This window comes from Triturus cristatus, chromosome 2_1 (assembly GCF_964204655.1).
Source record: "Triturus cristatus chromosome 2_1, aTriCri1.1, whole genome shotgun sequence".
Taxonomy (NCBI): domain Eukaryota; kingdom Metazoa; phylum Chordata; class Amphibia; order Caudata; family Salamandridae; genus Triturus; species Triturus cristatus.
In genome coordinates, this window is record NC_140581.1 from 1,034,179,763 (window position 1) to 1,034,323,941 (window position 144,179).

The window sequence follows — 144,179 nt, forward strand, 5'->3', positions numbered from 1 at the left end:
GCTGCATTTGTCCTGCCTTCACGTTTACCCCCTAGTTCTTCATCTGTTAAGGTTTTGGAGACCATCATTGCACATGTACAAGGATTTAATGCCAGTTTCAACCCAGATTTCTCATAGTCTGCATTGGTGTTTCAACCGGAGATCTTGACAAAGGGTCCCCTTTTCATCTTTCCTTCACCAAGATAGTGACTACGGATGTGAGAGGCCTGTGGTGAGGAGTGACATTGGACGTAGAGGAGGTTCAGGGGAGATGTGATCCCCATAATCAGGGCAGATCTTTCAAATGAAATGACCTATGGGCAGGATTTGGAGCTCTTCAACATTTATTTCAGGCTCTAAAGGCCATGCTGTCCTCATCCAGGTCTGGAATCTTGTACCTAGATCTTACCTGAACATACAGGACTAGACAATATTTCTAGAGTTGTCATTGGTAGCCCAGGAAATCTGTTTGTGGGCAGAAAACAATATGATTAATATCAGCGCTATACATCTGCCGGGAAGAGAGAATCTTCAGACAGATCATTTGGGCCAATCTTTTCTGTCCTCATCAGCATGATGCATTTGGTAACCAGTGATCGAACACAGGGATTCGGAACACCATGGATGGTCATATTTGCAACTGAGCAGAATTCCCTACAGCCTTACTTTTGTAGTCTAGTCCATTTCCCAAGAGCATGGTCAGTGGACAACTATCCATTGTGTGGCCTCTGAATTTGCTTTGTGAGTTTCTCCTAGTTACCTTAATCCCAAATATAATTAAATAAATTCAGGAGTGCCATGCCTGGGTGCTATTTTTAGTCCCTTGTTGGCCCCAACACAATAGGCATCTCCTGCTTCTATGAATTTCAATAAGCCCTCATTGGATTTTTTTCTACCAATCCTTCCTTGATTAACCCATCCCTGGACAAAGCGGCATTACTCTGATTGCATCTATGGGTCTGGTACTTGTGCTGCTAAATTTGAGATTCCAAGAATGTTTGGTGGATGGAGCTGCAGATATTTAGCAGGCCAGATACTCAGCAACATTGAAGGGTTACACTAGACATTGAGCCTCTTTTTAAAATAGTGTGATTCTAACAGGTTCCAGCCTGAGTCTTGCGACCCAGCTAAAATACTTGATTTCTTAATAGATGGGCTTCTCCTAGGCTTGGCAGTCTAACGTGAGGAAGCAGTGACCTGCAGTGAAGGCTTTCTGGGGTCCTGAATGTTTGACAATTGATTAATTAGTCTCATGACTGGTGAAGAATTTTATTTGAAAGTCCAGTGTCACTTTTCATCTATTCCAGCTGAGGATTTGCCTTCAGTAATACATGTTCTACAGTTTCCACCACTTGAGCCACTGGGTTCTGTAGATCTAAAATTAATTTGTTAGAAGGTGCTTTTTCTAGTGCCAATTTGTTCAGGGAGAAGAAATGCAGAAGTGGGTGCTTTGTTATGCACTCACCCTTTTTATGTTTGTTTTCAGATAAAATTGTTCTTAAATCTGACCCTTCATTTTCTGCCTAAAATGCTAACTACGTTTACAGTGTTCCTGGATCTGGTCTTGCCCATCTTCCATCCATCTCTGAGTGTTCCAGAGGATTAGGCATTGCATATGCTGGATGTTTATTGTACATGTTCTATTTATATTTATATTGTCATAACAGAATCATTAAGGAAAGTTAATTCCTGGTTTGTAACTTTCAGCATGGCGGGGCAATGTCTGAAGCTCTCGATATCCACGCTAGTCTGGTGGCTGAAAAGCAATGAGACATATTTACTAGAGCTAGCGCCGCCGCAGCAACCTTTTTTTTTAATGCAGCGGCTGCACAATTAGTGCTCACACTGCTCCATATTTACAAAATGACGCATTGGACCCAATGCATCAGTATGTTTATGCCTGCGTCACATAATACCTGCGCTAGGTATAATGTATGCAGGGTAGGTGTTCCCATGTTAAAAGCCACGTAGAACTGACACAGTGAAATGCACAACTATTCACTGCGTCAATATACGACTTGACTGCGTCAAAATCCCTACACCTTCCCAAACCAGGCTTAAGGATTGATTAAGGGCTTTTAACATGGGACTCGTATCTGTGTCCTGACACATTACTGGAATTGTGTCAGTCTTATGACCAACTCCAGCAATGCATCACTTTAGCACCAAAAGATGCGTTAGAATTACTGACGCATCCATGAATCCTTGCGCCATGGAGCACTATATTGTACAAACATCACATCTATGGCGTCATTAAGGTATTTGTGTCAGGCGCAAGAAATCTGGCGAATCAATGCCGATTCATCTGTTCTTGTAAACATGCCCCATTATTACCCTTGCCTATGAGAAGGATGGGACAGATCTTCCAGGGTTCATGCTGGGTAGATCGACTTGTGGATAGTCAACATCATCAGCTTTTTTAAAAAGGGGCTTCCATGAAGGACATTTGGGTGGCAGCTATTTGGGCTGTGCACCATATATTTCTGACTCAATAGTGTCTTTGTGTTGGTAGAGATGTTTCTTCAGACTATGGACTCAAGATGTTGGAATCTGTAGTGTCTGTTTAAGACTATTTGACATTAATTAAAGACACTTGGTGTTGGTGCAAGGTGAGATGTGAGATATTTGCAAAGTGTGGTATATACCTCTTATTCCGAGTTCTGAACTTTGAAATGAGGCAAAACATGCAGGATCGCTGTAGGAAAATTCATCTTTTAGACTAATAACACCAATTCTTTTGGGACTAATGCTGCTGGTTTTTTGACTCTGTGCATTAGGACTCTATTAACTTGGCAGCAGTGCATGTGCTCCAACCCCTAAAACATATTGAAATTGGCTGTGCTACTAATTGCCCTATTTAATTTACCTATAAGTACCTAGCATATGGTACCAAGTGAACCAAGGGCCTATAAATAAATTTCACTAGAGGACTGCAGCAGCCATTGTGCCAACCACTACAGTGGCAGTGTAAACATGACTGTGGGCCTGCCACTGTTGCCTGTCTGTGTAGTTTTAAAATCGCCAATTTGACCTATCAAAATAACCTATTTTGACAGGCTTAAACCTCCTTTTTAAAAATTAATATGTCACTCCTAAGTAAGCCTTTAACATCCATAAGGCAGGGCACATGATATTTAAGAGTAGGACATGTAAATGTTAATTGTTAAACATGCCCCTACAGTCACTAAGTCCCAAAAGCAAATTTTACTGTAGCTGGGTTATCTATTCTATAGGAAAACATTGGGATACAATAGTAAATCCAATAATGCTATCTCGGCCTAGGAAACAATTGTTGAAGAAACCTCCCGCTGACACTTCATCAATGCCAACTACAGACCGATCTCCCATCGACAATTCCCAGCCAAGGTTTTAGAGAAAATCATCAACAGACACCTCATCAAATACCTCAGTGACCACCAACTCTTCGACACCAATCAGTCTGGTTTCAGACCCAACCACAGCATGGACACTGCCCTCATTACTGCCATCTTTACCATCTGCATTACTGTGGATGAAGGAGACACATCCTTCATCCCCCGGACTTCTCCACAGCATTTGATACAGTCTCCCACCCCATTGCCATCCAATGCCTACACAATATCGGAATCCAAGGACAAGCACTCTGATGGATCTGATTCTTCCAGACTGAATGGACCCAGTCAGTTTGCCACCCTACACTTTGGTTGTCCAGGTCCCCATAGGTGAAGGTTCACAAGGATCCTCCCTGAGCTGAACATTCTTCAGTACATTCATGATCCCTCTAGCCAGCATAGCTGCTCTCACAATATCATTGTCCTCTCCTACGGCAATGACACACAGCTCATTCTCTCTGTCATGGGCAAGACGGCCAGTATCCAGATCCAGATCAAGTTCAATGGCTGCATGACTGAAATCACCCACTGTATGAAGACCAAGTGTCTGAAGCTGAACATTGACAAGACCATATTCTTGTCTTCAGGAAGATCACGTCACCATGGGACGCAACTTGATGGGCCTACAGAGTTAGGACCAACAACGCCAAGAACCTCAGAATCATCATCGGCAGCAAACTCGAGGTAACCACCCATGCTAATGCCATCACCGTCTCATGATTTTTCCCCAAAAGGTTTTGTCTGTTTATTGAGGTTGTTAGACCTGGCATCCTTGGCATGATTTTCTTTGACTTTTTGCCTCTGCCGCTTGTATTTTTGACTGTGTGCTGGATTTTGTTTTGGTTGGTTTAGATACTCTGGGCACTTTGCCACTACTGATCAGTGCCAAGGTGCAAGTGCTCCCAATGTAAATTGTGATTATGATTGGTTGTCCATGATTGCCGTATCTGCTTTACTGGCTAGTCCTTAGTAAAGTGCACTAGGTGTGCCCAGGGCCTGTAAATAAAATGTTACTAGTGGACCTGCAGCACCGGTTGGGCCACTTACACAAGTATTCTTTCAAATGTGTCTCAGACCTGCCACTGCAGTGCCTCTGAGTGCAATTTTGAACTGCCATGTCAACCTGGCAATTGCACCCACTTGCCAGGCCCAAACCTTCACTTTTCTTACATGCAAGTGTCTTCTAAGGTAGGCCCAAGGTACCCCCATGGACAGGGAGCAGTGTATGTGAAAGGTAGGATATGTACTGGTGTGTTTTACATGTCCTGATAGTGAAAGACTGCCAATTTCGTTTTTCACTATTGCAAGGACTAGATCTCCCATAGGCTATCATTGGAGCTGCCTTGAAACATTTTACAGGTGTAGCTTTTAATTTGGAACAGCTGGAGATTTGAAGTTTGGTTCTCTCTGAACTCAGAATGTAATAACATACCTTTTAGTAAAGGTGGTTTTTAAATTGTGTGTTTGAAAATGCCACTTTTAGAAAGTGGGCATTTTCTTGCGTAACCATCCTGTGGGCCTTTGCCTGCTTGTGAATTTAGCATCTGGTTTTAGACTGACAGGGGATGTTTGTGAATTCACTCCAGACACTCACACAAGGAGGAGTTGTCACTGACACACAATTAGGCTGTAGCTGCTCTTCACAATGCTGTCTCCACCTCCTGTAGTGAAACTGGCCCAAAGAGGACAGAACTGGTTTTTGTGAGCAAGAGAGACTTTCTGAACAAAGTCTTCAAAACAAAAAACGGATATAAGCATTAGACCTAAAACCCCAGAATTTTAGATTACTTTTGGACTAAGAGGACCCTGCAAGGAAGAAGAGCTGAAGAGCTGATAGGAGGTGTGCTGCCCCCTCTGCGGTGTGTTGCTTTGTTGGGTGGACCTGCAGTTGCTGCTTCTGTCCGTGGGCAGTGGAAAGGACTGAACGTTTGCCCTGCCGTCGTATCCTGCTTAAGAAGATCTCCAAGGGCTTGATGTAGAGCTTTCTTCCTGTCAAGAAGTCTCAGGAACACAAAGAATTCATCTGCAGCATCCTGGAAAACCACTGCTGGGAGTTCTGACCTGCCTTGTGGTGCCAAATCCAGTTCTGGGCCCTTGGAGGTTGTTCCTGCTGCAAAAGACTACAAGAAACGTCAACATTTACACTTTGCCTTTCTTGTAGCTGACTTTTCCAACACAACACTGCTGTGTGGGAGAAATTCCCAATGCACAGCCCCGTCCAGCCAAAGAAATCCATGCAGCGCCTACCAACCATCTGAAGAATCACTTCACTCTGAGTCCCTCGCACTGGTCTCCGATGTCTGAGACCACCACCCAGACCCCGACACAGGCCCTGCTGTGCATCTAAAAGAAATGATGCCTCGTGGGACCTCAACTAAAGAAAACAACACATCGCCTGTTTGCCACCACCACATCGACTTACAGCACATCTGGATTTCCAAGTATTGCCCCTGTGTGGCAAGTTTTTCAGACGCAGCACCCACAGACTAGAACCATCTTGGAATCAATGCATAACTTCCCCCTACAGTCTAGATTCGATGCATCATTTCTCCTGTGTGCAGCAGAACTGTCGCATCGCCTCCCCAAGGACTCAGGAACTGACGCATCGCTGTGTTTTCCGATGCTTCTCTCTTCTGCGGCTGTTTTCCCATGTGGATTTTGACGCATTTGAGGTACTTTGTGTAGAAATCACGCTTCCATAGTTTTCTATGGTCAGGAATGCTTGAAACATTTTAAAAGTTATATTTTGAGGTGTGTATGTTGGATGTTTGTCGTTTTGGTCTTGTTTGGTTTAGATAAAGATACTTTATTTTTCTAAACTGGTGTCCTGTCCATTTGTAGAGTTTTCACTGTATTACTGTGCATGTTTTGTACAAATGCTTTACACATTGCTTCTAAGATAAGCCTGTCTGCTCGTGCCAAGCTACAAAGGGGGGAGCAGGGGTTATCTGGGTGTGTATTCCTTTATCCTGACTAGAAAGAAGGGTCCCTACTTCGACTGGGAACTTACCACTGCCAACTAGAGACTCCTAATTCAAACAGAAGTTTTCAGACAAAAAACAAAAGAGATCATAGTACATTGTCATGTAATTTCCATTAGTTCAACACATAGTTCAAAGCAACAACAGCTCAGTTAGTTGCACTGATCACTTCCATAACTAGGGACAGGGAGGGAGAAAGCCACTCAGCCAAGGGAAAACAGTTGCAGATTGCCACGAGGGATCTCCAGCATACGCGTCAGGATGCAAGCCAGCTGTCTCATTTCATATCAAATACTTCTATGTCTGGAAGAAGTCGGACTTACAGAGGTAGGAATCCCCTATGGAGCATCCTCCCCTAGATTAGCAGTAGCCACAGTATCCCCTCACCCGTTTGTGTGCCTAGGTATAACACCAAGGGGGACCAAATATCTTTGGGGCGGGATCTCGCAGGTGACAACTCCCAGTAGGCAGTCAAATGTTCAATTGTTCCTGGCAGAAGGCCACGTCCCGAAGCCACCCAACTTTTTGCAACATCAGACACCAATGCATGACCACCTGGCACTTCACTAGTAAAATAAGCTTTTCGGTCAATTTACACATGTTCTGGGGGACATCCTTCACATAGCTTAAGAGTGCAACTCACGACGAGTGCTCAAGAGTGTACCCAGTGATATAATCAAAAGTGTCAAGGACAGCAAGCCAGAAGTGCTGCACTCCAGGGCAGTCCCACTCAAGGAGGAGGAAGTCGACATGAGGGACAGTGCATGCAACGTGCATCCTCAATCAGACCCATTCTATAAAACTTCCCTGGGTTGTGGTATAACCTATGCAGATATTTGAAGTGCACTAAATGTAGTAAATAGTTAGGAGAAAGGGCCAGAGATTGAGTGCAGCAATACTTCCACTAATTGTCAGTGAGAGGGGCTGCCAGTTCTGCCTCCCACTCCCATCGAACGTGGGGACACGCACCGGTGCAGTCTCCTGCATCTCAGCATAAAGCTGTGTAACTAGCCTGCTCCAAAATGGGATGTGAGATTCTTTTCAAGTATCTGAAACTTGGGAAAGTCCACAGGGAAAGAGTCATGAATAGCCAGTATGTCAACCGCAGTTGGTAGCATGTAAACATGTCCAACAGTATCATGTTGGGTCCCTACAAGGCCTGCTGTGGCATGACAAAGGTGCCCTCTGGGTATATAGCTCCCATGAATGTCAGCTGTAAGGTCAGCAGCTGAGTGCGAGTGCCAGCTTTGAGTGTGAGTGGGAAAGAAGGGTGGCCAATTAGCAGCACCGAGGGAGCAAAAATGGAGTGCAGCCGAGCTTTCCATTGAAGTTCATTCCATTCCAGTGTTGTGCAGCTTAAGGTGTCTATCCACACCCTTGGGCACTTGGGGGTCAATTACAGTGCCATCTGGAGGGGGCATGGTGCAACACGGTCATGCTCTGGTGCTGTGTGTGCCAGGACCGCATGTGTTAGAGCCAGTATTGTACAAACTGTACCTGAGCACTGTCGTAATATAAATCCATATCTGGAGTCCCCAGCGCTCCCTGCTAAAATGGGAGCGTCAGATATCCCAAGCTATTTAAGGTTGCCTATCCATCCATGGGAGAGCCACCATGCATGATCAGAACTGTCGGTGGAAAGACAGTGGCAGCAGGAATGGCCGATTAATAAACAAATAGAGTAACTTGGTAAGTTCCACCATCTTTACGATGGCCGGCCCATCAGTTAAGTACAATTGGAGCTTCAGCCAACCCTCCACATGATCCTCCAGCCATGTCAATAAGCACCCATAATAGTCTCTCAACAAGTCATCTAGTTTTCTACTTAACCAAATGCCTAGGTATCTCGCAGATTCTCGCGCCCTGTGGAGAGGGAATGCTGCGATAAATTCCTCGGTCGCGTTTGTCAGTGGGAACAGGTTTGACTTGGCCTAATTGATTGTGATACCTGATATGCCACCAAATCTCTTGAATCAATTGTTGCAAATTATCCTGAGGATTTCTCATATACAGGGTAACGTTATCTGCATACAGGGACACAGGAATCCTATGAGGCGTGAACGCCAGGACCCAGTATGAGTGATGATGTCGCAACCGGACCGCCAGTGGCTCCATTGCTATGTCGAACAATATAGGCAAGAGTGGGCACCCCTAGCGGGTACCCCTCAATGCTGGGAAGGGGAGAGTAAATGTTCCAATAATTCGTAAGCGGGCAATGGGTTGGCCATACAGTTGGCCACTTAATCTGATGAACTTGGGACTCATAGCAAGGCACGATAGCAGCGCAAACAGGTTGGGCCATTCAAGCTAATTGAACACCTTAGTGGCATCCAAAAACACCACATCTGTGTGGAGGCCAGGATCAATGGTATGTACAAGGGCAAAGAACGTATGCAAATTGTGAGTTGTCGACCTCCCGGGACCAAAGCCCAACTGGTCCGGTTACGTGATGTGTGGTAGGAGTGGGAGTAGTAGCAAGGCCATCAACTTTGCAAGAGTTTTGTTATCCATGTTAATCATGATTGAGGGTCATTATGAGTCACATCATTGAGGATTCTTGTCAGGCTTGAGTACTGTTACAATCAGTACCTCTCACAAGAAGTGGGGATAACACTAGCAACAAAGGACTCCTTATATAATGTCAGATGTGGGGCAAGGAGCTGTGCATACTCTTTATGGAAAGCCACAGTGAGGCTATACAAGTCAGGGGCCCTATCACCTGGTAATGCACTGATGACCTGGACAACCTCCTCCACTGTAAAAGGCTGTTCTAAAAATCAGCTATGACCCTCTTCAAACCACAACAGCTGCACCAAAGCAAAATAAGGGGTGAGGTCTGGAAGAGGTGCAGACTAAGTATTTGTGTAAAGGATGGAAAAAAGCCATCATCTCCCCCTGTATAGCCGCAGTCCTAACATGCTCATGTAGCTGGTCATCCTACAATTCGATTATATATATAATCACTGGCCCATGGCTTGCGCAGGAAATTGGCTAGGGTATTACCAGCTCAATTCATCCTTACCGTTATTCAGAGCGCAGATAGTGAGTTTCCCTCTGTGCCGCCTCTTCGTATTCCACCAGCTAGCCCCTGACAGCCGCTAATGTGGATGGAGTGCAGTTCTCAAAATATTGGAGCTCCAGGGCGCCTATCTCCCCTTCAAGGTGTGCAAATGCACTGCGCAACACTTGTAGCACACCTGCCAGCTTCGCTATCTAGACCCCCTTATCACATCCTTGAAGGTCCTCCTCAGGGTAGACTGCAATGATACTGAGTGCTCATTGTGCTCAAAACAGTCCATAATAGCGGTTCTAACTTCCACCCGAAACACCCGGTCCTGCAGGGCCCCAGCTGGGAGGTGCCATGTAAAAGGCGCACATAGTACAATCCAGTGGGCTCATTTCCAACAGGACTGGGGCATGATGGGACTACGTCCGCGGCAGATCTTTGACCGTAGAGGTCCGTGCAGCTATATCGCACATTGCCAGCCAATGATCTATCCAAAACCATGTGGTGTGTGTAGCAGCTATACATGTGCCCTCCGCACAGTATGTCTAGTGCACCAAAGGTCAGTGAGGTGATTGTCAGTCATTATTAGGCGCAACTATGCAGCTGCATTCAGGTGCGGGTGCCGGGATTCGCTGGAGAGGTCCGGCCTGGGATCCAGGACCAGGTTGAAGTCTCCTTCCCACAGAAGAGCCTCTAGCCCCATTGTGCTCACCGGCCTCCAAAACTCAGTAAATAAGCAGAGGGTGTCTACGTTTAGACCATGCACCAACAGCAGTCGGAATGGATGGCTATGCAATGTACCAGAAAGTAGAACATACTGACCCTGCTGGTCACAAAGGACTAGGGATGTGTGTTCCATGGTAATACCTTGCAAATTAATATAGCTGCCCCTTGTGTAATTTGTAAAACAGACTACATGGTGTTCGCCTATCCATCTTTCTCAAGATGCAACTTATGTCGATCTTGTATCGCTGCAGGTAAGCAAGCACATGTTGCACTTTGCGTCTATCACTGAGGCCTCATATATACCAGGTCACACATTTAATCAACTGCATTGGGAACAAATGGTAGTTGAGAGATTACCAGCCATGTATGTAAGAAATGCCAGATGTGGGAAAATACAGTAAAATGCTGAGTGGCTAAAAAAAGAAGGGCTACGAATAGCGACAAAACAATCAGCCCACCCACCTTCCACTTTGATCCCCCCAATCGGCACAAATATCACCATCCTAGCCATTTTGTTACCCACAGTTAGGAACCAGTGAAATCAGCCAGGAAATCATCCTGTGGAGGTGAACCAGCGAGCCAACTGTCTCCCTGCCAGGGAACAGCTGGGTGGCCAGAGAAACAGCAGTCAAATGGCCAGTGCCTGTCCGGACAGGCCACCCCTGATAACCATCCTAGATGCCATTGTCCCTAATACAGCAGCTGAAGTAAAACGTTGTGGTGTGCGGCACTCAGATAAAGTCTCGGGGGAGCATCTCTTCACACCCAAACTGTACTCCTTAAGCAATCATTCAGAGATCACAGGGCTTCTCAATTGTTTTCTCTGTGATGTCCCAAATCGGAGTCTCGGGCCGCAGAGGGCAATTGCATCACAGCTCTCTGAATGTTTTTGCCAACTTTGGCAGCTGCATTTTCGATCTGTGAAATAATGAGTTTTTCCCAAGTGGTGTATACATAGCTTGGCGAGATAAATGAGTGAGAATTCCGGCATCCGTCTTCTGCAAAGTGGGTTTGAGCGCTAGAAAGTCTCTCCTAACGGCCTGTACAGAAACAGTGAATAACAGGAAGATGGATAACTGAACTCGAACAAGACGAAGGTCCTCATCCTCGGCTCCACCCCCTCCGCCTGGGACAATTCCTGGTGGCCGACCGCGCTGGGAGCGGCACCGACGCCCACCGACCACACACGCAACCTGGGGCTCATCCTGCACTCATCGCTGTCAATGACCTAGCAAGTCAACGCCGTCTCCTGCTGCTTCAACACCCTCCGCATGCTCTGCAAGATCTACAGATGGATCCCCACCGGAACCAGGAGGACGGTCACCCAGGCCCTCGTCAGCAGCAGACTGGACTACGGCAACACCCTCTACACGGGAATCTCGGCCAAACTCCAGAAACGACTACAACGCATGCAGAACGCCTCGGCACGCCTCATCCTCGACATCCCCAGCCATATCACACCCCACCTGAGAGACCTGCACTGGCTCCCTGTCAACAAGAGGATCACCTTCAAACTCCTCACCCACGCTCACAAAGCACTCCTCAAGACCAGACCAGCATACCTCAACGAGTGACTCACCTTCTACAACCCGAACCGCCAGCTTCGCTCCGCTGACCTCGCCACCGTTCTCCTGCATCCGACGAGCGATCGCCGGCAGCAGATCATTCTTCCACCTCGCCGCCAAGACATGGAACGCCCTCCCAATCCACCTGCGGCAGACCCAGGACCTGTTGACCTTCAGGAGACTCTGCAAGACCTGGCTGTTCGAGCAGTAGCAGCACCCCCCTCAGTGCCTTGAGACCCTCACGGGCGAGTAGTGCACTCTACAAATGCATTGATTGATTGATTGATATCTAATTTCCTTGGTAATGGAGGTGTCTCTGATCTTTTGCCATTTGCAAGGCCGTATCCTGATCTCTATAGTCTAAAATCTGGGCTATTATCGGCCAGGTAGGCACACCTGGAGGAGGTCTCAGTCCAAGCAAATTGTGCACCCGCTGGTCAATAAGCATGGTAGAAAGTGCATTCCCAAACAATGGGCGAAGCATTGTCTCCATATAATCTTCCATATGGCCCATCACTGTTGATACAGAGACACAGAGGATGCACAAATTGTTCCTCCTTGAGCACAACTCCAGGTCTTCATTCTTGTTGCGTATGACCTCCAAGACTTTTTCCATCTGAAGCAGTTTCTCCTCAGCCGAGTGTTGCCCATCTTCCACCTCTGGAGTGCAACTCTCGGGGGTGATCAATTTGCTCGACGTGTTTGTCAGCGTTTTCTTTTAGGCCACAAAAGTGACGCAACGGCGGCACAAATCAGGCGTAAGGGGCTTGTAAATTTGCCCCAAAGTGCGAATGTTTGGCTCTTGAGAGAAGCCTCTCCATCTGCCTGACTCATCTGCAGGTCGTCAGGAGGTGAATCCACTGCTCACGTCTCTCTGCTGTGTTCAAATGAGAGTTTGTTCTGCCTAGCATCAGTTTTCCCCATTCTGTACCAGGTATAGATCAACAAAGCTCATGAAGCAAATAAGGGTGCACACAGTGTCATTCTCCACACCTTCGGGGTCCGCCTCAACCCCAGATTCGGGCAGATGGAGGGGCAGGAGCAGACCCCACTCATTCAATCACAGCAAATGTGTAGAATGGTGCTTGTCCGGCTGACAGGCTGGAAATCCCCTCAGGCATGGTTGTGTGCCAGAAACAAGGGACAAGAAAGAGAAGGTCCAAAAGTTCCAAAATTGTGGGAGCCAATTGCAAGCCAAAGCGCATTAGGTGTGCAATATACGGCAGTAGCCGGGCCACAATGTGTTTATCACCCCTCGGTTGTCTCATGGTAGGCTCAGGGAACAGGAGAGGAACCCTTCAATTGCTCTGCAGGCACTTGGAGCAGAACCCCGGTATCACCTTGCACTGACTGGCCCTTATCTGCCCTGAGAATGTGGTCAAGCGGAGAACATTATGTGGCATCGGGGCACCATCCAGTGCACTCAGCACTCCGGTTAGGCATACAGGGGGAGCGGGGCTGGGGTGACTCTCTTAATTCTCAGCATGCCAAATCCAGCCTAATATTACCAAGCACTTGGCCCACCGGCCCATTGGCTCCTGAAGTCTGAATATGGGCCTCACAAGGGGCAGCCGCCTGCTCAACTCCAGATCACAATCGGGAGAACTTCTGTCTCTCCTAGGGTGTCCCACATGCAGCCGGGTGATCTGAACGTGCGTGTCCCCCAAAGAGTTGTACAGGGCAGACTCCTGCATGTTTGGCTGCACGGGCCTGGGCTGCCGCAACTATCCTCTCGCAGCCACAGCCGGGTCTTGCCATGCTCCAACTCATTGCTGAACAAGTAGGCGGCCACAGATCACTCACCTGAGGCACAGTCCTCTCCATCAGCCACTCCCAGCAGCCAGGAGAGCGCTACATGTCCCAGGTGTTCACCACTACAGGCAATCAAACGGGGCAAGCCTACACTCACTCATCGCTTCATCTCCGGACTGCCACAGACAGACCTCCGCCGCATTCAGCTGTAAGCTAGTCAGGCTCAGTCACACCTCTGCCAATCCACCTACAGGCAAGCAACTCGCCGGCACAGAGTCTTTCACCTGGATTGGTCATGAGTGCTACTGCCTGTCCATTTGCACACTTCTCGAGAGCGATTTACTCCCGAAGCGTTCACTTCCCACCGATCGTGGTGTGGCTCACCAGCGCCAGGAGTCCGAACATTGGCCCCATGCATGAGTCAGGTTAGATGGAGGCTGCAGCTTACTCCACTGCACAGATTTACCATATATAACCTCCATAATCATAAATTCTGTTTTTTTGTACTGATGCAAGGCAAGAGGCATACAGGCACCCCTGGACAACCCGCAATGCCCCTGTCTAGGGCGGATAAATGATGGATAAAACACTCCGGCCGGTAAAGCCTCGCTAAGTTGCGTCTATCTTGTGTCTGGGCTCTCTAGTGCCCCCCACCGCATCATGAAGATACCAAGGAAGATTTACAAATGACTCAATTTGAGTCAATTACCACCCGGAAACCATCACACATGTCATTGTCAAAAGCAAGCTGGACTACGGAAACACCCTTGATGCCGCTATCAACAAAAAACTCACCCAAGCCTGCAAACCATTCATACCTCGGCAGCCAGAATCACTCTCAACCTTCCATTCTGCACTCACATCATGCCACACCTGAAGGAGTTCCACCAGCTCCCCATGCACAAAAGAGAATCAATTCAAACTCCTCACCCACACTTGAAAGGCCCTACATAACACTGGCCCTGCATACCTCAACAATCACATTTGCTTTGACAAAACCTCCAGACACCTCTACTCGTTTAGACTGCTACTTGCACACATACCAGGAATAAGGAAAACAAGATACCGTGGTCGAGCCTTCTCCTACATAGCTTCTAAGCGTGGAACAACATGCCACTATTTATAAAAACCTCCCGCTCACTTCTTGATTTATGCAAGAACCTGAAGCGCTGGCTTCTCGAGTCATCCAACTAGGCCCTTGGTTTGGCTAGACATACATCAGCTCGGTGGCAGTATACCCTCCTGGGTGATAGTGCACACTACAAATCTGCATAATATGATGTAACATAACATAGTTTGTACTTGGGCTTTATAAAACATTTATTACAAGCCGAAACCACTTATCAAAGTCGGATTTGTAGTGTATATTTTAGAAAAGGGACTTTTAGAAAGTCACCATTACCTTACCTAACATGAGCTTCCAACTGTCTCACAGGAGCTCAATTTCTCACTTGATGAGGTGTGAACCTGTGTCTAGAGCTGAGACAAAGGCCTTGGGTGTTATGTTCCTCTAGCAGGAGGATCAACTGGACAGTGCTCAGGAATTTAGCTATTCTACCATAGGAAAATGTTAGCTGCCATCTGGACTGAGCCCTCTTTTGTCCACCTAGTCAGATAAGCACTTATCTCAATGGGAAAAGAGCTGCCCCCAAAGCTGGTTTAAAGTGACCACAGAGGGGGGGTTTCAAATATATCTGGCCGCACTTCTGGGTTGAGCACAGGAGCTCTGCACAGAGAAAGAAATATTCTTCCATCTTGGTTTTAGGTAGAGAGAGGGCACTGTAGGATTGTTTGCAGTAAGACACACTCAAAAGTGGGTTGGGGTACACCTGGGAACCGTTTCCTGATTGGTTAGGGAGGTGTGAAGACTCACCCCCACCTACAGGCTAGACATGTAAGTGGTACCTCTGAGCATCCTCTTCAGAACACTACTGGACTTGTGGAAGACAGAAAAATAACTTCACCTGCTGCTGTGACCTGTGTGAGACCTGAAAGGCTGGACCTTCTCTGCAGAAGAAAGAAGAGGTGCACTCTAAAAGTCACTCTGCTGACTTCTTTCTAAGCTACAGGAACACAACAAGTTGCTAGAAGCCCTTTTCCTGAAGAGCCCAGTGTACTAGTTCCAAATGTATCTGGCAAGAACCCTGCTGGTGGTTTCTGCTGGAGTGAGTCTTGGCCCCTAAGTGCTGTTGCAGGGCTCCTGGGACTTTGGCTGTGTCAACGTATACTGCTCTTAACATTTTGAAAAACCTGGGACTTACATTATTTTGGACCATCAAATCCGTTTCAGCGGGATGTCATGGAGAGGGCCTCTGGTCTTATGGAGCCCTGGTTGTCTATAGCTTGCAGCCTTGCCCCGCTGGAGGAACCCGAGTTCCAAAAAATTGATTACGTCCAAATGTAGAAATTTTCACCAGGAGAAGGCGCCAAACGAATCCACCCAGTGAGAGACTTCCTTGTGTGCTATTTTTTTAACTTCTCTGAGAGTTTTCCCACCAAATGTCAACAGCTTCATCAAGACCTTGCCTGATAGCTGAGGATTTTTGACTTTCATCTCAGAAACTAAGTGAGAATGTAAAACTTCTGACCAGTTTGAACCTGGTGTCTGTATCTGAGCTGCGTTCCATTGCAGTCAGCGATAAATCGTGCTTATGTAACAGATGACCATGGTTGGTGGTTACCATTTTTTGTTCTGTTTTAAATAAATTAAATTAATAATTACAAATTCATATCTCCGTTTCTGATTATTGTTTTTGCCATTTTGGTGTCATTTTGTTCATTATATTATTCTCTGTTTTAAAAATTGGAGTGGGATTTTTATTGCGTAGTGTTTTTGCCTTTTTAACTGTTTTGGTAGTGAAAAACTCTCAAATTAATTTTATATTACTTTAAGGCTTATTTTTCCCATAGGATAACATTGGAGTTACCTCATTAAATTTATTAAGCTATAATTTCCAAATGGAAACAGTGAATCAGTTCATGTTTGATATATTTGGAATTTTACTGAAAAATCCCTTCTTATGGTAAAATCAGATTTTAAATTACAATTTTGAAAATGCCACTTTTAGAAAGTTGGCTTGTTCCTGTCTTAGCCACTTAATGCCTGCAGTCTGTGACTGGGTCACATGACTCGGTGTAGCTGACAGTTGGGCTTTGTGTATTCATCCTGGACAGCCGCACACGATAGAGAGCTTAGGTGTGCCTGGATGGGCCATCACAGGCAGGATGGGAGGGGGGAGCTGGGCACAGCTCAACATACACTTGAATAGGCTGTATCCTGTCTCCACACAAAGGGCTGCATACCCCCTGTTGTTAGTCTGGAGCCAGGGCAGGGAAGGCAGAAACTATGTGAACTTCAAAGGGAAACCTCTAGACGCTTCTCCCACTGCAAACATACAACTGGGATCAATATTGGGTCTCAGACACCAACTCTTCAGTACACTTCTGGACCTATGAAGACTCTGGCAGGACAAAGGACTTCTGTGCTGCTGAAAGGACTGCCATCCTGCTGGACTGAATCTGTGCTAGACAACTACCTTGCTGGACTGCTTCCTTGCTGGATTGCTGCCCTGATGCTCTCCTGCCTGAGTCAGAGGGATTGGAACTGCACCTGAACCCAGGACTCCCAGAGTGACTCCAGAGGCAAGCCTGCCGGCCTCCTGTTAAGAGCCGCAGGGACATAACAGGCTCCCAATCCCCTGAACCAGCTGGAGCCAGCCCCTGACACCCAGGTGGTGCCCTTCATCTCCTGAACCCTTAGTATTGCCTCAGTGGAGCTGAATTGAAGTTTTTGGGCTATTCACAACTGCGAACGAACCCGTTGACACCAAATCCTTGTTGCCCGCACTGCCCGCCAATGCAAAGTTACGTCAACCCGACTCTGTTCTACAGCATCAACGGCTCGTGGGAGCATCACGCATGAAGTTCCATCCCAACTGTTTGTGACGACAACAGGATCTTCGCGCTACAGCTGTGACCATCCATGACGTCAGGCCTGCTCTTCACTCTACATCAATGACCTGCTCCTCGCAGCCCCCTCCACTGTGAATGGGACTCTATGTGCCAGACTGAAAAGGTAACATTTCAGAGGGACTAATCTGGCACCTATATCCGACCCGCAGTCCATTGCAGTCAGCCTGAATCTGTGACTTTCTCCTGATCTCGGGCGACCAGATAGCTGTGATTGGCGCTTTTGGCTTTTTGATGCTATTTTCACTTAAATCTTCAAGATTGCACATCTATGTTTATACTGACAGGATTTTTCTCATTTTGAACTTGATTTGTTTATTAAAGTTTGCTCTATTTTTCTAAATTGGTATGGGAATTTTCTTTAGCTGTGTTTTCACTTTGTTGTTGCTTGAAGAGCGACATAAATAATTTACACATTGCCTCTAAGTTAAGCCTGACTCCTGTGTGTCACGCTATCAGAGGTTAATTTGGGGTTTGCTTGTGCCTCACTCTGACTAGGATTTTACTTGCTGCTTGAGTAGGGTTTCACCCACTCAACCAGTAACCCAATTTCTTACAGAAGTCCTATGGAATTGTATTGTGTCCCTGTAGCTCACACATGAGGTCAGCCAACTGAACCTTGGAGTCACTCCGGGAAGCCTGAGGTCAAAGCAAGCAGGTCCAATCTTTCTTCAGCAGTAGGGCAGTACTCCTGGCAGCATGGCAGTCCTTCTTCTGATTCTTCCACAGGTCCAGGTGTGTTCTGATTAGTGGTTCTAAAGATGCCACATTTTTATTACTGGTGCCAGCCTTTGTGTGTGGGAATTCCATAAGCTACCCCCAAAACTGGTTTGTTTTTCCACTTCCTCTGGTCATGGCTTCCAACAATCTAGGGTGACAAAAAAACAAAGCAGGCGTGGTGTCTGGTTCCTTTGTGTGTGCTGCACGCAGAGCCCTTTGAAGTGTAATCAGGGCAGGGGACAGCTCCTCATCAGCCACCCTGTCACAAAGACCCAGTCCCCTCACAACTAAGCCTTCTTTGTTCCCATGTCTAGAAGCAAGATACAAACCACCACAGCAGAGTCATTCACAGTCATGGCTGAAAGGTACAGTTGGTTTGGTAAAGAAAATAATATCTTTCTAAAAGTGGACTTTTCAAATAGAACTTCACAATTAAAATGGATTTTACAATTCATTTGAGTGTAAAAAACATATCTCTATCTGCTCCCAGTCTGAGATTAACCTGCACCCTACTGTATGAACTTTTAGGGCCTACCTTAAGGGTGCTTATAAGAACCAACAAAAAGAAAGGGTTGGGCATGGCAAAATGCTTATTTTGCCATGTCGAAATGGCAGTTTTGAAACTGCATGATAGGCTGCAGTGGCAGACCTAAGACATGTTTTGCAGTGCTACTTTAAAGGGTGGCACAATGAGTGCTGCAGGACATCTAGTAGCATTTAATTTATGAGCCCCGGGTACATGTGATACCAATTACCAAGGACTTACAAGCAAATTAAATGCGCCAAATAGGCATAGGCCAATTTACATTTTTTTTTAAAGAGAGAGCACACACACTTTAGTCCTGATTAACAGGGGTAAAATGCACAGAGTCCTAATGCAAACAAAAATGAACTCAGCAACGTAAGGGGTGAATGCACACATTTTGGGCAAATACCACACCAAGATATCAGGTTTAACAGAGGATGCATGCAGAAATGTTTGGGTCTGTCTAAGTGGGTGTGTGTGGCTACTATAGCCCAGAACACCCGTCAGATAAGTCAAGGGAGCCTGGATTTTGGAGCAATGGATCAGGTTTCCATAATCAAGAGGAAAGGCAAGAGATGTGAAAAACCAGACTCAAAACATCAGTCAGGCCAGAAGGAAGCTGATCTCTTGGGGAAAATCTGGAACCTAAAGGAGAAGAAGAACCTACCCTGAAAAACCTGACCGAACTCTTTTAGTTTCATGGGACAGGGGGGCATGAGAATTCAGCCAAGTGCAGAGATAGTACCCAACCTTTGAAGTCCTTTGGCACCCGGCTAGCAGCATGGGGTTACCGGTGGAACCCATATAATCTACTGAGAAGAGGGTGTCTTTTACAGCGAGGCTAGGGACCCAAAACATGGAGCAACCAGGAGATTGGTGGTCCCCCAGTAGTACAGGGCATTCCTCGTAAGCGTAGTCCATGATTTCCCATTGGCTGGGCATTTTGGGGCAGACCACAACCTGGGACATGTTGGTCAATCACTTTTCCTGATTTCAGATGTCTGAGAAGGTGTAGAAGATTTGTCGCTCTTGCACCACCTATCAAGCCAGTGGAAAATATTGAGGTTCCACCAACTTGTATGTTTCAAAATGAATAAAGATATAAAGGTTCCCTGCCTTCATACTACAGGTCATCTCATTAATTAGTATTTGGTGTGGGTTAGAGAAAGAGTCACTGGCTGTACCAGTCTATGTTCAAATTGTAGCACAGTGGTGTACGTACCATGCACGTATGTTCCCTGAGTCCTGTGGTATGCCTCTGAAGCAACAGACACCTGAGAATATAACCCAAGGGTTTCAGTCAGGAGTGATGGGGAGCAGAAATGGTGATTGAATGTAGGGTCACAGTAATGGGGCAAACCAAGGAAAATTGTACATTTCTCAGAAGAGGTGGCTAACCAAGCAAGTTCTATGATTCTCTGTAGCTGTTCTTTAATGTCAACCCCGAAGCAGTGATGAGTTAACCAATATATTTCTGAGAACTCAGAAGAGGACCTTTGGAGGCCACCCAGAGATGGTGTAGTTGGGATGTAGGAGTATTCAGGCCCCTCAGAGAGTATACTGCCTTCTGTAGAGGACCTGTGGGATTCACCCAGAAGTGGTAAGTGATGCAACTAGGATATTGAACATATACCTCAGAAGAAGAAGTGTAGGGTCCACCCAAACGTGGTTAGGGGCAAGCATTTAAAATTGTAAATCTCTCAGTAGCTGCTCTATGGGGTCAACGCAGAGGGATAAGGCATAAACCAATTTCAGGACCTCATTCGGGTTCTAAGGTGTCCCAGAGGTGGTGCGCTTACGAACTTGCAGTTGGTAGACCCGTCAGTGGTTTTCAAGACACTTCAGTAGAGGGACTATAGAGTCCACCCAGAGGTTATGTGGTTATGATCTGGAAATTTTCAGGTATCTCAATGAGCGCCCAGGCATTTCTTAATGAGGTCTAATGATGAGGTGTATACCCAGAAATTTCACAGGCACCTCAGTAGGGAATCAATGGGTTCTTCTCAGAACCAGCGAGGTAAATGAAGAAATTCCATAGGAAACTCAGTAGAGAGTCATTTGGGTCCATCAAGATTCGGCGAAGGGTAAACCCAGAAACTTCACAAGAGCTTCAGTAGAGGTCTGTAGGATATACCCAGAACAGTGTGGGTGAAAGTGTTGCCTGATAAGGGACTGAAGCTGCAAACTGGTTATGGAGCTTCAACATTGATTAAACTATGGGGTTAGGTTAGGAAAAGGAGGGGAGTTAGGAGGGAAACATAAGACAATGTGAAGGAGCTCACGTGGCAACATCCGTGGCCCAATTTCCTTTCCAGGCCCTAGCAGACCCAAACAGGGAAGATATGCTATAGCCCTTGACATTCTGCCATTTACCCTGGCACCCAAGCTTGACTTTCTCGCTGAAGTGGTAAATTACTATTTCCAGTGGTCAGATTATCAGTATTGTGTCAAATCACAAGCACTTTCGCCATCTACTCCAGTGTCCCTTCCATCCTGCATCAATGAGGTGGAGAGCTCTGTCCTGGCATTGCCTTGCTACCTGAGTGCCGTCCCGACTAGCCATATGTATTTGTTAAAGATAATTTATTTACATAATTTGACCGCTACTTGAATCTTTCTCTTCATGTGTTACAATGCAGAATTGTTTTGGGATTGGCCTTGCCTTGATCAGAATTGGGACTTTAGTCCCAGTCTTCCATTGATTATTAGGCTTACGTAATTGGAATTAATTGCTTGTTCTGATGAGGACCTTCTTATCCATATGGGTTGAAACGTCATCTATGTTACCCATTATGTACCATAAGCGATCAACCCTTGATCTGCTTGTAATTACAAATTCTCATGGTACAAGATTATTACGTAACACCCTGTTTATCTTTGTGATATAAATATAACTAGTGTACAAATACCATGTACTTATGCAACATATTGATAATGAGAAGGATGAGAAGTGGTTGGATGCAAGTGTATGTATGGGTATAAGTATGTCTGATGACTGTAATGTATGTTATGTACATAGAGTATATTTTTTCTGTTAATAATTATGCTTAAATATAACAGTGACAGGCTATTCATAATATTAAAAGGAATTTCCAATTTTTGTATCTATAAGACTTTTTGCGCTGTTTTTTTTTTTTAATTGGGCCCTCTACCCTATTGTATAATCATTTGCCTGAGATCTCTTTTTGAAACTCTTTAACATGGGATGAGTCACCAGGCTAAAAGTCTGTATACAGGTGACTTAGTTTAATCCTTGGTGATGAAAAAAGGCTGTGGTTTTAAATGTCACAAAGCAGGGTTGCCATAAGTTTTATGGGCTCTACAGGCCCAGGGTCGCCTATGGGAATGAAACTGTAAGGTATATATAGAGAGGTAGCAGGGAGTACAGTAGAAGTGTGATGAAATTCGTCTTTTAATAATTCATATATGTTTTCATTTCGACTTCTAGCTCATTCACGCATGAGTTACTGATTGCTAAGTCATTCAAATGTTTTCGGCAAATGCTGGTACAGAAAGTGAAAGTGTTGCACAACTTTTTAGGTCTTACTTGACGGCGCAGCTGCTCCCCAACTTAATGTGATGAAAAAAACAGAGCTTTCAGGAGTACTATAGAGAGAGCGTTGCTCTGCCAGGATGGTGGTTCACCTGAGTACAGCTTTTGATTTCACAAAAGCTGTGTGCTTCCACAGAAAAAAGTGCTTATCTTCGAAGCAGGTGTGATAATTTATTTATCAAGCTGAGTGAGGCAGCAGCACTGTGGCCGGCTTTTTATCACATCAAACTATTGTGATAAGGGATAAAGCTTGCCCTTTAGGTCACACACATGTTACTGTTATGTTATTAAAAAACAACTCCTAGATTATCACAGCAATTACCTTACTCTGGTAGCAGCTCTGGTGGGAGCATATATATAAAGAGATTTTTAGAATTGAAATATATTTATGTGTGTGTGTGTGTGTGTGTGTGCGTCAATATAGCTACACACCCGCACAAATATATAATTTGCATAAAGTTAATTTAATTATTGATTTTAATTTATTATTTCCCTTTTAAACAATAATAATATATTTAACTTACTTCAAATGTAATATTTTTATATATTAAAACAAATTAAATTAGTGAATTTATGAGATATACTGTAATTTTAGATTACTCTTCCCTGAACATTAAAATCCCTTATCTACCCCATAACACTCCCATCCCAGAGCCCTATAAATCTTTTATGACCCCTAATGTTACCCTCCTCTGAACCCTACAAACTCCTTGCTATCCCTTAATGCTACTTATTCCTGAACACTTAAAACGCTTACTACCCCCTAGCGCTAGCACTGAACCCTACAAGCTCCTTACTGCACCTTAACACTACCCTTCCATGAACCATGGAACCACTTACTACCCCTTAACACTACCATTCCCTGAACCCTTCAAACTCCTTACTACCCCTTAACACTACCCATCTTTGTGAAACCCCACTACCCTTGAATACCACCCACCACTGAATCCTAAAAAACCCTTTCTACTGCTTAACGCTACCCATCCCGGAACCCTACAGACACAGTTACTAGCCCTTAATGCGGACCTTAAAATTATTACAATCACCTAACGCTACCTTTAACTGAACTCTAAAACCACTTACTGCCCCTTAATGTTACCCATCCCTGAACCCTAAAAACCCTTCACTCTTTAACTTTTACCAATCCCAGAATCCTAAAAACCCATTGCTACCCTACCTCTTAATACTGAATCCTACAAATCCAGGGCCAACCAAACCAGTCATGCACACTCTCCGTTTTCTCCATGTAGGCTGCATGCAGCCTGCATGGAGAAAAGGGCCTCCCCATAGACGCCTGTGCAGTCGGTGTCCCTGCAAATCACAACGCTGCCATTGCAGCGCTGTTATTGGCTTAGTGGAGGGGAGGGAGGCAGCCTTCTTGGCTGCTTCCTGTGTGGATGAGAGGACACAGGACCAGACCAGACCGGGCCGCGAAGGTAAGCTACATTTTAAAAAAATGTATTTAAAATGAACCACCCCTGCGTGACTCCCTCTCCGCACAACCGACCGCCCCACCTCCTCCCCGAGTCATGCCACCCGCGACTGCGCAACATCACGTTGTTTACTAAAGCCCATGTATTTCGGGTCCATATTCTGATAGATACAATATTTTTACAAATAAAGAGGCATGTGGTCTTTTCAACAAAATGTATCGCTTATCCTCTCCCAGATTTCTTGACACTTAATTTCTCTTTATTTTATTTATTTCACCAACTGACATGGTGCCGCGGTGTCTCAAATGTTATTAGCACTCTTCAGACAGTCATGCTGAGAATTGTCTGCAGCACATGTAGGGGGGTGCAAACATTGTGCAATTTGCTATCGTGTAATTATGGCGAAAGTTTGCAAAATTATACATAATTATACCAAAATGCAAATCCGTCATTTTGCACTATATTTTAGTGTGAACTACGTCCTTGCCTCCATCTTTGACGCAAAGATGCATGTAAACAAAAGCACAGCAATTAATGGTCGCTCGCATTCTGTTGTTCCTGTGGCTTCTTGGCACCCACACTTATTCTTTTACAAATTTTCCTCCTACTACAACGCTACACAGAAACTTTGGCCGCTGCGCTGCTTTGTGCTACGAATTGGCAGGTCTCCCCCAAAGTGTGTGTGGCAGCAGAATGCAAAGTTAGTGCTGAATAGGAAAGAGATGATCTGTGAGATCTGCAGATGGGGGATTTCAGAAGGATGTTGGGGGATGGGGGGAGAGGGTGTAGTGCCTAACAGAGTGAAAGACTGCAGAGAAATGTGGAGAACAAGTGATTAAGATACTCCAAAAACCACTATCCATTCCAAAGTTCCTAGTAATGCTTATTTCACAGTCTCATATTTTTGGAACTGAAACATTTTCATTTCTACTTATTCTCAAACAAAGTCCTTGTTGTTATTCATTTATCTAACACTGCTAATAATCATTGGCAGTGCCAATGGGTCAGGTTTGTTTTATGCTCATGACAATTGCTGTGTTATATGTATGGGTGCAATAACAGAAAACCCACAGAGATGCACCCGAATACTGGCACAGTGTGTGAAGCACAGGATTGCACTTTCCATGTTTTGAACCACGTCCTTAATTGCATAGGCCAGGCCTCTTGGACAGGATTCCTAGTTGTGCTTTGTTGGCCTCGACCCTTAGCGACGCCTCACCTTTTTCAGCACTGGGCAGATGCGATATTCTTATTGGGCAAATCCTTGTTAGCGATAAGAACGTTTTAATAAATTTCCTGTTTCTTATATTAGCTTACTTGAGAGAGCATTTGTGGCAGAACATAAGCCCCCTGCAGTGCGTGGGGCCCCCGAGCTCCAGGGGGGCCCCTCTGCAAAAGTGGTAGGAGATGGGCCAGGGAGGGGGCCCTCGTGTACTTTGGGGGGGGGGGGCTCAAATTTTGTTACTCCATTGGAGAACATTCCACTTCCTTGGAACTATCACAGAAAATGGGCACTCTCTTTCCATTGTGGGGAGGCCTTCAGAATCCTTAGAAGTGTGAGGTTGGCTGATCTGAGAGCTTGTGTAGGACTGATTTTTTTGTTTTTCTTTTCAAGATATTTTGGCGCCCAGGCATTGAGGGATTTAGAGGTTACCAGAGGGAACAGAGGCTGGCGGGAAAGGCTGAATCCGGCCTCACCTGCCCCCACTTACTCGAGGAGCTAAAAAATGTTCAGCCCAGCCACGCCTTATTTTGTGCTACCCTTCCACGCCCATCGGCTCCCACCCTGTTACCTGTTGTGCCCTGCTGCTGACATGCAAGTGGATCCGTCCCCAAAATTGGAGAGAACCATTGGAAAAGGGCCAGCATTTCTGTGCTTGCATGGTTCCCAATTCCGAGGACAAATACTGATAATGGCTGGATTTTGCACAGGAGGATGCAACTGGAATCCTAAATTCCGACTTGAGCGTCTCCCCATGGTAAATCTGCCCTTCTGGTAACGAGGCCCTTTGGTGTGTGTTGTTCCAATGTAGGGCTTAGCTGGAGCTGCCTTAGACTGGAACCACTTATGCAATTCATTGCTTTTATTTGTTGTAGTATTTTACATCATTTTAAAATTGTACTCAGGCTTCACTGTTTATCTGTTTTACTCTTTACTTGTGTGTGGGAGCAGATTTTCAAATTAAAAATATTGTTCTTAATTTAGGTTGGCTTTAGTTAGCATGACTAGAAGACCACATCAGACTTCAGCATTTAAAAGACCGTTGGCTTATTAGCATGCACGAGACCTGCACATTCATGTTTTCATTCTGTTTCAGCAAATCAATTATATTCAGCTGCAGCTTAGGCTGTCTTGCTGCTTCTAAATATAACGTTGCTTTAGTTTCCATGGTCGAAGAAGAGAACTTTGGAACATGCATGGTTATTTATATCCGCTGTTATTAAATGCGCAGAAACAGTTCATTGTGTTAAGTTTCACATTTGTGTTTATTTACTCCTTGCTACTACCAGGGTTGGATGTGCTGTCCAATAGAAATCCCACAGAAGTGGGTGTAAATAAATGAGCAGATTGTTTGGATCCTATGCATGTAACATTTCCGTGCTGCCCTGTATGTAATGTTCTGCTATGAATGTTGTGTGCATTCTTTGTCTATAACAGAAAAGACATGCTATTTAGGGAACAGCCAAAAAGGGAATTGTATGAAGTTTATTTTCAACTTCCGAACAGTGAGAGAGGGAGCTTCGATTTCTCGGGCTCTTGCTTTAGGCTTTGAATGGAACAGGCCTTATCTTAGTCTGCTTAACACTGTGGGGCATTTTATGGGCTTGATTATTTTTTTTTGTGTGCATATTTATATAGCGCGAACTCGAAGAAGGTATTGGAGCGCTGTACATGAGCACCGTATTTACATTACACATTCAGGCACGGGAGATTAAGTGATTTTCCCAGAATCACAGGATGTGGACGCGACCCCGAGGCTCGAACCCTGGTTTCCAGCACCAAAGTCGGCAGTCTAGCCGACGGACCACATCCTCTCCCCAATATGACAATATGCCCTTGAGAATTCCAATAGAAGCCCAGGTTCACACTAAAACATGGGCTTCTATTGGAATTCTCCAGAGCATATTATCAAGCCCATTATCGCCGCTTTAGCGGCAGCAGCGATAATTTTAACGCCGTTCTTGATAATATGCCCCTTAGAGAGAGGTAGCTTATCATTATGCTTATGATTTAATTGTGCTTATTTTCCTGATTGACTAAATGACATTTTGCCTTCTGTAATGATTATTTTGATATTTGAATAAATTAAAAGAACTGAGATTAGTGCCTGAAGTCTTTTCTTTAGTATTATTGGCTAAATGTATGACACCAGGATACTGCCTTTCGTGCCCGTTGCCCCTCATAAAATGAACTGCGTGAGGTCATCCGCATGGGTGTTGGCCCCATGCTTGCCTTTCTCCAATCCTCAAATCTTTATGTCTAGATTTTCACTCACTTTTGAGCATACAGTCACACTTAAAAATACCTATTCAAATTAAAGTCTGCACATAGGTTTCTTTTTGGAATTTTTATTTGTTATTTTGTGCAGGTCCGGCAAGCAGCTTCATAAACAAAGGTACACCATTAAATGCAAGGCATGACTTAAGGCCTATGCGTACTGCACTTTCAAAATACAGGCCTATGCGTACTGCACTTTCAAAATACTGGAAAATAATTAAAAAAATAATTTAAACATACTTGTAACATACAGACAACATATTAATACAATTCGATGTGCACTTATAGCAACTAATAAAATACCATGCACACATTTTACACATAAATCTTCACATAAAGTAACTAACCATCTACTATGCAAAATAATACGTGACAGCGAAATTGGGAGCTTGAGGCAGGTAATCTCTGTTGCAGTTGCACGTGCCAATTCAATGTATTGTGGGCATTGTGGTTTTTCAGGGTTAAGAGGCATATATATGTTAATACGTATATTGCGCCTGTAAGACAAGTGCAGTTGACTGTTCTAAAAGTGATAAGCTCTGTCATGGTTCCTGAAAATACCATTTGTTTTCTGACTGTTGGCCCATGTCTGCCCCTTCGATAGTGCTTTGCGCCACGATTGTAGTGGCGGGGTCTGCAACAGTAGGTGGCACTTCCTTCTGAACCCCAACAGGAGCTGTGTCACTGTTCCCCAATGGAACACTGTTGTTAGATATTGCCTGCGCCACTGTTGAAGCCTGAGTTGAAGTCGCACCTAGCGGCATCTTGCTTTGCCCTGCGGGATCTGGTCCCCAATTTGGGACGTTATTGTTGGGGTTTGGGAGTATACTGCCCTGGCCTGTTGGGTTTCCCTCTGGTATTAGGGCAGTGTTTCCAGGAAGGGAGGGCTCAGCAATAGGGGTAGCAGATCCAACAGCAGATGGGTTAGCTGCAACAACAGGGGTGTTTCCATTCTGCACTACTACCACCCCTCCCTGTCCCACTGAGGAGCCTCTTGCAAGAGGTGCGTCATCTTCTGTAGTAAAGTCTCCTTGGACGGCAGAGTTTTGCGTCATTCCTCCTCCGCTGTGACCAGCACCCATGCCCACATAACCTGGATACAAAGCACCGAAGGCATGTGCACCACCACCTGGGCTTCCCTGTAACCCACAGAGCACAAAGTGATTATAAGACATGTGAACAGCAAATAAACTTTTACAGAACCACATCTCTGACGACCATAAAAACAGGAAAATCATGCACTTAATAATCAAGCTGTATGAAGAGCATTTATAGCAGTTAAATGCAATAAAGTTGCATACCCTGCCTAAACACACACTTTAATTACCTCACAGTTAATAAAGGAATTAAAAAGAAATAGACTGCATGCTCACAAACAGAAATTATGTACACTGTGTTGCACTTGCTTTTATGACAATATTGTCGAAATAAGGCTCTTTGAAGTGAAGCTTACAAACAGAACCAAAAGCTAAAAAATGCACACCTGGCACTTATGCGACGGGAGCACTTACATATTACTAAAATGGCCACACATGATGTAATATTGTGAGCATTCTAGTGGTTGGTGGGGCAGAGCCTTGTGGTGAGGGGAAGATGAGGAGCGACGGGAGAAGCGGGCAGCTAGAATAGGGACGGCCATGTAAGAGGTTAGGGATAATAAAGCTCCGTAGTTACCGACCACGGTGTCTGTCGTTATTGGGAGCCTCCAAGACACGACAGCTGGCGACGAGGGTGGGATGAGCAGCATGCTCCCCTGAACCCTGAAAGGAACCGTGGTCTGTCTCCGGGGCGAGGCGCGAAAGAAGAAAAAAAAAGGAAGTTTGGAACTAGCGCCGCCCGCGCTGACACCGGAGCCTGTGCCGGATCAAATGCCCCAAGAGTGCAGGGTGAAAAGCGATACCCTGGCACCTGCCCTGACCTCTGCTGTGGGGACCAGGGTGCAGCGCCGATCCCAGGCGAAGAGCAACTCGCCGAGTGGAGGTCAAGCCCAGCGTGAAGCCAATGTCACGTGCATGCCAAAAGATGTGGCAGTGACAGCGCGCGCTTACCCTGTAGTGAAGGAAGTTCCCAGAGCCAAGCCGGTGAGTGAGACCGCCGATGTAGCGTGATCGATGTGGGGAAGAACCTGAGGGAGTGCTGAGCCTCGTGTCAAGCCCCGTGTGTGGTGCCGGTCCGGCGGCCATCTTTAAACCAGGCGGCTGCTTCAGGACACCCTTTGTGAAATAAGCAAGCGGCCATTTTGAAGTCAGGCACCAAACAAGCACTGGCGAAGGCAAGGAACAAACCCGAGCAAAAGCAAGAAGAAAGCAAACAAGCACAAGCAAAGGCAAGAGGAAAAGTAAATAAGCACAAGCAAAGGCAAGAGAAGAAGTAAACAAACCCAAGCAAAGGCAAGAAAAAAAATCAAACAAGCACGAGCAAAGGCAAGAGAAGATTAAATAAGCACAAGCAAAGGCAATAGCAGAATTAAACAAGCACAAGCAAAGGCAAATTGCGGGAAAAAAAGGCGATCAAGCCCGAGCAAAGACCGGAGAGCAAATAAGTGTGAGTTAAACGATCGCAAGAGGAGTGCGATGTCACGCCACGGCTCGCCCGCACGTCAAGAAGTGAAACCCGTTGTGATGGGGCTGTCGCACTTGCGCCCTCCAGAGCCTCTGGCGCTCGTGGTCGGGAGTAGCATGGGGCCTCGATGGGAGGAGTGGATTGAAGACTTCGAAGACTACATCAAAGGCTCCAAGGTGCTTGGTGATGAAGACCAACTCATAGCGCTCCGCAACCTTGTGGGAAAAGACATTAGCAAAATAATTAAGGAAATTCCAGCCGCGGATGCAGGGACGTACGCCAAAGTACGTGAGGCGTTGGATAGGAAATTTCTACACAAGAAGAATGTGGACTATGAGAGGCATGTGTTCCAGCGGGCGCACCAGGGAAAAGATGAGATGATGGATACATACATAACTCGACTACGCCGGCTGGCACGCCACTGCAACTTTGACGCGTTCTCGACGGACGACGCCATCCGGCTTCGCATTATCGATGGGTGCCAGTCCGAGACGCTCAGGAGAAAACTATTGAAGAAAAGTCACACCCTCGACGAAATAGAAGAAATGACGAGGGTGCACGATCAGGCTGAGGAGCATGCCAGGACCATGGAAGCAGGACGTACGGAACTCAGGGAACAAGTATGCCATGTGCGGACCAGTCGCTCCCGCCGAGGGTCCAGGGAACGAGGGCGGCACTCCCGGCTGTCGTCGCGCCGCCGTTGTTCTGGACATCGCCAACCGGAAGCAAGGCGGAGAAGCAAGCGTCAGGATCATGTAAGAAAAACACCAGCACGGAAATGCTACAGATGCGGGTATGATTTCCCGCACACCGGAGCCTGCCCAGCCATGGGTCAGCAGTGCCGCAAGTGTGGGCGGAGCAACCACTTTGAAGCCATGTGCAGCGAGTGTCGTCGGGAGAAGGACAAGAGCGCGCACAGGACGTCGCGTGGCGACACCCGCCAACACCACGCGCGAGCGGTGCACGACCGCCCAAAGTCGTCGTCCAGATCCTCTCGCTCCAGCCGGGAATCGCAGACATCCCGATGGTCGAGGAGATCACCATCCAGAGACTCCAGGTCAACATCGGATGAACAAGAATATTCAGTTGAATATGCGAGTATGGTTGCTGACCCGGACCAATTTAAGAAATATTCCCGACTGGACATCAGCATCGGTGGACATGCCACCAAATTCGTGATGGACAGTGGAGCGTCACTAAATTACATTCCGGTGACGGAGTACAAAAAAATGAACCCTCTCCCGCGCCTAAGTCCTGCATTTGTTCGGGTCTACACCTGGATGTCCAGGAAGCCACTTCCCTGTCTCGGGAAGTTTTCAACTACGCTGAGACACAACACAATGTCAGTTCCCGCTGTGATCCACGTCATAGAAGGGCCGGAGGCTGACTGTCTTCTTAGTCTGCCGACGGCCGAACGGCTGCGTCTGGTGGAAGTTCTCTATCGCGTCAGCAATGACATTGACATCGTGCACAAGCCACGCAATTCAGTCAACCTGGCCGGCTACATGTCGCGACACCCCAGGGCAACACACACACCTGAACTGTCTGTTGTAGAGGAAGAGGTCCATCTCGTGGAGGATCAAGCGCAACTGCCTGCAGCTTCCCTGGAGATCATTCAACATGTCAACCCGAAGGAGTGTCCGCAGTGTCCAGTAGTAGGGCACGGTGACCCTCCAGCCCCAAGTCAGATGACACCGCCGCCGCCTGGAGTGTGGCACGAACTAGCCCTAGACTTTTATGGCCCGATGCAATCAGGCAACTATGTTCTCGTAATAATGGACGAATACTCACGGTTTCCCATTGCCCAGTTTGTGCCGTCCACCAGTGTTGCCGCCACCATTGCAGTTCTAGATGAAGTCTTTGCAGCCTGGGGTGTGCCCAAGGAACTGAGAACAGACAATGGTCCACCGTTCACTGGACGGAAATTCAGCGACTTTGCAAAATCATTGGGTGTCCAGCATCGGCGGATAACAAATGTGTGGTCACAAGCCAATGGCACTAGTGAAAGGTTTATGGACATACTCGAAGAGACTTTCCAGCAAGCTACCCTTGATAGACGAGATCCACAAATGGTTCTCAATGAAGTGCTTCAAGCATATCGAACAACACCCCAGGCCACTACAGGCAAATGTCCAGCGACACTCATGCTAGTGCGCCCCATCTGGACGAAGATACCCACTTGGGAGGATGCATTAAGACCGGTGTCACCAGGTCGTCTTCACCAAGAAGTGGTAACTGATGCTGATTGCGCTGGCAAGGAGAGCATGAAAGCTTATGCGGACCACAGGAGACGAGCTAGATCTTTCTCGCCTCATGAAGGGGACTGCGTCGTGGTTAAACAAGAACCAAGTAAGGAAACGGACTGTTGGTTCCGGGCAAAGCCCATCACGGTCACCAGATAAAAGGGCACCGCGCTGACGGCTGAGTCTGAGAACAGGCGCATCACTTGCAATAGCCCCCACTTTCAAAGATGCAGTTCCACCATGAAAGAGACACTCACGCCGGGGCCTACAACGTCTGTGACTGAACACGGTGAAGGACATGATCGGATACCTATAAGTCAGGAACGGGACGCTGAGGGCAGCAATGGAACTGTGTCTGAAGGCATGTCCCTCCGGACAAGAAGAGACATTCAAAAACCTAGACGGTTGAACGAAGAGATGTGAGCACTGGTCACAAGCTTTAATAACAAAGGGGGAGATGTAATATTGTGAGCATTCTAGTGGTTGGTGGGGCGGAGCCTTGGGGTGAGGGGAAGAGGAGGAGTGACGGGAGAAGCGGGCAGTTAGAATAGGGACGGCCATGTAAGAGGTTAGGGATAATAAAGCTCCGTAGTTACCGACCACGGTGTCTGTCGTTATTGGGAGCCTCCAAGACACGACACATGCAGCCCGTTCTGTTTCAGTACACACTTCTCACCCGAGCAATGCCACAGGAGCACACCCTGAATCACATGGGGATTTAACCACATATGAATGAGGGGTCACTTTGCATCTGTGTCATCTTACTGATGCATACACACAGGCAAAAGCCTTATACGAGACAAATTGTTGTGCGCTACCTAGGAAGTGGCACACACAAGGTGTGCCCCGAAGGAGCCCTTTGGCGGGACGTATGGCTGGTTCCAGGGACCGGTCCCTAAAATGCAACCTGCTTAACACTGTAGTGTAAATAGGGCATAACAGCTCCCTCTGAGGCCTGATGAGCCAGGTTGTCACATTCTAGGAGGTGAACAGAGGGCAGGAGATGTTTTATTTCTGATGACCATTTGTAATCTTTGCTTTCCAACAGATGACTAGGTACTGTTGGCTTGTCAGGGGGAGTATAAAACTTTCACTACCTGTTTGGAAGAAATTCTTGGTACTTTCAGCAGACCACAGTAGCAGCTGCGGTCCGTGCAGGTAACAGTGGTGCGGTGGTAGGGACGTGTAAGGGGGGATTTCGAGGGACGATGCCGAGGGAATATTATTAATTTATTTAATTTTCCCTCTGCGTCGTTCTTCGAAATCCCCCTTTACCCGACCCCACCGCTGTTACCTGCATTGACCGCGGCAGCACAGTAGTGACAGGTTCCTAGCATGGTATATAAATTAACTGGGTTCCTCAAAAGCAACCATGTTTTGCTGGAAAAAATAGAGGAACAAGGTGGTTGGATCCCAAGAGGTAAATATGAACCTGGCATGGACATTCCCGTCTGTTTATCTGCAGAAAGATGCATATCTGCTGCATTGCCAGAGAGTAACATGACACTTCACACATAGACTCAAAAAGAAGAAAAAGCATTGGCAAAGCCAATAGGTCAGGTCTTTCATACGCTAATTCATGGCCAAGCTATAGGCTGGTGAAAGAGCAGACTGCCAACTTTCGCATATCGATATGGCCGACACGTTCCTTTAATGGCTAACTTGGAATGGCAAAGTATTTGTAGTGTGTGAAAAAACATTCAAAGATGGCCACCAGTGTGTATATCAGTGCATGTGGTGAACTTTGAATAGTTTACCAATTCTTTTAATTGTTTCTAACTTGGCTGTCTGTATTTAGAAGCAGCGCGCCATACATCTTCGAATTGGAAATTAATACATTATTAGTAAACCACTCAAAGATGGCTAACTAAGAAAACTGTGCCTGCGTGAATCATCTGGAATGCTGACATTTGCTCATGGGAACAGCGTTGCACACACACAAACTCTGATGCAGTGTAGAAGTGATGGGAAGTTAGTTTTTCTTTGTCAAGGCAAAATTGACTTAAATGGCACTTGAAACACTGGATGGGCAGGGACGTGATCTGGCACTGACAGACACTGGAAATCCTAAAGGCTTGGGGCTGGGAGACTCTGGGGACACTAAATCAAAAGGTTGTTTTAAGTATGTTCAAGCTCTCCAATTAATTTGAACAATAGGCAATCCCAAATTTATAGAACTGCTGATTTCAAAATAAGGTCTAGTCCCTCGTCTCTGTTTGACAGTCATCCTTCAATGACCAATTCTGTAGCAACCACATGTAATAGAATAGCCCAGAAATACTTTTTGGCAAAAAGGTGCCAAAAAGTATGGTCTGCAGTGTGACGGAGGGCTGCATTGAAGGCAGTCCCAGCTTCCCTACTTGAGCAAATTATGGGATCTAAATTGTTCTATTTCACTTTGCCCCATCTTCTTTATTATCACATAGCAGAGCAGCCTGAAATATATGAGTTCTGAATATGCACTGTACAAAACCTTATGTTTGATTTAATAAACTATAATGTTGTTACATGCATAATTGTAAGCTAGACCACACAGAGGTTTCACATAACAACTTACTTTTCTTTTGGTTCACAAATGCACTGCTGATAGAGCGGGAAGGCATGAATGCTTCCAAATTCATGTTTGAGAATTATCCCTTTTACAAAGTGCCTTTCAATGCAGTTACATAATCAGATGGACTAAGGTGAAACACTTGATACGTTCATGAAATATAGCCTTTTGAAGAGCCTTTATCAGAGCTTGGTGGTATATTCTTTTTTGCACAATGTCTTTAAAATAAAGGGATTTCTAAAGATAAGTGGTGAAGGACACCTTCTTTGCTTCTTTTCGTTTTACTTCAGTTAATGTGTAAATAAATATTTGGGAGTGTAACAGCTTTCTGAATGTCACTGCTAAGTAAACAGCAGGCCAGGGAGACACATGTAAAGGTCAGGAGGTCTGCAAGCAGCCCCAGGCCATACTTTGGGTACCCCTGGTCTAAATTGTATAGAGAGAGAGGTGTAGCACAGTGGCTAGAGTGGCTGACCATGGAGTGCGGGGCTCACGGTTCGATTGCGGGCGGCAGCTCGGCTCAGCATCATGTGACTCTGGGAATATCGCATTCAGTTCATTCTCTCACACCTCACACTCAGGAGCATTAACCAATTAGCACCAACAAAAAGAGTACATGATTAACTAAACCACATGTGAGTGCGTAAGTCTCATCATTAAGTGATATCACTCTGGGAAATAGCTCACTTAGGGGCATATCAGCAATCAGGCGCGAAAAAAAAATTCGGACGAAAAGCGGCGATCATTTTATCGCCTTATCTGCAAGGTCACGCTATCGCGTGAAACCTTGCCTTATCTCCATTTACCTTAACGCCCATCTTTGCATCCCTGTGAGATGCAAAGTGGGCGTTCCTCTCCAGTATAACGGGAGAAATGTCACTAAGCGACATTCTCCTATTATCAAGCCTCTCACAAAGCAGCATAGCGACAAGAAAAGTAGCGATAACCTCTGTTATCGCTACTTTCCTTACGCCTGCTTTGAAACTGACTTAGCCATGATATCCTATGGAAGGTGGATATCATGGCTAAGTATGTGAGGCCCTATCAGCAAGCTATCGCCAAACTTCGTGGGATTATCGTTGGGTTTCCAGCGATCATCACACGTTTGGCAGTTAGCGCTAGGATTTTTATCGCTTTTGAGATAAGCGTTGCTAATAGCATGCTATCTCAGTGATAAAAATCCACGCTAGCCAGCGATAATTATCCTAGCGCTAAGTGCGCTTAGCGATAATTATCGCCGGTTGTTGCTGATATGCCCCTTAATTTCCCCAACAGCCCCCCAGCGCCTGGATACCCTTAGCGGTGATAAGTTTGTGCTTTACAAATGTGGAATTATTATTTATTATTAAGCTGCGGTTGGTGATTGAGAGTCGATAGCACTCTCAATTTATCACAAAATAGGTGATGAAATATAGCGCCACATGCAGGTGTAACCCAGAAAGCAAAAATGTCATCCTTGCCACACAAGGGTAATGCGCTTGAAATAAAGGATAGTAATCGCCTGTAACGTAGACAGAATATTTTCATTTAAAAAGCTACTGGTGGCTTTAAACCATACCCGTTTTGGCCCAATGTTACAGGTCACACACAAAAAGTTTAGGAAACAACATCACCACATTTCATCCATGCTCTTTGCGCCAGGCCTATATTTTGGGTTCAGAAGGTTGAGAGGTGTGCAGGGAGCGTTGGCGAATAGTGCTGCAGTTAGAGGCACACCCAGAAAATAACTAATTAGGTTCAGAAAGCCTGTGTGCTCCTAGAGGTGAAAATAAAGCGCTAACAGACTTCTTAAATGCGCACTAGTTTGTTTTAATTACACCAATCAACACCTTGTTTCAAACAAATTGGCATGCCAGGCTAGGATGAGCACAAGTTGACACTAGTGGGACAAAAGGAGACCAAACGTGTGGCGGGCAGCATTCTGTATTTTTATTTACAGTCCGTGAAACAACAGGAAAGAACGAATGACACCTGGCTGATGCTCACAGAAGAGGGAGGGCCTGGAGCTCGAGGACAGGTAGAGGATTACAGGCAGCCCTGCTGGACAACGTGAAAACATCGAGTAAAAGCTGAGGTTTTGTTAGTGGAACACGAACCTCCACTCACCAGTTTTGTTATCAGTGTGGGGAAGGGCGCTGAGCCCTTGATTGAGTGACTGATCAATTGAATGAAACAATTTGGAAAGTGCCACCAGATACTACAACAAGAAGTGTCCTGAGCTTGTAAAGGGTAACAACCAGAGCCCAGATTTACTGAAAAGACACGCAGTGCAGCAAGCTACGTGACAGGGAGAGGACAGGATTGCACCATATCTACTAGGATAAAGAGCATTCCTGCTCTATCTGAGCGGGCACACTGTATGCTGACTAGCACCAATGCAGGCACCCTTGTGCCGTGGTGCACGAGTGCATGTGTATCAGGCAGCATTGTTGATGTGCAGGAAGGGACACCTCCTGCACAAAAGCAAACATAGAAACAGAAAATAAAAAGGGGAAATGAACATATTTCTCCTCATTATACCTCTGTTAAGAAGAGGTACCATTTTGACACTTTCCCAGGTTTACTAATCTTAGTAAATCTGGAAATGTGCTAAAACCCATGGGTGGATGCGTGGGAACACCCACACTCCACCCGTGGAAGGCCTTCCCAGTGCAGAATAATGCAAGGTTAGATTCACTAGCCACGTAGAGTCATGCAAAAACATAGAGTCATGCAAGAGCATCGATTCATGCAAGGCAAACCTTGCGTGATTCAAGGGCAATGCAAGCCCTTAGTATATCAGGTGTCATCTGATGGGCATAAAACAGGAATTGAAACATCCAACTGCGGGGACAGAAACAAAGTGAACCAAAGTGAAGAAAGTAAAGCCTATGTCCAGTGGCTGACTGGGGACTTGATTCACAAAGGTAAACTTATACTTTTATGTAAGTTTGCAATTGTTTGCTATTCACAAAGGTATTTTACAAGCAGTATCTGGCAGGTATAAGGATCCAATAAAAAGTTGAAGCAAAAGAAGGAGGAGATAAGAGGAGTATCCCAGAGGGTCTCGTCCGCCTAGTTGCATATATTTCAAGAAAAAAGAGCCTGTCTTTGTAGTGTGTGCTAACTGCCTGCAGGGTGGAAAAAGTATGAGGCTTTTTTATATAACCCTCACCCACCAGGGTTGCCTCTTGGTGGCATGCTTCATCATAGAGTTCCTCCTGTTCTGCTACAGAATGGGGCATGCTACTACCTAGTAATTATGCAGAAGCACTAAATGGTATGTTCTAGATGGTGATAGAATAGGAATACGAAGGTTTTTGTTCAATGAAAATTCAAAATACCCGCCGGATAGGAAAGCAATGGTTTAATCCATCCTCCAGACAGTATGGTTACAAAACGGGGAGAAAAATAGAAAGTATGGATGTAATGACCCTTCCTTTCTACAGGTCTATATGTTTCAAGCCATTCCCCATGTCTTTTTTTCTGTTCCAAAAAACTATCTCACTGATTTAATTTCAGATCCAAATAATGTAATTGACGCAAAGTGACTTCACACACTCTGCATGCTTATAAATATACCTATCACTTACTTGGTAAGGAATTTAGCCTGCCATAGGTTTTGGCAGATACAAAGATAACAGGGCGCTTCAACCAGCTATATAGGTAATGCGCCCTGTGCAACATGGATTTCAAAACACCTCAAAGTGAATTAAAGTCCATGTAGGCTTAGAAAGGGATGCTTAATGAGATGTTTAGGTGAGCACATCTATTAGGAATATTGATAATCCTCGTGATTTGAACACCACCTAGGTGATAAATATAGTTATAAGCCTGCAGTGTGTGAAGTTACTTTGCGTCAATTATATTATTGGAGCAAGAGTGGAATCAGGGAGTTAATTCCTAGCTCCTTAATAAAAGCCATGGGGAATGGCTTGAATTATATTGGCCTGTAGAAAGAAAGGGTTATTACATCCACACTATCTATTTTTCTCCCCTTTTTTTAACCATACCGTTGGAGGACGGATTAATGCATTGCCCTCCTATCCGGAATAAACCCTCCTACTCCTAGTCTAACACAATCTAGAGCATACCATTAAATGCTTCCATGTTATTTGCAAGTGGTAGCACTCCCTGTTACATAGCAGAACGAGAGGAGCCATATGATGAAGCATCCAATCAAGGGGAAATCCTAGTGGGTGAGGGTTATATCTTGCGCTTTTTTACTACCTGCAGGATGTTAGCATACACTAAAAAGACAAGCTCTTTTTTCTTGAGATCCATTAAAAAGCAAACAGCATGTTGTGAAAGAATAATACTGCTATGTGTGGAGCCAAATCCCATTTTATGTCTATTTTAAAGAATTGGTAACAATGGGCCTGGTGCACAAAACAAACCCTCAGATTTGATAAATCTGAAGGTTTGCGACAGCTGAAACACTTTTTGCATTGTACTAAACCCAATTAACAATTTAGGGACGGTTTTCTGAATCGTTAAGGAATTGCTATTTGGATGGTGCGTGTTGAGGGCAGACCGAATTTCGGTTTCAAAACATGAATATTTTCTATCAGTTCAAAATTGATTGCAAGCCAATTGCAAACAGGAAGGATTCCCCATAGGGACCCTTTTCCCCCTGAGAATATTGACAACATGTTTTTTTACGAGAAGGCAGTAATCCATCGTACCACTGGCTCCACTTAAAAAAGGTTTGTTTAACTTTACATTTTTTTAAACGCATTAAATTTTGCTATCAGAACAATGCGCTGCATTAAAAAAACTTGATTACTTTATTTAAAACAATCACAGGCATGGTGGTCTGCAGACCCTATCAGGCCACCATGCCTATAACTCTAGCTAATCACAGTGGGTCTCAATATGGGACCTCCGTCATGCATAATACGAGGTGAGTTGAATTGCAAACCACTACGATTTGGAATTTTGTGAACCAACCTATTAGTACATTGGCCACTTCGCAAAATTCCTTCCCATCGGTAAAAACGACAGTGCACGATTTGCAACCACTTTTTGTGAATGGAAATTTCGTACACCAGGCCCTATATATCTTGCAGATAGCTGTGCTGTCAAGCCAGACGTGCCCAGGCCATCAGCATCTGCACTTACATAACACTTCTTGTATAATCATTCTAACCTGTAATGTGTAAACTTGTGAGACTAACACAAACCACACAATAACCCTTGGATTTATATCGGTTATTAAGCTCAAGTAAGGTCCAACCTCTTATTTTTCTACGATTTAAATGCTTTGAATTATTGTGACAAGAAGCATTATTGTAGTATTGATGCTATGCGTATGTTGTTTTCTGTCAGAATACATGTGGATAGTTGGGGCAGGGATGTGCTTCTTATTGCTTATAGGCTGCGATTGTTATGTTGAAACAGTAAATACACACATACAGAGAAAAACAAGCCATCAAAGCTCATCTTCAAGTAGTTTGGCCAGAAGGGTAAAACAAAATGCAGAACTTCACCCCATCTGATCCAGACCAAATAGTCATTGCTGAGGAGGTCCTGCTTGCCTTTTACTGTTAACTTCTGAAAGAATGGGCAGCTCATTTTTGATATTTGAAATATTTATGTATTTTACATATTTCTATGCAGCTAACTCTAACCAGTTATGGGACTGAGGCTTAGTTGCTTACCTGCATTTCTTCTGAGCTTACAATGCCCACCTTTGCAGGCGATCCCTGTAAGAAAACAAATTACATATTCATAATGTTAATCACAAATCTCCCTCACACAGCAACATTGCTTTTCCTTGTAGAACACTTTCATAGACATTAAAAATCAGACTTACTGCTGGGTCTGTTGCATACTGCATATAATAGAGTCCGGGGTATGGCTGCAATCAAATAGAAGAATAAAATAAATAAATGTGCATTGAAGACCAAAAGTAGGGAGAAACATCAAAAAGACTGCTAAAATAAACTTACGTGGTGCATCGGCCCCTGATGGAGTTGCGGATAGATTGGTTGCAGTGAGCCTTGGTGATGGACAGGTTGCACTGAGCCTTGGTGAAAGTGAGGATGGACAGGCTGCCCAGGGCCTTGGTGAAAGTGAGGATGGACAGGCTGCACGGGTCCATGGTGAAAGGGAGGATGCACAGGTTGCATTGGTCCTTGATGAAGTTGCGGATGAAAAGGGAGCATGGTTCCTTGATGAAGTTGTGGAGGAACAGGCTGCATGGGTACCTGGTTAAGCTGTGGAACCAAGGGCTGCACTGATCCTTGCTCAAGGTGTGGATGAACTGGTTGCATCGATCCTTGGTGAAGATGGGGTTGAATGTTCTGAGTTGGTCCTTGGTGAAGCTGAGGTTGCACTTGTTGCACTGGTCCTTGGTCAAGTTGTGGTTGGACTGGTTGCATTGATCCGTACTGAAGCCATTTTTGTATTACAGGGAGGAGCTTTAAAAAAAAAAGATTTCCTTATATGATTATTTTATTTTTATGTAGATTTTCAACAATGAACGTCAAAGTTTATCAAAGAAAGGTACCCACATACATAATGACAAAAATAAATTGCACCCTCCTTGTCTCATAAATTCGTCTTAGCTCTCCCTAACACCTTATTACTCTCCATCCCTTCCCATAATGCTCTTCACCACCCACAGTCCCCGCGTTAAACTGCTGCCTTGTCCTTTCTCTACTTCACTTACCCTTGCATCCTTCCATGTCTATTTTAAAACGACAGACATCTTGTTAGTGGTTTAAGATCTCCCAGACTTATTACTACTCACTGAAAGTTTGTTTGTGACTATTTTATATTAGTTAACTACAAGTTATCTAACTGCAACAGGAGAGCTACTTTCGGCTTTTAATTTGTAAGCTTATTATCTGACTGTGTTACAAATTTACGCTGGTGCCTTATTTTTATGCTGATAGAATGACCTGCAGGTTAGATGAGAATTATCTACAATTCTATTTTAATAATATTGCCTGAACGTGTTTAACAGATGCTAATTGCCATTCCTTTTTGTACCTTGTTGTTTAAAAGGCCCATCATAAATATTAAAGACTAGGAATAATTTCATCTTTATACCCTCAGTCCTTCTAACAGCCATGGCGTGGTTGATTAAGTTCAAAGATAACTATTTTTCAATCTATATTCTGCAGAATACTTCAGGTCTTCCTTTACCAAAGCCTCACTTTGTTATGTTGCCTCTGTGTTTTCATGCTTTTCTAGCATATTGAATGCTAATGTTCACATATGATAGATCTTTGAATGCAAAGGCTTTCATCTGAATGCTTCCTTGGTACATGGGCATGGACAGAGAGTTTCCTTCTAGCTCAAGCCTTTCCCTCACAGGTTTCCATGCATAATTTTATATTAGTGCATGATAAGAAACACACCTCGTAAATTAACACCAAAGTGTTATTGTGTTGTATTCCAATTTAACATTTTGCGTTAATATAAATACCCATTCTGGACTTCCTAAGTGAACCTCTGCTGAGGTCCCCCATCTCTAACTTGTTCCCAAGCTGTTGACTCTGCAGGAGTCTTTCACCAACTGTAATAGGATCATGCCTCAACCCAGCAATGACATGTCTGGTTACTAGAGTGGCACCCATTCCTTTCATGATCAACCCTCCTAACCGATCAAGGAATTCCATCAAGAAATATAAACGTAGACAACTTAAATACTTTACTGAAACTCTAACACAACTGCTCAGCAGAGGATGTCAGAAACCTGGCCTCATTTTCACTTCCAATAACATCACTTGCTGATCTGAGGTTTTCTTCAACTACTTAGTGCCCATGAGACATGCCACCGGCTCCAAAACATTCAACATATTTCTTCACCCTTCAAACATCTGCTTTCTCTCCAGAGTCACTTCCACCACCAGATAACTTAAATCATCTCTCTTTCACCTTCAGATAATCCCCAGTCCCAGGAGAGCCCATGATTCCTGAGAGGCATGCCTGTAACACTCATCAGCCAGCTACCCCAATGCTGCAGGCCGAAACCTCTGATCCACACTGAGTATCTCTAGTCAGTCCCTGAAGACCCTTGTCTAATTCCTCCCACTGTGGTGATGGTCTCAAACGCTCATAGATCCATAATTCATATTATTTGCTTGCTATGCAAACTGGGCCACATAAGCCTCACAGAAAACAGCTGTAACTGTCAAAACACTGTCAGTTTAGTCATGGACAAGCGGAACATTCCAAGAGGGTGAAAGGAAAGGAAAGGGGTAGCAGGGGAAGGGAATAGGAACATTCCAAAAGGTGGGGAGAGCAAGGGAAGGAGTGAATTACAACACTTCTCCCTTCCACAACAATAGGAAGGGAGTGCGAAAGGAGCAAGGAAAGGGGGCGGTACAATAATGTAAAAGTAAGCAAATAACACAGGTTACATATGAAAACTCGGATTTTCAGAACATGAGAAAATTATCAATGAATAACATAAACTTTGTGCCACGAAGCGGCTCTACGTGAACGAGAACAAGAAGGATCCTCATTTGTCGTAAGGTCTCTTGAGAAGTTTCAGGATTTGCAACATAATACCTCTTGTGTGGTGAGTCTGGAAGATGACTACTCGTACTGCAGCTAGCAATGTCATGTGAAATTCTATCCATGCTCCAGGTTCTACCATAATCCAGTGTGACCACATTCTTTTTGACCTCAACTATTCTCATGGGTTTGGAGAATTTGCTATAACAGGGGCGCCGAGCAACTGGAAGTTTTACTACTACACTGTCCCCAACTTTCCAATCAGGAACTTTCACTGCATGTTTCAAATCATACCTTTTGGTATACTCTTCTTTATGTTATTTAACATGGCTTTCCATCTCCTCTCTGTTTACCCATTTGGGTTCACCTCCACCCAACCAGTTGGGGATCATTTTGGTTCCTGGTAACCTACCCACAGAGCTTACAGCTGTAACTGTCAAAACACTGTCAGTTTAGTCATGGACAAGCGGAACATTCCAAGAGGGTGAAAGGAAAGGGGTAGCAGGGGAAGGGAATAGGAACATTCCAAAAGGTGGGGAGAGCAAGGGAAGGAGTGAATTACAACACATTGACATTGAAGAGGTCCACTAAAAATAAATATATTGAAAAATAGGAAGAATGCCTATGGCGCCAAAACCCCTCTTTGAAGAACCATGAAACCCTATGTAAATAATACACACAGAACAGCCAAACTCATTTTCAAGTCCAAAGCCATATTCCTCAAGCACTGTGCTCTAGTGTTGTGAACGGAAATATGAGTTCCTAAACTTCAGGCCAATGCAGGCTTAAAGCACCTGCTTGGCAAACATTTTTGTTTCGAGGAAAGATTTTGCACAGCAGGAGTGTGTTTTCACTGAACATAAAACAAACGGCCCAAATGCAAGGCAGTATTCTGATAGTTTCAAGGAAAATCAGAACTGATCACCCCTCCCTCAATGAGCAGGGGGCAACCTTCATTGTGACTTGATGGCCCCTTGGTGTATGGGTCGCCCGGCTAGAAGCTTTCACTGGCAAAACCAGAGATAAATGTCAGCTTAAGCCTGGTGCTGTCCTACCTCTAAAGAGAGCTGGGTAAATGCAGATTTGGTGGGCAGGAGCACTGCAGAATACAGTTGTATTCCCCCTGTGCCAAATTCTATGTAAGGCTCAATGATAGTAGTTAAGGACATTAAAATCACAGGCTCCTGGTGGATTTCTGACTGGCACATTATTTTGAGCCAATCATCCTTTTATTTTCAATCATGACCAATCTTACATCAGCTAGAAACGACTCTACATTTCTGGGGCAGTTCCACCTTACTTGAAAATATCATTGTAATCCGGCTAAAAAAAAGTCATAGGCAGATCATCCGATCCCCTGTGAATCTAAACTTCTAGAACAAGCAGCCAAGAAACAATTCAAGTCATGGATATATTTCCAGGATTTCCCTTATGATTAACATGCAGGCTTTCTGTCCTTGCAATTCAGGGAGGCAGTTCCTACTTTGCATAATTGCTGATGGTGACACCCTGACCTTATTTGATTTCTCATCTGCCTTTAACTCCATCAACCATAACATCCTTCCTGGTAGACTCTGGGAATTCAGTATTAGAGGTTCAGCTTTGGTATCAGTGGTGTCTCAAGAGTGCCATGGACCCTACCGCAACCTGGGGAAATGGGCGCCCTGTCTGCTCTTTATGCAGCAAACTACAGCAATAATCAGGGTTTCAGTGGGATCTCCAGGCCTCTGGATCCCAATGCCACTGAACCTGTGCACCATTGAGAGCTTCACCCCTTTGTTTCTCTCTATCATGAAACACTAAAACTACAGAGTCCCCAAGGTGCCACCTTATCTCCTTTATTATTTAACCTGTACCATCTCTTACTGGTGAAGCTGTTAAAATCCTTAAATCTCATAGATTACAATTATGCGGAAGATTCAAAATTAATCTTTAAGTTCCTGCCTGCATTGACAGAGGAAAATAAAAGCTCTGGTAACACTCAGATTGGTATTGAGCAGTGGATATGCTCTAAGAATGTAAATCTCTTTGCCAGTAAAGAGAAAGCCTGCTCATAGGAGCACCACATGCCACTTGCCCAAGCAGGATATGACCACTTGACTGACGTTCTTGCCTGGCACAAACCGCAAATGTTAAAAACGTTGGCATCTGGATGGAGTGTGATTTAGCCATAGGGACTCAAGTCAACAAGTGGTCAGTACAGGTTTTTTCATCATCGCCTTTCGAAGAAAATATTTTGCTATCTGAATTTTTCTGAAACGATACAAATCCCCATATCTGTAGACCTACTAGAATTTACTTCACATACAGTGCATAACACAGATGTCTGCATGCAGGCAGGTGTAGGCTAGAATAGCTTTACATTGGCTAACAGTAGATAATCATACACAGATTAAATCTCAATACATGATTTAGCAAAGATGGCCTTGCTTCTTTAGATGTCAATTAGCAATGGATTTGCCAAGGAAAACAATATGGTCAGCAGGCAAAATTATTTTATCTTTCCTTGATACAGAAAGAACAAGTTGGGAGGCCACGTCTTCTCACTAGACACTGCTGAAGTTGAGAATTCTCATCCATTAACAAAAGAAAAACTGTAAATGTTGGACAATTCAGATATGTCTTGAATATCCATCTCTTCTGTTAAATATGTTTCTTGTCCTTACTGTGTTAGGTACATTTTCAGCTGTTAACCCAGATCTAAACCACCCAGTGCCGAAATATCAATTCTGCAGTGGATGTGGAGCGCTACAAAAAACATTTACCATACATAACGTAACGTAGCGAAACGTGACATTAACATAATATGACATACTACCACAAAGCATCACATGGAATAATATAGCAGCATCTGACACAGTTGTTCATTCCTTTCTGCTAAAAATCTTAGAAAAACGCCTCAGGTAAATGGCATAGTTCAGAAATGGTTCTCTTCTAGTCTAGAAAATCCCAATAGCAAACTCTCTCTCTAGCCTCTGATGGAGCATGGACTCGTATAAAATAGAATTGCTTGGATGCAATCCTCCCAAATAATTCATAACACTGTATTAATAAAGTATTGTGTAAACTAATATGCACTTCGTTATATATTCTAGCAAGACGAAGCTTGCTTACGTGTTTTACTAACAAGTAACCCGAGTTAAACTTAAAATGGCTGCTAACGCGGGAAACTGTACTGCGCATGCGTCAACTGCATCTACGCAAAATGATGTCCTTTTGCTTGGAGGGAAATTTCTGCACCTGCGCAAACACATTTAAAATGGCCTCTTGAAAGCTCACCTGCTAAGCATCTGCTTTGCTGAAGCTAAAACAAGCTATTTACTAAGTGCTAATGCGGGGAGATCTTTTAAAAGTAAATGGGATTAGAGTAGAGATAGGTGTTTGACTTCTTGATTAGTTTGTATTTGGGCCTCTGTGTGGGACTGAAGCCTGTACTTCACGTGACTTATTTATTATTGTTGAATAGAAATGAATACCATATGTATACTTTTGTCTGATAAAGATGTGAATGCGGGTGGGAAATAAAGCTTGGGAATAAGAATTAAGGGGCAGGAATATTAAACAAAGAACCAAAGAAAATTATTAGAACTTAGCATGGTGTGATGATCATCCCCCCCTTGCCTGTCCAATCAGAAATAGGAGTTTCATAAAGTTGAAACATTAATGGGTGGTACATGAGCAGTGAAAGGTATAATTGAGGTAGTTTAGTTAGTTAGATGGTCATGAAGCGATGCTGAGATGCTGAGAGACCGGGATGCTGTCCGAGAGCTGAGCGAATGCTGAAGAAGAGTCGATTTGCAGACTTAGAATTTAAGCCAATTAATTAGAAGAAGATCGCGGAAGAATCGAGGAGGGAACTAAGATAAATAATTCGAAGAAGATCGTGGAAGAATCGAGGAGGATGATAGTGTCAGAGAGGAGTGCGATGCAGGCGTCATATCTAGAAGGGGTAATCTATCCTGTCCTGAATCCTGTCCTGAAGTCTTTGTCACCTGTTTTTTCCCAGGGTACCCTTCCATCTCCTTGTCCAAGGGGTTGGTTTCCACACCATCCTAGGTAAATATACTTCCGTGCAGTATGTCAATGTACTGCTCTCTCTATCCTATCTTTTCTGAGTGCTGTCATTGTGAAACCTCGTTCTAATATAGGTGACTAATTATTGAAATAATTGATTTTTCTTTCTTGGAGAAACGGAGTGCGTACTATATTTTGGTATTGGCTCTCATGAATTTAACTAGATAAAACATTTAAACCTTTCCCGAGTCTGTGGTTCTTTCAAATTCAATAGGAAATATAATTCTATGTCATTTCACCATCAACTAGTTCTAACTAATAGGTCCATTGACCAGAGGAAAGAACTTTTTGATCAGTGAAAGATTAGTTAAAGATTTGACAGGTAACTAATCTCATAAAGACATTTATATAAAAATTGACCCCCAGCGGTATTTACTGACCTATTCGAATGTGTGTTCATTGGCCCAGGTGAGTATATGGTGTTTGAGTACCTGAGGTTGGTAACCCGCTGGATCACCCCTACTGTCTCCAAAAAGGAGCCCCCCCAGGTTCTATCCTAATAGTCGCTCTATTTAATCTCTCTGATTGCTGTATTGCAACTTCAGTGGTCGGACCACAATGGGACCACAGCAACCGCTGGGGATCTTCGATCCCTCGCCATTGATGCAACAGTCTGGGGCAGTAATTTGCTGGTCGTGCCGCTGCTGCACCGCCAAACATATTTTGGCTTTCCTGACTGCCACACTTTTCACGGCAGCGATCCTGCCATGAAAAGTGAGGCGGTCATGAAAGTAAGTGGGCCTTATTGGGCCCCCTGGTGCCCCCGTGCCTGTGGATACATGCAGGGGGCACATGGTGTGCCCCCATGTGTGCATGCACCCCATGTCCTGCATGACATGGACTGCAAAGTCCATCCCATGCTGGACCTTGTATTGGTGTTCCCTAGGGGCTGCAGTTCAAAAGCTCACATATGAGCCCTTAAACTGCACCCCCGCAGGACCATCATGCCACCAGCCCACAAGACCAATCGTAATCTGGTGGGTGGGCAGTGGTAGAATTTGGTAGTCTTGGAGCGGAGCGCTGGCGTGGCGGCCGGCACCAATCTAGCCAAACTCATAATAAGGCCCAAAATCTGCATGTCCATAGAAACATCTGGGCCAGATGAGCACTATAGTACATCAGGCTCATCCTTGAATTAAAATACCTTATTCAAACAGAGGACTTTAAATCAGTGATTCAATCTCTAGCCCTATCAAGACTTGAAACTGGAAATAGCCTATTCATGTTCATCCTCAAAATTCACCTAGCCCCTCTCAAGGTAGCTGTTTATGCTGCTTCCATGCTTGCCTCAGGTACTGGAAGACCAGAAAACACTCTGATCACTCTTAATGTAATAAAAGCTAGTAGTTTATTCAAGCTAGCCGGTAATTTTAACAAAATATTTTACGAGGGGGGGGGGGGGCTACATGCTACCTATCGCAAAAGCTGGCTATCTTCCAACTCACTTACTCTCTTTGGAACAGGGATACTCTTCGCCTTTGCTGAGAAAATCAAAAACTTTAGGACAATTCTTTTTAAGGAAGGAACCCAATGGGTGGAGTTCCATTCCTCCATCTTGTCGAATCTGTCCTTTGATATGATTTAAAAGGAACTAAAAAGGTCTCCTTTTCCAGGGCCATTTTTCAATTTAAAATTTGATGTTATGACCACGGCTTTTGACACCCTTTTGGAAAAAGTGGATATGTCTGAATCTGCAAATATTTATACATTTTATACCGGCTCTGTTACTAAGGTTTCCTGTTTTTGTCTGTTAAAGTAAATATTCTACAGTGCATCATTTGCATGTCTGTGTGAGCCCCATTGTAATCATCTGAAGTAAATTTTAAGGTGAGACTGCATGTTGATGTTTTCATCTATACTCTTTTTAAATTCCATGGACCTATCAAGAGGGTTTTTGGGCATAATATTGATTCATAAACATCAGGAGACAGAAATATCGAAATTTAAATATTGTGACACAGAAATATCATGTTGCACAAATATCGTTGACAAGAATATTGTTTTTTGATGTAGGTAATATCGTTGTATATGATACTGAATTTGTTAAGATCTTTTTGACTAATATAGTGGTTAAAAGTATTGCTTTTTAATTATTTTAATGTGTTTTAGTTATATTAATGTTATGTTTTACTATTGGTTATATAAATGTTCTTAATTGTTTTTAAATCATGTTTTATACATTGCTAATTGTGTCATAGCAGGATGTTGGGTTTGTAGGGGGTTAGGGTGGAAAGTTAATTAAGTAATAATTAATTAAGAAATGTTTAAATACATTTTATTTAATTATATGATTGATATTCATTATGTACTCCATGTAATGATGATTTATTTTTGTAATATATCTTTGGCAGGCTGTTAGATTTGTAGGGTTATAGGGTAGAAAGTTAATTAAGTAATAATATATTGTTAATTGTTGTTAACTGATGTTTTAATTAATTAATTTATGAAATATTTATTTTACTTATATTTTAGTTGCAAGCTTCTATGCTTGTAGGGTTGTAAGTGTATTACATAAAAATTAATTCTCATTTATTATACATAATTATTTAATTGGTTTTCAATTATGTAAAATATGGAATACCTAATTATTTTACCTATAGTTTAGTTGCGGTGTGCTAGGTTTGTAGGGGTATAGTGTGGGAAGTTAATAAAACAATAATTAACTAACTATTAATTATTATTTGTACATTAATTGTTTAATTGAAGTTTAAATAAGTAAATTGCGAAATACTTGTTTATTTTCATTTTATTTTAGTTGGGGGATACTACGTTTGTAGGGGTCAAGGGTGGTAAGTTAATGAGGTAATAATTACTTTGAATTGTTAAATCATTTATTTTAACTATGTAAGTTATGGAATAGTTATTTTTTTAGTTATTTTTTAGGTGCAGGCTGCTATGTGTGTCGGGGTACAAGGTGGAAAGTAATAGTTAGGACCATGTTTCCATAGGAAAAGTGTTTATTGACTTGCCTATAACTTTGGCATCATTTGACAAATTGTCACAAAATCCTCCCATGAAAGTGTCAAGTTAGGTCTTGTCCTGCATAGAAAGTTTCGGGGCAATCCGTCAAGTGAGGGCTGAGAAAAATAGGGGGTCAAAAAAAGGGCATTTTACATGTTAATTCCCACAGGGGTTTTTCATACAACTACAGCTCGAACTACTGGACAGAATTACACCAAATTTAGCAGAAAGGTAGATTTTGTTTCAGAGATCACACATTTTATTCGGTGCAAATCTATTCAGTATTTTGGATATCTAGGGATGCATAACCTCCGAGGTACTGACATTCCCCATGCTGCAATCTAATTGGCTGCCAACACTTCAACCAGGAAGTGTTGGCAGCCATCTTGGGACTCGGCTCCAGACAGAAAAAAACTTGTTAAAAAAGGAAAGGGGGCAGGGTAGGTATACCCTGACCCCTTAGCTTTGGTCCTGGGGTCCAAGAGGGACCCTGCCATGGCAAACAAGCACTTTTCAAAAAAACAATTGTCTCAAAATCATGACAGCGCTACGAATCCCCAGCAAAGAAAATACGCGTGTTCTCCTGCGCCTGTTTGCATTAAGCCCACTGGTTGAGCCAAGTGTCGGGGGCATGCTGGCATTGAATAATAAAAGGTAGGGGGTGCACGGGGCCAACCTCCTAGCGGTCTTTATAGCCCCGGGGACAGTCACCTCCCCGGGGTTTTATTACAAATAAGGAGGGGGCCGCAAGGTCCCCCTTCATTGGCCTCCAACAGCACCGGACATGATCACCTCCCTGGGGCTTATTAAACGAAAGGAGGGGGCTGCATAGATCCCCTCCAGGAGCTTTACTATGCCCCTGGGACCACAAACTCCCAGGGGTGAAATAAAAAGGAGTGGGATGCGTGAACTCCCCCTGCCAGGCCTTAGGGACCACCATCTCTCCGGGGCCAAACAACAGGGAAGGCCCTCCTGGACCATATACAGCCCTGGTGGCCACCATCTCCACAGGAGCAAATCGTGAACACAGAAGGAAGGGGGCCACGTGGACTCCCTCCTGTAGCCATATATGGCCGTGGGGACCACCCAGGGCCGGCTCCTGCTATGTCCAAGTGTGCCCACCACGGGGATATAGCTGTTTGCTTTTGCTTGGCGTGAGCTTTGACAGCTCCCACCAAGCAAAAGCAAACACTCTGCTTCTAGCAAGCGGGAGCTGTCAAACCACTCCTACTTGCTGGAAGCGGAGTTTTCATCTCTGTCCCTGCCGACAAACATGCAAGCAGAGAAAGGGATGACAGGATTGCTCTTGCATTCAGTGAGCTGCATTTCTAGCAGCTCCCAGTGTGCAAGAGCAATGCTTGCTCCTGCAGGAGGCGGAGAGCTGGCAGGGACTGAGGGGCCGTGAGGTTCTCCCTGCAGTCCCATAGCACACTGAGTACCCTGGCTGGGACCAGTGCACCCAGGGACACCTGGCCAGGCCCCGGAATATGGTGCCCCCGGGGCCAAAATCAGCTCGGGAGGGGGATGAGGGGCACCCCACCCCGGGGAACAGCCATTACAACGCGGTTTTTACCACGCGCAGCTTTTACATCGCATGCGTTACAACGCATGCGATGTTACAACGCAATGCCATTACAACGCAAGTCTTTACATCGACTTGCGCTAGATGGCGTGCTAACATTACAAATAGTGTAGTTTACTATACCAACACCTTCCCTACTGTTAAGTGGACTGGAGTTGGAATAGTAAATTACACTTTTCTAATGTTAGCACGCCATCTAGCGCAAGTCGATGTAAAGACTTGCGATGTAATGGCATAGCGTTGTAACATCGCATGCGTTGTAACGCATGCGATGTAACTGCACGCGTTGTAATGACACGCGTTGTAATGTCATACATCCCCCCACCCCTATTAGGACTTGGCCGGGCCCTGGGGTATGGTGTCCTCTGACTCAAAATTGACCTAGGGGAGGGGGGCCGCGTGGGTCTCTCCTCCCCCATTATGTCTTGGCCAGGCCCCTGGGGATGGTGTCTTCTAGGCTGAAATTGGTCCAGGGAGGCGGCCTGGCCTCCCTCCCTATTAAGTTTTGTCAGGGCCATTTTGGCCCTAATGTTCAGAAATTAAACCTCACTAGAGGCATTTACAAACATAAAAATAGCAGATGCCCCCATTGAAGCTCTACTTCTGTAAAGGACAAATAATCCTAACTTCTGGGCTTGGTAAAGTCAAAGCACGTGTGTTTTCTTGCCAGTTCCATATTGAAAGACAATCTGAAATCCTTTGTGGAAGTGACTGCATCGTTGATCTTTTGGAGCACAATCTGTATGTGACTGTGACGAGTGGGTTCTTTGTTGCCCTGTCCTGGTGAGAGGAGGGTACATGGTTTACCCTTTTAAATACTATGAGTATACAAATGTGCTTTATCACCTGAAAGCTTTATCCGTTTGGCCCTGCCCACCTTAGTAGCATGCAAAGGTCTTCCTGCCTTTTACCACGATGATGGACAGCTTAACAAGCGACCCCTCAGCGTGTTTTTCGCTGATTTTAGTGAGGAGTTCTTGATGCCGAGGAATATGATGACATCTACATCAAACAAAGCACTTACTTCATATAGTTAAGAGGAAAGACCCTTGTTTGTTGAAGATTTACCTTTTTCTAGTCTCATTGTCTTGATTCGTTTTATCCTATATTTCTGGATAAAAATGCACCAGGAACAACCACATTGCCAAAATGCACACAAGGTCACTGGAGATATTTCCCCATGGTCCATTACTCAGCTGTAGTGTACAAAGCATTTACAAATCATGGTAGCACTTACTAATTAACTAGTAATAAGTATTCCAGTTGGGTTGACATTTTGTTCAAAACTGTGGACTCTTTTGGGATAACTGGACAAGTGCGGTTCCGTTGTGGCCCAGTCACTCACACAGCTACTGAAACACCCACACAAACACTTAAATACCCACTCATACTCAGGCACTCACTCACCCACTGACAGACCCACTTAGACACTGATACATCCACTCACAGACCTACTCAGACACTCACACACCCACTCACAGGCACACTCAGACACTTATGCACCCACCTACAGACCCACACAGCCACTCACAGAGCCATTCAGACACTCATGCACCCACTCAGGCACATATACCCACTCACAGACCCACTCAGATACTCACACACCCACTCACTCACAGACCTACTCAGAGACTAATACATCCACTCACAAACCCACTCAGACACTCATGCACTCACTCCCAGACTGACTCACATGCTCATGGAGGCACTCGCAGACCCACTGAGACACTCTCACAACCACTCACAGACCTACTGAGACACTCACTCAGACACTAACGCACCCCCTGAAAGACCCACTCAGACACTCACTCACACACTCACTCTCAAAGGTTACAGGCTACAGTTAGGAAATTAAATTGATAAAACCTAAGCAATTCACTTAAAAACCCAACGGTTACAGGGACGTAATAGTTAGGAAACAACATTAAAAAAACCTTTGAAGCTCACTGAAAAAAACTAAAGGTTACAGGGACTTTATAGCTTGACTCGGATTTCACTTGTACAAAACCATAGAAATTCAGCAGTTATAGTTACCTGAGCTAACTATAACTTAAATTCCCACAATGCACTGCTTATGACCTCACATATTGCATCACTCATGACATGGTCAGTGACATCACTGGAAAAATCAGAAAATGGTGTTTTCTCCATCTACTCATGTTTGCATATAATTGTCGGCATGTGGAGTCAATCACTGGTGCACAGGTTAAAAACATAAGTAATTTGAAAATAAGTATACATCTTGATTAGCAAATTTACAGTGAGCCATGTATGAGGAGGATCTACTTACCGATTGTCCATTCTGATCAGTGTAATCCCACAGAGGAAGCTGAAATAAGCAATAAAAATATGATTATTTTAAAGATGACCTGGCCCCGGTAGAATAAAAGTGAGATGAGTGAAACTTTTTAGGAGGCAATCCAAGAGCAGCAGGAATTTTCATGAATCGTTTCTGAGGCTGAAGTTAGATAGCTGTGACGAATATGAGATTCTGCCATGGATGTAAAAGCAACTGAGAGGCTGACCATGCTCCAGTGCCACACAATTATTTATAAGCCTAGAAAATACCACACCATTGCTTTTCCACCACATAATTTAAAGGTACAATTTAGTCAAGTAAACTGTAAATTTCACATATTATTTAAGCAGTAGAGAGTTTTGTTTATGTATCTAGTGCCAGTACCGACAAAGACATTAAGACTACGCTCATGAATCAATATAACATTGTTGCAGACACAAAGTGAATTATTGTCACAAAATGGTATTTTGTCAATGCCCTACATCTTGAAATATAGCAAGATGCTGGGAGTTAAGTCCATAAAGAGGATGTGAAAGCTAGTTAAGAGTTTAAAAACTTTTAAAAGAAAAGTACTTCCTAGCCAGTCTGACTAATATATAAACCAAAAAGGAAAATGTATTGAAAGTACAATATATATATTTTGTATGACAATAAACAAATTTGCAACCAGTTTTACGTACTACGGGGCTGATTACAATGTCGGGCGGAGTTCCCTACACCCAACATCGTCACGGTCAAGGGACCGACCAACACGCGGTCCCAACCGACTAATTAGGATGCGACTGAACACTGTTCGGTCGCATTCCTATACTGTACAATGGGAGCATAGATTCCGCCCGTAAACCAGCTGGAATGCAGGCTCCCATTGTAAAAGTGGAGGTGCAGTTCAAAGTGCCTGCCAATAAACAGGGGGACAACAGAGGTGCCCCCTCGGCCTCCAATAAGAGGTCGTGCACCCAGGGGGGTTCTGCTGGGGTCCCCCAAAGTTGAGTTGCGAAAGCCTTTCTGTGTCAGAAAGACCAGCACGGAAAGGCTGACAAACCCCGACATCGTAATCCCAAGGGCAGAAAGGTTCGGCCGTTGGATTACTGGCCACATTCCGACTGGCAGAATGACCGCTCAGATTCCTTTCTTACTGCCTTCATCGTAATGAGGCGGTCAGAAAGGAATCCGACTGGCATTTTACGATGTGGTCGGGAAGGCTCTGACCGATGATTGGAGCCTTTTCTGACCACATCGTAATCAGCACCAAAATGTATAATCTATTATTAATGTAAATCATCTATTATTTCATCAATATTAAAACATGTCCCTAATGAGATAACAACCCCCGCCCAACACTGGGCGCGCATTATTCAGGAGGGGTTCATTGTGATAGTTCGGTTCTCCCCTTTATTGGGGGGTATGCTGCTTGTTTTCCTCCACAACCAGTGAGTAGTACAGACTAAGAAAGCTGATAATTGCACCTTGATGGTTGGAGTACCTGTGACACATTTCTTTGTGCTTTCTTCCAGTTACAAACATTTGACCCCAATGCTGGTTGTGCTTGCCGAATGGAAAAGGTATCTAACAACTGCGGAGCCTGTAATATTTCATAAATATGGTCCTAGTTTGTCATTGTTTGGAATCCATAACTCAAGACTTCAAGTGCATGTGTGAAATCATTGAACACAGTTTTCATGTGCTATTGTTGGTGACTCTTTGAAAATAAGTAAGACTTTGGTGCATGACTGTGCCAAGTGGACAACACAGTGCAAAGAAGACAAGTTGAAAACGTTCTGAATTAAAAAAGACTTTGGTGCCCCAGAGAGGTTGATTTAAAGTATACAGAGAAAAATATTAATTTTGAGCACTTTGTCAGTAACTCTAGAGTTGTGGCTTAACAAACTGAGACTGCTGAAAGTTATGAACCTTGTTGCTTTGTGTACTAATTATTACAGAGCTTATCTCTCATTCGAGTTAATTGCGGTTGTGATCTATGCAATGTCCATTTCATTCAATGATGAATTAGATGAACAGTAATCTTAATTCCTTCCTAGCTTGTGATTGCAAGATTTTATACATATATAATTGTATTAACACAATGTAATTAACATATAGTTAAATCAAGATATTCTGTTGAGGACATTTGTTTATGCTAACAATAGCTAATGTGGGCCTTGTCTGCAACCATCTTTTTAGCATGTAATTATTTTCTTAATTCTGTCTTAATCTGCACACATATGATTCATGGCCAAGCAATTTTGTATACTCAGATCTGAGATGTCATGTCCCATGTTTAATATGATGATTTATTAGGACTCGTGGCACACTGCTCTTTTGAGGGGAGTTGTTCCCTAGGCCTCACCTATTGAGACCACGGTGTGATTATCATGAGAATTTGTCTTTGTATATTACATAACAGTATTTCTACTGACTATTTAGCTGCCTGAAGAGCACCAGGGGTGGGAACAACTTTATGTGAACCTGTGGGATAGTGCCGACTGTATCGTCTTCCTATAACCTGATTGGTCCAATTCATGTGATTTTAATATATTTATATTCAGGCATGGGTTACACTGTATTTTGCATTGTAAAAGAAATCTCTTCTTGAGGGTGTGGGGTTCATTCTCCCCTGATATTTAGGAGGACACATCATGTTGGTCTGAACTCTGATTTATGACTTCTTTTATTGGAGCTAAACCTTATTCTGTTCTGCTGCTCTATAATTTGCATTTGATTCAAAATTCATGCTATTAATTAATTGGCTGACTCCTAACCATTTAATGTTGCTTTCTGCAATGATCTGACTCCTTCAATAAGCCTTCATGTTTTAACTTTAAAAACTAGTTTTCATTGCAAAAGCCTAACGTGCTTTACAGTTTGCGTTGAAATTTGCGGGGACATTTGAGGAGCAACAAAATTACTGTTCCCGGTCCATCAGAAGTGCTTTAAAATTGACATATTAAAATAAAAATAGTGGCATCACTTGTATTTCTTTCACAGTGTCCTAAACTCACATGATTAGCACATAACCTTAATTCGGATTACTGTAAAACTTTGACCTATCCTGGGGGTTGAGTGAATACTTAAGGCGATGTTAGTATATCAGTAATATTATGTAATATGCTTGATGTGAAATAAATTACTATAACAACCGTACCCCTTGAAATTTTAGATCTACTTCCTGGCGGTGCTCATTTCCAAACAGTTTCCCAATATTTGGTTATTCTGAACTTATGTATTTTATTCTAATTGTATTTATATAACGATTACTACCACTGACAAGGTATTGAAGTGCTTAATGCTGGGCAATATGCTGCTGTAGAATCCAGGGTTTGTGGTTAATCCAGTGGATATTGTTGGTGATTATGTGTGTTTTTTTACACATTTTTTATAGTGCAAAATTGGCCCAAAGGCTGATTTTGGGTGAATATTTGATCTAATAATAAGGAGATTTGGAACTGCCTGAAGATGAACCTTTCTGAACATCACGCAGTTTTTGAGGAATTGCAAGGATCTAACATTTACTTACAGATCACATCTATCTTGGTGCCAGTGAATTAAAACTACAATAATGGTGTTAGTGTTAGACATAACACAAAATGCTTGAACATCAACATAGAAAGCAAGGATTTTAACTATTTTCAGAACTTAAGGTGGTGATTATCACCACTCAAATCACTTGAGAGGGAGTCCTACAACTGGAAGTTCTACCTCAAAGTTCTGCAGATAAAATATTAGACATGTAGGCATAACTCGAACCTACTATTCCAATGCTGCCAGGTACTTATTTCTGAACGCTTTCCTCAATATGCAAAGCTGAATCGTGATGATGAAAAATAGAGAGGGCAATATTTCCTGAGATGTTTATGCTGAAAAAGCAGTTCTTCAATGCTACAGCAATTTATGGGCCTGGAACGTTTCACATTCTACTGTTTCCGAGATTTCTGACCGCTGAGATGTCATAGAGCCCACCATGAAAACTGTGGCGGTGAGGAAACTAAGGGGGCCCTACATTGCCCAATGTTTCCTCAGAGCTTGGGGATGCATGCAGGGGGGCACATGTTGTGCCCCTTGTGTGCATGCAACCTCTTTTCCAGTATGACATGGGCTTTACAGTCCATGCCATGCTGGAACGTGGGGAGGCTGTTCCACGGTGTTGCATTTCTCAGGCTCTCCTATGAGCCTTTGAAAGGCAGTGCCGTGGGCGAGCTGCCGCAGGACAGCCTGACCTGTATTTCCTCGGAAAACGGCAGGTGGTCCCAGTAAGGGTTTGGTGGGGTGGCAGTGGGGGCCCTGATGTAGCAGCCCGCTGCCACACTGCCAAACTCGTAATCAGGCCCTAAATCTAGGAAAAGATTATACCATCAACACAACAGGTAACTAATGATATAGTTAACATTAAAAATGTTGGCACAAAAGTGAAAAAGTTTGAATGATATTTTTGGGTTCCCAAAAGAGGCTTACGGGATTATAATATTCAGAAGTGTTAGCTATGCAGTTATGAACAATTAGTAACAAAGTATAAATGAAGTCAAACTTGTATTCAAAAGTTTTAAATAATTTTAGTTGGAAGGATTACAGAGAAAGACATAAGTACTACACACTGCACTCAAAGTAGGCAAAACTATGAATTATTACCTTAGAATTCCTAATTAGATGACAATGAAGTATATTGTAACACTGAGCTGTATTTTTAAAACTTTTTGAGACACACATTCGCTGCTACAATATGAGGGTGAGTATTTACCTGCTGGGGCTGGCCTTCTGGTGCTGCCACTTGCTGCTGTACAAGTGTCTGCTCTACTTGCTGCAGTGCTGGCAGACTCCCCTGAACAGGAAGCTGCTGCCCTGGCTGGTGGGGTTCCTGGCGGACTGGTGTTTCAAGCGGGGGCTGCTGAGGAAGACTTTTGGCTTGCAGTCCTGGTTCTGGCGGCTGGAGTGGGATTAGTTGTGCAGGTAGCGGTGGAGGATGAACTGGCACAGCATATTCATACTGCACACGAGAAGGCAACAACCAGAGAAACAGGGGTTAAGACGCTAATATAGCCACGAAAATGAACATGTAAACGTATTGAAATGGTTTTAAAATAACTGAAGCTCCTACCTTTTAAGACAAATACAACATTTTGATAATACTTACAATGCCATTTTAAACAGTGACAAGGGAGAGAGTCGGGATTAAAAGAACCCCAGTGAATGTCTGCTGGTGGATTAAAGAGGCATATGGTGAAATCAAGACTACACAACCTTGGTATTCGACACTGTGATCTTTGATAGTGCTGGCTGTAGGCTTCTGAACTTATTCTTTTAACTGCATAGGCATAAAAGATGTGCACACATTGCACACCTATAAGAGGCTCCTGAGGGTAGATTTCTGTGAATATTTGCTGACATTACATCGCATACATTCACAACGCAGTATTTTACATCGCGTTTGTTACAATACAAGTCGTTAAAACGACTTGCGCTAGAGCCGCTGGAATTAGGAATAGTATGATTTATTATTCCAACTCCAGCTTACGTAACAGTAGAGAAGGTGTTGCAATACTAAATCATACTATTCCTTAGTGTTTAGCGCCATCCAGCGCAAGTTGTTGTAGCAACTTGCGTTGTAATGACCGCGTTGTAAAGCTATTGCGTTGTAACAACCGCATTGTAAAGGTCGTTCTCCTTGCTGCATACTAATCAAACTGAGGCATTTCAATCAAATATTAGGAGGCCATAACGTATAACAGGGCAGTCCTCACAGACCTGCACTGTTTGTATGAGGCCTGATAGATTGAGTGGTATATTTACAAGAAAATGCTGGAGCACGGTGTTATTCCAAATTTGCCAATGCTGCGCTTTGACATTTTCAAAACGCAGGGATGCCCTGTATTTACAAAAATACGGCACACCCCTGCATTTTCCCTAGAGTGGGCTCTAAAAAAGCCAACTAGCGCCGTTGCAAGCACCCTTGCGCCATGTGGCAAGGGTGCCTGCGCTGCAGGGGCGATTGTTTACATGTAGGAAGGGTCACCATCTTGCACATAAACAATCAATAATGGTGATTTGCTCTTTCTATGTGTGCTGCAGAATGCAGAATGAATAATTTTTCCTCCTATCACCATTATAAGAGCAGATATTAACTAGCGTTAGTTTGTGGTGGTGCACTAGCCTTGTAAATCTGGGGTGGCATAAAATACAATGGTCGTTGCGGTGGAAACCCTAAAGCAACACCCAGTGCCCACCCCTTTGCAGCAGCAGACTGCAGCAGAAAGGAGCATATTTACAAGGTGGCGTCAAGCCAAGTTAAGTGGCTTAGCACAACCTTGTAAATATGGGGACTGGCGCAACACCACCAGAGCGTCAGAAGAAGTTCTGCTTCGGTGGAGGTAGGGGCTTGTAAATATGTGACTTAATGTCATGTTTTTTTCCCAAGTCCGTAGGCAGTTGTTTGTTACTAAGAAGTTTAAATGTTGGTTACTGTCAAGTGACACTAGTATGTGTGTCTAGGGTACTATTGCCCTCTCATACGATAACTAGGTTACTCCCTTTGCACGCTTTAGTTTCCAAGGGTAAGGGGGCCAATACTTCAAGGCTTCACTTCTTGAGGTAATTGTAGATTTCGAAATCAGATCCAGTTTTACACAATAATCACACTAGTTGAAACTGGAACTTCTGTAAAGAATGTGGTTTTATTTACAAGTAGATGGTAAAATAATCTGACCCCAAAGTCAAAGTTTCAATTTCCATTGAACAGGGGTTCGTGGGTGTGGTGGTCAGTGACACACTGCAACATAAACATTTCTGCAACAGTTCAATATTTAACTCAGTTTGCTTCTTCCTTTGGGAAATCTGGCACTTCTGCTGATGTTTTCCCTATGGTAGTCTTCAAATATCTCCTGACCTTCCCTTAAATCTCGTTGCCGGTACAAACCACCCTCAACTCTTTTTTTCATGAGCAAATGTACCCGAAGATCTTGTGAACTCATATATCATGCTGCTCTTGATTAAACCTTCTCAGCAACCTCAGCTATTGCATGCCGATTGGCAAACAGAATCCTCCTGGATAACGTAATTGAGGGAGCTCCTTCAATACAACTTGAGACATTGGGCCTAAGTAATATGTTTCAATACAACTTAAAGACATTGGGCCTGATTACTATGCCGGTGGGCCGAACACTGATGGCATGTCTGTGTTTGTCCCACCTACTTCTGCCCATGTGGTCTGCCCACTGCATTACGATGCGGCGGGCAGAGGCATCAGGAGGAAGGACCATTAGCTGCAGTTCCGATGGGTTCCTAGTGCCCGTCGAGGCATCGGAAATGCTCATGATCCCTTAATGAGGCAGCTCCACCGTCAGCATAACGATGTAATTTTCCAACAGCCTTTCCATGTCTGCCTTTCAGACATGGAAAGGCTGTTGGAAAATGACTTTAGGATCCCCTAGCATGGACCGTCCGCTATTGGGAATGGCCACATAGTGCAGGGATGTTCACAAACATCCATTTTTCAATGGAAACTTGTGATGCAGGTCTTTTGCACCTCCCACACAAGATTCCATTGGAAATTGGATGTTTGTGACCACCCTACGGGCAGTCGCATCCTAATCCTGAGGTCAGAACAGCCGACCTAATGTCGGGCCGTTCCAGACCGATACAGTGTCGTGCGGCCTCATATCCAACAGACATCTTAATCAGCCCCTATGTTAAGGCTTGTAACTTCCTAAAATGCTTAGCTCAGTTCCAGTCCATGAGGGATGAGTCAGGCTCATCATATATGGCCCCATCGAATAACTTCAATAACCAAGGATCAGAATCTGGATTTGCCTGCTGACAAATGAATTGCTTTTTAGATGATTCCTCATCTACCCTTCTTTGCATTATTTTGACAGTGGGCTGCAAGACAACCCCTTCAACAGCATATTCTTTCCTCCCATGTGACCTCCAAATCATAATGACTCTACCTTTCTCCTTATCCTCTAACCTCTGACATGCCACCTCAGACCACCTCCCTTTCTGATTGAATATTGCATTTGACTGGTTCAGCTATGCTGGCAACCTGTAGGTACAGATGAAACTAGATCCACAATCATTACCCTATAAAACAGAAATCATGTCTGCTGGATCCCAACTTAGCAGGATGACTACTAAGATGGGTGCCCAACCCACCCCTGAACATTAGCTGAAAAACAAATTAATCATTTTTCATTTGGACTTCAGCATTCCATGACAGATACATCATGGGGTTCAGGTGATAATTTCTCTTATTTGGATTTTCTAATATTCTATATCCCTTTCTGGAAAGACCATTAAATCTATGTGTGTGTTCTAGGCTTGGGCCTAACATTTGGGAGTAAACAACCACTCTAAAACCCCTATAAAAACTAAATATTCCAGGTGGCACTGCACAGGATCTTCTGAAGTCCAGACATATCCCAAGAAATCTTATGTGGACAATCAGTTTTTATTTAGATCAAAGGAGGCACTGTCAGAGAATGCAGTGCTAATGAAAGGTGTGTTCATAAATCAATATTCCCCATCCAGCCACCAACTGGCGCTTCTTTTTTTAGAAGGGGAAAGAAAGGGTAGCAGCAAATGGTCTAAAGGCTGTTGATTAAAGGGACATAGTGCAGTCTGTCGTGTTTCCAGACAGGTCTAGGCCAAACACCATGGCACCTTTTTGCTGCTTGTGTGATCTTTAAAATGTGCCCCATAACTTGTCACTTGTAAAACGGCCATTTTCGACATGCATTCCTATTTGGCAGAAACAATCAATATCTGGATGGTATTACAAGCAATAAACCGGCTGGAGCGTCCCTTGACCCTTGTCAGTATAAAACTTCATTGATGGCTAAGGAAGTAACTTGTCCTTCCATTACTCATATGTTTGGCAGCTTTTTTGTGCATGGGGGTTGTGACTATTGACATTAAAACAAAATACCAATTTGTCCCTTGTTTCAAATTCATCATTGAACCCCTCTGGCCCTCTAAACTGCAATCACATTACTTGGTTGCCACACCCTGCACATCTTTTCAAACATGTAGTGGCTGACCAGCTGCAAGAGGTCAGGGAGAAGAATTTTGGGCCTGGCATGAGCAAATGAGCTGGTGGTCACCTCTGTCCTAGAATAATTGAACTGGATGGTTTATCAGGACAGTGACATATATTATTGGATTTATCAGTAGACTTCAAGACAATTGATCACCCAATTTTTCTCCTGCGACTAAAAAAGTTCCAGATGGGGGCGCTGCTCCTAAATATTGTTGCCTACATTTTGTTTGCAAAAGTATTAATCTCTTGGATGTAGATTTTCTATTACTAACTCCAGTAGGACAAGATTTTTGTGATATATTGTATCTGTAATTTAATTTATTTATAACTTTTTTATTTTGCCATTTGATTAGGACACAATCATTTTGCAGGAATTCTTTATGCCACCATATTCTGGTACCATACTCTTGGTGGTCGCAGAGACGTAATCTCTCTCCACATTTCTACTGCATGGAGCAGATTTTATGTTCTTCATGAGAGAGGGGTCCTCTGAAGGCTTCAAAGGATGATAAGGGGGATTACCTATCTCTCCAGCTGTCTGGCAGTCATCGCTACTGGTAACCATTCGCTGCTGTCTTAAGTTGAATCCGAAAGAAACAAAGTGAGAATGAGTCATCTACCTATTTGTAATTCGGTTACTTCCAGTCTTCTTCCTTCTATCCCTTATGATGTACTTCAAGGGCTTGGAACACACAGGGTGTTCTCAAAGAACCCTCACTCACCTACCTAGTAGATGGCATGCTTCATTATTGGGTTCTCACCCTGGTTGCCGAATGCCACTAGGGTATGCTGCAACGCCAGATTACTGCGGAGCTGTGTTTTTTGTGTTGTGATTCCGTGATGTAATGAGGTGATTTTAAAATTGGCTTGGGAATCCCTGTGATCCTTTATGTCATCATTTTTATTTGAATGTTTTTAGGTGTTCCAGGTCAATAATAAAAATAGTGATGGATATGCATGGGATAATTATGTCCCATATATCCTTATTATGTGGTCTACATGTTTCAGCCACTTTAGGTAGCTCAGGAGGTGAACGTGGCTTTCTTCAGGACCAAGTATTTGTTGAATATGCACGCGTGCTAAAGCATGCAAAAGCGAGGATGTCTGTAGTCAATACTTACAAACTCCCCGTGTTTTTTCGGCTACGATACGTCTTGTATTGTATCCATTATTAGTAGTGGTGAAATTCTTCATGGGGTGCTGCTTAAGACGTGGGCTTCTCTAATCAAAATGTTTTATATTTAGCCTCACCGTCCATGGCACCTAGATCGGTCCCCGCAACCCTGTGTCTATATTTTGAATCTGACCAAAAGGAGATTTTTCTGGCACCAAGGGGCATATGCACAAGAAAGTAGCGGAGCATGGGTTAGCTAAAAATGTTTGTACGCCACACTCCATCACTTTAGAAACACAGAGATGTGCCATATTTACAATAATACAGTGCACCCCTGCGTTCCTTCTTGCACAGGCTTTAAATTTACTTGCCTAGTGCCAACACAGGCACCCTTGCACCATAGTGCAAGGGTGACGTGTTAAGGGAATGATTCTTTGTGTGTAGGAAGGTGTCCCTTCCTGCACATAAGCAATCTAGAATGGTGATTTGTACCTTCTAAGTGTGCTGCATTGTGCTTAACGCCGCCTAGTAAATAAGGCTCAGGGTTTATTGCCACAGGAACGTCCTAAAAGTGAGTTCCTGTGGCGATAGGTGCTTGTAAATATGCCCCAGTATCCATAACGTTTGGGATATCAGTTTGTGGTCCTGTTCTATGAGTACTTTCTTGACTCACTGTGAAGAATGTAGGTGACCTAACTGATTTTTCTATGGTCAGCCAAAGCACGCCAGTTTCTAAAATTTGCTTTTTATCTGTGGTTGCTGCTGTGAGTTCTTCCGTTCTTGACCTTTTCTCACAAGATATTAGTGATGAATGCCTTGGTGCAATCAGGATTGGACCTCTAAACTGAAACTAACTTGTTCTCTCTAAAAAATCCCTTTCTATGAGTCAACATATTCAAAAAATGATGGTGTGATCATCTTGGGAACAAGGATAGTCAAGCTGTCTTCGTCACCAACTGCATTGACTACCAGTCAGGAAAAGAATTATCAACAAATCTCTTTGCATCATGCACACAATATTTTCCCATACACATGCCTCTGTAATAGTAAAGTGGATAGCCTCATTTCAATCCGCATGATAACTTGCACTCATTTCTCATATTTACAGGTCCCAAGGCCAAGTGGACTAAAATTGAATCCACGGTCCCGAACTGTTGACTTGCAGCCCACTTCCTCTAAAACTGACTGAGGAGCAGCTCGTTTTCAGGAAAACGATTGAAACATGTTTATTTGACAAGTGTAGTTTAAATTCATTGTTGTGCGCCAACTACTCCTAGTGGCACTTCATTAAAGCCCCAAGAGAGCCCTGAGGTGAATACATGCATTCAATAAATACAAGTCTGGGTATATTGAGGAAATATAGCCACTCCCCAGATAGTACTGACTGTAGGGGGGGTGGCAATGCCCTTTTTCCCAATGAAAAACCCCAAATGAGTGCCAGCTACGGGGCTCGCAACACTGAAAGAGGACGCTCTTTTGCATTGTCAATAAACAAAAAGGTACCTAAGGTAGCCAATTGATTAATAAATGTAATCCGATAGATTAGGTTCAAATTTATTTTCTATTATATGGATTGCCATGCCAAGAGTGGCTTTCTTATTTGAAGTTCCTTGGAATCCTCCCATATGTGCATAAAGCAGAATGGAATCTGGCATGAGGCTGAAAACATTTGTACAAAACAATTATGTAGTAGAAACAAAATTGTGATTGAGGCAAAAGATATTTACTTGCTGTGCCAGGAATTTCAAAAGATCGTCAAAAATACAAAGACCACCACAGGTGATATCTAGTAAGAAGGTGAGACTGAAGGTGATTTCTGGGCCAATGTCAGGGTATGGCCGATATGTTGATGAAAGTAATGGCAATATTGTCAGGAGCAGGAGTTATTATTTGGCACTTGTACAAGAGATCCCTCTGAGGGAGAAGCCACATTCTATGATTTAATAACTGGTCACCATTATTTGGTCCAAACATTCTTGCACTGAGGATTGGATTCTTTTTTATTCCGCTTTAATGCAGGTCCGTTTGAAGTTACGAGGAATAATTCTGCCATGCATGAAACTGATTTACAGACGCGTGCCACACATTTCCAGAAATTGACAGGCAACCAACGCCAGTCTAAAACGTTTCCTGAAATAGGAATTTGTGATGGCACTCCATTTATCAAACGCAAATCATTCTTGTCCAAAATGGAAACGTTTGAAAATAAGACTTAAATCCATTGGGAAGATCCGCTTCTGTAAGATTTTTATTTCAGGGCTTTCGTAAATATTTTTGATGATGCCTATATCATTGCTGCTAACCCTTGCTTGTCAAGCAAATTGGTATGACTCTTCAGTTCTGCCCTGTTTAAACCTATGGTGATCCCTAATATTGTGCATTTAGAGGGGAGCGCATTCCAGTACTTGAAACTAAGTAGGATAAGGCTTGCCCCCATCTAAAGGGGCCTTCCTGCAGTGCTTAATTTGTGCATGTTGTTGCAGGTGCTATGCACCAGCACCTATTTTTGGGACCATTAAGTAAGTAAGTAATTTATTATGCATAATTAATTAAAATCATTGCATATGGTAATCATACAAAAAAGAAGCGCAATTTCTTAGTAATAAAACTTCTGTACATTTAAATTACAAGAAATACTTTTCTTAAGATCAGAGAGTGTTATACAATTATAAAAAGGAAAAGTTAATTCTTAAAACGTGCAAGTATTTTTGGGACCAATCTAACCGTAGAATTTTACCCAGATCAACAGGAGGTGTTGGGCGGAGAAATAATGAGGTGTGCGACATGAAGTGAAACCAAGACTAGGATGCCCTGGTGTTCCGCAACCCCTTAATTTGGTAGCCCAGGTAGCAGACTCCTAAAAACCTTTGGGCTCCCCTATTTTGTTTTTCGTACAATTAGCCCTGCCTTCTTGGACATAAGAATACAAAGCTGCATTTCTCATTTAACCAGATCAGTTTTATCTTCAGTAGTTTGGAAGAAGCCCTACTAACCTGTTGTGTTTCATGCTCATGTGGTCTTAGTGGTATCCAAGGATAAGCAGCAGAAGGCCCATGCATCCACCATGAGGGAAACCGGTCACCAAATCCATACTTGTGTTAAAAGTAAAAGAATAACCAAGAGTTAGAAACATTAGAAAGACGTTCAACCGCAGAAGTTGCAACAAATTGACACATACGATTTTCCAGTGGTGTGTGAATTTGACAAAATTTTGACAAGCCAACGTTACAGTATGAAAAAATAGCTGGGACAAAAACATTCTGCAAGAGATTTTTCCTGCATAACCTGCTTTTTATCGCGAACTCCAGCAAAATAAACTTTTTCAGAAAAAAAAGACATCGCAAAAACTTTTTGGTGTGTAGTTCTGATATGCGGCAATATTGAGTAACTGGAAGACAAAATTCATGAAATTGTAAAGTTAGTCAGAATCGCAAACCTTGGAAAGCGAAATGTTCAATTTGCACAAACTAAGGGGAATATTATCAAGACAGCCGATACAATTATCGCCGCTTTAGCGGCAGAAAACTGCAGCTGAAACGGCGATAATGGGCTTGATAATATGCTCTATGGAATTCCAATTGAAGCCCATGTTAGATGCCCTTCACATCTAACATGGGTTTCAATTGGAATTCCATAGAGCATATTATCAAGCCCATTATCGCCGTTTTAGCGGCAGTTTTCTGTCACTAAAGTGGCGATAATTGTATCGGCTGTCTTGATAAAATGCCCCATAGTTGCAAGATGTCAGTGTCTACAGTGCAATCTTGTACCTTGCCCCACACCCACATCTTAAGTGTGGTTCCTCTGTTTATCAGCGGGATAACTGGCAGACGATAATTAACAGTGGAGCAAATTGAGTTATTTTATTTCTGTAAATAATATTTATTTCATGGAACGTTACTCAATCGTTTCATATCTACTAAGATCTGCAAATTTTCAAATTAAACATCCAACTTTTGTTTCATGACAATAGTTCATATTTATACTTAGACAACAGATTAGCACGTGGGAAAAACGGCGCACACGCAGGAGGCGGTCCTTTGCAATACTAAAGGGGCGTTTCAGAGATTATTTGCTAGAGGCACAACTTCATGCCAATGAGCTCCTGGCAAATTAAATCCCGCCCCTGACCAGTTGCTTATTGCATAACATGTTGGTGGAGGCAAAGAAGAGCATTTTAGGGACCACTTGTAGTGTGATGCATAAATATGCCCCCCCCCCCCAAGAGATTTCACACTCTTTGCAAGTCCAACACTGAGAAGGTGCAGGAGAGATTAAACCCCTCCCTCAGATGGGACCACTTGCTGGTGTCTTGAAGGTTGAGGTTGAGTCATATCTAGTTTAGACACTTTAGAGTTGGCTTTGGTGGAGAACAGATATGAGACAACTGTAATGAGTGTGTTTATTTTATTCTAACCACCTAGGAGATGCTCGCTGTTGGCTACCAGAGCTGCCTATTGATTTTGCTGCTTTAAGATTGCATGTTAACTCAATTCTGAACTGTCACTCAATATAAAACGCATGTGTTCTGGCATGGCATAGGCTGGTGAACTTTGCCTAATGGTTTACCGTGTACACCCAGACCCTTACTGCAGTGCAAAACAATGACGGATGCTGTCATGGCATTGTTCCCTTTGCTGTTAATAATTATTCATCATAGATGGAATTTCAGCAGGGTCTCCCACCTTTTTCCCTTCCCTTCCAAATAGAGTGAGTACCAATCATTTAGAATAAAGATAATATCTAAAGGCATCAGTGCACTGCAGAGCCTGTGGTAAGGCACCAATTACTGAGTCTCCAAATAATACATTCCAGTAGGCTTTCAGGATATCCAGAATGATTACTTATGAGGCCAATTTGTATATGATTAATGTAATTGGAGTTATCTGTGTCTTTAGACTAATCGGTCTGAATACCTTACTTCATTTTACTATCCACTGGCTTGATGCGCCCAACCTTAATCAGGTGATGTCTTGACTTTCTTTTTTAGGATAAAATAAGCACACACCCTACAGATCTAACTGAACAGTTCGTAGCAAGGACATCTCCAAACTGACTCCTTGCATCTACCCTCAGTATTTCTTGAAATGAGGAGCACAGAACCAATCATATATATACTCATTCAATGCAGAGGCAAGGGAAGAACTTGACACAAAGTACCCCCCTACTCAAGCACTAACCAAGACACCAGATACACAACATGAGGGATACAGGATACTCTAGGGAATTACACTGAGAGAACAGAAGCACACAACATCCATCAGGTAATTCATATCTGGTGGCATCACCCTCCTTATTCTCACAAGGTACCAAGCAATCTTTCATAGAATTCACACTCTGCCCTCAAGGGCTCTTCCAGCATTCCCCACATCTTCAATACCTTCATAAGGTTGCAAAACATAGCATATCCAATCCTCCTCTCCATGTATTCTCGCTCTCAACAAGTAACCCTTATCTGCACACACATTTTCTACTGCCTAGCAGTGATAATGCTACAATCGTGTTTTATTCTGTAGGGTTAGATGTCTCTTTCTCATTTTAGCATCCTTCATCGAGAAAACTCATGCTTACCCTACCATATTTATGAGTTGCGATTCTGCCACCACAAACTTTTAAAGAGGAATTTCCCTGTAAAGGGATATGACTTCGCACCAATGGGTAACCTCCAGTTTTCCATTATGATGTGATTCTGTCTTTCAGTCTTTGTGTTGCTTTATAGTCCAATTTGATTTTAACATTCTCGCCTTTAGTGATGTTGCTTAAGACAGAGGGATATCCCTTTTTACTAAACACCTCCAAGATGGATCTGGCCACAGATCTCATGGATACATCACTTGCAAAGCACGACTCTGCCACTGATTAAACACAATCTTAATGCTTGGATTCTAATTATCCACGCAGATAGGTCTTAACCCATGCAAACTCACACACTTTTAGGGTAGATCAGGAAGCAATTTGATGTAACATTCAACACATAGGGCCAAATTACGCCTACAGCAGTCCTATGGATTGTCGTAGCTGTGGTGGCGGAGCGGGCACCACTGCACTAGAGGTCTAACTGCCCTATTACTACTTGGGCGGTCGGACCGCCAATACACCACCACAACCGTCAGGGATCAGAGTGCCCTGGCAGTGGTGCAGTGGTCTTGAGTCCCCAATATGCTTGGTGGGACACCTGGATCTAACAGAACCTCCAAGCTGCACAGAGTGGACGTACATAATATACAAAAAGTACAGTTGAGCAAAGACGGAGGCTTCATCATGTCACTGACTAGTTTAGTTTATGTCCCTGAGTGTCATGTAAGATCAATGTAAATTAGATTTTGTTCACAAAGGCATGTAGATCTGTTAGTGAGAAATGGTTACCTGTGGCCTCATGCCCATTCCATGTATGTTTATTCCATTTGGACTCCCGTATGGTTTCATTCTCTAAAAACAAAATATAGATCAGTCTTACATAGCAGGAAAGCCATTCACAATTATTCTCAGACAACCATAAATTTGCAGTTATCATGTTTTATCCTCCTCTGACACAGAAGTTGCGAACCATCTACAATGACTATTATATCTCTTTGATGGTGAGGCTTCTTTCACTCCTCATTTTTTTGTTTAAATATCTTTATTAGTTTTAAATTTCCCCATTTGCTCATGGTACATATCATAACAGATCTTCAGAAAACAAAAATTAAATAAGAGCAGTGTTTCCAAATATACATTGCATTTTTGTGTCAGTATTGTTGCGAGTAAACCACTCAGACTATTGCAGATCATAGTACAATGCGTTACAACATACACATTTTTCATCGAGTGACTATCTCTCCTAACATCCCCCTGATCAGCAGACCTACATATCTCTCCACAGTGCTTAATCGCCCGCGGAGAGAGAGGAGTATAACCAAGTGAGAAGTGAGGGAGAGAAAAAGATGCCAGTGCTACTTAATAACATTTCCTATAGCAGTAAGGCCACCCATATCAGATTGTCTTGCGAATGACAAGTGTTGAAAACAGTCTTCAGTGGCCAGTACACCAGGCCGACGAGCGACTTGTGCCAAAGGGAAATAGAAAGGATAAAAGCAGATACCCCAATAAATTAAACCTTTTCAATATAAAACTATAAACAACATAATTAAAAGGCTGCCTTCTAAAGACCGTTCTGGAAGTCATTGCATTATAGAGTATGGGACTTTTAAATGCAGGAGGTATGGCAGGATAGAGCACTGGGGACTTCTTTCACTCCTCATGAGGGGCGTAGCTGTCATTTGTGCTGCGCGATTGGTGGGACAGTGACCCAGGGATTTGAGTTGCCCTCTACACCCTAGTTGCAGCTGGATTTTCCTAGCCAAATGGGGAGCAGCAAAAATATCAGTCAGCTGTCTGTGGGAAGGCTGCTGTGAGACTCCATCTGCCTACGGACACCATTAAACGTGTTCATTGAGGTGAGTTCTGTAGAGCGCTTGTACAGTAGCCGAGCAGGGCCATGGCCTCAGAGACTGATGCTTTTACCACTAGAGGCCAATAGACAGCACCACTGGAATTATGCAACAGGGGCGGATCAAATTCTGTGGCAGGGTTGATTAAACTGTACGTAATATGGCATATTTTATGATAGCATTAATTGATTATTTTGACATTTTTATACATGCTAACATGGTCTTTCATACCGTTTATCACCCAAATTGAGCAATATGCAACAGAAAGGCGGTCAGTTAACATTTGTTAAGGGCCTTACTTGTGTGGCAGTAACTCGTTTTTAGTAACTTTTGATCAGTTAAAGCTAGAAACACGTTTTTTTGTTAAAATCTGCAGATTATGCAGAAGCAAATGATGGATTATGTGGCAAATGCAGCAAATCTATGTTTATGTGGAAATCACATAATTCCAGTGGCCCTGACTGTAGGACAATAATAGTAAGCAGGTGAAAAAATGCCCCAGAAGGTATTTTGAGTAATTGCTTAGCCAGTGCACAGGGTATCTGGCAATTTTTATTATCTAAGACCTGTTGTCCTGCTGTGAGGTATTAAGTTGCACTCATTCCGTGCAGAGGGCCAGATTCAGCAAAATGTCATGCATCACAAAACAGCAAGACGACTACAAAGATATGACACATTCCTGCTCTCTCCCTGCGCTGGTGCACTGAGTTCTGCCTACCAGTAATGCAGGCACCTTTGCCCCATGCTGCAAGCAGTGGCAGCTCCTCCGCTAAGGCGGAGGAGCGTCGCCCCACTGCTATTTAAGCAGTGCACAAAAGAAAAAGAAAATATAATAACAGGACATTATTATCGTTTTATTTTTCTATGCGGCACTCAGAGCGAGCTGGGAGTGGGGCTGGGCTTTGTGACGCCAAGCAGAGTGAGGAGTTGTTTGCACTCCTCTCAGTGCACATGACAGCTTGGCCGTCATGCGTACTTGGCACAGCCACTGCCTGAGCATCCAAACAGGATGCTCATACCAATCAGGATGCTGCTTCTGCAGCGTCCTGATTGGCTGAGAGAGCCTGGAGTGCTTCCAGTGCCATAGCCGACCTGAAGAGGATGGAGGAGAGGCGGCACAGCAGCGAAGGAAAAGGTAAGTTTATTTTTTTATTATTGTTATTTTTTTAATCCATTTCCACCATACACCCTCCCACCCCACCACCCACGTTCCGAGGTAGCTGCCACTGGGTGCAAGGTTGCCTGCTTTACAGACAGCATTTTTTTGTGCAGTAAGGGACACCTTCCCGCAAAAAATCAATCCTTAGAGGCATTTTCCTCTTTCTAGTGTGTTGCAGGCACACGTGTAGAAAGAGATAATAACAAGGATAAATGAAGATATTTCTCCTTGTTACGCCTCTGTTGGGAAGGCATACCATTTTGATGTAATCCCAGGTTTACTACCCTTTGTAAATCTGAGATTGCATCAAAATCCATGGGTGGATGCATGGAAACGTGGACGGTCCATCTATGGAATGCCTTTTCAAAACAGAGAAACGCAAGGCAGCGATTTGTGATGCCTGGGGTACTCTGGATTTCCTAACCCATGCAGAGCTGAGTGGGTCAGTAGGTCCCCTTGCATCACCTTGTGAAATGGAAGGGCAATGCAAACCCTTAGTATATCTTTCCTATAGTTTTACTATCTGGGGTTTAGTAATTTAATGCACCAAACAGCTACAGTGAATGATGGCAATAAAGCCATTCGATTTTTATTCTGATTAATACCCTTCAAAACTGCTTTCAGTGTTTGCCTAAACTTGATATCTGCCTCGTGCGGGGCAAAGCAGGCCAGCACGCATCCGTCATAGCCCAGAAGAGGCTGGACCACCACCATAACATCTGCTGTCGTCCAGCAGGATTTTCTCACGAGCCACGCAAGTAGAGTTAAAGGCTGCATTTGCTGCTGAGACATTTCTATTTCTAGTTGTTCTGGCCGTGGTTCTAGATCTTAAGCTTATTAACATTGTAGCCAACGTAGTCATGGGGAAGAGGAAAGTGGATTCAACAAATGTTGCTGATCAACGGCCAAGGACAAAAAAGACCATTTTATTTTCTCAGTATGGTAGTGGGGAACCTCACGGAGGAAATTTAGAGTGTGGAAGACCAGCTGGTCCTAAACAGCTGCAAGGTCGACCCTTTAAGGGACCAAGCAGAGGCTTTTTCCATTGAACCATTAATTGAGGGTACTTCCAATTTACGTCGCTCACCTCACAATCCTAACAATAAGGTTGCGCCTGTAAACCATACTCTGGACTCCGAATGTGTAACAACCTTTAAACTGATCAGAGCCTGTAGGGAAGGGGCCAGGTCCAAATGCAAAAACATTGTAATGTCAAGCAAGTCCCAGTCTAGAGACAAATTAGGAAGGGGGTGATAAAGGGGATCATGTCTTATCTATGGGACCTTGCAGTCATCAAGACCTTCTTTTAAAATTGAAAACGCAAATATCGACTGTTTTGATGCACTCAATATACAAATTGTTAAAATGGAGGAAGGGGTGGGGAAATTGGGAGAAACTGTGGGGTTCATACATATGCAAATGGTAAATCTCTTGGGTAAATAAGCTCCCCTGGCCATCACTGCCCATAAAGTTCCCCTACAAGGTCCCCTTAGCAGGCATTACCCATCCCGTTTGTTAGAGACCAACATGGGGCCGGGGACTTCTGGCAATATAGCTGATAACACAGCTAATGTTACTTCATTACCACAGAATGTTCAGTCAGCTTCCTATGCAGCTCAGCCCAGTGATCCTACTGATAGGAATTCTCCCCTTAATAACACTCGGAGTGTAGACCATGGGCAACCAGGGAGGGCACACCATCATCCTGTTGAGGTTTTTTCAGGGGATAAGCACTGTGATGTGGTCATTCAGTTGCCACAAGCATATACACCCTATGTATTATTGATGGCTTATGTTCCCCCCTTAAGGGCAAGGAAACTGAACATTATCTGCAGCTCAAAAACAAAGTCACACATTGGCTGACGGGCAGGGTAAACCTTCATCAGTCCTTATATGAAGAGATTTATCATGGTCCAGAGAGTGGGCTGGTTAGGGAATTCCCATTAAACATTCCCATGCGAATGTACAGTCATAAACCTTTGCAATGCAATAAAGGTGGGTTATATCCTTCACAATCTTAGGATCAGTACTGCACCGAGAAGTAGAAGCGCAGTACTCCCCCTTTGCTTTTTCTACAAAATGCATAGGGGGAGTCTCTAAGAGAGTGGCAGCTCAATCTGAATGTGCCATCAGTGGCAGGGGTCTGGTGTGCACCTTAGCATTCACTTTAAATCACTGATTGAGTTAGATGACCCAGACTGACTGGCCCCCATTTTAAATTCCTTCACATTTACAGAATGCTTTAAAATTTTCCATTATACATTTAGCTTTTTCATTTACATATACTTTATTAATCTGCTAATATTATTTAATTTTCTCAGCAGTCACTGATCCGCTGAGTAAGCCTTGCCAGGGGTCCCCGGACAACCGGTTAAGAACCACTGAACTAGAGCATTAGATACTTAAGTTGTGCAGAGCAATTATGAACACATCAATTAAATTAAACATTAGGCCTTAGATGTAACTAACATTAGGCATATATCTTGGACATCTGCCTTGGAAGAATTCATTTCTAGATTTAACCCCAATTAAAGTCAGGTTTTCTGCTTTTATGATTTATCACCATTGAGTATCTTGGTTTACTGTCCGTCTTGCTCATTGCTGCACAGTGACTAATCCTAAATTGTTTATTGTAAAAAAAGAAAAGTGAAAAATCCTGTTTCTTTTCTTATTAATTGGAAAATCCAGCAGTGAAGCAAGCTCTAGCTCCACTTTTACCCAGTGACAATTCGTGTATGATCTCAGAATTCCAAGATGTTATGTTTCCCCAAAAGAATACAGCTGTTTAAAGCAGCCAAATCTCCCTCTAAAACACTGGGGAGAAACATGAAGAAATCGTGTTAGAAATATATACTTCGGCATGTTATTCCCCAAAACCTTGTAATTCCGGTAATTTACATTCCCCTAGATGTATGGGGCCTCCTGCTAATGGTAACTTCAGAGCAAGAAAATAACAGGAATTTTTGGAGGCTGGATTTTTGGAGAGCAGGATAATGTCCCACAATCCCACAAGTTTGAGAGGGACATGGGAGCAACATACCTCATAGCTCATGCTGGCCATTCCTGGCATCCCACCTTGTTGAGGGTAAATCTGAAACAGAAAAAATGTATTACGTGTCCATCTTTTTTCAAGTCAACAAGAAGGAACTATTTACTTTCACCAACTGTTCAATGCAGCAGCTAAAGCTCTAGCATTGGAATCGCCCTGCTAGTTCATTACTTTTTACATCAATGTTGAATTCTGATTCTGGGAGCTACTTACATACCACCCTTTTCAATATTAAAAACCACCTAAGGGCAGAAACTATTGTTTGTAAGGATTTTGTGATACTGTAAATAAAAAAAGTGTTTTGTACTTGGAAAATGTGCCAGTCTTTTTTTGTAGTAGGTTGGTGGGACACACAGAGCCCGATTCACAAAGGTAAACTTAGACCTGAGGTCTAAGTTTAGGCCTGAATTCTAAGTTTAGACTTCAGGCCTAAAGTTAGATTTCAGGACTTAAGGTGTAAACTAAGGGCCCGATTCACAGAACTAACTTAAAACAAAATCCTAAACTTACTACCATTTTGGTATTCACAGAAGGCACTTACTCATTTTGGTATTCACAGAAGGCACTTACTCATTTCGGTATTCACAGAAGTTAGGAGTCCTAACTTTAGGACTCCTAAATGCCTTCTGTGAATACCGAAAGTCTTATAATTAGGATTTTTCTCAGTTTAGTAGTAGTATAGTTAGGACTCCTAACTTTAGGACTCCTAAATGCCTTCTGTGAATACCGAAAGTCTTAAAATTAGGATTTTTCTCAATTTAGTAGTAGCAAAGTTAGGACTCCTAAATGCCTTCTGTGAATACCGAAAGCCTTAAAATTAGGATTTTTCTCAGTTTAGTAGTAGTATAGTTAGGACTCCTAACTTTAGGACTCCTAAATGCCTTCTGTGAATACCGAAAGTCTTAAAATTAGGATTTTTCTCAAACTAGTAGTAGCAAAGTTAGAACTCCTAACTTTAGGACTCCAAAATGCCTTCTGTGAATACCGAAAGCCTTAAAATTAGGATTTTTCTCAGTTTAGTAGTAGTATAGTTAGGACTCCTAACTTTAGGACTCCTAAATGCCTTCTGTGAATACCGAAAAGTCTTAAAATTAGGATTTTTCTCAATTTAGTAGTAGTAAAGTTAGGGATCCTAACTTCTGTGAATACCGAAGTGAGTAAGTGTCTTCTGTGAATACCAAAATGAGTAAGTGCCTTCTGTGAAAACGAAAATGGTAGTAAGTTTAGGATTTTGTCTTAAATTAGTTCTGTGAATCGGGCCCTAAGACTTTAGGTCTAAATTTACTTTTGTGAATATTCTGTCTGCTTTGTCGTATGTTGAATTTGACAGATTGGGCCTCATTTAAAGTACCCTGGTAATCCCAATTCTAGTTGAAATTGTGCCGAAATTGGTATTGCAATGATTACAATGTTTGAAAAATAAAGACAGGGGGGAAGCTAAGCGCCCTGGAAGTCTTTTTATATCATTTACTGCAAAATGGGACAGCGTGGACATTGCTGCAAGCAGTAGAGCAGGATGGGAAGCTAAGCTGAGTTTCATGAAAATGGAGGTAATTTAACATGTTTCTTTAGACTCTTGATGAGACGTGCTGCGGGGTGTTAGGTGCCCTAAAAGCAAGCTAGTGATGCGTGTGGGAAGCACGGGACGAATGCATTGCCTCCATTCAGATTTGAAAGTATGATGTCTTGAATGTCAGCTCTAAAGTCACTTTCTTTGAGTAATGGTTTCACTTCTATGAACATGCATTAGCTGGTAGGATGTTGCACTGCAGTTTCAAATTCAAGGAGCATCTCAAGCCTGGGTAAGAAGGTCCCTGTTCCTGTATTCTGCAAGGCAGTCAACAATGAGTAACATTTAAAGGAACAGGGGGGCATATCATCAAGGGCATTATCGCCGCTTTAGCGGCACTTTTTACCGCTAAAGCTGCGATATTCCTATCGCCCTATAAACAAGGCGGCGCTAACATGCATTAGCGCATGTTAGCTGCCGAATTTCCAGCGCTTGGCATCTCAGCGATAAACATCGCTAATGTGATGCAAAGTAGGCGTGGCTGTGAAAACAACATGGGAAATTATCGCTAAGGCAGCTTCGCAAAGAGCCTTAGCGATAATAATCATTGCGTTAACTATGCCTTAACGCAGGAATTTAACGTCTGTTAAATTCCTGACTAAGGCATACCTAACATTGGAGGTGGATTATGGTGACACGACCACAGGGTCGTATCACCAAGGCTATCTCTGTTTTGAGTGCAACATCGCTGGTTTTCCAGCGATGTTGGCCAATTTCCCTGGATATTGCTGGAATATTATCGCCCTGGAGTAACGCGTTGTTGATAACGCGCTAACCGGGAGATAAATTCCAGCGAGAGACGGCGATAAATATAAAAGCTCTAAGCGCGCTTTGCGATATTTATCGCCGTCTGTTGCTGATATGCCCCAGGGTTCCCAAATTGAGAGATGGAGCACCTGTGTGCCATGAAGGTGACTTTCTCCCTGGACATTTTGATGAAAAGAGGAAGTGATCCACCAAGGTGAACAAAGACATTTTAAATGACCACCATCTGTCCAGGAAAGGTGCCAACCTCTTCCTGATTTTGAATATGCAGTAAATAGCAGATAATTTGTGGATCCCTTTAAACCTGTTTTGCTGTTCGGTCAAAACATAGGGCAAAAGTATTTCTAGAATGGCAGTGTGGGTTGTAATTCGCAAAGTTGCTTTTCTGCACTGCACAAATCTTAGGTTATACAAACCCTGCGTCCTTGCTGTGCTCGGATTTCCTCAGGGTAGTTGATCCGATGTGTCTCAAGTCTCACATATTCAGCTGTAATTCCAAGAACAAATGCTAAACAGTTTTTTGGGGCATAACTCTTGATGAATTTGGTGTTCTTGATCAACCTTATCCAATATTAGATAAACTCTCTGGGCTCATGGTTCACTCAACCATGTCTGATGCAAGGATTTGCTCCATTCTAAGCAGAGTGAGATTCTGCTGCTATGAAATGCTGCCTGTGCATGCAGATGTAAATTGGTCTTGTTATTGAGCTGATCTGGATTACACTACTAAGTAAAGTAATCTTTTAGGTATCAGAGGATTCAATACTTACTGGTACAGCAAAGCTTGTGCCAATGAGGCACCAAACCACAGCCCAGAGTCCCATTTTGCATAGATGTATCTGTAACACAAACAACCAGAGCATTTGAGAACCAATTGACTATTCACAATGCTGAAAAGATGTCAGATAATGCGGACGTCATTTAAAAATATTATGGGAGAAAGACAAAGTGTGGAATGTATATTTTTTACTTAAATTTTCTAGGATTATTTCCAAACATGGCTCTATATTTCAGCATGCTCTGAAATACATCTATATGGCATTCATGTATAACACTATCAACAGGCTTTTAGTTAATGAAATACATATAAAAATAGTCAATATAACTCCCTTTGATTTCTTTACCATTAGTGTGACCATTTGTTAGAAATGGAGGTCTCTAATTGGCAGAGGTATGCACCTTTGTCCTAGTAGGAACCCTTGCTTCTAGTCAGGGTAAGGAGGATACACAATTTAGATAACCCCTGCTCACCCCCTTGGTAGCTTGGCATGACCAGACAATCTTATCCCAAAGGTGATGTGTAAAGTATTTGTAGTCAAAACACACAGTTGCACAGTGAAAACACCACAAATGGACACCACACCAGTTTAGAAAAACAAAGTATCTTTATCTAAACCAAACAAGACCAAAACAGAAATTCAACATAAATGTATCAAATTATGACTTTAGAAATGGTATTTCAAAAATAGAACTTGTAGAAACAAAATAGCTCCAACTGGAGCTGTCACGACATTGTGACAGGAAAAAATCCAAAGTATGGCGCTGACAGCGAGGTGCGAGATGTCGAACACGGAGTCACACGGACTACCAAACAACAGTACCTTGGAAACCGAAGTCTATGGATGATGCACAACATCGTGGAGGTGAGGAGTATGTGCCAAGGTTGAGGCTGGTTCCCTGGTTGCCATGAGGAAGGCGAGGGGTTGTGTCCCCGAGAAGGCAACGTATTGAGTCCAGGACAGGGGAAGTTAGGCGCGTTGACGGTGAGGCGTCAGTTCCTGTGAGGCAATGCGAAGTCAACGAGTACATGAAGTCCCCCTCATCGGTTATCGGCTCCACGAAATGGTATGCAGGCGCTGGTGGTGACGGCATCAGTGTGAGCACTGGTGTCGGAAAGGCCGATAACTGCAAGTGTCAGCATTCGTCGGAGGGCGTCGGAGCTGAGGTGCAGGCAGGGCAATATGTTGTGCACTTCACAAGCAGTGTCCCCGGCCTCGGTGCAGGTCACGGCATCACAGCGTCGGAGTTGTTTTTCTTGCTTTGCAGCACTCAGGGACTGGAATTGGCGCCCTTTTGAAAACAGAAGCCCCAGCGGAGTTGAGGTGCTGGTCAGTGGGTTGCAGGTGAAGTCTATGTGTCCTTGAGACTTCCGAAAAAGGAGGCAAGCACACACCAGCCCTTAGAGATTCTTCTCCAAGCAGGTTCACAGTCGCAAAGTTCCAGTCTTTGTCCTCTCCTTGGCAGAAGCATCAACTGCAGGCAAATCCAGCAAAGCACACACAGCAAAGGGGCAGTACTCCTCCTTATAGCTCCCCAGCTCTTCTTCTTGCAGAGGTTCCTCTTAAGTCCAGAAGTGATCTAATTCTCTACGGTTTAAGGTCCACTACTTATACCCCATGTTGTCTTTGTTCTATTTGAGGCCAGGGTATCTTAGCCCAGTCCAGACCAGTTCTGTCCTCTCTGATGCAGCAGGGCCACAGGGGGTGGAGAAAGTATTGTGCAAAGGAGATACAGCCTTTTTGGGTCCAAGTGAAACTACTCCCACCACTCTAAATGCACCCAAGGTCTATTCAACTCAGCTATGAGTCACCCAGGATAGGCAGGAAACACCTCAACCCCCCTTGTGGCTGTCTACAGTAAATGCACATCCCCAGCCCCTGCCACTCCACACCAGACAGTCAATACACAAAACAGATGAGGCACACAGAATGGTTAACAAGAAAACAAGAAAATGCCTACTACTATCTGAAAAGTGGCATTTTCAAACACACAATTTAAAAAACCATTTGCCTAAAAAGATGTGTTATTAAATTCTGAGATCAAAGAGCCTAAACTCAATTTCTCTATCTGGTCCCAATGGAAATGTATGCTTGTAAGTTGTTGCAAAGCACCTCCCATGTTAGTCTATGGCCCAGATAGCCTTTCAATAGTAAAAAAAATGAAATTGGCAGTATTTCACTCTCAGGGCATGTAAAACACACCATCTAATGTCCTACCTTTTACATACACTGCGCCCTGCCCATGGGGGTACCTTGGACCTATCTGAGGGGTGCCTTACATGTAAGTAGAGGGAAGGTTGGGACCTGGCAAGTGGGTGCGCTTGCCAGGGTGACATGGCAGTTAAAAACTGTGCGCGCAGACACTACAGTGGTAGGTCTGAGACACATTTACAGAGATACTCATGTGGGTGGCACAGCCAGTGCTGCAAGCCCACTAGTAGCATTTGATGTTTAGGCCCTCGCACACTCTGTGCACTTTACTAGGACTTACCAGTAAATCAAATATACCAATCATGGATCACCCATCTTAATAACAATTTACACAGAGGGCATATGCACTTTAGCACTGATTAGCAATGGTAAAGTACCCAGATCCTATAACCAACAACAACAGGTCAGGAAAAATAGGAGGAAGAAGCAAAATGTTTGGGGATAAAGCTGCAAAAAGGGGCATTTCCAACACCAATGCACAACAGCAATTATGTTCATAAACATATGCTTAAAGCTGAACATCCTCTCTCTACCATGCCGGGAATTCACAAAGGAAATTTTGTCAGAGTAAATGGGGCTACTATTGCAGACATCTCCACCAAGCCTGTGGAGAAACCAACAGCCGCAACTCCCATAAGTGGGCAGAATAAAGTGGGGTTAGTGTTGTAAATGTATTAACACCCACAGACATGTACACTTATGTGCATTGCCAGACTCCGACCCGACCCTTTTCCACCCTTGAAATGGTTGAAACTTTACTCCAATGAAGGGCTGAAGTAACTTCCCTTCCAGAATGGGAAAGAGGGCAGTTCACCCATAAACTCGCAGGAGATGTATGAGAAGGGTTTTTTCCCATGAAACAAAAAAGGAAAGAAAAATATTTGTTAATTTATACATCGGGCTCCATTTCTTAGTGCCTGAGGGTATGATTTAGAGTTTGGCAGATGAGTACTCTTGCAAAAATGGAAGATGTCCCTTCGTCCTTATTACAATGCATAAAAAACAGAGAGATATCCTGTCTGCTTTATTAGAAGTGCATTAGGGTGTAGTGCATTTGAAAAAAGGTCTAGGGGATATCCCTCACGTTTGTGACAGGGTACATGTCTGCCAAAATGAAGGCCCTAATACTACATTGTGTGGAATTATACATTTAGGAATGGAAACTAAGGGAATATGGCACATGACATTCCCAGTGGTATGCCTGGAAACCTGTACAAGCGGCAGCTTTGCTGGGGTACTCCTGGGAATGTTTCTGAATTCGAAAAAGTAATCAATACACATGTTCATAGGAGTACTTGTTCAGTTGCAGATTTACTACTTTTGTGTGACTTAACCAAATATAACTTTGATCTCTTTTTATTGTTTTATTTACTGACTTCTCTCTTACACTGCCCTCCATTCACAAAAGTGCAGACTTCTGACAGGTGGAAAAACCCATTAATATTTGCTCTGCCTGTTCCTGCTCTACCCCTTATGCTTCCAATGTTTTCCCCACTAAATTCCTCTATCTCCATGCAACCTTCTGAATGCCATGTCCTAGCTGTCTGGGAAGGGTATGAACTTCCAATAGTCTCTGCAGTATGAGCTTAGGGTCAATATTAAGCTAATTCCACTTCCTTCTGAAGCAAGCCGCACATTTTGTGTGCGAGTGTGTGTAACAATATGGCACAAGTGTGAATATTTGACGTCATGGAGTTGGGCTTCTGTGCCATTTTAGAAAACATGTGGTAGGAGGTGGATTATCCTAGTATTTTTGAGGGGGTCGTATTGCATGAAGGATGCATTTCAGAAAATGTACGCTCTATTATTCCCAGAGCAGCACAGGTCACCCACTTGCAGAGACAAATAATTTAGCTGATACTACAGATACAATTCAGGAAATGTGAGGGAAGATAAGCGGAATGCACTGTTTAAGAGGAGTACCCTTCTGGAGTGCTGCACTAATCCAAGTGAGTACCCCTGTCGGGTCCTGGAATTGCAGCCTGGCCCATTGTCTTGTTTGAGAGCACTCAGCTGTTTTGCATTACATTGCATCAGACTCTTTAAATGCATAAAACCTGCAGAGGTAGGTTTAATAGCAGACTTTTTTTAAAAGACACGGGGGCATATTAACTAGGATGGCGATAAATAAATGCAAAGCGCGCTAAGCGCTTGTTTATTTATCGCCGTCTATCGCTGGAATTTATCGCCCTGGTAACGTGTTATTAACAACGCGTTACTCCAGGGCGATAATATTCCAGGGAAAGGGACCAACATCCCAAAACAGAGATAGGCTTAATGATACAACCCTGTGGTCGTATCACCATAATCCACCTCCCATGTTAGCTATGCCTTAGTCAGGAATTTAACAGACGTTAGAGTCCTGCGATAAGGCATAATTAACGGGATTTAAAATATCGCTACCCCTTGTTGATGATATCATGAAGCTGGGGTAGCGATATTTTCCCATGGTGTTTTGTCAGGCACGCCTCCTTTGCATCTCATTAGAGATGCAAAGCGAGGCGTGAACAAAACGGGAGCTGATTCAAGGAAACACGCGCTAGCGTGTCCTTGCAAATAATGCGATATAATTATCGCCGCTTTTCGCCCAAAAACAGACGCTAAAGCGGCGATAATTATATCTTCAGTCCTTGATGATATGCCCCATGGAGAGTTCTCCAGGGCTGAGCATTGTCTTTAACTTTGCTTCTTATCTCCATAATCCAACTAGCAATTAGATAGAGTGACACTATCTGTAACTCCAGACCTACACTCATTAACCATAGATCTAGCTTTAGGAGGAAGTTAGAGGATCATCCCAATCAAGAAGATCTTCTACTGGCTGAAAGGGATCTACTCGATCCTAAAGATTCCATGCTGAGGGGTTGAGCTTACTTGAGTTAAGCAAACATTCCTGCACGCCAACTCCTTTGGTAATGCTCTATCATCTGCACAGAAAGGCAGAGACCTCGGGTCATATCTGACACGGGTAAATCACTAATCACCCATACAAACACCAGCAGCAAGGTAGCCAACTTTCAAATCAGCATGCAAAGGAAGGTGATGTGGATTAACAAGTAGAACTTATCAAATTGTTGGTGTTGTCAAAAATGGACTCCTGTATACATGTGCCCGCCTAAAACATTAAAGAATCCTGAAAATGGCAGACAAAATCTGCTTGGGATTGAAGAAGTCCAACCAAGAAGCACACACACACACACACACTAAATTCAATACTAACATTCGGTTGAATGTAAAATCAAGTTCAAACTATTGTGCACCATACACAAAGCCTACTGCGGGGAAGCCCCAGAGTATGTCCAGTTCATTTTCCCAAATGTGTTGGTAATGGAAGGAGGAGAGGCCCTGCAACCGACCTCATGTGATTGGAACAAGTCTCTCCTGGTCCTCTTCCCATGGTGAGGCACAGGACAGACAAAAACAACTATATCCTACTTGTATTTTCTTAATGTACCAAAAATAAAGGTTCTAACACTTGCACAAATGTTGCTCTTCTTTTTTAGCATGTATCCAAAATCAGAAACATTAGAGCTTTAAGTACAAAAACAAGCAAAAAGAGTGAGTCAAAAATGAAGAAAAAGAATACCAATAATGAAAACTCTTTATACACTGGTGTTGCTCAATGGGCCCTTTTTAACGGGGTATTTGTGTTTTTCAATGAAGTTTAATTAGACACCCACTTCCATATGGGTGTCTGAGTGGGAGTTTGCCATGAGTGAGCCTTGGATTAATTTGCAAGCATCTGCGTTTAATTAGATCCCATTCATCAATGCCCTGATTTGCAGTGGCTGGATATTTCTATATTTTGCAAGAAAAAATGGCGGCTGCTAAGCAGTATTGATATTTGTGAATGAAACGCGTACATTTTTATTTCAAGGCATCACTGCCATAGGAAACTAACAGTGGGGTCATTGTCACACGGGACTTCTCCTACTTCCTTCCGTAGCCCATACAGGTATGGCCACCGGCTTGCCAATTATAGGTTCATGAGATCCAAGGTGGACCTGGTATTGCAATACTTGCAAAGTGAATCATCCTGAACCATTCAGCAATGCAGGACTGGCTCACTGGACTGGAGGCGGCTGATTCTAGCAGAATTCCTATGAAATTCCTTCAGTAAGGGATAACCCAACACCCTCATTTTCCAATTATATATGTTGCATAATCATATGTGTAAGTCAGAAATGTGAGGTAGAATACCCAAGATGGGGCACCCTTCTCGGTGAGGGATGCCCTAAAGGTGGTATGGTCGTCCATGAAGTTAGTCATAGTCAGAGATAGCAGTACACCCTTTTCTGCACATTACAATGTGCAGCTCCTTTACATTGCGCACTCTTTCTGGAATTCTTTGCAACGCCAAGTATGCTGTCTGGCTTGTAGTAGGCTTTCCCAGAAATTACATCTTGCGCTCTGGCAGACCAATAAATGATGGCTGGGAGAAAAACTGAGAAAAAGGTGTTTGCCTCGTTGCTTGACCAGTGGCAGACATTGCATAGAATAGACTAGGCTGATGCCACATGCCTGAATCTTGTGTTAAATGGTTGCCATGGAGATGTGGCTACATAAAAAACCAATCCATTCAGAAATGATAAGTCCATGCCAAAGCTGAAGTTCTGCTACTCGATTGTACAGAAAAGACTGGACTAGAAAGACAATCCATGGTTGTCTTTCTAGAAGAGGTTAGGGCCAACTGAGCAGGTCTGTGCAGAAGATCTATGCCTTGCGGAGAAGGATGTAGACTGACTTGTGTACTTAGAACCGGAATTACACCACTTGATCATGAGATCAAACTCATGGTAAATTATTTAAACTCCTGGCTCACTGCATAGTTCGTCGTAAGGATTTTCTCCATCCAAGAGGCACTTGATACTGCTAAGTCCGCTCTGAGATCGCAGACAATGTTCCCTCGTCGAGACTGACAGAAGTAGTACTATCGAGCAGTCTGCTTAATGAACCACTGCAGGAACCAGGCTGGCATATGACCCTGAAAGAGACACCCCATGAGGTTGCCTGTCACTGCTGTGAGCACCTGCACCGTGAGCCCAAAGTGTGGCCCTGCGACAGTGGCGTAACGAAACTTAAGGGGGCCTCCCTGCAAGGTACATAGAGGGGCCCTCCTCTGGACTCAATCAGGAGGTCTCAGGCCAGGGTACTGTGCTGAGGGTGCCCTCTGGAGCACAGTCCCTCCCCGCACCGCAGGGGCTGCGGGGCCTATGTTACGCCACTACCCTGCGAGAGAGGCACTCTGTGAGGTTGCATGTAACCGCATGAAGCCTCTTTCCCTCTGCAGATGTGAGTTTATGCATGACACTGCTAGCAGCCAGTCGCCCTAAAGTGCATCTCATTCCAAAGCTGTACCAGAGAGCCAGCATCCTCAAAGTGATAATCACAAACTGCACAGAAAACATCATGTTCCCTGCACATCCATGATGTCATCAAGGCCAGCACAACTCTCCGACTTCAGCTGTGCTCTGCAATCCTCTGGTCCCGTCTGTTAAGGCATGAATGTGGACGCTGGCACTGCCAAGCCTGTCCTCCAACACTGAAGGACTGTGCCCCTGCGGCTGCAACATCCCCATCTCTACAGGGTCAGTGGACTCCCAGCACAACAGACACTCTGAACTTCTCCTAATAGCCATGAACTCTGGAAAGAGACTACAAACACTAAGGTACTCATGCATCAGTTCAATTAGATAAAGTGCTCTGTGTGCTTGGTTAAGTGCTACTTTAAATGTGTATAACTGAATCCTTGATTTACCTCTTTGATTTCTCTGCTGTTTGGCATATAAAGTCGTAGAGCTTAATTTACTGTGAAAACCACCAGTAATTTGAGCGATTTAACTTCATAAAGTTATTGCACATTTCCTTAATCTCATAAAAGTGTCATTCATTTTCACAAAAAGAATGAACTACTTCCTCAATCTGTTTTTGTGAAGGATACTTGTGCTTCGTGAACTAGGCATTCTGTTCCCTTAGCAACCGCTTAGAGGAAGCCTTGACAGTTCAACACCATCTCCCCTGAAAGTCAAAGCCTTTAGGAGTCCCTTGCCATCTCACTAGGCTCGCAGTAGAACCTGGTTCCTGCATTTGTAAGGATAGCAGCAATACGTGTCACAGAGAGCACCTCACTGCCTGTGAGATGTGCAGTTCCTGTGAAACTGGATGGCACTTGGAACAATTAAGGATCAACCCATTTCTGAGTCCTGCTTGGGTGAAATAAATGCAAACTGTAATGCATGTGTTAATATTTCTACAATGTCGCACACAATAACCACTGAATATACTGAATTGTACATACCAGTACTGTACACATCAACATTGAATGTGAGATCCATGAAATATGCATTATACCGGTAGAATAGTGAGGGCATTCATTTCATAAACCCTAATAAAAGTAAACATTCTGGTTGAAACAGATATACAGTTTGAGAATGTAAAAAAACCTACAACAAAAAGCAAAAGCTCATTGTTAGAAATGGGATTCCTGGTTGGCCGAGGTTTGCACCCAGCCCAGGAAGGTACCTCTAGTCTAGTCAGGGTAAGCTTAGTACACACTAAAACATAACCTGTGCTCAGCCTCTGGCACCTTGGAGTTAAAAAGATTACTTTAGGTCGCGCTGGGCAAAGTCAAAGTTTGGGCCGACCGCAATAGAACACCAGACGGCTACAGGACCCTTGCAGGCCCCATTGAAGAAAGTACCTTTTCTGGTCACTAACAAAAAGATCCGTTGATGTCGAGTCCCACAGGCAAAGGATGCATCAATCTTCCCCATACAGTGAAGGCGATGAGTCAGTTTCGAAGATGGGTGACGGAGTCAAGAGGCATCAAGCAATGCACCCGATTCTGCCATGAAGTTGAGTGGATGAGTTGATCTCACCAAGCTGCAGTGGTGGTGATATGCTGGCCAATGCGTTGATCTCTGGAGGCAAAGCGCTGGTTCTGAGGCGATGAACTGTTTCTCTCCCGCAAGAGGGTTGATGCACCAGTTCTGCTACACACAGACAGGAGATGCTTCAAAATCAATGTTGCCAGTATCGGAGCCATTTCCGGTGATCCCGACACAGGAGCAGAGGTAGAGATTTTGAAATTCCTGAGTCTCAAGCAACAGGAGGCAACCAACAATCCTTTGGAGATCACTTGAAGTCAGAGAGCAGCAGGGCAACAAACAGGAAAGCAGACCTTGGAAGTGGTTTTAAATGCCAAGTCGAAGTAGCAGTAAACTGCACACACAGGTTTGAAAGGCTACTTGTGTGGGTAGCACAATCGGGCTGCAGGCCCACTGGCAGCATTTAGGTTACATGCCCAGGATATATGAGTTACCACTTTACAAGAAACTTACAAGTAAACTAAATAGGTCAATTGTGTATACACCAATGTTACCATGTTTAGGGCAGAAGCACATGCACGTTAGCACTGACCAACAGTGGTAAAATGCTCAGAGTCCTATGGCCAACAAAAAGAAAGTCAGAAAAATAGGAGGAGGAAGGCAACATTTCTGGGCTGATTCTTCAGAAAGGGCCATCTTCCAACACGAAACCCTCACCAGCCTAAAGCCAGGGTACCCTAATCAATACCTTGATGGAGTTCCCTGCTTAGGACAATAGAACTTGGACAATGGCTGACTACTGCAGGGGTACTTGCCAGTTTAACACCTCACTAAAGCCAGTTGGATCTATTTGTCTATGCTCTCTGGGGCCCATGAACAGCCCCATGGGGAACCCTTCTCCTCATCTGTGGGCCCATCTGTGCAGCACTTAACTTTAATCTGCTCACAGACGCATCCCAGGAGGCAGATAGTACCACCATGGCCAACAAAGTGATGTGGTCCTATCCACCTCTTGAGTCTGACTTCTGTCCCCAACCCAAGGAAAACTCTGCCCACAAAGGGCAGCAACCAACAGAGGCCATTGACAGTGGTCAGTATCAAGAGTCAGGCCCCAGGCCATCCAAGGGTCTCTGTCCTCTGTGGTTTTTTAGAGTGGGGGTAGTAGCCGCAGGTGTCTAGCACCCTTTGTTCACTCCACCTCCAACAGTTCATGAGTGGTATCCTGCAACTGGTCCTCTAACCTTGGGTCTGTACCCTTGGGCTGGACAGAAGTCAGGGATGAGTCCTTCCTCCCCTGCCCCTACCTACTGTACATTCAGTGTGGGAGTGGTACCCCCAGAAAATTGAACTGCCAGGGCGCATGTGGTGGCCGCCCCTTTCAGTTCTCCTGACACTTGGGGTAGCTCATTCCCCAGAATGCAGCCAATAGGCATCTGGGACTAATTATGACCCTTCTCTGGGTCACCTTCCCACCCCATTCTAGGGACACCAGCATCATAGGGTGGAAAAAGTCCTGCCCATGGGCTGTAGTCACTCTGCACTCCTCACCAGTGTACTGATCTGAGGAGACTAGCTCTTCCACAAACATGGTCCTGCTAGCCCTAGTATCCCTCAGGGCAATGGTTGGGACCCCATTCACTCCCACCAAGTGGAAGTGATGACTGCCAAACTCAGGGATCACCAACTCACCCTCTGAGTCAATCTCCCAGCTGAGGGAGATCATGGCATGTTCTATGACCTGCCCCTGGGGAGTACTTTCTCCTAAGGCCACATTAGCCACCGCTGTAGAGTTCCCACCAGTGGGTGGTTTCTTTGGACAGAGTCTCCTACTTGAGAACAATTAAGGCAACACGTTTGGAAATGGGGCGCCCTGGGCCACCGACCACCAGAACATCTCTCCCTCTTGTCAGAAGGGACATGGGAACCCTTTCCTTCCCTCTTACGCTGAGACCTGTCTGGGTATCTCTGGACCTTCCTCTAACTCTGTTGAAAGGAACCTCAACAGCCCTTTTTGGGATCACCCCCAGATACCTTTCTGGACACTCTGGGGCTGACCCAGATGTCCGCCTCCTCAGCAAGCGGCCTGGAGTCAAAAAGCTTGCTATCAACCAGGTGTTAGCGCAGCTCTGCAAAATAATTATCAAGAACGTGATCCTTTGCAAAACGTTGTACATCACTTCATAATCATTAACTTTGCTGCCCCTCACCAAGCTCTTAGGGGCCCTACCAGCGTAGTTCAAGAAATCCACCCATGTTTTTGTAGAGAGTTTGTGACTGGCCTTGAACCGTTGCCTGTTCTTTTCAACAGTCAGCTCAAATCTGCTGACTAAAATGGCCTTCATAGTAGTGTAGTTGGCCTGTTTCCCCACGTCTAATGTAAGGAGAGTGTCCCTCCCCACTGTAGGCATGTACCGCCTTAAACTACCCCCCAGAACTCCTCTGGGACCCTGTGCACTTTCAAAGCCACTTCATAGGATGCCAACCATTTATCTACATCATCCCCCACTCCATAACTGGGCACCATAACTTTTAAGATATGAAATCTGGACTCATGTATGCTGCCACCAATATTGTTGTTGCTTGACCCCCCTTGGAGTGCTCTAATATCCAGTTCTCTGAGGCTAAGCTCATGGGCCATGTTCCTTCCACAGTAAATAATTTCCTTCCCTAAATGCTTAGCCTCTTCTCTTCTAGAGCGTGCTCCTTCTTAAGCTTAGGAAGGGCAACGTCCTGCTCCTCATCCTTCTCCATCTTGGCAACCTCTAGCTTTAGTTTTTTCCCCACCCTCCTTTCCTCCAACTCCTCTGGAGATAGGTCCTTTGAGGACACACTGCTGCCTGGTCTACAGCAGACTTCCAGTACTGGGAGAAAATTGTTACCCCCCTCAGTAGGCTGCATGACAACACAATCTGTCAGGTTCCACTCTGATCCTTCCTCAGACTCAGTTCCCTACATCTTGTCCACTTCTCCTTTTGAGTAGGCTGTTTGTCTTGCTTTGAAGGCTTTCTGAACCTCTGCCTTTTTGGTACTTCCCTTATGGAATATCCTCCTCTCTGCCTTGAGTTAGGTTTCTGTGTATGCCTCCAGGTTGGCCAGCTCGAATTTCATATTGCCAGGTAGGACCACAGACATTGCAGAAAAAATGGGACTTGGGCAAAAAGGCTTTGGAAAAATTAAAAGATGTCAGAAGAGGGAGAATTGAAAAAGGCTCAAATTGGTCTAAGTATAGAGTTGTAGTGAACAATGAGCTACTATATGATAGTGCACAAAATCAAGCCCTACCGTCACCGATGATCACCAATGTTAGAAATGATATTCTTTGTTGACTGAGGTGTGCACCCAGGCCAGGCAGGAACCACCACTCTAGTCCGGGTAAGCTAAGTACACGCTAAAAGATAAACTGTGCTCACCCTCTGGTAGCTTGGCACAGAGCAGGTCGGCTTATCTAAAGAGGCAACATTTAAAGTATTTGTGCAACACACATAGTAACACAATGAATACACCAAAAAAGACTCCACATAGGTTTATAAAAATAGATTATTATTTCATAAACAAAACAAGACCAAAATGACAAAAATCCAATGCATAGAAGTTAAAACATTGCATTTTAAAGGAATAAATTCAGTAAAGCGCTTAGAAGGAAGTAACGCAATAAAAGATACTTTCGATCATGCTGGGCTGGGACAAAGTCGAAGTTTGGGCTGACCGCGATGAAACTCCGCTGGCTATGGGACCCACGCAGGCCCCGGTGAAAAAAGTACCTTTCCTGGTCGCAAACAATGAAATGGTCTATGTCGAGTCCCGCAGGTGCAGAATGAGTCAACTTTCACCCAGCAGTGAAGGTGATGCATCAGTTCCGAATATGGGTGCCGGAGTCAAAAGGTATTGAGAGATGCACCGGATTTGTCCACGCAGTCGAGTGGATGTGTCAATCTCACCAAGCTGCAGTGTCGGCCATATGCTGTCTGATGCATTGATTTTTGGAGGCAAAGCAATGGTTCTGAGGCGATGCACCGGTTCTACTCCCGCAACCAAGTTGATGCGCCGGTTCTGCTGCACGCAGACAGGAGAAGCATCGAAATCTGTGTTGCCGGTATCTGGGCCACTTCCAGTTAGCCAGGCACAGGAGCAGAGGTAGAGACTTTGACAACCTTGAGTCTCAAGCAACAGGACGCAAGCCAACAAGCCCTTGGAGATCACTTGGAGTGAAGGCAGAGTTAAGCTTTCTTTTAGCAAAGTCAGAGAGTAGCAGGCATCAGGGCAACAAACAGAAAAGCAGGCCTGCTAGATGAACAGTCCAGTTGAGTCCTTTAAGCAGCACAGCATTCTTCTGGAAGAGCTTCAGTTACAAGTCCAGTAGTGTCTGTCTTGGTATGGTCAGAGTGCCAATGCGTATACCCAAATTTTCCTTTGATGTGGGGATGACTTCAAAGCACTTCTCTGAAGTGCACAAATATCCCTTATATCCCAGTACTGACTGCCAGACTACCTGTGAGGGGTAATCTGTTGTTTGTGTGACTTCTTTCACTGCCTATTCAAGTGACTTGGTAGCCGCTCCCTGCCTGCCCAGGCTAGGCCATCAGAGAGCAGATGTATATAGAAGGGTACTCAGACACACCTGTCCTGTCTAGAGGAAATGCACAAAGTGTAGCGGCCACCCACCCCAGACGTGTATTGGAGACAGGCTGCAAGGCACACAGAGCAGAGAAATGTCCACTTTCTAAAAGTGCCATTTTCAAAATAATAATGTTAAATGTAACTTTACCATTAAAGAGGATTTATCATTAACATTCCAAAGATATGAGACATGATACAGCTGCTCTTTTTCAATCAGGAATTACAGCTTAAAAGTGTATTAAGGAATTCTCAATGCTAGCCTATAAGATGAGTAGGCCTCAAAGTAGTGAAAAACAATGTTGGGTGTTTGTCACTACCAGGACATGCAAAACTTAAAAGTACATGTCCTACCTTTACTTACAGAGCACCCTGCCCTTAGGTCTACATAGTGCCTACCTTAGGGGTGAGTTGTGGGTTATAAAAGAGGAGTTTAAGACTTGGCATGTTGTTTTAAATACCAAGTTGAAGTGGCAGTAAACTGCTCACAGAAGACCTGCAATGGCAGACCTGGACAGGTTTGAAAGGCTACTTGTGTGGGTGGCACAATCAGTACTGCAGGCCCACTAGTAGAATTTAGGTTACAAGCCCTGGATATTTGGTACACAACTTTACAAGGGACTTACAAGTAAACAAAATAGGTCAATTGTGTATACACTAATGTCACCATGTTTAGTGGAGAAGCACATGCACTTTAGCACTGGTCAGCAGTGGTAAAGTGCTCAGAGTCCTAAGGCCAATACAAAGGTCAGAAAAATAGGAGGAGGAAGGCAAAACATTTGGGTTGACCCTCCTGAGAGGTCCATTTTCCAACAATCATATACATGGAAGAGCACCTGCCCAACTTTAATATAATCTGGAATTTCCATTCCCAGGAACCATTTCTGAACTCCCCCTAAAGCTTTTGCACATCAAGAATAGCCTGAAAATTACAGTCCTTGGGCTAGCCTTGGAGCACAGACACATCGGTGGGATCGGCCAACCCATTTCGGGACCATAAGGATAGCTGTTTCAGCTTCACCTGCATCATATTAAGCACTCTGGTTGGTTCCCGCTCCATGTCCTTCAAATGATGAGAGGAACTCCTCCAAATCAGACTTAACAACATCACTGAACAACGCACAAAGCCCAAGAGAAAGCATTCCTAGCAGGCATACTTCCCACTGCTTAAATAAATGGCTCAGAAGTGATGTGCTGGTGTTGTTCCACACACAATTAAATAAATACATTGATATTGAAGTTGTACATTTCTTATAGGACAGTGTGAGGTCAGGAGGTTTTAAATAGAAGGGAGGTTTCTTTCTTTCCCTCAGGCAGACCTGTACTGTAGCATCTATTCATCATCTGAGCACACCATTGGGGACATGGGCTGGTAATGCTAGGCGGTAAGATCATCATCTTTAGATTTCATTCTATTCTAAATGTGGGGGAAATTTCCCATTCCTGTCAACGGTACATTTTGCATCCTAGACCTTGGAGCAAAATTGAATTTATGTAAAAACAAATTCTCTCGCCATGGGTTAGTGTCTGGAAACCCTCACGGGTGATTAGCCACGCTCTACAACTTCACATAACATAACATAACATGGTTGGAGTTTTTCCTTTCAGTAGTTAGATAAAAAGATATTTATGCATTCATGGCATAAAAAAGTCTGCTTGTTTGTTAAACTGTTTCAAAAGTGAATGAATCAAATAAACTAAACTTGGAATTTAAAGAAACACAGTTGGGCTTGGTTCCTATCTTTTTACCATTGAAATAATTTGGAAAAGTGATGATAAAGTTACAACAGTATCATACCAGGTTATCAAACACTCCAACTATTTTTAAGTTCTTACATTTTAATAAGAACTTAGGTAAAATTGTTGGACAATGCTTCTAACTTAAAAAAAAAAAAAATCCATTCATGATAAACAAACAGTTCTGAGCCACAGAAAAATAACACTTCTAAAAGGTTTGAACGAGAGATTCTTATCAAGACAGTTGGGGAACAATACAGTTTCCTTATTGGCAATATGGGACAGTAATTTCCTTAGCCCTATTCTGTTAGAGTGCGATTATAAAAATCATATGTAGGTAAAATACTAAACTGTAGAAAATAGATTGCATTCTAACAATGCCACCTGCTAATGTCAAACTCGTGTTCTCTCCTTTCGCAACTCTGCCTGGTACTCCCACTCACCAGCATCCAGTGATGTAACACAAAATGAGGGGGTTCCTCTGTAGAATGTGGTAAGGGCCCTCGAGCCTCCCGTATCTCAAAGATATTCATTGGTCTTAGGCCGAATGGGGCACCCCTTGAATACTTGGTGGCCCACTGGAGGGTTGTGGACCCCACCTGAGCTGCAGGGGCTGCACGGGCCTGCCAGCACCATTTTACCTTACAAAAAACAAAACATGCACGTGAAACCAGTGAAAGTACCTCGTGAGCCCACTCTTCCTCCAAGGGTCCGGTGCGGACTTCAGAAGGCTCCCAGCATAGCAGGGTTGGGTTGTTCAGTCTGTTAACTTTCCTTCCCCCTGTAGGTTTTAAATCCTTTCGGATTTGCTGATTCGTCAATTGTCATTAAGGAGGAACATGTCTGTGCAACACAATTAGTTCCGAGGTTTCCTTTATGGCATAGAAACGTGCACATACCGCCTCATTATTTGTAATTGCACACTCTAACCTGTGTTTAGAGGATACGCTTTCCACCAAGTACAGAAGTGAAGCACGCTGACACAATCACGGCAGACAGCTACGTCACTGGCTCGTGATGGACCTGGCCTTCAGATCCACAGAGCAGTGCCCTTCCCGTGGCGCGCACTTGTGGGGAGGCAACGCACTATAGACGGCGTAATAGACTTGGCTCTCCAGTGTGCCATGCTGGGCACATTCCTCGCCGCCATGTGTCCTCACCACACCTATTACTGCTGGAAGCTGCAGCAGGACTCAGACAAACATGACCACTGTGGGTGGAGGGCACGATTAGACCCTCCAAAGGATCGTGAACGACCCTTCTGGGGCCCAGGACTTAAATTGGAAAATATATACATACATACACAAATATGCATAACTAAATAAATAAATAAGTAAATAAATAAATAAAACAACCAATAGACAGGCTCAAAGTTTTTCTTTGTAGCCCGGTGCTCCCTTGTCGAATACAAATGCCGCTAAATACAGACAGAAGGTGGCAAATGCCAGGGGTGCCTGGTTTAGAAGGCAACCCAAGCCTCTTTCGTCCACCACCATACAATTCCTAGCTCTTTGATTCACTGGCATAGGTTCTTTTTTAGCCCTTCTTTCTCCCTTGACCCTGTTTTCCTCTCTTTCCCACACTCTTTATTTGCACCTTTTCTGTTTTTCTCTCTCTTGCTGTGGGGCAAAATCAGACAATGAAAAATAAATGTGCTCTGGTGCCTACCACTTTCAACCATGGACGCAAATTAAGCACTAGGGGGCATATTTAAAAGGGCTTAATGCCACAGGAACGTCACTTAATGACGCTCCTGTGGCGATAAACCCTTCACCCTACTTGCAAGGCTGCGTTAATGTCCCCTTGTGAATAAGGCCCCTTTTCACGCAGCACTTAACATGAAACGGGAGGGCAATGGGTGCTGCGGTGGGCATTCCGTCACAACACCCATTGCTTTTTGACACTGCCCCCTATTTACAAGGCTGGCGTAAATATGGGGCAGCGCCAAAAATAAGACCAGGGAAAACCTGGTATTAAACTGATGCAATGAGGAGAAATGAGTAATTTCTCCTAGTTTTTGCTGTTTCTCTGTGTGTGTTCTGCAGCACATATCAAATTTACAAATCACCATTAGTGATGTTTATGTGCAGGAAGAGATACCTTCCTGTACATAAACACTCACTCCCTGCAACGCAGGCACTCTTGTACCATGGTGCAAGGGTGCCTGCGTTTGTGCTAGGCAGCTGAATTAAGCCCCAGCGCTAGGGGAAACACGGGAGTGTGCCGTATTATTGTAAATACTGTGCATCCCTGCGTTCTCAGAATGCCGGGGCACGCGTTACCAATTGTGGCATAACATGGCGCTCTGCCATTCTGTTGTGAATATGCCCCTAGGTCTCTGTTGGGGGGGGGGGGGTAACCTTAGCCTAATGAGTTTCAAATTACTGAAATGTCCTGACCTCTTCCATACAGAATGTAGAGGATCATCATAGTTTTAGACAGACTGAATCCAGGGGGTCATACCTTTGTACACGAGGAGCAAAGCCTTGCAGAAATAATGTATGTATATAAAAAAATACTTTAGCAATTCATAATTAAAAAAAGGATTGGCCAAGACAATAGTGTCCTGCATTCTGCAGCACATGTAGAATTTACAAATCGCCATTAGTGATTATTTATGTGCAGGAAGGGACGCTTTCCTGCACATAAACACTCACTTCCTGCAACACAGGCACCCTTGCACCATGGTGCAAGGGGGCCTGCGTTGGTGCTTGGCAGCTAAATTAAGCACCAGCGCTAGGGAAAACACAGGAATGCGCCATATTATTGTAAATTAAAATCCATAATTAAAAAAAGCATTGGCCAAGACAATAGGTTTGGCTTTTATTTTGAGATCCAGCTAACAATAAAACATCATTGGCAAAAGCAATAGGTTTTCGCCTATGTGATTAATAATATACATTTTTTGTACGTTTTAGCTTAGTGAGCAGTTGTGCAATATAAGTTAAAGAAACACCATAGTGTTATGACTTGTTTATTGAGAAAGGCAATATAATGTGCTGTGACTAGTGGTAATGTAAAGCTCAACTGTATCGTCGGGTGATATTGGCGCATACTAAACTGACCCCAAAATGAAATTGTGAAAAGTAGATTCGAATGTGAAGGCAATTTGGGGGGGTTTAGGGGATCTATCCAAGTGTAATTTCCCCGGTGCATACTGAGAAGTGCAGGATGTAAACAGTCAACAAACAACAAATGCGAGCAGCCACACACTGCTGTAAAAATGCAGAAGGGAATATTAAAAGTTAGTGACTTTACCATGTACTTCCCAAGGGAAAACCGCAGCAATTGTGTGCATTACCGCTTCAAAATAAAGTGCTTCAAAAGCCACAAAACTTGTCCTAAGGGTTAATGTTGAATTACAGGCATAATAGTGGTCCATCCGTGATATATTATGTGCCTTCCTGTGACATTCAGGAGCCGTATTGCATAAAGTACCCCAGGGGTGCAACGGACATTTGTGCCTGTTTTGCGTGCCCCTGGGACACTTTGGTATTAGAGAAGGGGCCGCAGATGCTATCTTCAAGGGGGCGTTCCCTCATTTGCATTACCAATGTGGACTCAGAGGCATAGAAGCTCTCAGGAGGTGCACTGGCAGTGCACCACCTAAAGTGTCGTCACTGTCAGTGTGCCCCCTGAAAGAAGCCCTCTGCAGGGGTAAATGGGGGTCCTATGGACCCCCCAGACATCTCCTTGCAGGCTGGTGAGGTCACTGGCTGCATCCGCCTGCAAGGGGATCTCTATTCCCCTTTAAAAGTACAGACGGCTTTCCGCCTGCACAGTGAAACACAGAGTGGCTGTAAAGCAGCCACTCTGTATTTCACATGAATGCGCCGGCCCTAGGGCAGCACGAGTTAGCGGCTGCCCTGGGTGCAGTGCATTCCCAATAATGCAGCGCACTTTCCTTCATTACACAGGGCACACCTTTTTAAATGAAGAATAGTGTGCTGCATGTGTAATGCGGCCCCTGGTGTGATAATAGGTGCTCATGCATTAAATACTTTGGACAAGTTTGATGCATTCTGACTAATAGAGCGGACCTTGATTTGATATTATTTCAGTCCAAAATGATAGACCGAATGCTGAACAATGTCCATGAGGAACAGGGTCAAGACTGATTTGCATATGGCTGTGTCCAAATTGGAGTGGCATGGTGAGCAAAAGAACAATGGATTCAACCCAGATCTTTGTGACTGGATGTGAATGTTTTCAATGTTCAGAATTCCATCCATCCTTTGTTCCTTTTGCTTTTGTCGCCTTAAGTGGTAAGGGTATGCCCAGACGTGGCCCCCATGCTTCATGTGCCACTGCATTTAAGCTAGCCTGGTTGATATGGGGTGATGCCCCAAAACCAGTCCCAGGATGCTTGTTTCCAGTCCAGGGAGGACCTGGCTTGGCAGTTTGTGTTGGACTGTTCCCATGAAGGAACAGGTTCAAGACTGATTTGCATATGGCTGGGTCCAAATTGGGGTGCCGTGGTGAGAAAAAGAATGATGGATTCAACCCATATCTTTGTGACTGGGGATGAATGTTTGCATTGTTCAGCACTCTGTCCATCCTTTGCTCCTTTTGCTTTTGTCGCCCTATGTGGTAAGGGTATGCCCAGATGTGGGCCCCGTGCTCACTGCATCACTGGATTCAAGCTAGCCTGGCTGAATAGGGGTGATGACCCGAAACTGGTACCAGGATTCTTGTTTTCAGTCCTTGGAGGACCTGGCTTTGCGGTTCTGGCTGGACTGTTCCCTTGAGGAACAGGGTCAAGACTGATTTGCATATCCGTGGGTCCAAACTGGGGTGGAGTGGTGAGCAAAAGGACAATGGAATAAACGGATCTTTGTAACTGGGGATGGATTTTTGCATTTTTCAGCACTCTGTCCATCATTTGTTCCTTTCGCATCTCTCTTGCAACACGCCAACTGCATGCTCAGTGCGTGTGTTGTCCGATTCACAGGTAATGACCATCAGAGGTGGGGGTGTAACCATAGAAGTGCCTCATTCTACCTCATGTGGCATTGCTAAACTTGCACCTGTGTGTGTGATCGGTATTGTCTGGTGCAACCAAAATCAACATGCAATAGACATCGTGCCTCATTTCCAGGGAGGTGCAGAAATAATAAATCTTCTTTGAGTGCGTCTGGTACTGTCTGGTGAGACCCATATCAACGTGCACTGGACGTTGTGCCTCCTTTCCAGGGTGTGCGGAATTTGCAACTCTTCGTTGTGTGACCAGTACACTCTGGTGTGACATCTATCAATGGGACCAGATATTGTGCCCGGATTTTGCCTGATTGTGCCTCTGATCAACGTGTACCTGACGGGGTGCCTCCTTCTTCCGAGAGACCCCTGCTTCATTCTCCATTCATCGCTTCTTCCCTTTTTGGCCCTCAACGTGGAGGAACAACTGCCCTCTCCTCACCTGGCCCCCAGATGACCTTGTGTTACCAGGTAGTATTGCCTGGCTTGGGCCTCGGTGGTGATAGTGGTTGACTGGGTTGGAGGAATGCTTCCAAGAATGATATATTACTGATATCATTTAACACGGTTGGGCCTAGTACTGCTAGTACGAATTCCCAATGCATTAATTTGTAAAATAGTACGTGCAGGTGCTCAAATATTTTTCAGGAGGCCACACCCACTTCCATGGCTCCACCCACTTCTTCCACTGACTCCACCAACTTACTCTGTTGGTTTCACCCACATCCTCAACTGGCACTTCTGAAAGCCATATGTAATACTCAGTGATTCTATGATGTATATTGGTCAAAATAAACATACTGGGTCATGTCCAGGTGCATTAGGCCTACACAGTCATCATATACATTCGAACATTTCCAAATTCACAGCCGACGCACTGCTTCTAGTGCCCTATCATAGCCCAAATGTCTACTAACAACCACCATGTATAATTCAATTGCAGCTACATGAGCTCTCATACCACCTTAAGTGTGTAACGCAGCTCCATAATGCACATGAGTATGAAATAATTTATCCTGCAACCCTAGGTAGTGTATGGTGGTAGGTGGGGTTACCCGTAGAGCTGAAGGTGGGATAGTGGTGTGTGCTACTGCTTTAATGTTAGGGTTGCTCTTAAATGTATGTGATAGTCACCCATGAACAAAAGGAGATAGAGGGACTCCTGCTTTGAGGTGCAGTGTGCTGTAAGGGAGGAAGGACTGATTGAGTTCCTTTAAGGGCTGGAAAGGCAGACCCTTCTTGAAAGCAACCTTCCCGCCACCATTGCAAAGGTGTAACTAACACCTTACAATCTAGGGCCTCAGCTCCTCCTAGATTCTTATTATGCGCAGAGCATACGGGTAGGTTAGTCTATTCAAACAAGCCAAATTGATTTTTTTGTACAGCAGGAATGTTGAACTCACAAATTGGAAGGTGCTCTCGTATGTGAATATGAAGAAAAAAGTTACTCTGCAAAATAAAATATTTGCATAGGATGACGTAATGAGACCAGTTTGTGGGTCAAGTACATTACAGTTAGGTCGAATAGATTCTTCAAGTTACCATACCTGCAGGTTATGATTTTTCAAGGCCTGCAGAGGTATCAATGTGGATGGAGCCTAAGCCCCTGTCCCAGTAGGAATCTGAAAGCTCTTTTTTGTTGATCACCTAAGGCCAAGCACTCTTTACACTGTGAAGGCAGACTAAAAAAATCATGTAAACTTATGTATCCCTGGGCTCTCCAACACACAACTACACTCTGAGGTCTTAAGTTAATGATTGCCTTTCTCGCATCTGTGCTAAGACCAGCTGGATAAAGAAACAAGATGATCTCAGCTGCTTGGAGGGCAAGCATTTTTTGTGGAAGAACACAAATTCTGCACAATCAAAACATGTACTCCTGCTAACAACATATGGGCTGAGCCAAAGCCCCTCTTCTGGTAGTGACGCTTAAAGCCCTTTTCTTAACTGATCACATAATGTCTGACAACAGCTCTGCTGTCAAGCCAGGCCTAAAATGGTTTAAGTTGTCCGAGACTACATCAGGAACAGAACAATGGTAAAAATTGCCATGGTAGTAATAACCTGATGCCACCCACCTCCGATGTATGGGCACAATGTAGGAGTCAGTGCTGCTTCAAATAGGATGTGGTGAGTCAGTGTCTTCACCATACCTATCGAAGATAAGTTTTTACTACGACCCCCACCGCCGATGGAAATTCCTTGTTACCAGAACACATTTAGTGAATTTTCATCAAACCTCAAACATTGCACGTGTGCTGTGCTAGATGTGCCAAGTTGCAATTTCAGCAGCTAGTGGCTCTTATCTCCTGCTCTGTGATCAGTGCCAGGCACTGCAGGGCATTGCTTGTGGGCTCTATCTGGCGGGTGGCACTCTCATTTACCTGGGAGCTGGTAAAGCTGTTGTAGCCATGGTGTAATGAGAAGGTGCAGATGCTGTGGCCCCCGTACATGCAGTCGGAGAGGTAGTAACTCAGGGCAGGGGCATGCTGGTGTCTTGAAGAGGTGGACAGCTCCACCACAGCCGCAGAGCAGTGTGGTTCTTCACAGCATGCCCCCATGCACTGATGCCAGGTGCACCCCCTGGGGCAGCCAGAAACGTGACTCCGACTGCTAGCAAGTCTTTGGTGCAGATGATATAGTCTTGTAGGGTGGTAAAGAGGCCCTCCCAGCCATGCTCGCCCAACTGTTGTTGCCACTCTTCCAGGATGTGTTACAGATGGTGCCGGACCTGATATACAGATTTTTTTCGGTACCCACGGTGGATCCACCCCTCTGCTGTGAATCAACTGGCCTATATGATTCCCCTTCCACACAATGGACTACCCTTGCATCATTTGGGGTCTGTCGCTCTTCCTGCAAGTGGTGCATTCCTTGCGCCTCATCTATCCCCAGAGGCTCCCCCTGCAGGTGGTGCAAATCTAGAGCCTCCTCCAGGCTCAGCAACTCTCCTTGCTAACAACGTAGAAACTTCTCCCTTCCGCTCTTGACGGAATTTTTCCAATAGCCCCTCCACGCCGGACACCTGCGCCTGGAGCTGGAAAAGCAGGCTGCTGCTTCTTCAGTGGCCCTGCCCTGCACTTGCTGGGTCCCCAGTAGCAGCCGATCAGAAACAAAGCTGCGCCGACTGGTGACTGGCCTGCAGTCTCTGCTATCAGATGCACCTGCTATGAAAAGCCCCTACCTGAAAAACAGAACATTCACTAGCTGTGCCGCACCCGGTGCTGCTAGTATTTCTGACTTGTGTATTTCTAGTATTTCTGACATGTGTATTTCTGTCCGCTTTTCATTCCCGTCCCAAGGCAGAGACACCCTTCACTGTGCTGGTCGCATCTCTCTCTCTCTTTACTCTGATTCTATTTCCGGGTCTTCCATGACCCGGAAATAGAATCAAGGCAGAAGTGAAATGGAACACAGCCGTGGAAAACCTGAGCTTAGCAACATCTGCGCACTTTTCAGTGTGATCTGATCAAATGGGAAAAGAACGTCAATGACGCATGGCTGGAGCATTAAATTAAAATTCTGTAAAAAAAGACGTCAAGTCATGCCTTTCGTAACCGCCGGTGCTAGCAATTAAGTACCGGTGTTGAGCACCGGAAACCACCACCACAAATTAAGCACTGCAAATTCCAAGTGTGAATTATGCCCAGAGATGCATAAAGTTCATGTTGTGTTGATTATTGTGTGTGTTGAATACAAATGTTATTTACATACATCAATGTGAAGTCTCTTTTGTGAAGCTCAGTGTATTTATCGTGAGTGGCCTGCCAATGCTTTACACATTGCCTCTGTGATAAGCCTGACGGCTCAGTGCCAAGCTACCCTAGGGTGAGCGCAGATTATACAATATGTGTAATAACCCGCCCCTGATGGGGTTGTGCCTAGCTGGGGCATCGCCTCACCCAACCAGAAAGTGCCAGTTCCAACAGTGCCAGTCTTTTTTCTAAACACTGACATTTACTTTTGACATTCCTCCATATGGTGGCAATGTGTCTACCTATGTTTGAGCAGAGCGCATCAACAAAGTGTTCAATAGCCTTTAAAAAGTAATATTACCACTGGATTCAAGCCACACTTACATCTTGAGGTGACTTAGAGACTTCAAAATGTCACATGGACAGTAGGTAGGGCAAAACACTGTGGCCTCCTGAGAAGTACAGCGGGCCCATGCTCTTATATTTTCACAAATTAAGCACTAAATATCTTGGGATAAGTGTGACTGCCTTTCTTTCTACGTATGGAGAGCCAAGAGAGCGAAAGGAGGAGCTTGGTTATCGAACTGGGGACCAATATTTACTACAACTCTGGCACTGTACTGTCAGGTGACAGTACTGACCGCTGATACTGTCAGGGCATCATCACATGGCACATTAGCAAAACTGGATCTCTCTTTAGTTTCATTTTTGTGTCTTCAGCAGTAGTATCCCAACTAATGCATCTCTTTCTATCAATCCTATTTGTTGAAAATGTGTTAAAAGTTTCCACTGATCATTTATTCATAGTTAACATTAGATAAACTGGTAGTACAAGCCCCTGATCATAGGCCCCTGGATATAAAAAGAAAAAAACACCTTCTGCAGATTACCTAGAAAAGGCTGCTCAGGAGGTTTAAACACCCTGGGTAATGTGCGAGCAGGCTAAACATTGGGCTTTTACACAATTGCATTTAATGAACATTTTGAGAGTCTAATTCTTCATAGCATATATTATACATCTCATGAGCAAATACTGTCAGATTTAACACAACCCATTAGATGCACTCATATAATGCTCTCATGCAAGGTACACAGAACCAAAGGCCATAAACACATCACTGCGTCTGTTTCCAGCAACGCACCATTAATGCAACAACACACATTAATGCTCCGCTGTAATAGTGTGCTACTCTTTGCTACAAAGCGATTCTTCGGAACAAACCAGACCCAACTCCCCTTTCTCATATAACAATCAAAACAATAAACCTTTAATTCAACAGAACCCCGTTCGACGTCAAACTCCTTTTCCCACCAATAAGGGATATGCTTGTGTATTATTTTAAACATCAAATAATTAACTAGCTGGCACATGCATCAACCAAAAATAAACTCGCAAAAATACCGAATCGCAAAAATCACCCGTTAGCGAGTGGCAAAAACCGAATCCCAATGCATCAACAGAAATCGGGAAAAAATAAAGAGTCGCAAAATAATTCCCCGCTAAACTAAAGAATCGCTAAATAATTCCCCGCAAAAATAAAGAATCGCAAAAAGAAGCCCCATCAAAATAAAGAATCGCTAAACAATAAATCGCAAATACCGAAATCCCTAATAGCGCCCGGCATGTGCCAATCGCAAATGACGAATCGCTAATGAATGCATCAAAAATCGCAAATCCCGAAAAACCCCAAAATCGCAATTTTGCATGAGCAGATTAAGGGGAATCAGAACCAGGAGGTAAAGTTGCATAAAAAAAAAAATACATAAAAAAATTCTAAAAGTGCCACAGATGCTAACAATCAGTAAGCCATACAAATAGGGCCAGGAGACCCTGTTACCTTGCACAAAATGGCAGCCCTCTACGTGCTTGCCATGAGGATGCGAATCAATACAGCAGGACAGCACAGGAGAAGGGTCCAGGAGAGAGTCTTCAGAGTACGCATCACATTGCTTGTCCAAAATGAGGATGAGGTTTACGACAAGTATCGTCTCAATCGTGCCATGATCATGCGCCTAATTGCAGACCTTGAACCACTACTGCAGCACCAGACATGTCGGACCAATGCTATTCCTGCGCACGTCCAGGTCCTATGCAGGCTGCACCTACTGGCCTCTGGAAGTTTTCAGGGGGTCATCGCCGTTGCGGGAGGCGTATCACAAAGCACACTATCACGCTTCTTCCACAAATTCATTGATGCCATGCTGACAATGATACATGACCACATCAGCTTCCCCACAACCCCACAGCAGTTGGACCACACCAAACAGGCATTCTACCAGGTGGCCCAATTCCCCCATGTCATAGGATGCATTGACTGCAAGCATGCCCCCATCTGTCCACCCTCAGCCAATGAGTACATTTTCCGTAACCGCAAGTCCGACCACTCCATCAACGTGCAGGTCGTGTGCGATGCTAAGCACATCATCATGGACCTAGTGGCACAATTTCCAGGGAGCACACACAACTCCTACAATTCTCAATGGAGAATTTGGAGAGGAACTCCTGCTTGGTACGTACACATACCTCTTCATAAAATGAGCATCACACATGTATATTCATCAATGTCGCTAAGCCTTTGCTTCCATCCTGTAGGTTGTGGTAAATAAAATAAATATTACCGGACTGAATTTCATACGGAATCTTAAAATAAAGTAAAATAGCTCAAAATAACAAGAGGCAGAATCCGTGGTATAAGAGGTTTTCTAATGGGCTTTATTCCATTCAAAATGGCCGACTCGAGTCGCGGCCTTCAGGTTCCGTCACCACGAGGGTTCAGGAAGTGAAGTACAATAATTTATTAACAGACATGTATTTTTATAATAAGTACATTACAATGAAACGAATGTAGAAGGCGTAACATTTGATAAGAAAAGTGACAAAACAGTGACATAATCGAAACTAGGCGTAATAAGGAATAAAAGAAACATGATTGGTTAGAATTATCAGACATAGGTGGATCTATAAGATAATACTTGGCATAGATGCGCGCGCGGCAGCATGACGTGTAATTGACGTGCAACTAGGGGGTGAAGGGGACTTGACATTTAGCTCTACATGTGGAGACGAGAAGTCTGGGGTCAAGTCAACCTAATCCCAAATCATATCTAACATCCTATGTTTAAAGAACTATGTTATCCACAAGGAAGAGACTCTCGGACAGAATCTATTCTATACTGACTGTGTACGTGTACAAGCGTCTAAGTGTCTATATGAGATGCGAGGGGCAGAAAACTTTCCATGGTAACAGGGCTATGAATCACTTGCAGGAGGACGGAAAGGCTGAGTCCTTTGCTTGTGAGCTAAAGGAAATGTTTACCTAAATCACTGGACAGGAATGCATCGGCTGAAGAGCAAAATAGATAATTCGAAGGTGAAATACAACTTCTTGGCAGACAGGCGAAAACTGGCCGAGGCAGGCACCGTTAGCTGCACAGGGAGTAGGACAAAGTTCATGGATACAGATGCGAGCTCAAGCTGAAGCTGTCAGAGACAGAAAGCAGGGAAAGGCTTTGAGGACAGAATCGGGCCTACTTGCCTGAACTGTAAAAATGAAGTAACTTAGCCATATAAAGTCGGTGGCCTTTCATACTTAGGAATCGAATATCCAGCCCATTGATGGCGGATCTGACAGAGAACATGTCGACGGTAGACACACATATGTTTGCGTCTTAGAAACTGGAACTGGAGGGAACATACATGTACTTGTAACATGCATATAGAACCGTTGGGGTCCAAGATAGGGGACATAACTGATCAGGAAAATCCACATTTCCACATTCCCTCCTTGTCCCCTTCTTGCCCTTCACGAGACATCAATCTTCATCATTCCATTGATTTGCTCATGGAGCATCATTTCTTCTTCTTTCTTCTTCCGGCATTCTGAACGGGACCTGTGATGTGGAATGCATGATGTGGCACACAGACCACAAATCGCTGGTCCACCTTGCAGGCATAAACAACAACTGAAGAGCATAAGAAGGCCAATACCTAGGAAGGATAAAACTCTCCATCCCCAGGCTGATATCACACTCCAAAACCACCCGGACCACGTCCAAGTGCCTGGATTCTCGTGTATCTGGCTTACAATCTTATGAAGGCGTGTTATAGCTTTATATACAGATGGCGAATTTTCTGGTATGAATATGCAGCAGCTGGATCCGATGACCCTGCAAGCTCCGCCCCTATCGGCCAGGATGACGTCAAGGACAAGACGATTCTGGAGAACAACAATTCTCATCACTGATTGTTCCTCTGTCAGATTGCCTAGGGCGGCTATAGTCTCGTTTACTACAGCTTCAAGAGTCTTGGTGAGTCTGCGTATCAGCTTACTATTTGATATTGTACCTATATAGGGAAAGATACCTTTATTGAAATCTACATACTTGTCCCATGCTGTCTCAGTATAATCGACAACTGGGAGATCTCTTCGCTCTCTATTGTGTACTAAATGAACATTTCGATAATAATCAGGGGGAGCTAGGAAAACAGGTGGCAAAAGGAATGCTATGTAACAGGTACCATCCCAATCTAGAGGCAGACGCATATATGCCGTCTGACCACATATAAAGTAAGAATGGCGAGAAGCTCTAAATGAAGATTTACCTTGATCACTATATTCTACTGTAGTAACGCATTGGCTATGGCCCATATGTATGGAACCAACTTTTCTTACACATAATTCACCCTTAACTGGAAATACTGACATAGTGGGCAGAATTAGTTCAACTTCGGATTTGACATTCAGAATCATAAGATTAGGCGTAAAATTACCTAATTTATACACTTCATTTTCTAAATCAGTTCCTGTTCTACTGGGGTGACCCTCCTTATTAGGGTGACAGACTTTGAATAAAACTAGATTCAGATTTCCCCATATCCAATGTTGTTGATAAACTGCTGTGTCTGGGTCTATGGAATTTAATAAACTAAACCATGCTCCACAGGAGCCATTGTGTGTGAACGGATGTGGAAAGAAAGGCAGAACTCCTTTGTTATTCTGATAGGGAGGGAGTCGGCCACACACCCAACAATTGGTCGCATTACTAGTCTGATGGGAATGATGTAACATACTAATGAAGGTGTTATTGCGCAGCGCAAGTCTATAAGATAATTCATGTGGCGGTAGGTCACTAAAAGAATGTTCTGCAGCAACATTATAAACATGTCTAGAGATAGGATGATATATGTGCAAAATCATACTCGTAATAATTACTAAAATACTCGATAAAAACAAAATTAATAATGTCCTCATACAGTAGCTACGCAGTGATTTACAATACGCCTGTCGTTTCAACATTTCTCGGGTATTTTCTCTACTCAGGTCCAAGGGGTACATGTCGGAGACAATTCAACCGCTTCACCTTGGAGAGGACTTAAACAATCAAATTGCTCGACTGTTTGGGCCTAAGCTTTAATTTATAGCACTGAGAGTTATTCTTTTCAACAAAAGGAAGTTTTGAATCAGTCTGTGAGGGAGTGCAGGGCACAGTGTCTATATCTGAAGGTAGTCCATGAAATTTTTTGACGTGACTTGAATGAATCCACCCTTTTCGTCCCTCGATCTTCACGGCTGTTCTTGTGGTCAACAGGACCAACTTGGGTGCTTTCCACCTGGGCTCCAATTGACTTTTCCTGTCGAAATTTCTCACAAAGACAAGATTACCCGGAACAACGTCATGGGGTTTCGCCTCAGTGTTGTCGGGAAAGGCGGCAGCTACCTGTGAACGAGAAGATTGTAGTGCAGACATCAAGGAAGCCAAGTAATCTGTCAGCATATTACAGTCAACATCAGTTATTTTACGTGGTATAGGCGTCCCCCACATATTCGGCGGTCTACCGAAGATCACCTCATACGGGGATAGCCCTGTTCTAGAGTGTGCTACCATTCTCATGTAAAAGAGTGCAACTGGTAATGCTACTATCCAGTCGACACCTTTCTCTCTACATATTTTGGACAGTCTGATTTTCAGTGTCTGGTTATGTCTTTCTACGAGACCTGCTGCCTCGGGGTGTCGGACACAGTGGAATTTCCACTGATATCCCAACAAGAGTGAGACATGTTTCATTAATTCGGATGAGAAAGGCTGACCGTTATCTGAATATACAACACGTGGTAAACCGTACCGTGGGAAGAATTCTCGAACTAGCTGCTTGGCAGTAGTCGGGGCAGTGTAATCTGATACGGGATACGCCTCTGTCCAACGGGAGAGAGCGCAGACAACTACGAGGACATATTTGAATCCTCGACAACGTTCCATCTGAATATAATCCATCTGGAGGACTTCAAAAGGATGGTCAGGAGGCTGAAATCCACCCTGCTCTACGGGAACACTCTTTCCTGGATTAAACTGACAACATATCATACAGGTACGAACTTTTTGTTTAGCTGCTGCTCGTAAATGTTTGTTGAACCAAATGTGCTGAATGCTGTCTAGCATAGCCTTCTCTCCTAAATGTGCTGGACTGTGAATTGTAGCTATAATGGCTTGAACCATGGAATCAGGGAGAAACCATACAGATTTCTCCTTTGTCATCCACCCTTGATCTGTCTGGATCCCTCCTAGTTCAGTCCACTTCTTTATTTCTTCTGCTGTGGCATGTGTCTGTATGTCAATTACGTCAAGTGCGGGATCCTTAATTGTCATACACTGTGTTGGTGTCTGAACTATTGGCTTTGTCATGTCTAATGTGCGATTCTGAGCAGTCTGTTTAGCTGTTCTGTCAGCTAAATCATTGCCTTGAGAAATGGTATCAGTAACCCTCGTGTGTGCTTTACATTTCATAATCGATATAGCAGTGGGTAGATGTATTGCGTCTAACAAAGCATGAATGAGGGGTCCGTGCTGAATGTGGGCACCGTGGGAGGTTAAATAACCTCTCTCTCGCCACAGCACGCCGAAGTCGTGTACAACTCCGAATGCATAACGTGAGTCAGTGTATATATTAACTTTCTTATTTGTGGCTTGAATACAGGCTTGCGTTAGAGCAATAAGTTCTGCTGCTTGGGCTGACAGAGTATCTATACAATGTGTCTCAATAACTTCAGTGTCTGTTGTGACTGCATACGCGGCCACTAAATCTCCTGTACTTGCTCTCATGCATGATCCGTCTACATACAACGTCAGGTCTGGATCTAACAATGGAACGTCTGTCAAGTCTTGTCTAGGTTTCGTCTTTATTTCAATGATTTCAACACAATCATGAGCTAGTGGGTCTGTTCCAATTACAGGTAATAGTGTAGCAGGATTCAATGTATTACACCGTCGGATCTCTATGTGTGGTTGAAACAATGTCAGTTCATAACCGGTAAGTCTTGCTATGGTCAAGTGTTGTGTTTGTGTTCGGTTCACAAGAACCTCTACTGCATGTGGTACTTGAACTGTCAATGGGTGTCCTAATACTATGGCATCGCTTTGTCTGATTGCTAAAGCTGTCGCTGCCACTGATTTCAGACATGCAGGCAAAGCCTGAGCTACGGGATCTAATGTACTGGAAAAATAAGCACATGGCTTGCATGATCCTGCTTGATCCTGAGTGAGTACTGACAAGGCAGTACCTTCGCGTTCTGTAACAAAGAGTGTAAAAGGTTTGCTATAACATGGTGTTGCTAAAACAGGTGCTTGACATAAAGCTTCCTTTAGGCTTTCAAAAGCTTGTGTATGTTCCTGAGTCCAAGGGAGAACAGTCGATGTGGCTGCCTCCTGTGTGGTTAACTGAATGAGTGGTTTTGCTAGAAATGCGTACTGAGGGATCCACTGCCTACAATATGAAGTGAGGCCTATGAAAGCCCGCACCTCCTTTTGTGTCTGGGGTATTGACATGTTAGCAATTAACTGGATGCGATCTGGTGTAAGCTGCCTTCCCTCCTTGGACAGCGAGTGACCAAGATAAATAACTCGCTGAACACAGAATTGCAGCTTAGAAGGGGACACCTTGTGCCCCTTGTCGGCTAGGAAATGTAAAACTGTCAGAGAAGCTTTTTCACATTCTGGCTCGCTTCTCGCGGTGATCAGCAGATCATCGACATATTGAAGCAGTGCAGTATTGACTGGCATGTGGATACTGTCAAGTTCTCGTTTCAATGCTTGGCTGTAGATGCTGGGGCTTTCTGTAAATCCTTGAGGAGCGCGTGAGAATTTAAAGCTGCGCCCATTTAAACTGAATCCGAACAAGTATTGGCTTTCCGGATCTATTGGGACGCTGAAAAAGGCATTCTTGAGATCAATTACAGTAAAAAATGTTGCTTCGGAATCAATTGCTGTCAACAATGATGATATATCAGGGACCACAGGGAATTGTGGTACAATACACTTGTTTAGTTCACGCAAATCAATAACCAATCGGTACACTGGTGGAGCAGTAGGATCAGTTCGTTTAAGAATCGGAATTATCGGTGAATTACATACATTGGAGTCTGTTTCTACAACTACTCCCTGGGCAATTAGCTCATCAATGATTTTCAACAAAGCCACTACAGCATCATGCGGTAACTTGTATTGTCGCATTCGTGGTAGTACCACTCCTGCTTTCAATGTAACTCGATAGGGTGTAATGTTCATGCAGCCAACATCCGTAGGGCCTTGTGCCCATAGATGTACTGGTAAAGTCTGTAGTCGGGGATCCATGTCTCTAGACACATAGTGACCTTTAAAATCACGCAAAAACAACCTTACTCCTTCCGGAGAACAACATATTATGGCTCCTAGTGCTTTCAGAGTCTTAATTCCTAACAGATTTTCTGGGCATGATTTAGTAAGCAATAAATCTGTAGTTCGTGTCAAAGGTCCTATCGTAAGTGGTAGAGGCTGTGATACTTCATTAACAATAGGTTTTCCTGAAAAACCAAGGGAAACATTTTGAGAGCCTGAGAGGGGTGCCCCTGGAACTTCACTACGTTTTATGGTTGTTCGACTTGCCCCTGTATCGAGTAAGAATTTTCTATCTTGACCTAATAATTCACTATGTACATAAGGTCCTTCTTGATCTACCGGAATCTCGATAAGCGGTAAGTCAACTTCCCTCTCTAGGCTGGTTCATGCGTAACGCTGATACTCAGGGTATTCATACTGTGCAGTCTGATACATTTGTCGTGTTGTGGTTTGTGTGGCAGTAGCAGGCAACGGTGGTGCAGCTGGCACAAACTGTATGGGTTGCTGTGAGGCTGGCATAGACTGTTGCTGAACTGGCATGGACTGTCCATGCTGCATAGCTCCTTGTTCATTCTGATCTTGTCTAACTAATCGTGGTCTCTCTTTTGCAATACCTGTAGCTATATTACGTTTCAGGACTTGACAATCATGTACATAATGGCCTAGTTGTTTACAGTAATTGCAGGTTCCTTTTACAGGAACTGCAGAATCACCAGAATGTGTCACACCCTTTTTGTGACCATCTGCTGGTACTGTCTGAGAAACTAGCATTTTCATTTTTGTATCCTTCATGCGTCTATGCTCGTGTTCTTGTTCATCCCTAATTCTATTGTGATGATACTGTAACATTTGTAGCATTTGCGACGGAGTGTTACTTTGCCAGGTACTCTCGAATTTCAATATTCTATTCTTCACTGGAGGCAATGCATTTTCCACTAATTTTGTCACAAATAAATGTGGATATGAGTCACTACTTGCTTTTATACCACTATTTATACCAAAACATTTTTCAAATCGAGCATAATAATCGCTTGTGTCTTCATCTTGCTTTTGTTTACAGGCTGTGATTGCACCCCAATCTTCCTTTTTTGTAGTTAATAAACGTGGTAGTACCTGTACTAGTAAACCTGGTAATAGTTTAACTTTATCCCCGAGCCCTGAACCTGCAGCTCGGCCCCTTTCTTCCTCTGCTAATGCTGTCCAGTCTATCTTTTGGTCTCCCACTTCCCACTCTTTTTCTTTCAGTTTTTCATAAATGCCAGCAGGCAAAAGCACCTTTAATATCGTCATAATATCAGGAAAGGTGTACTCTCCCATCAGTAACATGTCTTTAATTTCTCGGTGGAAACCCGCTGGGTCTTTGTCATGACTAGGTACTACTTTTTTCATTTCTAATAATTCCATTTTTGATATGGGTGTGTAAACAAATACACGGTGAAACTCATTGTCTTCGCCTTTTATTGGGTGCACTTCTCGTAGGGGATTTTGTCTATCCATATAGTACGGCACTCTTTCTCTGTGGGGCAGCGAGAGAGAATCCGGACTTACAAAAAGGACATACTGCTTACGTGACACTAATATCTCTTTAATTAGCTTGTTACTAGAACCTCTCCATCTGTTCGTGAGTAGTTCCGTTAATATATCAGGTAAAGGACCAGGGTCAGCATGTTGGCTCTTATATAATATGAGGAGTTGCTGAATCATATATATTCCAGCTAAACGTTGTTCATCTGTACTGAGGTTAAAAAACGTGTGTGCTACGGTCTCATCACCGTATTTTTCAGGACTGTCAATCCAGTGAACGGCTGATCTGGCTAATTCTTGCTCATCCATGGAATCGAGGAGGTGATAACCTTTTCGTTCTCGTAGTATTTTATCTGCGGCTTGAAACAAATGTTCAGGAGATTTCAGATTTATTACAGGCGTCGGATACGTTCTGCTATTATTTGGACATACAGAGTGTATGGGATCAGAAAAACATCTAGTATTTTCACAAGATCTTCCTCTGCCTACATAGGCTATGGTCTCTGATTGTCTTGCGGAATTCCCTGATTCGGACACTTCATCTTGCTCAAACTCGTCTGTTCCCAATCTTTCTTCATGAATACGCTCTATTTCTTTACGGATTTTTCGGCACATGGCTATTATACAATTTTGCTTATCGTGTCTCCCTTCTGATATATTCTGACTCCATCTTGTAAGAATAAGCATTGCATTCGGGTCTACCCCCGGACGATCTTGATTTCTGATTACACAGTTTATGAGGAAACGTAACAGTTCCCCTTGTATCTCTACTTTCTGGAATTCCATAGCTCTGTTAATACATCCTGAATCTCGTCCTGTTTGAACAAAATGATATATGTTATCTAGATGCGTAGTCATCCCTGGTAACCTTGCTAAATACTCTGCGGCTCGCCTGATACGTAATGATGCCAGGACCATTTCGTCCTCTTTACCGACCACGGGGTCATATCTACAATTTACAAGGAGTTCCTTAAGCGTACGTTCATTTACGAATTTTGGTGTACGTGAATGCGCTGACTCTTGAAAAACAAGTTTATTTATTCTAGGTGGTGTAAAAGTACTGCTAGCACCTCCCGTGGCCCCATCTGGGGCGTCGGGTGTGAATGGATTCGTTGAACGTGACACAGCAACTATGGGTGTTGATACCCCTGTAGAGTCGACTGCGGAGACAGATGCGGAAACAGATGTGCTTGCCGAAGCTTGTATCGGGACTTGCTGTTGCACGGGGACAGATACCTGATCCTGACGTTGAACCCCTCCGCCAGACGGTCTATGTGGTGTGGCGTTAGCATACTCGGGAGCTGCATCGTCTAGATATGAGGAAAGAAAAACATCTTCTGCGGTTCTGGGATGCCCCTTTGGATGTACCTTAATTGGAAATAATGGGGGTGGCAAGTCTTTTGGTATCTCTGGAGCAGCCTTAGGTAGTCCTTCGGCTAGAAGGGGATACATACCATTCATAAGAGCATTTCTTTGTCTATTCACTTGTTCTGATTTCACTCGGATACCTTCCTCAATTAATAGATTTTCTTGAACTTTATTTGAACTTTCTTTACTCCTCTCTTCTTGTCTACGTGCTTTTTCTGTTCGTCTATGAGATTCTTTACGCCATAACTCAACAGCGTCTTTCTGTGACTGTCTGACCTTTCTTTTCCATAACTCTTCCTCCACTTTCATGATGCACTCTACATCCCAGGTTCCCGCTATGGGCCACCTTTGACTTTCCGGTAATCCTTTGGTATAATCTACCCATAGATCAAGAAACAATATGGCATCTAAGCCATGCTTATGGTACATGAAATGCCCTGGAGTGTCTCTAGGAGGAATAGGAACTGCTTCTTCAAGCACCCCTTTTCTGGTAGTAATCTGTCTTAACTTCGAGAAGAGCGGCATATTGACAACTGATCTGATACTTACTCTTGAATTTTCTTAATACGAAAAACACCATAAATGAACAGTGAACAATGAACAGTCATTCATACCACAATATGCAAGACATTTCTGAATACTTTAAACATTAAACATTAAACATTATAACAATGATCGACAATGATGACAGTCTGCCTAACTAATCACCACGCTGAATTCTTGACAATAACTGAATACTTCGGAATACTTGATATACTGCTAAACAGTACATATACACTGCTAAACAGTGCAGACCGGATTTGTGTACCCAAATCCGTCTTGACCGGCACAACCTATGTGCGCGTCAACACGCCTCCCCGGCGATGGTACTCACCGAGTAGCTCCTTGAAACGGAAGGCCTCAGAGAATGGACAGGACTCGATAACTGCGGACATCGGACCCTCTGGACGTCGGGATTTCGGAAAACCTGGTGGGCCTCTGTATACCTCGGATCTTGCTCTCTCAGCTAGGCTCTGGTCGGGATACTTCGCACTTCTCACCGCCTCGTCTGGGTTGATCGCAGCCTCAGTCGCCCCCGCTTGACCGGAGGGAGCTTACAGGAAATCCTGCTGGTACGCGTTTATGGTCCGTCCAGCTGTGGCAGGAGACCGGGCCTGCAACGCACCGCCGGCGCGTGAGATGAGAAAGTGTCCCTGTTCGGGCGCCATTATGTGGTAAATAAAATAAATATTACCGGACTGAATTTCATACGGAATCTTAAAATAAAGTAAAATAGCTCAAAATAACAAGAGGCAGAATCCGTGGTATAAGAGGTTTTCTAATGGGCTTTATTCCATTCAAAATGGCCGACTCGAGTCGCGGCCTTCAGGTTCCGTCACCACGAGGGTTCAGGAAGTGAAGTACAATAATTTATTAACAGACATGTATTTTTATAATAAGTACATTACAATGAAACGAATGTAGAAGGCGTAACATTTGATAAGAAAAGTGACAAAACAGTGACATAATCGAAACTAGGCGTAATAAGGAATAAAAGAAACATGATTGGTTAGAATTATCAGACATAGGTGGATCTATAAGATAATACTTGGCATAGATGCGCGCGCGGCAGCATGACGTGTAATTGACGTGCAACTAGGGGGTGAAGGGGACTTGACATTTAGCTCTACATGTGGAGACGAGAAGTCTGGGGTCAAGTCAACCTAATCCCAAATCATATCTAACATCCTATGTTTAAAGAACTATGTTATCCACAAGGAAGAGACTCTCGGACAGAATCTATTCTATACTGACTGTGTACGTGTACAAGCGTCTAAGTGTCTATATGAGATGCGAGGGGCAGAAAACTTTCCATGGTAACAGGGCTATGAATCACTTGCAGGAGGACGGAAAGGCTGAGTCCTTTGCTTGTGAGCTAAAGGAAATGTTTACCTAAATCACTGGACAGGAATGCATCGGCTGAAGAGCAAAATAGATAATTCGAAGGTGAAATACAACTTCTTGGCAGACAGGCGAAAACTGGCCGAGGCAGGCACCGTTAGCTGCACAGGGAGTAGGACAAAGTTCATGGATACAGATGCGAGCTCAAGCTGAAGCTGTCAGAGACAGAAAGCAGGGAAAGGCTTTGAGGACAGAATCGGGCCTACTTGCCTGAACTGTAAAAATGAAGTAACTTAGCCATATAAAGTCGGTGGCCTTTCATACTTAGGAATCGAATATCCAGCCCATTGATGGCGGATCTGACAGAGAACATGTCGACGGTAGACACACATATGTTTGCGTCTTAGAAACTGGAACTGGAGGGAACATACATGTACTTGTAACATGCATATAGAACCGTTGGGGTCCAAGATAGGGGACATAACTGATCAGGAAAATCCACATTTCCACAAGGTGACAGTGCATACGCCCTGCGTGAATACATCCACACCCCCTACATCAATCCAGCAACACCACAGGAGCAACGCTACAACACAAGCCATATAAGCACCAGAAATGTGATAGAGAGGACATTTGGGATTCTGAAGAGTCGCTTCCGAATCTTACATAAGACTGGTGGTGCCTTGCAATACAAACCAGACACCTGCTGCAGGATTGTAGCAGTATTTGCCATGCTGCACAACATTGCAACCAGAAGGGGGATACCCATAGAGGTGGACAGGAATGACGACTACCGGGATGACCAACCACCCGCACAACACCAACAGGCACACGTTCCTAACACAGCTGAGGGCCAAAGGAGGTGGACATACATCACGCAACATCATTTCTGACCCAGGTAAGAATGAGCCATGACGATATCATTAGTGGTGCTACTGTTTAATGCACAGGAGCACTGATGTATGTGTGGTCACACATAAATGTGAATTACAGTTCCCCTACACAATGAGGACCAAAACATGCCTGTTGTAGTCACGGGTGTGCAATAGTACAATTGGACAGGGCCATGGTTACCCCACCATGGTCAGGGATGCCGTACTGTATGACTTGTGGCGCTTGCCACGAACGCCCAGCCTCCTATCACCTGTCTCCTCCACCTCACCACGGCCTGTCCCTGTGGCTGTGGAGCAGCGCAAACTGCGCCTCCTGGTGCTGGTCTCCACCACGGATACGCTGCTGACACTTGAGGCAGCCTCACTGCCGTCCTCCCCTCCCAAGGTGCTGCCACTGAAAGTTCCGCTCTGCAAGTGTTGCACTGCAGTGGTCACCTGGCCTAAGGCCTTTGCCACGTCACCACAATAATGGCCGAGGTCCACCTGCAGTGACACGGAGCGTCGGGACAATACAGCAGTGCTGTTGCACAGCCTAGTGATGGCCTTGGTTGATGCAGTGGAATGGAGCAAGTTCTGTCTGTGCCTCCGTCGCTCACTGTGATGCCCTGCTCTGATGGCACGGGTGAGTTCCTGGAGGTCCTCACTCAGTTTCCCATTCCCCTCTGCCACAACTGTGGTCATGTCCCGCACTGCGTCTGTCAGGGTACACATTTGCTTTGTAAGGCACGACATGTGTAGGCTAATGGTCCCCATGTGTCTCTCCTGCAGGCGCTGGACACGCAGCATCTGTGCCTCGATGCCACCATATGGGGAGCTTGCCTGGTCGGCTACATCAGAAGTACTGCGCAGGGACCTGCGCCGCTGCGTGAGCCGGCCACGTGCTGGTGGTGGTTCTGGCGGTGTGACAACTGTCGGACTTGGCCCAGTTGGTGTTGCAGGACTCGGGCATGCATCCATCACCTGCATGGGGGGGACTTGTGCCCTGCGTCTTGGCGGTTTGGTTGCAGTTGGCGCAGCAGGTGGTGGTGGTGATGGTGGTGGTATAGTTGCTGGTGGAGGTGGGGATTGACCCTCCTGCGGAGTGTCGCCATCAGAATCAGCTGGTGTCTCCGAGATGATGAGGCGGCCGCTGTCATCTGAATTGCCAGGAGATGCATCTGTGTGTGAAACAGTGCATGGTTAGTTGGATTATGACTACATCTGTTTGTAATCTTTCATAAATGTCGTTCTATTATTTACATTATTTGGGTCTATGTTTTGCTTCTACTGCTGATCGGAATTATTTTTGCATTTATGACTATACTTGCACACCTGGCTGACATGACTACGACTCCCATGATGCACTACTGATATGAGAGAATATGTGCACACTCTGCCTGCACACTGTGATCGAGCTGGGGGATGGGAATGGGTATACGATATGCAGAGTATGGGCGCAGGCATGCATCTTACCTTGTTCAGTTGTGGCTGCACCGGAGGTGTCCATCTGCGTGACTCCCATGACCGCCTCTGGCTCGATGGTCCCCTCGACTAGCTCCTCAAGGGCTGTGTTTTGCAGGCACTGTGGATGGCCCCCTTCCTGTGCCAGCTGCCTCCCTGACCCTTTCTGATATCCTCTCCTTGGCCCTATTCCTGAGGTCGTACCACCTCTTCTTTAGTTCATCGATGCTGCGGGGCGTAACTCCCACGGCATTGACCCTCTCCCTGATGCGCAGCCATATGCGTCTTTTCTCTGCCTCTGGCACCTTGAGAGACAGCTTTCCAAACAGCCTATCATGCTTGCTGCTCACCCCCTCGATCAGGTGCTCCAGTTCCCGGTCAGAGAACTTTCTCTTCCTCTTCCTGGCTGTTTCAGCGGCGCCTGGTGCATCCTTGTCCATCCTGGTGAGGGTAGGGTGGAAGTGTTGTCAGTGAGGATTCTGTAGCCTCAGCCTGTGTCCTGTTCCTCCTCCTGTGAGCTCCTCAGGCGAGTGAATGAGGGTGTGGCAGCTGTACTTCCTGGCGGTGATGTCACAAGCCCGTTCCCAGAGCGACCCGTTTTTTGCGAAATGGCTATTACCGATTTCGCTAATACCGAAATCCCTATTACCGATTTCGGTAATACCAAAATCGCTGTTTGCTATTCGGTGTGTTTGCTCTACTCGCTATTGTAAATAATAGCGATTTTTAAGAAATCGCTTTTTTTTACCGAATCTGTTGATGCATTCAGAAATGCGATTCCTTATTAACGATTCCTTATTTCTCGCTAATAAGGAATCGCTTTTCCAAATTTTGATGCATGTGCACCTAGGCCTACTAACACCGATTTCTCGCAAAATCCACCTATCTCTAAGGGCCATGCAGTTGTTTACCTGTTGCTTTGCATGTTAAATGAAGTGAAACAACACCATTAAATGCTACACTTTTGTGCAACCAGACTCTATGCAGCACATCTGAACAGCTACAACACAGCCCGAAGACAAAAATGCAGCACTATAGACATGCCTCGACATCTAAAACACCCAGCGCTAAACTTAGCCAAAAGATTTCAAATTCACAAAATCTACAAATCTCTACTCCCAATATTAGCATGGAAATCTTTCAAACATTTCCACAAAGGATACCACCTTAAACTTACTTAGAGGACCTAGAAGTTCCTCACCTTTTTCGGCTGATGAATCTTTGCCACCGTTTTCAAATGGAGCATTACACATCAAAAGACATCAATAATTACATTTGATGTTCAGTCAGTAAAGAGAGAGTTGGTGAAGTTTTAAAAGTTTATTCGCTCATTTAATCGACGCACTAACATGCACTAAATATACTAACATAATATTGAATTGCAATCATCACAGTGTCATGGTTTATACAGATAGCAACATGTCCCTTCTCACAACATCTTCAACAAAACACACCCTCACTTACTAAAAGCGCACTCTCATGCAACCAGCGCATTGCCAAGTGCAATATAGATGACAATGTGTACTTTGCTGCATGTAGGTAAGGTTGCCATATTTCTTAGATAAAACACTGGCTACTTTGTTTATGTTTTGCTTTACTACTTGAACAGCCAAGAGGTGGTGGATGAAAATGAATTGGTGTAAAATTGTGGGGATTCATTTGTTAAATGGCAATTATCCCTCTGTTCTTGCTTTAATAATCATTTTGAAATTATTAACACAGCTCTCAAGTACCTTTTATATGATTTCTTTATTCTTTTCTCTTTTGGGATTGTCTCAGAAGTGAAAAAATATCATCTTTCGCTGATTTTGCAATATTTTTACAAAATTGCACATAAAAATCCAGGCCAGACCAGTAAAGAACATGGCCATGTGGTAAACCCATGTTTACCACATGTCCATGTGGACCAATGTAAGAGACAGAACATTACAAATGTTGATCATTATGCCTCCACAGAGCATTCCCCAACTGACCCCTAGCCCAGTGGAGAAATACAGAGCATGCACTGGAGGACAATCTGGTTGCAGAAAAACTGGGTGCAGACTCAGATTTACAACTACTATGTCTACCACAGTGGTAGAGAAGAACTGACATTTCTTGCTCTCTATGGCCAATTAGAGTTTATTAAGAAAAATGCATTCATATTTTGAGAGTTAACTTTCCAGGAAAGTCTTTGCAGCGTTACTATAACAAATGTCAACTGGTTGCCTCTAGAAATTTAGGGTGACCTACAGTGTGACCTACATTATAGACCATGGAGTAAAGATGAGCCTACTGGTTGTGGAGGTTATGAATAATAAGGAATGACACAGAAGAGTGTATTGCACTTGTTGAAGCATTTTACAAAAAGGCCTATTTTTATTTTCCAGGATGTGTCATATTTAGATGATTTGGCATGAGCTAAGACCTGCAAAAAATGGAATGAAGCTGCTAGATGCCAATAAAAAAATCATGTTATGATAACAAAAGTTCATAGAAGATAAGCGTACCTGCAGTAGAACACTGCTTGTAACCTGCAGGTCATATATTTGAATTCTAATAAAATGCTGCAGCAGATTTCAGTGTTTCTTTGTATTAGATACACCATCACTAACAGCCTTTCTTCATTTACACATGGAAATTAGCATATTTTGCACATTTGTGGGCATTCACAAATTCCACTCCCACTGACTATCACTTGTCAACCTGGTGAATATCAGAAATCTACTCTTGTTAAGGATAGGTGTAAATATATTTTCCCGGTGGAATGTGGTATTCCTACCTACTCCCAATCCAGAATCATCACTTATTAAATGTAATAAGGTAAGCCAAAGTAATCCTATGAAAAAGGTGAGACTTACAATAGTGAAAAATAAATTTGAGAGTTTTCCACTACCGGAACATGTAAAACTTAAAGGTACATGTCCAACGTTTTAACTACAATACACCCTGAATTATGGGCTGTTTAGGCCCTATGCTAAGGGTGGCCTGTATGTATTAAAATGGAAGGTTTAGAGCTGGCAAAAAGGTTTATTTTGCCAGGTTGCAATGGCAGTATTAAAACTGCACACACAGGCTGCAACGGCAGGCCTGAGACAGAATTAGGAGACTACTTAAGTGGGTGGCACAATATAGGCTGCAAGCGCACTAGTAGAATTAAATTTTTAGGCCCTGAGGGCCCGATTCACAGAACTAACTTAAGAAAAAATCCTAAACTTACTACCATTTTGGTATTCACAGAAGGCACTTACTCATTTTGGTATTCACAGAAGGCACTTACTCATTTCGGTATTCACAGAAGTTAGGAGTCCTAACTTTAGGACTCCTAAATGCCTTCTGTGAATACCGAAAGTCTTAAAATTAGGATTTTTGTCAGTTTAGTAGTAGTATAGTTAGGACTCCTAACTTTAGGACTCCTAAATGCCTTCTGTGAATACCGAAAGTCTTAAAATTAGGATTTTTCTCAATTTAGTAGTCCTAAATTTAGGACTCCTAACTTTAGGACTCCTAAATGCCTTCTGTGAATACCGAAAGCCTTAAAATTAGGATTTTTCACAGTTTAGGAGTCCTAAGGTTAGGACTCCTAACTTTACAACTAGTAAACTGAGAAAAATCCTAATTTTAAGGCTTTCGGTATTCACAGAAGGCATTTAGGAGTCCTAAAGTTAGGAGTCCTAAACTTAGGACTACTAAATTGAGAAAAATCCTAATTTTAAGACTTTCGGTATTCACAGAAGGCATTTAGGAGTCCTAAAGTTAGGAGTCCTAACTTTACTACTACTAAACTGAGAAAAATCCTAATTTTAAGACTTTCGGTATTCACAGAAGGCATTTAGGAGTCCTAAAGTTAGGAGTCCTAACTTCTGTGAATACCGAAATGAGTAAGTGCCTTCTGTGAAAACCAAAATGAGTAAGTGCCTTCTGTGAATACCAAAATGGTAGTAAGTTTAGGATTTTGTCTTAAGTTAGTTCTGTGAATCGGGCCCTCAGTGCATGTAGCACCACATTACTAGGGGCTTAAAAGTAAATTAAATGTGTTAATTGGGTGCAAGCCAATTACACCATATTTAAAGAGGAGAACACAAGCACTTTAGCACTGGTTATTAGTGATAAAGGGGCATATCAACAACAACCGGCGATAATTATCGCTGAGCGCACTTAGCGCTCGGATAATTATCGCCGGCTAGCGACGATTTTTATCGCTGAGATAGCGTGCTATTAGCAACGCTTATCTCATCAGCGATCAAAATCCTAGCGCTAACTGGCTAACGTGAGATTATCGCTGGAAACCCAGCGATAATCTCACGTTAGCTTGTTGATAGGGACTCACAAACTTAGCCATGATATCCTCCTTCCATAGGATATCATGGCTAAGTCAGTCCTGAAGCAGGTGTTAGGAAAGTAGCGATAACAGGTGTTATCGCTACTTTTCCTGACGCTATACTTCATAGCGTGGGGCTTGATGATAGGAGAAATGTCGCTTAGCGTAATTTCTCCTATCATGTCAGGTCAGGAACGCCCACTTTGCATCTCATTAGAGATGCAAAGCTGGGCGTTAGGAATCCCCACGCTGAAGCAAGGTTTCACGCGTTAGCGTGACCTTGCTAATATAGCGATAAAATTATCGCCGCTTTTTGGCCGAAGACGGCCGCTAAAGCGGCGATAATTTTTTATCGCCTCGTTGTAAATATGCCCCAAAGTGTGCAGTTTTAAGGCCAACAAAAATAAATTCAGGAAAACAGGAGTGAAGGCAAAATGTTTGGATGAAAAGCACACTAAGGCTGACAGGTGTAATAAATAGTAAGCCCATTTTCATTTGCTCAGCAGATTATCACGTGAAAATAATGGAAATAAATTGTACATTTGGTACGAGGAAATAGAATTTTCAAATGTTTTCCAGGAGTATGGCTGGAAACTTGTGAATCTTCCTTGTTTCTAAGTGTACTTCTGAAAACGTTTGAGGGTACCTGAAAATTAGACTTCAGAGATATTTAACGAAATGTACTCCATTTTACAATAAATGGAGTGCAGGCATGAATAAAACTATTGAAAATAAATGACAGCGAGTGGGAATTGGGGTCTCACTTTCAGTCGAATCCTCGTACCCTCTGCTGGATAGAGCAACAAACTGTACTCCCCACCTTTATGCCTTTCCTTGTATTACAGGAAATATTAGGTCTTCTTTGAACTAAGTGACAATTTGGCAGTTACACATTCTTCCTCATCTACATGAATTTTCCAATACGGACTAAAGCTAAACTGATTTGGAGCTTGCTGATGGGTACACAATCAAAAACATAACAGAGTACACATGATGTTTAGCATAGGGTGTGTACTAGAAGAATGCCCTTCCAGTACACCATCCTATACTTAGACATAGTTTAATGAATTTCCTGGTTTGTATGCATGCTAATCAGTACAGCACACATGCAAAGTTGAATATGTTTCCTCTCTGCAGATGCCTGGCTCATCCCTGCTTTGCGTATAGGAATGTGTGCTGTTCAATTACGAGTATCTCAGCTTCGATACAAGAATAAGCAGGGTAGGATTCTGGAGTGCAGCCACTAATGTAGCTCATTTCCTTCAGGGGGTCATCTATGGAAAGCATTTACTGGTCACAATTCCTAATGCAAAGATGGAAAATTGCTGCTGCAAATGAAGTACACAGTTTTTGTCACAGTAATGATGTAGGTATATATCCTGGACTTATGGTTGGACAACCAGCAGCTAATACATGATACTCAACCAGGATTTGTTAAGGTCTATTCCCTGAGTGGCCAGACGTTAGTACTGCATATATTGTTACTAAATACACTTGTAAACTGTCAGAGTCATTTTCTATGTGATTGAACACCTCATTGGACTATGCTATTTGAAACTAATGTATTCTTATTCTGCACAATATAAGAATAGGTTTGTGAATTTATTGATTGGTTGCATAGTGACACCTGGATACAGGTGCACAGTTCTGGAGATGGTGATGGAGCGAAGTACAGAAGATTTTGTGTGTACCCCGTTCAGACCAATCACCCCCCTATAAAAAAGTAATATATTAATTTTGTTTGCTGTGTATTAACTAAACACACACATTACATGTGGGAAATGCTCTGCATTAACAGGTTTGATGAACATATTAATTAATGGTGTAAAATGCATGTTTAATCTATTTTGGGCATTTAAGTAGTGTAATAGTGCATGCGTATGTTGTAGTGTACATTGTGCATTACATGCTGCTTTTGCTTCATTTTAATGGCTTGCAGTGTGATGCTTTTCCGCTAGGTAACAGTGTTTAGGGGATAAATATTAGCCCTGGCGGGTGGGGGGACAGAAAACACTTATTTTCTGTGTATTCACATTTTCTTTGTGTGTGTTTATCGTAGATTGGCTGGTGGCCAGTTTCAAGATGGCTTCGTTTTTCCCGGTTCTGCGCAGTAGAGAATGCTTGCATCATCTGGCTGGAGGAACCTCGTGCATGCCTTGTGCTCCACTGAACTTTGCAACTCCAGCTGACTATGTTCGAGGCCATTTGGTGTGAATGCCGGAGAGTGGCTGAGAGCCAGAATGATAGCATGAGAACAGCTGAATGTCTGCCAAAGAGAACAGTCGAATGCCTGACAAAGAATGACCATGTGGGAACAGCTGAATCCCTGACAATGAACAGTTGAATCCCTGCCAATGAACCTTTGAATGCCTGCTAATGAACTGTGGGACAGTTGAATTTGTGTCTATCAGCTTGTCAAACATAAAGTTATTCACGGACATCCTGGGAGCTGAGAACTACAGTCTTATTCATGGACATCCTGGGAGCTGAGAACTACATTGTTATTCATGGACATCCTGGGAGCTAAGAACTGCATTGTCCTGACCAATCAGAGCAAGAGAAACGGCAAGAGTTGAAACATTTGAGGGTAGAGAGCCAGCGAACACAGTATAAATATCAGACCAAAATTGGGGTTTGGTGTCAGAGAAGGCGGAGGAGAAAAGCTGCTTTGGAGAGATGCTGGGAGCTTGAAATTATGCCAGATTGCGCACTGACGACCCCTGTAGGTTCGAGATCGTTGCGGGAAACTAGCCTGGGTGAGAGAAGTCATCAAGGAGGCCAGGGGTCAATTAAGTAAGCTGGGGTTTTAGTGTTGGGTAGGAAGGTTTTAGTGTAGGAAATCTTTAGAATTAAATGCATTGGTTCACTGATCTTCATTTTTGGAACCCTCTGTCAGTTACATGACCAAGGATTGATTTTTAACCATTTTGAGAATAATTAAATGAATGCAAACCTATAGTTTCTCTTCATGACTTTTATCAAACAGTTTCTTGATTTATGTCCTGAATAAATGGCAATGCTCAGTGAAAATTAATAGTGAGAGAATAAATGATAAATTTCTTTATGCAAATTAATTACATAAAATCTTTTTAATGATTTCAGGTGTTCGTGATTCTTTTAGAATCAATTAATTATGCAATTCAATGTATTGTTGTAGTGAGGTTAAGCTGGTCTTGACAATCACCAGCAACCAGTCCAACTAATTGGTCCATCGACCAAGTGGTGGAGTGCCTTGGTGTTAAAGTTAGGATTCTATAAGTGCAGATGTATAATATGTAAATACTGTGAAAATGTCTTTCTATAGGTAATTAGGTACCCCCCATATGGCCAGCGCTTCTCTTCCTCCTGTGTGCAGATTCGAGTGAGACGTATGAGCGTTGGTGTTATGGGCCCCACCAATGTATGCATGCATGAATGAGTTTGTGCCATGACGGGTCTGTGACGCAGGGAGGATATGTAAATTTGCCCTTTCCGCTGGATCAGTTTTTCTGGTAGCAGATTGATGCTTTTATTGCATTGGTTTGGTGATTATTGAGTATTGCTTATTGAGTGATGAATGATTGATTGATGATTGATTTATGTACTAACATTCTATGTTGAGTCGCATCGCGTTCTATGTTGTTTTTGAAGACTTCCGGGCTGTAGGAAGTTGGATGCCCTGTAGGTACACGGGGAAAACGTGTGGCAAGTGAAGTCGCACGGTGTATTGTCTGGTTGCCCTGCAGGTACACGGGGAAAACGTGTGGTGATTGAAGTCGCACGACGCATCGTCTGGGTTCGAATTGGTAATATCGTTGTGTGTTATCGCTAGGGATGTTTCTGTGTGGTTGTGCGTGAGTGCAATAGCAACAGGCTCTCTCATGAAACTCTGGCCTTAATTCTCAGGAGCAGTGTAGTCTCCACATGTGTTTTATCCCCAGAGAAACGGTTAGCCTTTGCTTGTTAGAAGGGTAAGGTAGAGGGAAGTGCTACTTTATCGGCGAAACTGAATAATTCAGTGGAAGGGCAGAGGTAAGCACTGCTCTCTAGAAATACAGAATTCTTGTGTAATTGGACAAAGTATCTCTTTGGTTTAGCAAAACAGGCACTGGTGGTGTTTTTATGTTGTTACTAATGGAATTTTGATGAAAGAAAACTCAGAAAAAGATTGCCGTAAGATCTTGTAAAGGGAGAGCTAGTAGCAGGAGGAAAACTGACGTCACAAAGGGCCGCGCTGACACTGGACGAAACAGTGGGTGTGTAGTGAGCCCTGTTTGTAAAGTAGGGGTCAGTAGCAGGAGTTAAACGGACTGAAACTGTCAATTGTGGCAGGATTGCAGAAAATAAATTGCATTAAAATATTGCAGAAATTGAATTGTTTAAAGGTTTAAAGAAGCTGTTAGGAGGTAAAGTAAAAACGTTGTTTTTTATTGGTGATGCTCCTGAAGGAACACCTGTGCATTTTATGTCTACCAATTTGGGACAAAATACATGTATGTGGGTTCACCAATGGTGCAAGATTACTGAAAAAGAGGGTCCTTTGAGGTTTCCAAAAGATGGTACTTTTGAATTGCAATTTATTGACAAATTAAGGGAAGTGTTATGTGAAATAAAGACACCATCTAGAGCTGCACAATTTGAGGCCTTAAGCGTGTGGGAAAAGACAGCAAGAGACAAAGTAAGTGAGGATAAAAAGGTAAAGCACCAGATGCAGGAGAAGGGAATTAATGATGATAAAAAGCTTCAAACAAATAATGATTCAGGAGATGAAATAATGGATGCATTGTTAACTGAGTGTCCGCCACTTTATGTGGTTCCCATTAAAAATACTGATAATAGTGTACCAGTAAGTACTACAGTTGCTACTGCTTCTGTTGAACAGAGAGAAATACAGAATGAGAGAAATGTGCAGACATTTCAGATTGACCCACTACCTGTTGATTCAGCACTGACAGTGATACCTCCAGGTGTTACTGCTTTAAATGTGACTGATTCAGTGAAACAACTACAAGCTGCAGATGCCCAGACAGTGCCTAGACAAATTATGAGTGTCCCAATTAATATAGTCCCTACTCAAAAGGTTCAAACAGCTGTAGAAGGAGTAAATATGTCAGGGTTTATTTTAGAATCTCAGAATTCATAGATTATTGAACAGAAACTACCCCAGACAGTCCAAGCATTGGAAGATGGGGGAAAAATTGTGTTTACAGCACCCACAGCCCAGGATAAAATAAATATATCTGGAGATGGGATTTTTCAAACCTGCTTTGAGGAAGCAGCAGTAATTACAAAGATAAAAAGCATGGGGGAACAAATTAACCCAGACGCTGAAAAAGAGAAACAGCTTAGTGTTTTAAATTCAACATTTGAGCATGAAGAAATTAACAGTCCTTGCTATTTAAATCATGAAAATGTGAACCAGTGTCAGGAAAAAGAATTAATTTCCCTGAGTAAGGAAACAAATACATGTGCAGTAACTACACATGGTAGACTAACCGATTTGGCTCAAAAATATGAAATTAATGTTTCAGGAAGTTTTCCATTTCAGAAAAGTTTCAGGGTACATGTGGATGATGAGGCAAATGAGACGATCGGGCCCAATGTGTTCTTCAGGAATGCAATTGCACATTGCAGAAACGAAATATATTTTTAAATGCAATGGGTTTGAGAAATTAGGAGACAAGTGCATATGAAAACATGAGAAGAAAAAATACCCACCAGACCTAGCAAGGAAACTGGATAAGAAAAAGAAACCACCAGATTTAGTTGAGGAAAATAATAAGCAGAATGAGGGAGAAGCTTTTGCTTGCTCATTGAGAAAAAGGAGGGATGTTGAGAAATGGAGAAGCAGGTGGAGAAAGAAGAAGAAACGAATAGTTGATAGGTGATTGTTAGCATTTCCTGATGCTCGCAAATGTGAAACTGACTATATTACCAGAGGGAATTGATTTGCAGATGAATTGGCAAATTATTGCGCAAAACAGAATTGTTCTTTGAATCAGGCATGGGCGAAGGAAGACACTTTTCCCCAATATCTCATGCTTACTAACACAGTAGAAACATGGAAAGAAGTGAGGCAGTTGCAGGATCAGGCAAGCGATGAGGAAAAGAAAACATGGGTGAAAGAATGTTGCACACAAAAAGAAGAGGATGATGTTTGGGTTTACCAAGATGAAAGAGCTGTTATGCCCGACAGTATGTTTGCTCATTTTGCACGCATGTATCATGGACAGGCACACACAGATAGGGAAACTCATTTCGCCAACGAAGTTGTCAGTCTGATCTGTGAAATACTGAGGACTAAACAGAATCTGCATTGTGTGTATTGTCCAGAAGCTTCTGGAGTTGGTGAGCAGGTGAATGGCACAATGAAAGTCAAATTAGCAAAAATGTGTGATTCCACTGACTTGAAATGGCCGGATGCTTTGCCCCTAGTTCCAATAACCATGAGAAATATACCTGACAGAAGGACAGGTTTAAATTAACCCTGGGCGTAGTGGGTGTAGTGGGGCTACGTGGAGCATCGCATAGTGTGGCCAAATCTACGCACACTCGCACACTCTGCGTAGCCCCACTACGCGCCGCCCACCTCCCGCCCGCCCTCATTTTAAAATAACTTAAAGTATTTAAAAGTAAGAAAATGTCTTACCTGAGGTGCAGCGTCCTGGGGCTCCCTCTTCCTCCTTCAGCAGCAACTTCTTCCACACAAATGCGCAAGCGCTGGCGCCCGCGCACGCACATTTCTCCCGAGTGTGTAGCGCTGCCTGCTACGCCTACTTCGTGGACCACGAAGCAGGCAGCACTACGCACACTCTGTGGGCGGAGCGGAGCACTACGCCCACCCTTAGTTTAAATCCCTACAAGATACTAGTGGGACAAGCAATGAGAGAAGCTTATGTACCTAATCCACAAGATAGGCCACTGAGAAATAGACTGCAGATTTCGGATACAAGTTCAGAATCAGGTGCTGAGCAACCAGAAGCTGTTAACAGAAGAGAAGCAGACTGTGAAACTGGTGATATTAGATCAACAGACTGTGCAAGTGTACAGCAAGGTGTAAGACTCAACGATTTTTCACCTGACAACGATTTAGACAGTATTACCGAACTAGGACAGGAACAAAGTCAAGAGCAGAGGCAAGTACAGGAAGAGAGAACAGAAGACTCAGAAATCATACAGTTCAAGATATGGGGAAGTGAAATAGAAGCAGACACAGAGACTGAAAGCAAGGGAGAAGAAGGTTCAGAAATCCTGACAGTTATCTTGTCTGACATTAGAGAAGAAACTGATGATCAGGAAATTCTGAACAAAGACTGTGAACCTATGGATAAGGATGATTCACACATGTGGCCCAATGGAGTAAAGAGACTCAAGTATAAGATAGTGAGCCACTTCCTCACTCTTACATCTGATAAAAAATGTAGGGCCTAATTTATGAGGCCCTATTGGCACTTTTGCGCCCCCAGAATGTTACTTTTTTTACTTTCCGGTGGTGCAATGTGTCACCGCTTATTTATAAGGCCACGTAAAGCCACTTTACGTGGCTTTTCAAGGCCTTATAAATATGTGCCCCTTTAACGCGGAAAACTGCGTGAAAGGGGCATTCCATGGTGTTGATGTGGGTGTTCCCAAGCAACACCCATGGAACCTGACACATTCCCAGATTTACGAGGCATCGTAAAGCTGGTAATGTGTCCGAACATAACACCACCCCGGGGTAGCGTTAGGGAGGCACAACAAAATCCTTGTGCTTTCATTTTTCTATGTGTGCTGCAGGCAGCACACATAGAACAAGGAAAGTGCCTGAATGGATTGATTTTGCCTTCTTGCACATAATCAATCATCCCGCAAGGCAGGCACCCTTGCACCATGGTGCAACGGTGCCTGCATTGGTGCATGGCAGCCCATTGTGCACCAGAGCAGGGGAAAACGTCAGGAATGCACCGTATCATGTAGAGACAGCGCATTCCTTCCCTTTCCTTTTGCTGTAGGGCAGCGCAGCAGGGAGGCCTGCAGTGCTGTCGTATGGCAAATGCCCTTAAATAAGGCCCGTACTCTTTTGCCGTATTCCATAATGCAAGCAAAGGACATGAGCTTGTGCCCACATACCTGGGTACTTAAAAACAGTCATATTCAAAAGTTAACAGGAAATGAGGTTTCGTTTATTGCAGGGCAGTCACCATTTTATTTGCCTGTATCAGATGGCCAAATTAAACTACTGTGTTTATGCTGGAAGCACAGTGCCCCGAATAATATGCTGCACCATGTGACTGCAGGAACAGATGAGGCTTTGTACAGACATAGAAGCTGCAAGCAGTGTAAATCTGCTCTGACCCATTGGCTGGGGTAACTAGCTCACCACCTCTGGTGGCTCTTGGCACATCCGCATTTAGTTCACATCAGGTTGGACATGAAGTGGAGCAAATCAGAAAAAAACAAGACAACAGACCATTTCAATCTTTGCTCTCAGGATGTCAAAGGACCCTGTATCCGTAATGGCCACCTCAAATCTGCTACAATTTTGAAAAGAGCTGAAGACACACTTCTTTAAGGAACACTACACTGTGACAGAGTAAGTATCCTTTTTATTTCCCAGAACCCAGCCACTACTCCAATCATTCACTGACTGTATATTTACATATGAACTTCTGCAGTGCTCTGCTGCTTCTCTCCTAGGTACATGCTGTAGAAATACTACATACACACAAATACCCAACTACATATGAAATAATTGACATACTGCTGCAGATGAACATACATCTACCTGGAGACCTATTACTCAAAGTGCCCTGAGATGGCAATGGTCCTGTGCGCCTGCTATGTGCACTGCAACGGGCACTTTGGTATTACAGAAGGAGCTCCATCTGCTTGTCTTGTCCTTTCTTTGATCCTGAAAGCACTGGCACACATGTAGCACCAGCAATAGCTCAAGAGGGCATTTCCTCATTTGCATGGGGCCATGCCCCCATGCAAATGAAGAAATCTGTCTCTGCATCCGTGTTGTATCATGGACATGGGCGCAAAGGTTAAGAAGCCATCAGAAGGCGCACTGATTGTGTGCCACAAAATGGTGGTGCACTGCCAGCGCCCCTCTGTGGGCAGTCCTATGGGGGGGACAAAGGGGGTCTCATGAACTCCCAAGAATCTCCCTGCTGGCAAGTGTGTCACTCACTGAATCTGCCTGCAGGGGGATCTCTGTTCTATTAATAAAATGCAGGCAGGTGCTACCTGCCCTGTGAAACACGGAGTGGCCAGTGCATAATTTGAGCCGGTGCTTTCCAGTGCTCAGCACCAGCACTTAATTGGTTTCCAGTGGTCTGCACCTAATTGTCAACACCATACTTGGAACAGTCTACCACACGGTGGCACTGCTCATCTAATTTAGAGATGAGCAGAACAATGTTTTTTTAGGAATACAATATACATTAAAATTGCTAATACCTGCCTCCACAGCCATTCCTTTAGCTTTGGGGACCTGGAATAATCTGAACTGTCGCATTTACATCCAAGAGAGATGGTTAGTAGTTGTTTTGGCAGCGATGACAAGGGCAATGGGTGATGCAAGCTGCAGTGGTCTCCTGGTCAGTGCCCTGGCACTTGATATTTAACAAATTAAGCACTGGGAGTGGCTGATTAAAGCAGTGACTCCATAGTTCACTAAATGCGCTGCCCCCAGGGCAGACCCCATTGAGGCATCATATTCAATGTAATCAGGCGCACTATTCATGTTTGCTACTTGCACACCTGTTTAAGGGTGCGCTGTAGCACAAACATAAACAGTGCACCTGATACGTAATATGGCCTCCCGTGGGACGCATTTATCAAATGCAAAACAGCATGCGTTAATTCTCTTCTTTGTGCTTACTTTTACAGTTTTGTTCTGTTAATTAACGCTAAATGTATGTCTTGCACAATTTATAAAGGCTAGACAGTACTTCAGCTGCAACCCCAAGATCTTTCAACACAGTAGGGGATTGCTAGGATTGCTAGACATAAACGGTTTAGGATACCTCACACCACGAGTTATTTCCATGTAGACTCAGGTAGTCATTTTGGGAGGTCTAATTACCAGTTTCCGAACACAACAAATCATAAGGAAGAGAAAAAATAGATTTCCACACAGTGAAGAAACACAAAAGTAAAACTATCAGCAGAAAATCTCAAAACTCATTTTTTTTCTCCTGCACTATACCACAGTGCAGCATAAAATGCTGAATTAAGCAGACTGGGGGAACATTAACACAGGTAGCATGATAACAGCAAGAAAGACAAACATGTATTATCAAAGCCAATAGGTCTGGCTTTAACATTCTAATGCACGAAAGAACAAGCATTCACAAATGCAGAACGTCGATTTGTCCAACCCTTCTGTGTAGCCTGGTTCCTTCCTGTGTCTGTTTCCTGTATCCCCTCAAGCACCAGGGTGTTGCTGTGTTCACCACTCAGCAGGCACCACCCCGAGCCTAGGGAATTGTTGATGCAATTTTCTATATGGACTGCAAGATCTAAAACAATTTCTGCTAAAATGTACACAACGTGAATTCAATTTCCCAAACATTTTCTGTGCCTTTCAGAGGCAGAATCTACAAATTGTTACTGTTTATTTTTTTCTAGAACAATCGATGATGTGATTTGAATGTAACTATGTGTTTTTGTCTTTGAATTCTGTTTGATAGTATGTGGTAAACTATTTAAAACTGATATTTCTCTCACATTTCATAATGTTTTCTTGAGATCTAAGGCCTGCTCAGGAATTATTTGTTTACAAATGCTGAATATTTTTCATCTATTTATTGTTATAGCATTTAAACAGATGTCATCCTGCTAAAAAAAACTTTTCTAAAATTTCTGTCCACCCATTAGTGGAATACTGTTGAGAATAATAAGGACATAATTAAGTTACCTTTGTACATTTTTAGACGTTATGATCTTTTAATACCAGTGATGTACAATAATTTTATTTTTACATTTGCTTTTAGATGCACTTCATTACTGTACTTTTACACTACTTTTAAATTGTTTTATGATGGTCACTGGTGGATTATTGCTTACATGCTATACTTTGTGAAAACCTTTGTTTTCTTTCTTTCTTTAATTTTCTCCTTCTGCTTTTCTCTGTTTGCTCTCTTTCATCATCATTACTCAAGTTACTTATATTATTTCCTTTTTAAATGCGTTATTTTATTTTATATTATTTAGTCGTAGTTCGGTCTTTTCGCGTTATGTTTTATAATATCACCAATTATTGGGAAAGTGCTTACATATATGTAAAACTCTTATTAAACACAAAAGTTCAAATTCCTCATCCAATCCTGATTATTTGTATTATTGTATGTATTTAGCTTGTGATGATTTTCGCAATCTAATCCAAGATCAGTTTGGACTGAACTGGTCAAAGTATTTTGTGTTCTCAGACAGCATTGAACGGCTGCCAAATGACAGCTACTAACACAGGAAATGGGGAAAGTTGGATTTTACTGTGCAGACAAGAAACCTATTCCAGCAGTGAAAGAAATGAAGATAATGCCTGCCACTCGGGAACAACTCAAGCTACAGGAAGGATCCTAAACAAGGAGGACAAGCAGACTGTTACATCTGAAATATACAGGTGACATCCTAAAGGAAAATCGCCATTTTGGGGCAGCCATACACAGCAATGGAGATCCACCACCCTCCTACAATGTGAAAGTCAAATCCGAGTGAAGAACACACATACATATCATGTATATATTTCACATATCAAGAAATGATTCTAGTTATTCACGGCTGGATTGATGTTGACAAGTGAGGGCCAGTCGGCAGCCTCCCTACCAGAATTCAGGGAATAGGGCTGCCCCCCTGAACTATAATCTGCGCGGACCACCTTCAGCCACCTCCTACCCTCACTTTGTTGTGGGTACACTTTGGTGTATCTTCACAAGGACGTGTGCTAAACATCACCCAAAAATGTTAACGCAACTTTACACATTGCAGCCTATCACGGGAAAATAACCCAGTGTCAATGTGGAATTCACTACAAGGCGGTCCCATGCGATAGTTTGCCGAAATAGTGGCCAATGCCTGCGATACAACCTCCTACGTGGAGATAAAAACACAAACCCCAAAGCGAAAAAACCTGCGATGGACCAAAGCACGATGAGGAAATCAGCGATAAGCAGCGCCAGGCCTGCAACACACACCTGGCAGGCGGGAAAAATCATCATAAAAGTAGAAATAACACCCAAACACAAATTGACCAACACCCAAGCACCAAGGAGGCAGCCGGAGCAGGCGCAGAGGACGAGTGCAACCCCACATGCACCCCGGATGACCAGCCTGGGACCTCAGGGACAGGAAAGGTCAAGGACAAGAAGAAGAGGAAGACGAAGTTCAGTCCGCAGGCGAACAGGATCATAGCCAATGAGGTGATGGAACACCATCAACAACTGTTCGTCACCTCCAACGTGTCATTGGGCACCAAAAATGGAATATGGCGGGACATCGTGGACAAGGTGAATGCCGTCGAAGAGCACAAGAGGACAATGGACGAGGTTAAGAGGCGATGGAATGACATCAAGCGAAAGACCAAGGAGAACTCGCAGCCAACCAGAAGGCAGCAATGCAGACAGGAGGTGGGAGCCCAGCGCCACAGCTGGTGCTGGATGACATAGAGGAGTTGGTGTCGACAGTCGTCTGTGTGGATACTGTGGCCGGAGTCGGGGGACCAGACACTGCTCGACAGGACACAACACAACCACAACAGGGTGAGTGACCACCAGGTACTGGGGGGATGGGTGGAGATGGCCACGATGGTACACATGCACAATCAAGCAGAGCACAGTGCACACCCTCAATGACTCTGGGTCATCGCCCAGATCTATAGACTGTCACAATGTACAATGCCATGCTGTCTGAATGTCAACATGTACCATACGGCTACATACATGTGGACACATTGCAATACACCATCTCCCCTTCACATTGCAGGGCCAACGTCAACACCCCCTGCAGAGCAGTCCCAGCCACTCTTCACTGATGACGAGGAGGACAATCCCAGCTTCGACGCACAAGCCCTCCTAGACATCATTGACATCATCTGCGACTCACCTCCAGGATCAGGGCTGCCCAGCTGCATCGAGGAGACCCCACCCAAACCACCCAGCAGGAGGCAACCACGGCCCGGCAGTCTCCCAAGACCCCCAGGAACAACACACGGCCTTCCAACACCGTTGCTGAGCAGGTGCAGGTGGGGTTCGACCTCATGGCTACCAAACTGGACGCCATCCATGGGTGTCTAGGCCCACTCCATGGTCTCCAACGAGCCATGACTGACATCGCTGGAGTCATGACGCAGAGAGAAGAACACCTGTCTGCTCAGAGGGGCTCCAGCGATACCAGCCGTGAGCTGACACACATGCGGAGGCTCATGGAGGACATGGTGCGGATGGAGGCGGAAAGGATGGCAGCCACCGCTGCACACCAGCGAAATGTAGCTGGGAACTACCATGCCCTGCAGATCCTCATCATGGCATTGCTGCCACAATGCGCGGCAATGATGAATGCTGCTGCCCCCACAACATCCACATCTCCGCCCCCTGGTGTGCCATTGCCTCACAGTGCAGCAGACATATCCACTCCGGCACCTGATGTGTCAGTGGCACACAGTGCCTCAGCCGGTACTGCCACACCCACAGGTGGGGCAGAGCACACATCCGGGGACGAGGACGTGGAAGGGTTTGTGATCAGGAGGCACTAGCATTCATTTCCGCCACCTGGCTTGTTTCTGCTTGGTGCCACACATGGCCCCATGACCTTCCACTGACCCCCAATACACTCCGATGCACTCACCTTGGACAGCGACATGGACTGCCATATCCTGTTTGATGACAAATGACACAGCGACCAGACTGCGGACTGTACCCTTCCTTTGACGCAGTACTTGTCATCCCCGGATGGACTCTGGCTGGCCCTCCACGGGCCCATATTGTATAGTGTGCTTGGCATTGCCCTGTATAGCTCCAGCTGCAGAACTGCACTGGATTTGCAATAAACATCCAGTAACGCACTGCTGTGTTATGTCTTTGATCATTCATGTATGAATGTGTGGATGAATGTGGGGACAGTGATTTCCCTTGCGTCAATGATGCTCATCCTGTGGATTGCCAGTCAGATGGTGCTACATTGCCTATTGTGTTTCAGGTGCCGTAGACACTACAAGAGGGATACACGCATCAGTCACTTCCATGTCTGGACATGGACTGAACCAAGCCCAGACCCCACGAGTCATTGTTGCAAGCCCTGCGCTGGTCTGGTGTGCGGCAGGCCAGACCACTCCGCTCACACTCCAAGCGGGGGCCATCATTGCTACCCGTCGCAGGCGTACTCGCTGGTGGTGTGCAGGTCACTGATCTAGTTGTCAGCATGTCACAGTCACTCCCTGAGGGCAGGTTTGCACACACACCACACCCATACAGCACAGGCATCACAGGCCATGTGACTCCACCAACATAAGGGGCCGACGACGTCACATTCCCCTCTGTCGGTGGTGACTGGATGACGGACGCTCCACGGTCCTCAATCATGAAGGGCCCATGAGCTGTTGGGCACAGGGTTAGTGGCACCCGAGGCCTTGCAGCCGTCACGGACCTACCACCACGTGGTGCTGACTGGGGTTGCACAGGGTTAGTGGCACCCGAAGCTTTGCTGATGGCACAGGCACCCCGTCACGGGACGGAGACTTTCAGTGCACTGAGGTAGGGGCACCTTAAGTGCTGAGCGGGTGTGCATCCTGCGATGATGCCCCATCCTGGCTGTCCGGACAGCTCATGTTTTGTGTGCCCTGCTGGACCGCAGTGTAGGCCAGAGCCAGCGGGCAGTACAGTCCTACCGCCACATGGCGTCGCTTCCGGGATCACAGAGTTAGTGGCACCTATTGGGCCGAGCGGGTGTGCAGCCTGCGATGAGGCCGGGTGCACTGGTATGTCCTCTGCCATGGAGTAATCAAGACCCAGCACCAAACGTGAGACTTGGTGGCCTGCGGAGCGGGGCTGCATGATGTGGAGGGTGCCTTGTCTGCGGGCTTGTGGTTTGCGGTGGGACATGGTGGGACGTCCTGTCTGCACGCCGGTGGCGGAAGGTGAGCAGTGAGGTCTGGGTGTGCATGGGCGGGCATGCTCCAATGGACGGCGGGAGGGGCTGGGGTGCCTCAGCCTGGGTGTGCATGGGCAGGCAGGCGATGTTGTCTTGTGCAATTGTGTGTACTGTGCCAATCATGTATCTGAACTCTGTTTCAGATGACGGGTCTGTCTCAGATGTGTGACCTGGTGGACTGCTATACATACCGGCAAGTGGTTGGAGACACACCGGTGGCAGCAGGTGAGCAGTGTGGCCTGGGTGCGCAGGGACGGCACTCTCTCTCTCTCTCTCTCTCTCTCTCTCCCTCTCTTCTTCTCTCTCTCTCCCCCTCTCTTCTTCTCCCTCTCTTCCCTCTCTTCTTCTCTCTTTCTCCCCCTCTCTTCTTCTCTCCCCCTCCCTTCTTCTCTCTCTCTCCTCCTCTCTTCTTATCTCTCTCTCTCCCCCTCTCTTTTTCTCTTTCTCTCTCCCCCTCTCTTCTTCTCTCTCTCTCTCCCCCTCTCTTATTATCTCTCTCTCTCTCACACTTCCTCTCTCTCCCCTTCGCTCTCTCACTGTCCTTTGATGTGCGCAGGGCACACGTTCTCATCATGATTTTTGTCTTGCAGGCTGTGACCTACGGATTGTACCGAGGGGAGCCGCCATGTGTCTTCATTTTATTTCAGTGTTGAAGTTAATAAAGTTTCATTTGTTGCTTTGAAAGTGAATGTGTGATGCTCATTTTTGAGATGACACATGCATGTCACCAGTTGTCATTGGGCGACATCATGCGGATTATTTTGTACATTTTAGGTGTAGCTGATGTGGCATGTCTTTGGTCAGGGGGGTTGACGGGGAGGGTTGTTCCTGGGGGTGGTTGTGGCGGGTGGTGTTGCCCTTTCGGCCCTCCGGGTTGCATGTTCAGTTGCCCGGGTGCATCTGTTGTTCTTCAGATGTGGTTCTGGGCTGGGCTCCCTTTTGTGGTGCAGGCTGTGGTCCGACTTTGTACCAGGTCAGAGCAGGTGTTATTTTCCTGCTGCTGACACTTCTTATGGCCTGTTTTGTGTTCTTATCGCAGTTCTGGCTGGTCGTTGTGAATGTTGTGGAGGGGTGTTGCCGCTGCTTTTGGCACGGGATCGCCTGCTGTGCATCTCATTAGCAATAGTTGCGGGGTTCATCTGTGGCAATGTTTTTTGCGGCTTCTATCACGGGTAAACTGGTGCTGTGGGTTGTTAACACCAGCTTAAGATTGGGGCGATAAGTTTATCGCAACTTTGGCTGCGATAAAGTGCCGTTAACTCGGCGATAGATCCTTGTGAATATGCCCCTTTGCGTGCACCTCTTTTCACCAGATCTAGCCCCTGTTGCTCAGCATCACTTGATAAAAAGAGGAATTCACTCCCACCACTTCCGTACTTGGAGTATCTGGAGTTCATTGGAGAAAAAGCATGGACCAGGTCATGGGATGTCGGACTCCACGGCTTTACTAAACCATGCAGAGGACATCTGTCCCATTTGGCGACCAGATGCCTTCATGCGGACATGAAGTGTACGCTCCTGGTGTCACTGAACTGTTTAGCACATTCCGGGAGTTAACAACATGATTTTCTTTGATAAAATTGGTGCATAAGAGAAAAGTTAAGGGCGGAAAATCAGTTTTCTGGTGACATGGAGCTGTACTGCCTGGGGTGAACATGACATTAGCCCAATATGATAGCTGGTGAGATTTCTAGGGTGCCTCTGTGGGACTGGCGCAAGTATGTATCCCACCAATGGCACCACATGAAAAATGAAATGTTGTTTGTAGTGCAGCGCATACAATGGTGTCAGATGCCGTGTGCGACATTGAAAACTGTCCTGAAATTTTAGGCAACAATGCTTGGTATGCTGAGGCTTCTAAGCCCCATCTTCCAATGTTAATAGAGAAACTAGAATTACTAGAATGGACATTTGCTTGGCTAAGATGGGAGCACTGGCTGAAGGCGTCTTACATGCTCTGGGGCCATTTGGCAGCAATGAGCACACAAGCAGGTCCGCTGTTGTACTTTGCTCTGACCTACTGCCCTAAAAGGAACAAATGGATGATCCAGACCCCATTATTCAGCCCAAATTCCCCAATCCTCAATGCACAGAGCACATCCAGGGACAGATAAGCTACTCGCAACTGACATGCAACAACTTGAAAGCTTCCCCACCTCTCTCACGGTGTAAGTTTGCATATACAGAATATTAGCAGTGCATACCGGGTATGTCAAGATCCTTTGGTGTAATGGATGGACAGCAGGTAAAAGTCAACTTTCCCTGGGGTCCTAGCAGTCCTCTGGTCCTCCCGTAAATTTGCACTGCTAGCCATTGTCTATGATTCACGGCATAGTTGTCGAGACGCCCCATTTTCACGTGTGATACCATATCAAGTCATATGTTTTTATCCAACAGCACTTTGCATACTGGGTATTTTCGAGCCCATGGTTAACACCAGTTACAATGAAAGTGCAAGTCCCAGAATGGGACAAGCTGTTGCTAAAATACTGGAACCAGCTGAAGGGGGTCACACATGACATGAAACCAGTCAGCAGAAATGCTGTTGGTGCTGCCTGCCCTGAAGTAGTGCAGTGGAAATTGTGCTTTCAGTGCCCCTCTATTGGTGCATGGAAGAATGCTGGTGCCAAGTGACCTTCAGCACAATAAGGAGCACAATGAGAGATAAGAAGGAAGAACCACAGGAGACTGAGGCAAGGGTGTGTGACACACAGCATGAAGTGAAGATTTAGCTACAGGCTGGCTCACAGATAGGGGTCAAATGATGCCTCCATGCCCTGCCCTCGTCCGGTCACTCACAGCTTGAGGATAGCCCAGAGACAACCCAACACCCAAACAGTGACTACCTAATGCTCAGATCTCCTCTGCATATAGGACACAGTTGTATTACTTGAAGTAAGGCTCTGAGAACATGTGTGACACTTTATGGTGAGCGAATCCAGCTACCCACCAATGCACATGAATGTATGTATGCCTTGCCGCGGACAGTGCAAATGGCAGATAGACTGGGCGGATTCACTATAGGTCAGTTGTAGACGCCTGATGTTTGCCCTTACATTTAGAGCCCACTTATGACTTTTTCAGTGAATCACAAATATTCCCAGGAGAACTCAGAAAATCTATGGCATTTGTAGATTTCTTGAATGATTCGAATGTGTGATATGCATACATCCAGAATTTACGTCACATAGACAAATCCGCATGCACAAATGTGACACACATGTGCTTTTACATATCTACTTCCCCATGAAGAAATCCCTTCCTCCATCCCTCGGTTAGATCCAGGAAGATTTATTCCCCGTTCCCATATATATTACCAATAAGGAATAATTTAAGCCAATTGCATGGTTCACATTGCATGTATGGAGGCACACTCACAAAAAAAGTATATTTTTATTGCTTTCAAAGCGAAACAAAACAGCATTCCTGCCACACAGGGCAGTGTAACAGAAATAAAAAGGAAACATCGTAACAGTTGTGATTGACCATCAAGCAATGTTCCTACACATTAATCCCGATTCTACATACTGATAGGGATCTTCAGGAAATAACACATTGCATATAGAGATACTACTTAGCAATCATTTATGGATTCACTCTGAGCTTGTGATAACAGATATTGACGTAGCGGTTCCCAAATATCCTTGGGTTTGGAAGATGATGGAAGTTCTTCAGCGTGAAGTTCGAGATTTTCTTTGCAATACACCATGTCTTTAATCCAGTGATCAGCACGAGGGACCAGAGTGCTTTCCCATGTTGTTGCTAGTCACCTTTTTGCCAGCAATAGAGCAATTCTTACGAATTTCCCTAATGTCCCTTTTATTTGTGGCACATGACATAGTAAACAAATCAGAGGTGTACACAGCAGCTGAATACCTGATATTGCGTGCATACGTTCCACCTACGACGACTACAACGCATCCAAAACGCCTCCGCTCGACTGATCGTCCACGTCCCCCACTGCAGCCACATCATCACCCACCTGAGAGACCTTCACTGGCTCCCCGTCGACAAGAGGATCATCTTCAAGCTCCTCACCCACGCACACAAAGCAATCCACAACGCCGGACCAGCCTACCTGAACAGCAGACTCAGCTTCTACACCCCCACCCGCCAGCTCCGCTCCGCCAGCCTCGCCCTCGCCGCCGTCCCCCGCATCCAACGAACGACCTCCGACGGCAGATCCTTCTCCTACCTCGCTGCCAAGACCTGGAACACCCTCCCTACCCACCTACGGCAGACCCAAGACCTACTCACCTTCAGAAGACTCCTCAAGACCTGGCTCTTCGAGCAGTAGCAGCACCCCCCCTCCCCTCAGCGCCTTGAGACCCTCACGGGTGAGTAGCGCGCTTTACAAGTACAAGATTGATTGATTGAAGGTTGCTGGTCAGTGTGCAAATGTGTTCCCACTCCGTCGAAGTAAGGGGGGATCGAACCTATCATTCCAGCGAGCCAAGCTCCTGTCAACATTCCTCACTTTTTCGTCCCTCGCCACCTTGTATAACTTGGTAACCATTCGACGCCTCATGGGCTCCACTAGTAAGAGCTGTAGAGAATGGAGGGAGGGTGGTTCAGCAGGAAACGTTGTGTAGTGTGTTTTGACAGCAAGTTTCAGGCGATGTATAGTAAATTGAAACAGTGGTGACTGGTTGTTGATATATCGGAGCTCTTCGGGAGCGATAAAAGTCCAGTCAGGATAGAGATCCTGCATGTGGTCAATACCAGCTTCTTTAAACGAGCGCATCGGACCCTCTATTCGGAGTGCAGTTTTACTACTTTTTGGAATTCACTCATTCCGAATGAAATCCAGAAGCAAAGCTATGCCTTGTGTAGGTTTCCATGTGGATTCCCTCGGAAATCATGTGATTCCAAGTTTGGAATCCATTCCCAGAGTATAGCAATGTCCATGGCTGATAACTCCACACATGGATAATTGATTTTCCTGCGCAAATACACATTTACTGTTTATTTTTCTCCACTGGGAAAATATTTTTTAACTGGGGAAAAGTCCCTACCCTCCACCCCACCAGGTTTGGCTGTGATCCATTCCCCTCACCAGCCTGAAATGGATTTAGGCCAGCACTTGGCTGGAGTTTAAAAACAGCCCTTTCCAGGCTAGGTAGAGGAATGATAGAAATTTGTGAATACCCACAAGGGTTCTAGTTTGTGAGCTGTTGCAAGCTTCCAAGGAAAAACACACTCTCAGTCCCATCCCTTGAGTGGGATTTACCGGTGCAGAGAACTCCACACTTGTGATGGAGATCTCCACATCCGTTCAAGGGCTTGTGCTGCTAGAAATCACTGTGTGATTTCTTGCCATACAATAGTGAGGTAAATTTGGCCATAAACTTATGTTTACAGCCAAATGTATATTTCTGAATAGGGCCAACGCCCCGATCAATTATTACAAGGGAATATTGTTTTTTTCATTTTTTTTTGCCTCTCCTTATGATTTACCAGCACATTTTTCACAGAGGTATCTACTTAGAGAACGATTAAATCATGGACTTTTGTGGTATAAATAATTCAGGTTTCCAACGTAGATCTGCATTTTGATGCACCATATACTCAACACATCATTTTCCATGTAAGACAAAATAAAATGAGCAATGTTCCCATGTCATATCATGTCAACACCCTAATTAAAATATAGGTAGTATCTAAAAGAAACGTAGATCTGTGCTGTGTTGTTAAATTGATAATGCAGTTGTTCTGGAACTCCCAAACTGTGTGTTTTTTGGCCTTCTTTTGTTTGTTTTCTTTCCTAGGAACACCTGCAGTTCCGCTCCTAACCCTTTACCTAAGAATGCAGTAGTCATAACAATTTTGTAGAATTTTCACATTCAGACGCCTATTTAAGAAACAAAAAATTAAACCAGCCTTTAAATTTGTGACTCAAGACTGACATTTTGCATTTATTTGTAAAATGCTTATTGTGTGCACCTAAGTTGAACTTTGGTGCAAATGATACTTTGTGAATAGAGTGCCATGTGTCTTTCACAAGTCTACTTCGATGGGTGTGTAGTGGCCATTCCAAGGCTGTAATGTTCTCAAACTGTGTGCCCACTCATGATCATACACATTTGTGGGTATTCATAAACTTATTTCTGACCCATTTCAGCTTTGTGTATCATTCCTTTTAAGAGCAAGATTAAATGCCTCTCATTTTTGTGGAATGGAAATGTTTCAACACCATAATTGGTGAGAAAAGCAGAATGCACAGAGAATTCACAGAAGTATTCCTAGAAACTGGCAGCTGTCACAGAATT

General features: G+C 44.1%; 1 protein-coding gene across 1 annotated transcript; it reads right to left on the reverse strand.

The window, feature by feature from the left end:
• Positions 1 to 27,144: 27,144 nt before the first annotated feature.
• AMBN (ameloblastin) lies at positions 27,145 to 94,847 on the reverse strand. The gene is made up of 11 exons (XM_085640817.1): positions 94,762 to 94,847; positions 78,681 to 78,749; positions 75,567 to 75,617; positions 70,304 to 70,366; positions 66,931 to 67,029; positions 58,534 to 58,779; positions 53,793 to 53,831; positions 40,368 to 40,838; positions 40,232 to 40,276; positions 40,077 to 40,121; positions 27,145 to 28,220 (listed from the first exon to the last, which is right to left on the reverse strand). Exons 2-11 carry the CDS (start codon positions 78,732 to 78,734, stop codon positions 27,624 to 27,626), a joined length of 1,710 nt encoding a protein of 569 aa, XP_085496943.1. The 5' UTR covers positions 78,735 to 78,749; positions 94,762 to 94,847; the 3' UTR covers positions 27,145 to 27,623.
• Between the last annotated feature and the right edge of the window lie 49,332 nt (positions 94,848 to 144,179).

Bases quoted from the DNA above. Each gene is read 5' to 3' on its own strand.
- AMBN (XM_085640817.1), bottom strand. From the start codon at position 78,734: ATGGGACTCTGGGCTGTGGTTTGGTGCCTCATTGGCACAAGCTTTGCT. The intron at 58,780-66,930 runs GTTAGTAGGGCT...TCTCGTGTGCAG, and splicing joins ATGAGCATGAAACACAACAG to TATGAATATGCTGTGCCAGT. The intron at 53,832-58,533 runs GTAAATACTCAC...TGCTTATTTCAG, and splicing joins CAGAAGGCCAGCCCCAGCAG to CTTCCTCTGTGGGATTACAC.